This window comes from Carcharhinus amblyrhynchos, unplaced genomic scaffold, assembly GCF_965287045.1.
Source record: "Carcharhinus amblyrhynchos unplaced genomic scaffold, sCarAmb.v2.hapA chromosome_140, whole genome shotgun sequence".
Classification (NCBI taxonomy): domain Eukaryota; kingdom Metazoa; phylum Chordata; class Chondrichthyes; order Carcharhiniformes; family Carcharhinidae; genus Carcharhinus; species Carcharhinus amblyrhynchos.
In genome coordinates, this window is record NW_027649880.1 from 44598 (window position 1) to 170974 (window position 126377).

Consider the following 126377-nt stretch of genomic DNA (forward strand, 5'->3'; position numbering starts at 1 on the left):
GAGTCTGCACATTCTCCTCGTGTCTGTGTGGGTTTCCTCTGGGTGCTCTGGTTTCCTCCCACAGTCCAAAGATGTGTGGGTTAGGTTGATTGGCCATGCTTAAAACAAAGTGCCCCTTAGTGTCCTAAGATGCTTAGGTTAGAGGGATTAGCGGGTAATGGGGGTCAGGCCTGGGTGGGATTGTGGTCGGTGCAGACTCGATGGGCCTCGTTCTGCACTGTAGGGTTCTATGATTCTAACAGGCAGGAGCTAAGGAATGTAGCTGGAGTGGCTGAGTATAAATCCACATCTTTTTAAAGTTAATTGTTAATGATGCAGGACAATTATGCCCCTGGAAAAATGTAGGATAGAGATGGCAAGATTGGGGAACCCTGGCTGACCAGAGAGATTGTGAGCTTAGTGAAAAAGAAGAAGGAGGCATACATAAATTTCAGGAAATTGAAAACGGATAAGGTTCTTGAGAAATACAAAGATAGCAGGAAAGAGCTTAAACAGGGACTTGGGGGGCAAAAATGGGCCATGAAATGTCCTCGGCAGGCAGGATTAAGGAGTTTTATGCTTACATAAGGAAGAAAAGGATAGCTAAGGAAAGGGTAGGTCCACTTAAGGACAGTGGAGAGAATTTGTATGTGGAGCCAGATGAGGTGGATGAGGTCCTTAACGAGTATTTTGCATCAGTATTCACAAAGGAGAAGGATGTGGTGGATGGGGAGTGTAGAAAGGAGGATGTTGACATTCTAGGGCACAGTGAGATTAGAAGTGAGGAGGTACTGGAGGTTTTGAAATACATTAAGCTGAACAAGTCCCCAGGGTCAGATAGGGTCCATCCCAGAATGCTGAGAGAGGCGAGGGAAGAAATTACTGAAGTCTTGGCCTCTTCAGCCATGGGCGAGGTACCCAAGGATTGAAGAATGGCTAACGTTGTTCCTCTGTTTAAAAAGGGCAGAAGAGACAATCCAGGGAAATTACAGGCCGGTGAACCTTACATCAATGGTGGGGAAATTATTGGAGATGCTTCTTAGGGACAGAATGTACTCACACCTGGAAGAGAATAGGCTTATTAGCGATAGGCAGCATGGTTTTGTGAAGGGGAGGCTGTGTCTCACAAACCTGATTTGAGTTGTTTGAGGAAGTGACGAGAAAAATTGACCAGGGCAGGGCAGTGGCTAATCAACCTAACTCACACATCATTGGAGCGTTAGAGGAAACCAGAGGCTATTTACCATTTATATAGATGATCTGGAGGAGGGAACCGAGTGTATGGTGTCGAAATTTGCTGATGACACCAAGATTGGGGGAAAGGCAAATTGTGCGGAGGGTGTGGAGAGTCTGCAGAAGGATCTAGATAGGCTGGGCGAATGGGCCAGGAAATGGCAAATGGAATTTAATGTTGGCAAGTGTGAGGTGGTCCACTTTGGTAGGAAGAATGGTAGGAAGGACTATTACTTACGTGGCGAAAAACTGCAGCAGGCGACGATGCAGAGGGACCTCGGGGTCCTTGTGCATGAATCGCAAAAACCCAGCTTGCAGGTGCAGCAGGTGGTCAGGAAGGCGAATGGGATGCTGGCCTTCATAGCGAGGGGGATTGAATATAAAAGTAGGGAGGTCTTGCTGCAGCTGTATAGGGCATTGGTGAGGCCGCAGCTGGAGTAGTGTGCAGTTTTGGGCGCCGCACCTACGCAAGGATATTTTGGCCCTGGAGGGAGTGCAGAGGAGGTTTACTAGGCTGATACCGGAGTTGAGGGGATTGAGCTATGAGGAGAGGCTGAATAAACTAGGCTTGTACTCGTTAGAGTTTAGAAGAATGAGGGGAGATCTCATTGAGACGTATAAGATGATGAATGGGATGGATAGGATAGAGGTGGAGAGACTCTTCCCGCTCAAAAAAGACAGTAGGACTAGGGGGCACAGCCTCAAGATAAAGGGGAGGCGGTTTAGAACGGAGTTGAGGAGGAACTTCTTCACTCAAAGGGTGGTGAATCTCTGGAATTCTCTGCCCGTTGAAGTGGTGGAGGCTGCCTCGCTAAATATTTTTAAGAAGCGGGTTGATGGGTTCTTGATAAGAGAGGGGATTAAGGGTTATGGGGAGAGGGCGGGAAAGTGGAACTGAGCCACGACAGATCAGCCATGATCTTATTGAATGGCGGGGCAGGCTCGAAGGGCTAGATGGCCTACTCCTGCTCCTATTTCTTATGTTCTTATGTTCTTATGAAATCCACGCAAACACGGGGAGAACACACAAATTCCACACTGACAGCCATCCAAAGCTGGAATTGAATCTGGGTCTCTGGCGCTGTGAGGCAGCATAGCTAACCACTGTGCCACCATGCCGCCCCTGGATGTTGCCTGGTTTGGAGGATATGGACTATGAGTAAAGGTTGAACAAACTTGAATTGTTTTCATTGGAGCGTCGGAGGATGAAGGGGAACTTGATAGAAGTTTACAAAATTATGACAGGCTTGGATAGAGTGGATAATCAGGAGTCTTTTTCCCAGGGTCAAAAGGGTCAGTTACTCAGGGACATAGGTTGAAAGTGAGAGGGAGAAAATTTAAACGAGATGTAAGGGGCAAGTTTTTCATATAGAGGGCAGTGAATACCTGGAACATGCTGCCAGAGGAGCTGCCAGATTCTACAACAACTTCCAAAAGGTATCTGGATACATGAATGGACAGGAAATAGAGGGATATGGACCATGTAGAGGTAAGACAATATTAGGTTAGAGAGGCATTTGTGTTGGCACAGACTTGATGGGCTGAAGGGCCTGTTCCTGTGCTGTACTGTTCTTTGTTCATTCAGAGTCAGTTACTGCAGTGAGGAGATGATATATTGGAGCAGGTACAGAATGAAGATTTGTGGGTAAATCTTAGGAATACAAATGTGGCAGCCACATCGTGAGGTGTTTATTATAGACCCCCAGATAGTCAGCGGGATATTGAGGAGCAGATATACAGAAAATGACAGAATCCTTAAGAGTACTGAGAGGCAGAGGGATTTGGGTGTACAGGTCACTCACTAAAAGTGGCAGTGCAGTTGGAGAAGATAGTCAAGAAGGCATACAGCATACTTGCCTTCATCAGCTAGGGCATTGAACTTAAAAATTGGCAAGTCATGTTGCAGCTTTATAGAACCTTAGTTAGGCCGCATTTGGAATACAGTGTCCAATTCTGGTTGCCACACTACCAGAAGGACGTGGAGGCTTTGGAGAGGGTACAGAAAAGATTTACCAGGATGTTGTCCTGGCATAGCTATGAGAAGAGGTTGGAGAACTTAATTTGTCCTCACTGGAATGGCAGAGATTGAGGGGTGACCTGATAGAAGTCTACAAGATTATGAGAGGCATGGAAAGAGTGGATAGTCAGAAGCTTTTTCCCAAGGTAGAAGAGTCACTTACATGGGGGCATAAGTTTAAGGTGCAAGGGGCAAGGAGTCAAGGAGATGTACAAAGCAGATTTTTTACACAGACAGTGGTGGGCACCTGGAACTCACTGCTGGGGGAGGTAGTCCAAGCATATAAGATAGTGACTCTTAAGGGGCGTCTTGACAAATACATGAAAGGATGGGAATAGAGGGATGTGGTCCCTGGAAGGGTAGGGGGTTTTAGTTCAGTCAGGCAGCGTGGGTCAATGCAGGCTTGGAGGGCCGAAGGGCCTGTTTCTGGGCTGTAATTTTTTTTGTTCTTTTTATGTGCACAATTTGTGGAGGTGTGTAAACACAATAGTAAAGTCATTATATTAGGTGATATCAACCTTCCCAACATTATCTGGGATAGATATAATGTTAAGGGCTTGGATAGAATAGATATTTTGAAATGTGTACAGAACTTTTTAGATCAATATGTAGAGGGTCTAACAAGGGAAGGAGCTCTGCTGGACCCAGCTGGTGTACCTCAGGGATCAGTGTTGGGACTGTCATTACTTACAATTTGCATAGATGATTTGGAGTTGGGGACCAAGTGTAGTGTGTCAAACTTTGTGGATGATGCTAAGATGAGTGGCAGAGCAAGATGTGCAGAGGACACTGAGCGTCTGCAAAAGGATATAGGTAGTTTAACCAAGTGGGCAAGGGTTTGGCAGATGGAGTACAATGTTGGTAAATGTGAAGTCATCCATTTGGGTGGGAGTAACAGTAAAATAGACTGTTATTTAAATGGTAAAAACAATGCAGCATGCCACTGTGCAGAGGGACCTGGGTGTCCTTGTGCATGAATTGCAGGTGCAGTGGGTAATTAAGAAGGTAAATGGAACATTGTCCTTCATTGTTGGATGGAGTTTAAAAACAGTGAGGTTAGGTTGCAGCTGTATAAGATGCTGGTGAGGCCACACCTGGAGTACTGTGTACAGTTTTGGTCTCCTTTCTTGAGAAAGGATATACTAGCACTGGAGGGGGTGCAGACGAGATTCACTAGGTTGATTCCAGAGTTGAGAGGGTTGGCTTATGAGGAGAGACTGAGTAGACTGGGGCTATACTCATTGGAATTTAAAAGAGTGAGTGGCAGAATCTTATAAGGTTATGAAGGGAATAGATAAGATAGAAGCAGGAAGGTTTTTTCCTCTGGCAGGTGAAACTAGAACTCAGAAGCATGGCTTCAAAATAAGGGAGAGCAGATTTAGGACTGAGTTGAGGAGGAATTTCTTCATCCAAAGGGTTGTGAATCTGTGGAATTCCCTGCCCAGTGAAGCAGTTGAGGCTACCTCATTGAGTGTTTTTAAGACAAAGGTAGATACATTTTTGAACAGTAATTAAGGGTTGTGGTGAGTGGGTGGGTAAGTGGAGCTGAGTCCACAAAAAGATCAGCCATGATCTTATTGAATGGTGGAGTAGGCTCAAAAGGCCAGATAGCCTATTCCTGTTCCGAGTTCTTATGTTAATAGCAGCATGATGAAAGAAAAAGGAATGTTCAATGCTGGAAGAGGACTGGAATGGACTACACTACTGTTATGTTTGCATGTTTTGATTTTATAAAATGCTTATATATGTTATAGAGTACTAATAGTGTGAAAGTAGGGCTTTTGAAAATGAAGCCATCTTTGACTATTGATAGTTCATCTTTGTTTCTTTTTTAAGAAATGTGCTTTTATGAAATGTATTTGTCATGTGTGTGCAGGATCTGTTGTAGCAGTTGGTTTTTATTATTGGAGCCATTCTGGCTGTATAAAGCAGCACAATATTATTCCTGCAGCAACATGACTGATCTTAATTGCTACAATGTTTTAATTTGAACAAATGCAGGGTTCTGTTATTTTTGTGTTTTCCCCTGGCATATTGCAGAGTAGGGCTTGATTATATTTACTGACAGGTAAAATCAGGTGACCAAATGGAGCTAGGCATTCACAGAGAACTCAAGACAGTCTGTTTTTTGCAATGTTTCTTCATCTTCGCTCTCTCTCTGAGGTCTGGAGACTGGAATTTGGTTGGAAATTAATTTCTTTGAGATTCTGCTGTTTGGAGGTAGAGCTTTCTCTGGAAGTTGCTGCACGAGAATTAGGAATTTGTCTGGATCACTCTCCAGCAGTGTCAAGAGGCCAGAAATCAAGTTTCATATCTTAACAGAATGCATGGAGTTTGGTGCGAATGCGGGTTGTGTAAACTGAGACTGGTGCGAGTGTGGGTTGTGTACATGGGGTTCAGTGCACGTGCGGGTCACGTACACAGTGTTTGGTGCGAATGCAGCTCGTGTGCGTGGGATCTGGTGTGAGTTGTGTACATGAGGTTCGGTGCGAGTGTGGGTCATGTACAAATCCACTGCTCAGATTCCACATCCTGGAGATGAAATTTCAATGGCTCTTTGTTCCATCTCTGGGAATTTTCTGCTTCTTCCCTTTTCCCATTTCTTTGGATAGATGGTGACGTGCCGTGTGGTGGAAGAAAATACAAACAGGCGAGGATTTATAACAAAAATGACTTTTAATTTACACAATTCCCTGTCTATGGACACTGCCCCGTTAACACAGGAGGCCAGAGTTATACCATCTCGCTATCTCCTTCCCCCACCCCCTCATCCTGCTGCTGATCTCTCGCTAACACACATCTCACCCAGCAGATCCTGGTCTTCCACTGGTACATCACTCCCCCCTGCAGCCCGTGAACACCCCACTCCCCCCTGCAGCCCGTGTACACCCCACTCCCCCCTGCAGCCCGTGTACACCCCACTCCCCCCTGCAGCCCATGTACACCCCACTCCCCCCTGCAGCCCGTGTACAACCTACTCCCCCCGCAGCCCCCTCCTCACTTCCCCCGAGATGCCTCGGCGTTGGCCCTGAGCACGGCCCCCGGGCTGGGGTAGGGCCGCTGCTGGAACAGGGGGCCTGCCGCTGTGGTATCAGCTCCTGTCTTGGCTTCATTCCTCTTCGGGAGGCCCGTAGACCAAGAACCTCTGGGGAGGGAAAGGGGAGACAGTCAGTAAGTGAGGGGTAGTGGGGGAGGAGAGAGGGGTAGTGGGGGAGGAGAGAGGGGTAGTGGGGGAGGAGAGAGGGGTAGTGGGGGAGGAGAGAGGGGTAGTGGGGGAGGAGAGAGGGGTAGTGGGGGAGGAGAGAGGGGTAGTGGGGGAGGAGAGAGGGGTAGTGGGGGAGGAGAGAGGGGTAGTGGGGGAGGAGAGAGGGGTAGTGGGGGAGGAGAGAGGGGTAGTGGGGGAGGAGAGAGGGGTAGTGGGGGAGGAGAGAGGGGTAGTGGGGGAGGAGAGAGGGGTAGTGGGGGAGGAATGGAGAAAAGGGAGGCAGCAGCAGGAGGAGAGCCATAGGGAGGGAGAGAGTTGGTGTGCAGAGGGATCCACTCACCGGGGAGCATCGGAATAAGCGCTGGGGTCCATGGGGTCCATACTGTCGTCTTTGCGATCACGTCCTATTGGGAGAGAACTCAGCTCAAATACTGTCCATCAGTGTCCACCCCCTCCCAACAAACCCCCCAACACACACACACACACACACACACCCAAGAACACCCGCTCCCCCAACACACCCCTCCGCCCCACCAACACACTCACACCCAACCCCCCAACACACACACCCCAAAAACACCCGCTCCCCCCCTCGCCAACACACCCGCTCCCTCAACATCCCCCCACAACACCCCAAATCTCACTGACCCCCTCACCCCCTCACCCCCATCCAAATCCATCCCCAGAAACCCTTTCCCTCAGCCCCTCATCTCTGGGCAATGACCCTCTCTGCTCTTGCTCCAATGATCCACACTCTGGGAATGGCCGTGCCGGGTTCTGGTTACCTTTCCTTCCTTTGGGATATCGTGGAGTCTCCTCCCGCCTGGAGATCCACTTCTCCTTCAGCTCGTCACGGTCGCCCCGGTCGAACCTCTCCACCAGCTCGTCTGCTTCTGCACACACACGGAGGCAGCAGAGGTGAGTGAGGGTGAGGGTGGGTGTTCACAGGTGGAAGTGGGTAAGCAGGAGAGAGAGAGAGAGAGGGGCAAAGTCGGGGTGAGGGGAGAGAGGGGGTAAAGTTGGCGTAGGTGCAGAAACTACAATGCATTTACCTTTGAAGCGTTTTGCTGGCTTTGTGATGATCGCTGCTGCGTCAGTTGGGGGCAGCCAGGAGACTAAATCTGATTCAATATTCCAGTAATAGGGCAAACCACTGCCAAAAGAGGTGAGAAAGATTGTTAGACACTCACCAACCCCACTGAGGCCCAGGGAACAGCACAGGGCCATTCAGCCTCCTGGGCCTGTTACACAGGAACAGGAAGAGGCCATTCAGCCCCTCTCGAGCCTATTACACAGGAACAGGAGGAGGCCATTCAGCCCCTCGAGCCTGTTATACAGCTTGGAATTGTTTTTCAGAGGGAGGCAGTTCCAGACTCGCACTCTCCTGTGTCAGGAAATGTTTCCTGATGTCACTCCAATTTGAATCTTCTGCCTGCTTTTTTCAGGTGTGTGTAGTTCAAGTTGCCCAGAGGTAGTAAGAGCCTGTGTAAATATCCCCTGTAATGTCTCTAGCATGAGTACAATCTGCCTTCAGTGACTGAGCTGGGAGCTGCCTCGCAGTTGTGGTTAACCAGTGTTCTGTACAGTCTTATCCCTCCCACCATTCTGCCCTCCTCTTAATTTTCCACCCTCCTCCCTTCCCCCTGTTCTTCCTTCCCATCTCTGGTCCTTCCTCCAATTCTGCCTTCCATCCCTCCCCACTTCCATCCATCACTCACCTCCCTTTCCCTTTCTCTCAGCAATACTCAATACCGGGGGGGGGGGGCCGAGGGCCGGGGCCCAAGGGAGAGGCGGGGGGCCCCGAGGGGGTGGGGGGGGGGCGGGGGAAAGGGCCCAAGGGGGGGTGGGGAAGAGTCCAAGGGAGTGGGGGAGGGTCCAAGGGAGTGGGGAGTGGGGAGTGGGGAGTGGGGAGTGGGGAGTGGGGAGTGGGGAGTGGGGAGGGGTGGGAGGTGGGAAGGCCCAAGGGAGAGAGGGAGGGATCGGGAAGGCTGGGGGGGGGGAGAATGGGGAAGGTTTGAGGGGAGGCCCGAGGGAGGGGAGATGAAGGGCCGAGGGAGGGGGATGAAGGCCTGTGGGAGGGGGGGAGGGCGGAGGAGGAGGGGGAGGCAAGGCCTGAGAGAGGGGAAGAGGGAGGCCCAAGTGGTTGTGGGGAGGGAGATAACCAGGGGGAGGTGGAGCGGTTGAATGACCGGGCAGCTGGGTGGGGGAGCGGGTGGTGGTGGACAGGAGGTGGGGTAATGACTGAGGGAAGTGACTTGGCTGGCGGGGGCGGGTGCGTAGAGAATGACTGAGAAATGACTGAGGGGAAGGGGGGAAATGACCGAGGGAGTTGGAGGGGGAATGACTGGGGGCCCGGGGACGGGTGGGCGGTGTGGCCTCAGGGAGAGGTGGGGATGAGGGGGAAGAGGCAGTGATGCAAGGGGACATCGAAGTGAAACCTCTAACCTGCTGGGCTCGAAGACTTTGTACCAGTTGGGTGGGAGCTTCTCCAGGCGCGTGGCTTCATAATCAACATGGTCATCATCATAATCCTCAGCAATAATCTCTTCATCAGGTTCTAGGACAGAGAGGCCAAGAAAATAATCAGCATTGAAACTTAGGGGATCTGGAAGATAAAGATACTCTTGGGGGAATGGGGGAGGGGGTTTGAGCCCATTACCTCACCACGATCCAGACAGCAGGTTCCCTATCTCAGCACTGCGGGTGAGGGTCTCAGGGAGCGTCTGGGTGGGCCTGAGGCACGGAGGGAGGAAGAGGGAGTTGGAGTTGAGAGTGGGATGTGGACACATTGATGGCAGCCCCTGGTTGGGGGGGGGGGGCAGAACCCCCAGGAACCAGGGCAAGTACTGGGTGGGGGGGGAGGGGGTGTAAAGTACTCAGGTGTGGGTGCTGGGTGGCTGTGACACTGCCTGGGAGTGAGGACACTGCATCATCTCCAGGAGGCCTGAGGGCCTGAGCTATTTGGAGAGACCGGATAGGCAGCAAAGGTCGAGGGGGGGACTAGACAGAGGGTGTAAGATCAGAGGGGGCACAGAAAGGAAGGCTCCTTCTAACACTAGCAGCGTGGCCAGTAAGAAGGGGTATAGACTTAAGAGGTAGAAAGGACAAGAAGGGATTTCAGGAGAATCCAACGCACCCAGAGAATGGGGGGAGTCTGGAACTCACTGCCTGGTGGAGTCACGAGCTGTAGTGACATTTAAGAAGTATTTACAAATACAATCACACTGCTGTGACCTCCAGGTTTATGAGCAAAGTGGAAAGTGGCATTAGTGTGGTCAAACTTTAACTGGCATGGACCTGATGGGCCAAAGAGCAGTTGTAAGGCCAAGAGTGTTGTAAGTGCCGCGGTACATCCTGCGTATAGACATGAAGAGGTCTTGGAATGCCTTTGGTGGGACATGGGGGGAGGTGGCACAGGCAGGCAGAGGCGAATGCTATCCCTACCTGGCTCCACATGCTTCAGAATTCCTCGCTTGGCCAGGCGGGCTTGCAACGCCAAGGGGAGAGGCATCACCAATCAAAGCAGGCCAACAGGAGGGCCAATACAAGCTGCCCAGGCGGCACGAGCAAACCTAAAAAGGACACACACACAGACAAAAGAGGCAGTTCAATACCAGTCTCCTCACTGTAACGCTGAGCGCGTTCCAGTCTCCTCACTGTAACGCTGAGCGCGTTCCAGTCTCCTCACTGTAACGCTGAGCGCGTTCCAGTCTCCTCACTGTAACGCTGAACGTACACCACAATCACAGAATCCCAACACTGCAAGAGAGACCATTTGGCCCACTGAGTCTGTACCTCTAGGATCATCTTATTCAGGCTCTCTCTCCCACCCTATTGCTGTAATACACACACATTTCTCATGGCTAATCACTCTGACCTACACATCTTGGGACACAAAGTGATAATTTAACATGGTCGGTCCACCTAATCTGCACAGCTTTGGGGGGGAACCCCAGCACTCCGAGGAAACCCACGTAGGATCGGAGAAGAATGTGCAAACTCCACACAGACAGTTAACTGAGGATGGAAGTGATCCTGGGTCCCTGGCCCTGTGAGACAGCAGTGCTAACCACTGTGCCACCGGTATCTCATTCAATTGCTGTTGAATATCTCGATCGATCCTGCCTCCAACCACCCTCTCGGGAAGTTCATTCCAGACACTGACCATCCTCTGGGGCCTCGCTGAGTTCAATACAACAGTTCTGTACAACTGTACAAAGGTGGCGCAGTGGTTAGCACTGCTGCCTCACAGCACCAGAGATCTGGGTTTGATTCCCAGCTTGGGTAACTGTAGTTTGCACATTCACCCTGTATCTGTGTGGGTTTCCTCCGGGTGCTCCGGTTTTCTCCCACAGTCCAAAGATATGCAGGTAGGTGTATTGGCCATGCTAAATTGCCCCTTAGTGTCCCAGGCTGCATAGGTTAGAGCGATTAGTGGGGTAAATATGTGGGGTTATAGGGATAGGGCCTGGGTGTGATTGTTTTTGGTGCAGGCTCGATGGGCCAGACTGCCTCCTCCTGCACTGGAGGGGTTCTATGAACTCCAACATGACTTTCCTGCTTTTGTAATCTATACCTTGATTGATAAAGGCAAGTGTCCCAAATGCCTTTTTTGCCACTTTCCCATCTTCAGTGATCTACGGACAAACACAAGGTCCCTCTGTTCCCAAAGCTGTTCATTGAATAATTCCTTGTCAAATTACTCTGTCCAAAGTGTGTCACCTCCCACTTTTCAGGGTTAAATTCCACCTGCTCCTTATCCACCCAGTTGACCATCCTATTTGCACCTTCTTGTAGCCCAAGACACACAGCCTCAATGTTAACCACCCAGCTAATCTGTGTCATCCGCAAACTTACTAACCTTACCCTCACAGTCATCTGCGTTGTTTATATAAATGATGACTAATAGGGGCCCAAAACAGATCCCTGTGGTATGCCACTGGAAACTGGGTTCCACTCATTAAAGTAGCCTTCTTTCATCACCTTCCATCTCCTACAACTGAGCCAATTTTGAATCCACTTTATCAAATTACTCTTTATCCCACGCACACTTACCTTCTTTACAAGTCTCCCATGTGGGACCTTGTCAAAGGCTTTGCTGAAATCCATATAAACTACATTGGCTGTACCACCCACCTGTCACCTCCTCAAAAAATTCAATCAAATTTATTAGGCATGACCTTCCTCTGACAAAACCATGCTGACTATCCCTGATCAAGCCTTGCCTCTCCAAGTGAAGTTTCTCCAATAGTTTCCCTACCACTGACGTGAGACTCACTAGTCTGTAGTTCGCTGGTTTACCTCTACAACTCTTAAATAGCAGAAACACATTAGCTGTTCTTCAGTCATCTGACACCTCTCCCATGTAAAAAGTCTGACAACACCAGGTTTTAGTCCAACCGATTTATTTGATAGTAAACTCACAAGCTTTCGAGGTTTCCCTCTTCGTCAGGTGAATGGAGAGTTCTATGCTACCTGGCGCAATTTAGCATAGCCAATGTTCTCCGGGTCAGAGGTCAGCGTGAGGTATTTTAACAATCACTCACCTTGCTGCTTGATTTGGATCAATATATTTCCAATGCGGAGCTAATGTTTGTCGCTCCGTTTCGACGTCAGCAGGAGTGATGGGAAGCCGGAGCCTGTCAGCGACTATCCAATCAAACTGAAGGGGTTGCGGTGGCTCCAATCAGCTACAGTGTTGCCAGGGAGCGGGTCAGTCGACGGGTTAGCGCGCTGACGTCAGGAGGCGGTCCGGGAACAGCGTGGTGACGTCAGGGGACGGTGCGGGACAGCGCACTGATGTCAGGGGGCGGTCCAGGCAGAGCGCGGTGATGTCAGGGGGCGGTGCAGGCAGAGCGCGGTGACGCCAGGGGACGGGCCGGAGAGTGCGCGGTGACGCCAGGGGACGGGCCGGAGAGTGCGCGGTGACGTCAGGGGACGGTCCGGGGAGAGCGCGCTGATGTCAGGGGGCGGTCCTGCGACCGTGAGCTGACGTCAGTTGCAAGCGGACTGCCCCGCTGGGCTTGGGGCTGTTCTCCCGGAGATGGAAGAATACGCGCGGGAGCCTTGGTGAGTGAAGCTGCGGCTCCGAGAGCGGGGTGGCAGCGATGGCCGGGTTGCTGAGCAGAAAGGAGAGGGGGAGGGGTCCAGTCTTTGGGCTTGCGCACAGCTGGAGCCTCCCTGAGGGAGCGCATGCGCAGAAAGTGGAACTGCGGGAAGGCTAGGTCATATGACAAATGCGAGCGCATGCGCCCTTTCCCTCCTATTCCCCAGCAAACAAACCAAATTTCCTTAGTCTTCTGAGAAAGTAGAGGCGTTGTTGGGCTTTCGTAACTATAGTGTCAGAATTGGGGGGGGGGAACAACCCAGGACAGATTGCTGGTTATCTGGACACCTAAAAACTTGAAGTTCTCGCCCATTTCGGTTTCTTTCCCCATTGATGTAGTCAGGGACATGTTAGAACATAAGAAATAGGAGCAGGAGTAGGCCATCTAGCCCTTCGAGCCTGCCCCGCCATTCAATAAGATCATGGCTGATCTGTCGTGTCTCAGTTCCACATTCCCGCCCTCTCCCCATAACCCTTAATCCCCTCTCTTATCAAAAACCCATCAACCCGCGTCTTAAAAATATTTAGCGAGGCAGCCTCCACCACCTCAACGGGCAGAGAATTCCAGAGATTCATCACCCTTTGAGTAAAGAAGTTCCTCCTCAACTCCGTTCTAAAACGCCCCCCCTTTATCTTGAGGCTGTGCCCCCTAGTCCTACTGTCCTTTCTGAGCGGGAAGAGTCTCTCCACCTCTATCCTATCTATCCCATTCATCATCTTATATGTCTCAATGAGATTTCCCCTCATTCTTCTAAACTCTAACGAGTACAAGCCTAGTTTATTCAGCCTCTCCTCATAGCTCAACCCCCTCAACTCCGGTATCAGCCTAGTAAACCTCCTCTGCACTCCCTCCAAGGCCAAAATATCCTTGCGTAAGTACGGCGCCCAAAACTGCACACGGTACTCCAGCTGCGGTCTCACCAATGCCCTATACAGCCGCAGCAAGACCTCCCTACTTTTATATTCAATCCCCCTTGCTATGAAGGCCAGCATCCCATTCGCCTTCCTGACCACCTGCTGCACCTGCAAGCTGGGTTTTTGTGACTCATGCACAAGGACCCCGAGGTCCCTCTGCACTGTCGCCTGCTGCAGTTTTTCTCCACGTAAGTAATAATCATTTAAATTTCCTGAAATCGATGACAATCTCCTTCGTTTTGTTGACATTGAGGGAGAGATTATTGTCTTTGCACCAGTTCATCACATTCTCTATTTCGTTCCTGTACTCTGTCTCATTGTTTGAGATCCAACCCACTACAGTGGTGTCGTCATCAAATGTGAAGATTGAGTTGGAGGGGAATTTGGTCACATTAGTCATGAATGGATAAGGATTATAGTAGGGGGCTAAGGACACCTTGTGGCAAACCAGTGTTGAGGGTAATCATGGTGTTGTCCTGGGGACCTGGATTCAAATCCTGTTATTCTTGATGGAATTTGAATTCAATAAAAAATATCTGGAATTAAGAATCTACTGATGACCATGAAACCATTGTTGATTGTTGGAAAAACCATCTGGTTCACTAATGTCTCTGAGGGAAGCAAAGCTGCTGCCTTTACCTGGTTTGGCCTACATGTGACTCCAGACCCACAGCAATGTGGTTGACTCTCAACTGCCTTCTGAATTGACCTAGCAGGCCACTCAGTTCAAGGACAGCTAGGGATGGGCAATAAATGCTGGCCAGCCAGCAATGCTTTTGTCCCATGAATGAATAAAAAAAATTAATCCTCTGATTGTGGTCTGTGGGTTAGGAAGTGGCAGGTCCAGTCATAGATGGAGGAACTGAGCCCTAGGCCACAGAGTTTGGAGATGAGGTTTGCATTATCCATACAAACCTCATCTCCAAACTCTGTGGCCTAGGGCTCAGTTCTTCCATCTATGACTGGACCTGCCACTTCCTAACCCACAGACCATTATCCATAGTGTTGAAGGCTGAGCTGTAGTCAATAAATAGGTTTCTGACAGTGTCTTTTTTATCCAGGTGTTCCAGGGTTCAGTATAGGGCCAGGGAAGTGGACACTGCTGTGGACCTGTTGTGGCAAGAGGCGGGTGAACTATAGTGGGTCCAGGCAATCTAGGAGACCAGAGTTGATGTGTGCCATGATTAACCTTTCAAAGCACTTCATAATGATGGATGCCAGAGCCATGTAGTCATTAAAGCACGCTGTCTGGCTTTTCTGTCTGGCAGTAACTGTCAGTTACAGAGCTGGATATGGGATAGCGCACAGTCACCATATCAGTCACTGAACTGGGTATGGGGTAGCACAGTCACCATATCAGTCACTGAACTGGGTACGGGTTAGCACACAGTCACCATATCAGTCACTGAACTGGGTATGGGATAGCACACAGTCACATTGTCAGTTACTGAGCTGGGGATGGAATAGTGCACTGTCACACTCAGCTGGATACAGGATAGTGCACAGTCACACTGTCAGTGAACTGGGTGTGGGATAGTGCACAGTCACACTGTCAGTGAACTGGGTGTGGGATAGTGCACAGTCACACTGTCAATGAACTGGGTATGGGATAGTGCATAGTCACACTGTCAGTGAACTGGGTGTGGGATAGTGCACAGTCACACTGTCAATGAACTGGGTATGGGATAGTGCATAGTCACACTGTCAGTGAACTGGGTGTGGGATAGTGCACAGTCACACTGTCAATGAACTGGGTATGGGATAGTGCACAGTCACACTGTCAGTGAACTGGGTATGGGATAGTGCACAGTCACACTGTCAGTCGGTGAGCTGGATACAGAATAGTGCACAGTCACACTGTCAGTCACTGAGCTGGGTCTGGGATAGTGCACAGTCACACTCAGTTATTGAGCTGGGTGCAGAATGGCGCATAGTCACTGTCAGTTACTGAGCTGGGTATAGGATAGCGCACAGTCACACTGTCAGTGAGCTGGGTATAGGATAGCGCACAGTCACACTGTCAGTGAGCTGGGTATGGGATAGTGCACAGTCACAATGTCAGTGAACTGGGTGTGGGATAGCGCACAGTCACACTGTCAGTGAACTGCATACGGGATAGTGCACAGTCACACTGTCAGTAAGCTGGGTGTGGGATAGTGCACAGTCACACTGTCAGTGAACTGGATACGGGATAGTGCACAGTCACACTGTCAGTGAACTGGATACGGGATGTGCACAGTCACACTGTCAGTGAACTGGATACGGGATAGTGCACAGTCACACTCAGTGAACTGGGTGTGGGATAGCGCACAGTCACACTGTCAGTGAACTGGGTGTGGGATAGTGCACAGTCACACTGTCAGTGAACTGGGTGTGGGATAGTGCACAGTCACACTGTCAGTGAACTGGGTGTGGGATAGTGCACAGTCACACTGTCAGTGAACTGGATACGGGATAGTGCACAGTTATACTGTCACTAAGCTGGGTACGGGATAGCGCACACACTGTGGGAGTAAAAGGAGAAAAGAAGAAAACCAAATGAGAGCTAGAGATTGGGTAACTGTAGCAATACTCAAGTTTGTAGAAGTTAATTGTATTAGACTCTTTTGTAGAAGTTAATTGTATTAGACTCTTTTGTAGAAGTTAGTTGTATTAGATGCCTGTTCTGAAAAACAATACCTCCTGCCATTTTCACATAGTAATGATTGAATTTGTAGCTGATTGTATTAGATGCTTACCTGTTCTGAAAGAATACCACTCTAGGCGATAATGGGCATTCTGTAGTTAATAAGATTACGTTAGCAGAACCTATAAGTATTGCGCTAAGACCACGAGTCAGTGTCAGCCTCTCCTTGGTGCTGTGGGCTCTGTTTGCCTGCTTCTTTGTAAAAGGAAGACTGACCCGACGTCGTAAAGATTTGATCAATAAATGCTGTGGATGCACATCTGGAATTGAATCGATGTCTGTCGAACCGAGTCTGACGAGGCGCGCAAAATTCTAGATTGTCAACACTGTCAGTGAACTGGGTATCAGCTAGTGCACAGTCACACTGTCACTGAGCTGGGGTACGGGATAGCACACAGCCACACTGTCAGTTACTGACCTGGGTGCGGGATAGCACAGTCACGCTGTCACTGAGCTATGTACTGGGTAGTGCACAGTCACACTGTCACTGAGCTGGGTGCGGGATAGCACAGTCACACTGTCAGTGAGCTATGTACTGGGTAGCGCACGGTCACACTGTCAATGAACTGGGTGTGGAATAGCACAGTCACACTGTCACTGAGCTGGGTACGGGATAGCACAGTCACACTGTCACTGAGCTGGGTACGGGATAGCACAGTCACACTGTCACTGAGCTGGGTGCGGGATAGCACAGTCACACTGTCACTGAGCTGGGTGCGGGATAGCACAGTCACACTGTCACTGAGCTGGGTACGGGATAGCACACAGTCACACTGTCAGTGAGGTGGGTACGGAATAGAGCACACTCAGACTGTCAGTTACTGAGCTGAGTATGGGATAGCACACCGACACTGTCAGTCATCGAACTGGGTACAGGATAGCGCACAGTCACACTGTCAGTGAGGTGGGTACAGGATAGGGCACACTCAGACTGTCAGTTACTGAGCTGGTTATGGGATAACGCACAGTCACATTCAGTTACTGAGCTGGGTACAGGATAGCATAGTCACAGTCAGTTACTGAACTGGGTAAGGGATAGTGCACTGACACTGTCAGTAATTGAATTGGGTACAGGATAGCGCACAGTCACACTGCCAGTTACTGAGCTGGGTAGATGATAGTGCACAGTCACACTGTCAGTCATTGACTGGATTTGGATAGCGCACACACTGTCAGTCATTGAGTTGGGTACAGGGTGGTGCACACACTGTCAGTGAGCTGGTAATGGGATAGCGCACAGCCACAATGTGAATGAACTGGGTATGGGATAGCGCACAATCACACTGTCAGTGAGCTGTGTACGGGATGGTGCAGTCACACTGTCAGTCACGGTGTTGGCTATGGGATAGTGCACAGAAACAGTATTGTTGCTGGATTTGCAATTTCAGCTCTCTTCACAAGTTAACTATCTTCTTTTACCTCTCCTTCTCTCTTCTCCCCACTTCTTCCTTCGTGCCCCCCCCCACCGCTCTCCCCTTCCAGCCCCTGGAGGATTGTTGATGACTGTGGAGGTGCGTTCACGATGGGTGCAATTGGCGGAGGAATCTTCCAGTCAATTAAAGGTTTCAGGAATGCTCCTGTTGTAAGTTGCAGAGATTGACAAGGAAGGTGTCCCTCTCCTTTAATCACGGCTCACTTCACCCCCCACCCCCGGTCTACTCTTGGAATCTGGTGAGCAGTGAGGGAGAGGAGTGGAGGGGCCTGGGTGTGAGGGGCCAAGGCGGAGCAGTCTCAGCCTGAGGGAGAAAGGCAGAGGGACCTTGGTGTGAGGGAGGAAAGGTGGAGGGACATTGATCTGAGGGAGCGAGGTGGAGGAACGTTGGTCTGAGGGAGTCAGATGGAGGGACCTCAGTGTGAGGGAGCGAGGTGGAAGGGACCTCGGTGTGAGGGTGGGAGGTGGAAGGGGCCTCGGTGTGAGGGTGGGAGGTGGAAGGGGCCTCGGTGTGAGGGTGGGAGGTGGAAGGGGCCTCGGTGTGAGGGTGGGAGGTGGAAGGGACCTCGGTGTGAGGGTGGGAGGTGGAAGGGACCTCGGTGTGAGGGTGGGAGGTGGAAGGGACCTCGGTGTGAGGGTGGGAGGTGGAAGGGACCTCGGTGTGAGGGAGCGAGGTAGAAGGGCCTTGATGTGAGGGAGGGAGGTGGAGGGGCCTCGGTGTGAGGGAGGGAGGTGGAGGGACCTCGGTGTGAGGGAGGGAGGTGGAGGGGCCTCGGTGTGAGGGAGGGAGGTGGAGGGGCCTCGGTGTGAGGGAGGGAGGTGGAGGGGTCTCGGTGTGAGGGAGGGAGGTGGAGGGGTCTCGGTGTGAGGGAGCGAGGTGGAGGGATCTCGGTGTGAGGGAGCGAGGTGGAGGGATCTCGGTGTGAGGGAGCGAGGTGGAAGGGACCTCGGTGTGAGGGGGCAAGATGGAGGGGCCTCAGTGTGAGGGGGCAAGATGGAGGGGCCTCGGTGTGAGGGGGCAAGATGGAGGGACCTCGGTGTGAGGTGGAAGGGCGTCGGTGTGAGGGAGGGGAGGTGGAGGGGCCTCAGTGTGAGGGAAGTGAGTGGAGGGGCATCAGTGTGAGGGAGAGGAAGGTAGGGGGCAGGGTATAAGGGAGGGGTGTGGAGAGATCTCTGAGGGAGAGAGATGGAGGGGCTTTCGGTGCAAGTGTTTGAGGTGGAGGACCTTGCTGTGAGGGAGGGGAGGTGGAGGGGAGTGGAGAGATCTCTGTTGAGGGAGGGAGGTGACGGGGTCTGGGTGTGAGGGAGGGCAGTGGTGGGTCTGTCTCTCACGCTCACTATCACACACATATATAAATCTCCTCCTCTCTGGTTTTGCCACTCAGGGTGTGAAGCATCGACTGAGGGGAAGTGTGAACGCTGTGAGGATCAGAGCACCTCAGATAGGGGGTAAGTGAGTACTCAGCCTCTCCCCACCCTCTCCGGGGCTCTGACCCACTCCCCATCTCCACGTTTCCTCTGAGTCAGCCTATGATCTCTGTCCCAGCCCCTCGCCCTCGATCTCAGTGTGACACTAGCTGTGGACATGATGTGTAACCCCTCTGTCCCCCCACCCTCAAATTTTGCCCTGAGGATGTCCTTTCCACTCCCAATTTTATCTCTGACCCCCTTCATAAGAACATAAGAAATAGGAGCAGGAGTCGGCCATCTAGCCCTTCGAGCCTGCCCCGCCATTCAGTAAGATCATGGCTGATCTGTCGTGGCTCAGTTCCACTTTCCTGCTTTCTCCCAATAACCTTTAATCCCCTTGCCTACCAAAAACTGATCTACCCGCGTCTTAAATATATTTAGCGAGGAAGCCTCAACCACTTCAACGGGCAGAGAATTCCAGAGAGTCACCACCCTTTGAGTGAATAAGTTCCTCCTCAACTCCGTTCTAAACCGCCCCCCCCCCCCTCCCCCACCCTTTATCTTGAGGCTATGCCCCCTAGTCCTACTGTCCTTTCTGAGCGGGAAGAACCTCTCCACCTCTACCCTATCCATCCCATTCATCATCTTATATGTCTCAATGAGATCTCCCCTCATCCTTCTAAACTCTAACGAGTCCAAGCCCAGTTTATTCAGCCTCTCCTCATAGCTCAACCCCCTCAATTCCAGTATCAGCCTAGTGAACCTCCTCTGCACTCCCTCCAAGGCCAAAATATCCTTGCGCAGGTGCGGCGACCAAAACTGCACACAGTACTCCAGTACTTTGCATCCTGTTACCTTCCAGTCGGTCCGTGACCTCTGACCCGAACCCTGGGGCTGGGTGATTAAGACCCGTATCTCGGTCACTCGCTTTTCCCTTCCCGCACCCGCCCTCCTCCCAGCCCCGATGTACTCGGACTGAGTTTCTAACCATTCTCTCCAATGTTGCCTTGCAGGTAGCTTTGCCGTGTGGGGAGGATTATTCTCCACCATAGACTGTGGTCTGGTCAAAATGCGGGGAAAAGAGGATCCCTGGAACTCCATCACCAGTGGAGCACTCACTGGGGCAGTGCTGGCTTCCAGAAGTAAGTAAATCACACACGCAAAAGTCAGGCTGAGTACAGGTGCCAGCTCTCCCTCTCTCACCTCCTCCCCCAGTCCCCTCCCTCTGACTTGTCCCTCTCGAACCCCTCAGTCCCCTCCCTCTCAAACCGCGCCCCCCGTCCCCTCCCTCTCGAACCCCCCCCCCAGTCCCCTCGCACCTCTTTCTCTTTCTCTCTGCATCCTCTAACATTTGGTGCTAATTTGCTGTTTCAGGTGGTCCCCTGGCGATGGTGGGCTCTGCCATGATGGGGGGCATTCTCCTCGCTCTGATCGAAGGTGTTGGCATCTTGCTGACCAGATACACAGCCCAACAGTTCCAGAACCGTGAGTATCACAGTGAAATCAGCCCCTTCATCACTGTCTCCCATTTAAGAACATAAGAAATAGGAGCAGGAGTAGGCCATCCAGCCCCTCGAGCCTGCCCTGCCATTCAATAAGATCATGGCTGATCTGTCGTGGCTCAGTTCCACATTCCCGCCCTCTCCCCATAACCCTTAATCCCCTTGCCTATCAAAAACCCATCAACCCGCGTCTTAAAAACATTTAGCGAGGCAGCCTCCACCACTTCAACGGGCAGAGAATTCCAGAGATTCACCACCCTTTGAGTGAAGAAGTTCCTCCTCAACTCCGATCTAAACCACCACCCCCCCCGCCCCCCCCAACGCCGGTCTGCCTCTGCCCGCTCCGGCCCAGTTGCCCTCTACCCCCTCCGGCCCAGCTGTCCCCTTGCCTTGAGCTCCTCTCGAGCCTGAATCATTAGCCAATCCAATCGTGACTGATGTGTATCTTAATACGGTTTCCCTGCCTGGGTTTGGAAACTGAATTCTGAACAGATATTGAGATTTCTAATTGACCCCTCTGGCCTCAGCACCTTAAAGGAGGGAGAGAGTTGCAGGTTTCCACTGCCTTCAGGGTGAGGAAGTGCTTCTGATGTCACCCCTGAATGGCCTGCATCTCATTTGAAGTTTCTTTTCCCCCCCCTCCGCCCCCAGAGGAAATAGCTTCTCTCCATCGATCTTCTCAAATCCTTTGATAATCTTAAACCCCCTCGATCAGATCACCTCTTAATCTTGGCAAGAATAAAGGCCTGTTCATCAGGATCAAACTCTGTTGTGGGTGGGGGTTGGTGGGAGAGTCGGGGAGGGTAACAAGAGTCTCAGTCATCCCTCTTAACTAATCCTGCCTCCCTCTGACTCCCAGCAAGCCCACTTATGGAGGACCCCAGCCAGCTGCCTCCCAAGGAGCCATCATCTGGATACGGAGGCTACGGTCAGTACCAGTAATCACACACACACAGACAGAGAGACTGAAGGCAGCTCATCCCAGAGAGGAGACCCTGAACTGATTTCATTCTGGGTGGAGCACACCCTTCCTCAGGCTGGACTATGCATTTTGCACACTTTGTGAAGCCGCCGGTCAGGGTGTGAAAGACTTTCTGCTGGTGGAGCCATGGTGAATTTCATCTCAACCAAGCGCAACTCACAGACCACACAAGGGGGTCCGGAATAAAGTATTTCTGTTAAATTCACCATGTATCAAATTCAATTGGGATAAGCTGGGTGGGGGCCCTAGGAGCGTGTGGGGTCTATTAAGGTGTACAGTGAGGCTATGGGATCAATCAGTGTAACAGAGAGGGGTATATCAGAGTGCTACAGTAAAGGTTTTATGGTGTCACAGTATGGGGTGTGGGATATATCATTGTGACAGTCAAGTGTATAGGGTATATCTGAGTGTCACAGTGAAGGCTATATTAGAGGTGTTTTTCACTGTATATCACTAAGGGATTTCTAGTGTCATAATAAGGGAATGAGCTGGGACTACCTGGCAACAGGCTGGTATGATGAGTCTGTGTTGACAAAGTTCATTGGTGTGGTAAGCCTGGGTGAAGTTATGGGAGTCTAGGACACTGCTCCCTTGCTTGGCTCCACACCCTGCTTTCTTGACCAGAGTGGAGGTGGAAGAGGATTTGTGTGCATTACCCCAGTCCGGATGCCTCTCTGGACTCTGTATCAGGCTAACTGCAGCAGGTAAGACCAAACACTTTGCCTGAAGCCACCTTGCCGTATTTGCCCCATTTGGATCATGTCCAAGCCCCTGCAAAGTGCCTCTCCCTCTCTATGGAGCAGTTACTGTAACTGTTCCAATATTGATGACTGTCATGGCCCAAAACAAAACATGATGGAGGTCAGAGTTCAGCCAGGTGAAGCCAAGTTACAGGAATTGCAATTATTTACTCTTTGTGAAACAGTTAAGAGGCTCTCGCACATCATTGTCCCTGTTTTTTTGCCAGTTCGGAGAGGGCAGTTCAGAGTTAAGCACATTGCTGAGGATTTGCAGGTAGACCTGACCAGTAAGGGTGGCAGATTTCCCTGTCTGACGGACATCACTGAAGCTGTTGGGTTTGGACAACTATCAATGGCCGCAGTCAGAATAGTTCTCAGTTCCCGATTTGATTAATTGCTGCCCCATTAAACCTAGGGCATTACCCCAGTTCTCTGCATTACAAGCCTCCTGACATTATCACTGCCCCAGCAACTCCTCCATAGCACATTACACGTATTAGCACCTACGGTCAGGCTGGTTTTATTATGATAAGTACATTCAGCCCTCTTATTATAAAAAGCAGTAAACTCCTCAGAACTACCTTTACCCTCTGTAGCAGCATTGACTTGTCATAAAACATGAATTACTGACAAATATCACGTGATGCACCTTAAGTTGCGTCAAAGAAAAGATTTCAATATCTTGGAAGGTCACAAGGTATGCAGCCTTGCTAAATGTCTACTGCATTCCCTCAGTATTGCAGAGTGTTCAAAAGACTTCACAGTTCCATCGCTGTGATCTGAAACACAGAGGAACGTGCTGGACACAGACACCGTGGTCTTCCCGAGGAGGAGGACACAGACCTCCCTCCTCAGTCATCATCTGAGGCTCCCACATAGTGGCAGATGGAATCATAGTCGATTTTCAAGACCTGTTCGTCCCCTCCTTGTAACTGTACAACAGCTCGACAGCGATCCTTATCCCTGCGGAGAATTCGCCCCACCTACAGCAGAAAAAGAGAAATTATAGATACATTGATTCCCTACAGTACAGTGGCCCATTAAACTTGCACCAACGACAATCCCAGGACAGGAACCCCACACATCTACTCTGCTAATCCCCCTCACACTAAGGGATAATTTAGCTTGGCTGATCCACTTAGATATGGGAGGAAAGTGAAGTTCAATGCAATGCAGAGACCCACCTACTATCCCACCCTCCAACAGAGGGACCCCTGAGAGAAGATGCAACTGTGTGAGAGGTATTAAAGGGCATGGGGAGTGAGGGGGAGAGTGGGATTAAATCGGGTGGGATACAGAGGATGCAGGGAGTGAGAGGGAGACTGGGTGGGATATAAAGTGGGAATAAATTGGGTAGAATATTAAAGACTGCTGAGAGTGAGGGAGAGAGGAGGACGACTGGGTAGGATATTAAAGGGGGTGGGGAGTGAGGGGGAGATTGGGGTTAGATCAGGTGGGATATAGAGGGTGCAGGGAGTGAGAGGGAGACTGGGTGAGATATAAAGTGGGAATAAATTGGGTAGGATATTAAAGACTGCTGGGAGTGAGGGAGAGAGTGGGACTGGACTGAGTAGGATATTAAAGGGTGAGGGGGAGAGTGGGGTTAGACTGGATGGGATATTAATAGGGTGCAGGGAGTGAGGGGGAGAATGGGATTAGACCGGGTGGGATATTAAAGGGTGTGGGGAGTGTTTACTCACCTGTCCCTTGTGTTGTCCAAGGACAACCATTACGTAATCAGAATCCCGTTTGGGAATGACTGTCTCCAGCATGGACTGTTTTATCCCTGCAGGCAGAAGGGAGAGTGAACAGTTGAAACAGGATCTCCTGTATCACTAATCTGTGTCTGAGAGGATACTGTACAATACAAACATCACGCCATCCCATGACAATAGTTCCCAACTTGGTGTGACTGGCAATTCTTTACACCGGAAATTCCCATTGAAAATGTTTCCAGAGGGATTCTGATTGAACATTGCCACTCCAAGCAAAACCTGAATTTAATCACGAGAGGAAAAGGGACGTCGTGAAGGAAGGTCAGCGCTGGCCCTCCGACAGTGCGGCGCTCCCTCAGCGCTGGCCCTCCGACAGTGCGGCGCTCCCTCAGCGCTGGCCCTCCGACAGTGCGGCGCTCCCTCAGCGCTGGCCCTCCGACAGTGCGGCGCTCCCTCAGCGCTGGCCCTCCGACAGTGCGGCGCTCCCTCAGCGCTGGCCCTCCGACAGTGCGGCGCTCCCTCAGCGCTGGCCCTCCGACAGTGCGGCGCTCCCTCAGCGCTGGCCCTCCGACAGTGCGGCGCTCCCTCAGCGCTGGCCCTCCGACAGTGCGGCGCTCCCTCAGCGCTGGCCCTCCGACAGTGCGGCGCTCCCTCAGCGCTGGCCCTCCGACAGTGCGGCGCTCCCTCAGCGCTGGCCCTCCGACAGTGCGGCGCTCCCTCAGCGCTGGCCCTCCGACAGTGCGGCGCTCCCTCAGCGCTGGCCCTCCGACAGTGCGGCGCTCCCTCAGCGCTGGCCCTCCGACAGTGCGGCGCTCCCTCAGCGCTGGCCCTCCGACAGTGCGGCGCTCCCTCAGCGCTGGCCCTCCGACAGTGCGGCGCTCCCTCAGCGCTGGCCCTCCGACAGTGCGGCGCTCCCTCAGCGCTGGCCCTCCGACAGTGCGGCGCTCCCTCAGCGCTGGCCCTCCGACAGTGCGGCGCTCCCTCAGCGCTGGCCCTCCGACAGTGCGGCGCTCCCTCAGCGCTGGCCCTCCGACAGTGCGGCGCTCCCTCAGCGCTGGCCCTCCGACAGTGCGGCGCTCCCTCAGCGCTGGCCCTCCGACAGTGCGGCGCTCCCTCAGCGCTGGCCCTCCGACAGTGCGGCGCTCCCTCAGCGCTGGCCCTCCGACAGTGCGGCGCTCCCTCAGCGCTGGCCCTCCGACAGTGCGGCGCTCCCTCAGCGCTGGCCCTCCGACAGTGCGGCGCTCCCTCAGCGCTGGCCCTCCGACAGTGCGGCGCTCCCTCAGCGCTGGCCCTCCGACAGTGCGGCGCTCCCTCAGCGCTGGCCCTCCGACAGTGCGGCGCTCCCTCAGCGCTGGCCCTCCGACAGTGCGGCGCTCCCTCAGCGCTGGCCCTCCGACAGTGCGGCGCTCCCTCAGCGCTGGCCCTCCGACAGTGCGGCGCTCCCTCAGCGCTGGCCCTCCGACAGTGCGGCGCTCCCTCAGCGCTGGCCCTCCGACAGTGCGGCGCTCCCTCAGCGCTGGCCCTCCGACAGTGCGGCGCTCCCTCAGCGCTGGCCCTCCGACAGTGCGGCGCTCCCTCAGCGCTGGCCCTCCGACAGTGCGGCGCTCCCTCAGCGCTGGCCCTCCGACAGTGCGGCGCTCCCTCAGCGCTGGCCCTCCGACAGTGCGGCGCTCCCTCAGCGCTGGCCCTCCGACAGTGCGGCGCTCCCTCAGCGCTGGCCCTCCGACAGTGCGGCGCTCCCTCAGCGCTGGCCCTCCGACAGTGCGGCGCTCCCTCAGCGCTGGCCCTCCCACAGTGCGGCGCTCCCTCAGCGCTGGCCCTCCCACAGTGCGGCGCTCCCTCAGCGCTGGCCCTCCCACAGTGCGGCGCTCCCTCAGCGCTGACCCGCTGACAGCGCAGCACTCCCTCAGCGCTGACCCGCTGACAGCGCAGCACTCCCTCAGCGCTGACCCTCCAACAGCGCGGCGCTCCCTCAGCGCTGACCCGCCCACAGTGCGGCGCTCCCTCAGTGCTGACCCTCCGATAGCGCGGCACTCCCTCAGCGCTGACCCGCCAACAGCGTGGCACTCCCTCAGCAGTGACCCGCTGACAGCGCAGCACTCCCTCAGTGCTGACCCTCCGACAGTGCGGCGCTCCCTCAGCGCTGACCCTCCGATAGCGCGGCACTCCCTCAGCGCTGACCCGCCAACAGCGCGGCACTCCCTCAGCAGTGACCCGCTGACAGCGCGGCACTCCCTCAGTGCTGACCCTCCAACAGTGCGGCGCTCCCTCAGCGCTGACCCGCCCACAGTGCGGCGCTCCCTCAGTGCTGACCCTCCGATAGCGCGGCGCTCCCTCAACGCTGACCCGCCCACAGTGCGGCGCTCCCTCAGCGCTGACCCTCCGACAGCGCGGCGCTCCCTCAGCACTGACCCTCCGATAGCGCGGCACTCCCTCAGCGCTGACCCGCCAACAGCGTGGCACTCCCTCAGCAGTGACCCGCTGACAGCGCAGCACTCCCTCAGTGCTGACCCTCCGACAGTGCGGCGCTCCCTCAGCGCTGACCCTCCGATAGCGCGGCACTCCCTCAGCGCTGACCCGCCAACAGCGCGGCACTCCCTCAGCAGTGACCCGCTGACAGCGCGGCACTCCCTCAGTGCTGACCCTCCAACAGTGCGGCGCTCCCTCAGCGCTGACCCGCCCACAGTGCGGCGCTCCCTCAGTGCTGACCCTCCGATAGCGCGGCGCTCCCTCAACGCTGACCCGCCCACAGTGCGGCGCTCCCTCAGCGCTGACCCTCCGACAGCGCGGCGCTCCCTCAGCACTGACCCTCCGATAGCGCGGCACTCCCTCAGCGCTGACCCGCCAACAGCGTGGCACTCCCTCAGCAGTGACCCGCTGACAGCGCAGCACTCCCTCAGTGCTGACCCTCCGACAGTGCGGCGCTCCCTCAGCGCTGACCCTCCGATAGCGCGGCACTCCCTCAGCGCTGACCCGCCAACAGCGTGGCACTCCCTCAGCAGTGACCCGCTGACAGCGCGGCACTCCCTCAGTGCTGACCCTCCAACAGTGCGGCGCTCCCTCAGCGCTGACCCGCCCACAGTGCGGCGCTCCCTCAGTGCTGACCCTCCGATAGCGCGGCGCTCCCTCAACGCTGACCCGCCCACAGTGCGGCGCTCCCTCAGCGCTGACCCTCCGACAGTGCGGCGCTCCCTCAGCACTGACCCTCCGATAGCGCGGCACTCCCTCAGCGCTGACCCGCCAACAGCGTGGCACTCCCTCAGCAGTGACCCGCTGACAGCGCAGCACTCCCTCAGTGCTGACCCTCCGACAGTGCGGCGCTCCCTCAGCACTGACCCTCCGATAGCGCGGCACTCCCTCAGCGCTGACCCGCCAACAGCGTGGCACTCCCTCAGCAGTGACCCGCTGACAGCGCAGCACTCCCTCAGTGCTGACCCTCCGACAACGCGGCGCTCCCTCAGCGCTGACCCGCCCACAGCGTGGCGCTCCCTCAGCGCTGACCCGCCCACAGCGTGGCGCTCCCTCAGCAGTGACCCGCTGACAGCGCAGCACTCCCTCAGCGCTGACCTTCCGACAGTGAAATGTAAAAACAGACAGTAAGAGTTTCTGCAGGTATTTAAAAGATAAATGAATAAGTGAAGTAAATGTTGGTATGTTTGAAATTGAGACTGAGGAGCTAACAATGGAAACAAAGTAATGGTGGAATTGCTGAACAAGTATTGTGTGCATTTTCACTGTGGAAGACACAAAAAGCTTCCAATAGTAGTGGGAAGTCAAGTGTTAAAGGGAGGGATGGAGGGAGGCAGGGACTTGAACAATTCCAATCACTGTGTACAAGGAGACCTTTGAACTAAAAGGCTGCCAAGATCCTAGATCCAATAACCTGCATCCCAGAATCTGAAAAGAACAGCGGAAATGGGCATTGTCAATGGCTGCAATCGTCCAAAATACCCAGAATTCACGAAAACTTCCAGCAGATTGAATAATCGCAAATATAACACTGCCGTTCATGAAAGCAGGAAACTACAGGCCAGTTAGTCTAATGTTTGCCACTGGGAAAATGCTGGAATCCAATATTGAAGACGGTTGCTGGACATCTGGAAAATGGCAATACATTCAGGTCAAAGTCAACATGGTTTAATGAAAGGAAAATTGAGTTTGACATGTTTATTAGAGCTTGAGGAAGTAACAAACAAGGTGGGTGAAGGGGAATCTGTAAATGTGCTGTACCTAGATTTCCAAAGGACATTCCATAAGGTGCCACTTTCAAAAATAAAATCAGAGCTTGTGTTGCAGGGATTTGTTAGCAGAAATGAGCAGCACTGTGCCAGGGATCCAGGTTCAATCCCAGCTTTGAGTGACTGTGTGTGGAGTTTGCACAATTTCTCCGGATCTGGGTGAATTTCCTCCAGGTGCTCCGGTTTCCTCCCACAGTTCAAAGATGTGGAGATTAGGTGGATTGGCCATGCTAAATTGCCCTTTTGTGTCCAAAAATGGGTAGATTAGGGGGATTAGTGGGATAAATGTGTGGGGTTATGGGGATAGGGCAGAGGAGTGAACCTGGGTGCAGACACTTCTGCACTGTAGGGATTCTGTGGATACTGAGGGGAGGGGAGATGGTCATTTTCAGATTGACGTGCTGTAACTTGTGGAGTGCCACGGGGGTCAGTGCTGGGGCCTCAACTATTTACAATCTACATCAATGACTTGGAGGAAGGAATTGCAGGTACGGTTGCTAAATTTGCTGATGACACAAAGACGGGTAGGAAAGTAAATTGGGCAGAGAAGATAGAGACTCTGCAAAAGGGATACAGACAGTTTAAGTGAGTGGGCAAAAATATGGCAGATGGCGTATAATGTGGGAAAAGAAAGGATTGAATTAGAAAGAGTGCAGAAAAGATTTACTAGAATGCTACCAGAACTTGATAGTTCGAGTAAAGGCTGGATAGACTGCGACTTTTTTCTTCAGAGCGTAGGAGGCTTAGGGGTGATCTTATAGAGGTCTATAAAATAACGAGGGGCAGAGATCAGCTAGATAGTCAACATCTATTCCCAAAGACGGCATAGGTTTAATATGAGTGAGGAGAGATACAAAAGGGTCCAGAGGGGCAGTTTTTTCACACAGAGGGTGCTGAGTGTTTGGAACAAGCTGCCAGAGATAGTAGAAGAGGCGGGTACAATTTTGTCTTTTAAAAAGCATTTAGATAGTTACATGGGTAAGATGGGTATAGAGAGATATGGGTGGGCCAAATGTGGGCAACTGGGATTAGCTTAGTGGCTAAAAAAAGGCTAGCATGGACAAGTTGGCCTGTTTCCTTGCTGTAAACCTCTACGACCTCTAAACGTGAACTGATCCATTTTGGCAGGAAGAATAGAAGAACAAAATGCTGTTTAAATGGTGAGATTGAAAGATACTGAGGTATAGAAGTATCTGGGTGCCCTGGTACATGAATCACAAAATGGTTAGTCTGCAGCTAATAGCCAATGATGAGAAAGGCAAATGGAATATTGGCATTTAGTAGAACAGGAATGAGTATAAAAATCAGGTTGTTTTACGCCAGCTGTACAGGGGCTTGGAGACAGCACATCTGGAACAATGGGTGCAGTTTTGATCTCCCTCCTTTTGAAAAGAATGTAATGGAGCAGAGGCAGATTCAGAGAAGGTTGACTGGACTGATTCCTGGGACGAAGGGATTAGTTTATGAGGAAAGGCTGAGCAGCTTGGATCTATTTTGATTCCAGTTGAGAAGAACAAGAGACAATCTTATTGAAAGGCAAGATCCTGAGAGAACTCGACAGTGTGGAGGCTGAGATTACGCCTCCTCTTGAGGGGCTGGAATCTACAACGAGGGGATCTTTTGACTGGTGCAACAGGCTCGAGGGGCCGACTTCTGCTCCTAATTCTGGTGTATAAATTCAACTGGAAAGGATGAGATTCCCCAGAATGTTCACTTTCATCCACGCTGCTCAGTGATCAATCCCCACACCCTATCCTTGTCATGCAGTTCAGTGGAGAGATGGAGCAGAGAGTTACCTTCGAGGAGCCGGCCTTCCTCCGTCCGACACACACAGGAATCGTAACCCAGCACATCCTCAATGGTCACCTGGAGACAAGGAAAGGGTTAGTCCCAGGGAATCCGCATCCAGCTGTTCCTGCTCCAAAGGCGAAGAGGAGTATCAGCATTGGACCATGGAGCACATTCCATCGAGCTGTTGACATATCACTTTAGAGTTAAAGCTCCCTCTACACTGTCCCCATCAAACACTCCCAAGACAGGTACAGCACGGGGTTAGATACAGAGTAAAGCTCCCTCTACACTGTCCCCCATCAAACACTCCCAGGACAGGTACAGCACAGGGTTAGATACAGAGTAAAGCTCCCTCTACATTTTGTCCATCAAACACTCCCAGGACAGGTACAGCACGGGGTTAGATACAGAGTAAAGCTCCCTCTACACTGTCCCCCATCAAACACTCCCAGGACAGGTACAGCACAGGGTTGGATACAGAGTAAAGCTCCCTCTACATTTTGTCCATCAAATGCTCCCAGGACAGGTACAGCACGGGGTTAGATACAGAGTAAAGCTCCCTCTACACTGTCCCCCATCAAACACTCCCAGGACAGGTACAGCACAGGGTTGGATACAGAGTAAAGCTCCCTCTACATTTTGTCCATCAAACACTCCCAGGACAGGTACAGCACGGGGTTAGATACAGAGTAAAGCTCCCTCTACACTGTCCCCATCAAACTCCCAGGATATGTACACTACAGGGTTAGATACAGAGTAAAGCTGCCTCTGCAGTGAAGGGCTAGATGGCCTACTCCTGCTCCTATTTCTTATCTTATGTGTGGGCTCCCTTATCCTCTCTGAGCCTCAACATTACCCCAATGAACGTGGAGCAGAGAGTTACCTTTGAGTTGTAATGTTTTCCCCCTTTGTAATGTTTGTCAATGAACCGAACAAACAGGTCTGTCCTCAGCCAACACAAGTCCCGAGAGGCAGCCTCACTCGAACCATTCGAGCTCCTGGCTCCCTTACTGCTGTGCAGACCACTGTGGGAACAGAAAAATATTTGCCAAATAGACGGTAAGTGTCCCACTCTTATCTGTGGATCAATGCTCCCAATTGCTCCTTCAACCAGCCCCGCTCCCTGACACCCTCCGAACCGGTCATCCCCCTCCATTCCAGCCCCCACCCCACCGTCTATCCCACCATCTCCCTCAGTCCCCCATCTAAACTGGTAAGGAGGGAGAATGGGATGGGGTAGGAGCTGGGAAGAGCTTGGGGATGCAGAGTTGCTCACCTGTCCAAATCAGTCTCATGTTTCCTCTTCCTGTCGTGGTTCTCCCGGTGATCACGTCCCCGATCCCGATCCCTGTGGCCTCCTTCTCGCCCACTCAGCGGGCCGCTGCTCCTCTGGGCCTCCTTGTCCTGCCTTTCCAAGGGCTCCCTGTGCTCTCTCACAGGTTCCTCCTCTCTCCTCTGGGCCTCCTTGTGAGCTTTACTGAGGCGGCCTGCAGGGATAAGGAGAAGCAAGACAACTATCAACCTCCAATTTGGGGGGGGGGGGGGGAAGCATGCAGGGGGAGCGCAGGGCAGGAATGCGATGGGGCGGAGCGCGAGGGGGGGGAGAGGGAGGGAGCGCGAGGGGGGGGAGAGGGAGGGAGCGCGAGGGGGGGGAGAGGGAGGGAGCGCGAGGGGGGGGAGAGGGAGGGAGCGCGAGGGGGGGGAGAGGGAGGGAGCGCGAGGGGGGGGAGAGGGAGGGAGCGCGAGGGGGGGGAGAGGGAGGGAGCGCGAGGGGGGGAGAGGGAGGGAGCGCGAGGGGGGGGAGAGGAGGGGAGGGAGCGCGAGGGGGGGGAGAGGGAGGGAGCGCGAGGGGGGGGAGAGGGAGGGAGCGCGAGGGGGGGGAGAGGGAGGGAGCGCGAGGGGGGGGAGAGGGAGGGAGCGCGAGGGGGGGGAGAGGGAGGGAGCGCGAGGGGGGGGAGAGGGAGGGAGCGCGAGGGGGGGGAGAGGGAGGGAGCGCGAGGGGGGGGAGAGGGAGGGAGCGCGAGGGGGGGGAGAGGGAGGGAGCGCGAGGGGGGGGGAGAGGGAGGGAGCGCGAGGGGGGGGAGAGGGAGGGAGCGCGAGGGGGGGGAGAGGGAGGGAGCGCGAGGGGGGGGAGAGGGAGGGAGCGCGAGGGGGGGGAGAGGGAGGGAGCGCGAGGGGGGGGAGAGGGAGGGAGCGCGAGGGGGGGGAGAGGGAGGGAGCGCGAGGGGGGGGAGAGGGAGGGAGCGCGAGGGGGGGGAGAGGGAGGGAGCGCGAGGGGGGGGGAGAGGGAGGGAGCGCGAGGGGGGGGGAGAGGGAGGGAGCGCGAGGGGGGGGGAGAGGGAGGGAGCGCGAGGGGGGGGGAGAGGGAGGGAGCGCGAGGGGGGGGAGAGGGAGGGAGCGCGAGGGGGGGGAGAGGGAGGGAGCGCGAGGGGGGGGAGAGGGAGGGAGCGCGAGGGGGGGGAGAGGGAGGGAGCGCGAGGGGGGGGAGAGGGAGGGAGCGCGAGGGGGGGGAGAGGGAGGGAGCGCGAGGGGGGGGGAGAGGGAGGGAGCGCGAGGGGGGGGGAGAGGGAGGGAGCGCGAGGGGGGGGGAGAGGGAGGGAGCGCGAGGGGGGGGGAGAGGGAGGGAGCGCGAGGGGGGGGAAGAGGGAGGGAGCGCGAGGGGGGGAAGAGGGAGGGAGCGCGAGGGGGGGAAGAGGGAGGGAGCGCGAGGGGGGGAAGAGGGAGGGAGCGCGAGGGGGGGAAGAGGGAGGGAGCGCGAGGGGGGGAAGAGGGAGGAGCGCGAGGGGGGGAAGAGGGAGGGAGCGCGAAGGGGGGGGAGAGGGAGGGAGCGCAAGGGGAGAGGGAGAGGGGCAGGAGAGAGAGTGCGGGGGGGGGTGGGGTAATGAGAGAGTGTGGGGGGGGGGTAGTGAGAGAGTGAGTGTGGGGAGGCGGGGGAAAGAGCGGAGATTAGGTTGGGAGGCCGAGAGTGGTAGATTAGTGTGGGGGGAGATGTGGTGCTCGAGCAGGAGGCTGGGGGAGAAGCAGTGTGTTCAGTGTTCATTGCGCTGGGGTGCAATATTTAGAGATTCACTTACTCAGGTCCTTGCTGTATTTCTCATATTCCTTCTTCTTGACAAACTGCACATTGTACTGGCTCACTGTCACCACCTTGCCTCCAAGAGCCAGTTTCACCATCACCCTGGCATTGTCAGGGTCAAGTCCCTCAATCTGGGGGACGAAAACAGGACAGGACAATTGAGACGGGGAAACCGAGCCTGGCAGTCCTGCCAGAACCATCGCCCTGTCCTCAAACTCACTCCAATCAGACACACGGTGAGCTCAATAACATCAGCCAGGCTGTGGGAGAGCTCACTAGTTGATTTCCACCATCTCTCAGCGAAAAGGTTAATAATCACACTTCGAAAAAAAGAGGTCTTTAATCAAAGTCTTCACAGATAAGTACCAAGGCCTTTTGTCATAAAGCAATACAGCATGGAAAGAGCCCAACCAGTCCATGCTGACCATGTCTGCTCTACCTTTACAAATGTTGTCAAGAATAAGAAATGCCTTCCGTTTGAATTATCCCTTTCCTGGTTCTTGTTTCAAAAAACCCAGGTAATTTATCACGCCACATGTAAATCAGAGATGATATAACACCGTTATCAGATGCTAAAGATAATACTGTTGCCCACTAAATAAAACAAAACTGAACACAAGTGCTAATTCTCTTTGAATTGTAATGTGCCCATGCCAGACAGTAACTATAAACCTTAATGCAGCGTTTTATAAAGTGCAATAACACGAACACTACTTGATACCATGTTTCTCAAAATGTCTTGTCAGTGGCCTGTACAGAACTGTTGTACTTCTTTCCCGTTCATGGGTGGGATTCTCCGGTCTCATCTGTGGCGTGACCCAGTGCGAGCGAGGATGGAAAACTTAACACTCCGGTTTAAACTCCGTTCACTTTCAGCGGCACCAGAAAATCCCAGTTGGGAATGAAGCTGGATGATTTTGGCCATTGTATTTATACTCTGCATTGTACACCAATAATGTTCATTTTTTTTAAAAAGCAAGTGGAGAAAACAAGCCAAGAAAACACTAGTGTAGATTTTTGTACAAGTACTGTTTGAAAATTAGTTCATTTGATCAATTTTAAACATTTTTATTGTAAAATTATATTTAATTAAGTCACATTTTAAATATAGAATTATATTTGAAACCTTTTTTTAACATTTCTTCCATGTTTAATTTTTGGGGCAAAATTGGAAAGCACTCCAAAAATTAGATGCAAGGTTCATGATTGTCCCACACACCTTCAAAGTTTGAGAAAATTCATTAAATCAGATATCTGGAACTGGGAGAAGGGAGTGATATCCACAAACACAAACTGGGACATCACTGATAACTTATAATAATGATGAATTGGGTCTTCACACTGATTGGATATTATGATTAAGCAAACGTGAGGCGAATAGTTTTAATATACGTACCTTATGAATGATGTAACCTTAATCATTAACTGTGAGTGGATAGAGATAATTCCTATTCCTTGACTGGCATATGCTAATTACTTGTAATTGAATTTGAAACTATAATTGCTCATGTATGCCTGAATTCTAGGCGCTGGCTAGTTACTGGCCCTGACCTGTGACTTTCCAGGGAACTTGCTTTATAGCTTGCATTAAAATATCAGTTTAAGAGAATTCAGTAACTTGGTCTAGTAATTTGAAGGATAAAATCGTGGTTAATTAAATGGCTGACTTCAAACCACTGTGGCATTGGCTGATGTCATTGTTGCTGGGCTGTCTACAAGGAGTCCTTTTATTGCTCTGTAAGTGATTTAAATGGTGGTTACATTTACTGTGGCATTAGTTTTATGGCCCTGCATTGTTAGGAGAAAAGGTCATAGGTTCTGGAGAGGTTTTTTTTATCCTTCCTAGGGAGATTAAAGTTCTTTTTCTGTTTGACGGCAGTTTTAGACTTTAGAAGGGACAGCAAGCTGAAAAGAAGTATCTCTCTCACTCTCCATGTTTTTTGTAAATTCTGCTGGTTTTCTGAAAATAAGGTCTTGCCTTTCTTTCTGGAGTAGAAAATCTGCTTTTGGTGGCTTGACCAGAGTCTATCCAGGGGTTCTGGGAAGCTGTTCTGACTTCCAACTGTAATGGATGTGTCAAGAGGACTACTAAAAAGGACAGTAGGACTAGGGGGCACAGCCTCAAGATAAAGGGGGGGTGCGGTTTAGAACGGAGTTGAGGAGGAACTTCTTCACTCAAAGGGTGGTGAGTCTCTGGAATTCTCTGCCCGTTGAAGTGGTGGAGGCTGCCTCGCTAAATATTTTTAAGACACGGGTTGATGGGTTTTTGATAAGAGAGGGGATTAAGGGTTATGGGGAGAGGGCAGGAATGTGGAACTGAGCCACGACAGATCAGCCATGATCTTATTGAATGGCGGGGCAGGCTCGAAGGGCTAGATGGCCTACTCCTGCTCCTGTTTCTTATGTTCTTATGTTTATAGCATGGAAACAGGCCCGTCGCCCCAACTTGTTTATGCCGCCCTTATTTTTTTTTAAAACCCCTCAGCTAACCCCAATTTGGCCCATATCCCTCTATACCCATCGTACCCATGTAACTGTCTAAATGCTTTTTTAAAAGATAAAATTGTACCAGCCTCTACCACTACCTCTGGCACCTTGCTCCAGGCAATCACCACCCCTTGTATGAAAAAATTGCCCCTCTGGACACTTTTGTAACTCTCCCCTCTCACCTTAAACTTATGCCCTCTAGTTTTCGACTACCCTACCTTTGGGAAAAGATATTGACTATCTACCTGGTCTTTGCTCCTCATTATTTTATAGACCTCTATAAGGTCACCCCTCAGCCTCCTACGCTCCAGAGGAAAAAGAACTAGAACTAGAACTTACAAGACTAAGTTTTCAATTTGAGTCCAAAGGACTCAACTCTAGTATCATGTGAGCATTAGAATTTGCTGTGTCAAACTTGTTTAAAGGGTTTTGTCTATGGAAGGTTTTTGGAACATCTTAGATATATTTGTTAAGAGTTATTACTATAGTTATTTTGCTTTTGCTTATAGTTGATAAGTTATTGCTAATTTTCTTTTCATACATGTTAACTATGTTCTTAATTAAACTTTGATAAACTTTAAACTAATGTGTCATTTGAATCATACCTGAAATGAAGTATCTCATGCTCACTCCAGCCAAATTCAAGATACAAAACTTATGATTCAGGCAGGCTTCATAAAACATTCTGGAGTTTCTGATCTGAACCATAACACTTCACAACACTCAGTGAGACACAGCAATCACCAGGAGATAACCAGGGAATTTACACCGTTTCTCAGTGAGACATAGACAGATCACCAGAAGATACAGGCAGGCAAGGACCGCACCCTTGTTGATAAAGAGCTGGTTCAGTTGCACTTGGTAACACTAACCTTGCCATAAAGGCCCTGGTGTGGTCCCTTCTCGACCTGTACCAAGCTCCCTACGACCAGCCCTGTTGGTTCCTCTGGCTTCTTCTCCTCTCCAGGTTTCAGCGGTCTCTGAGGACGAGCATCTTCAAGGTCCCGGATCATCGATCTGTCTGCCCCCAGTCCTAGGCCTTTGGGTCTCAGCTGATGCTCCAGAGGTTTCACATCCCTAGGGAGGAAGGAGCAGGTTGTTCATACAGACCATTGTCACACCGCTCAAGGAACCAAAGCCTCCCAAAGAGAACCCCACCAGCAACACCCCCTCAGACAGAAAAACCATACTAAGGGAAGAGCCAGGCAACCCCTCGAAACAAGAGGAGACCTTGGCCCTCGCTCGCTACCGCCCCCCCCCCCCCCCACCACACCCCCTTAGGTGCGGCCTGCTTGCCCTCACTCACTCCCCCCATAGGGGGGCCCACCCACCTTCACTCGCAACCACCCCCTCCTTCCCCAGCAGGGCCCACCTGCCCTCGTTAACCCCTCCCGGGTGGGGCCTGCCCTCGCTCCTGCCCTCACTCACTCACTCCTTCCCACCCCCTTCACCCCCTTGGGTGGGACTTGCCCTTGGTCATTCGCGCTCCCTCCTCCAGAAGAGCCCACCTCCCTGGCTCGCTCATTCCCCCACCGCACAAGGCAGGGTCTGCTCTGGCTTGTAGCTCACTCCCTCCCTCCCCCACAGCCCCTCAGCTCATGCGATCCTCCCCAGACATGGCCTACCATCTCTCCATTCCTCTCCCAGATGGGAATGAGAAATCCGTTCCACACTAACAGACACAGTCGGGAAGAAGCACTCTCCAGGAGAGGTGCCACCTCTGTGATGGGTAAGGCAATGACACTCACTGCTTAAAGGTGCGTCCAATGCCCTCGCCTTCCTTCCAGCCCATCCCTCGCAGCATAGCCAGGCCGTATGCATTCACAGGAACTGACTCGTAGTCTGCATCTGTGGACTAAGCACAGGGAACACACCAGCCAGTGTGGGTCAGCACCACCTGCACACTCACAGGTTAAAGCAAACTGTGCAGTACAGCCAGAACATGAACCCACCTCATTATGTTGAGGACAGCAACATATATTGTAAAAAACAGCCACTGGAAGCAATATCTTTAAACCGCTTGGTACCTAACCCCTGGGCAGGAGGGGCAAGGGTGTAAAGGTGGGGGGGGGAACAAGATGTAAAGCGGGTGGGGGGAGGGGGACGAGACATAAAGCTGGGGGGGGCGAGATGTAAAGTGGAGGGGGGGTGAGACATCAAGCGGGGGGGGGCAAGATATATACATTCGGGGGGTGGGGGGGAGACATAAAGCTGGGGGGGGCACGGGGGACGACACATAAAGCAGTGGGGTGGAACGTAAAGCAGCTACACAGTTTATTTTACTCTTGCAAAGGCTGGAAATCAAAAATGTAAAAAAGTATCAGATTCACTGAAATTCTTCAGGGGAGGAAATCTGCTGTCCTTACCCAGTCTCAGCCTACATGGACTCCAGTTCCACAGCCATGTTGCTGACTCTGAAATGGCCTCAGAAGCTACTGAGTTCTAGCAAAGCAGACGGCACCCCAGCAATGACCCTACCCTCTCAACTCTCAAGAGTCCTCCTTCCTAACATCCGGGGGGCATGTGCCAGGTTGGGAGCGCTGTCTCAGAGTTGCCAAACAACCAGTCAAGTCATCTTGTGGTGTTGAAGGTCAATCATCTGAGCTCGAGGACATCACTGCAGGAGTCCCTCAGGGTAATGTATTAGGCCCAACTATCTTCAGCTGCTGACCTGCCCTCCATCATAAGATCAGATGCGGGGATGCTCACCTATGACTGAACAATGTTCAGCACCATTTACAACTCCTCAGATCCTGAAGCAGCCCGTGTCCAAATGCAGCAAGACCTGGACAATATCCAAGCTTGGGCTAACAAGTCACAAGCAACATTTGTGCCACACAAGTGCTGGGCAATGACCAACTCCAACAAGTTATGACCAATTCCTGCATCTTCTCCGTGGAGTGAAAATCAAAACCGCCAGCCAGAATGTTATTCCAAGAGGGAATGAGCCCTTTCCATGGTTGATAAGCTGCCTGATTGGGAACAATGCGCGTGTCACTGGGAAGGGGGAGATGGAGGATGCGACAGAAAGCTGTGTATGGATGACTCGTGACTGGGTTGACCCTTTGCCTACCGACTCTGGGCGAAGCTCCACATTGATCTTGTCGCCATCCTCGAAGCCGCTGGGGACCTGGTTCTGTTTCAGGAGTGGGATGCTGAGGTTTGGATCGTCTCGGGAACCGTCTGTCCATTGCTGCTGATATCGCTGAGACTCTGAGGGCAGAGAGGTGAAGAGGAGAGTGAGCAGGGACTGGACACACTCTCCCAGCAAGTCTACCACAGCAATGCCCCTTGCACATACCGAGGGCGGCAGTGCCAGACCCCACCACCTGATCTTCCCTGCACATCCCCCAACACCTTCTCTCCCTCCCCCCGCAACCTCTCTCTTTCCTCACCCTAGCCAACAGCTCCCCCGCCAACCCTCTCCTCACCTTGTCCCCCTTCCGTCCACCCTCGCCACGCCCCCCCCGCCCGTCCATTCTCTCCACTCTCTCCACCCAACCCTCTCCCCCCCAACCAACCCTCATCCTCTCCCACCCCACCCAACCAACCCTGTCCCTCTCCCTGCCCTCTGCCCCAACCCCTCCCTCTTCCTCCCTCCACCCAATCCTCTCCCTCCCTCTCCACCCAACCCTCACCCTCTCTCCCCCCTGCCCAACCCTCACCCTCTCCCCCCTCTGCCCAACCCTCACCCTCTTCTCCCCCCTCCGCCTAACACTTGCCGCCTTTCCCCTCCACCCAGCCCCTCTGCCTGCCCCACCTCCATGCTCCCTCCCTCTTAGCCATCCTCCATCCACCCTTCCACTTGCTCCTTCTTGCCAGCCTCCTCCCTTCCGCCCACCCTCCCACTTGACTCGCCTCTGCCCACACTTCCGACCTACGTCTTGCTCCTCTCCAACTGCCCTTCCGTCTCACCCTCAGTTATCTCTGCCCCTCCCAATGTGCCCCACCCCCATTCTCTGTAACCCGTGTTTTGGCAACACCTGTGCAGTGTCTGGATGGGTGTGCTCGGTTGTTCTTTTCAGACTGGAGGGCAGTCTGAGGAAGCTTTTCAAATCAATGTTACTGAGCTGGGTTTTGTATACTGCACTGTGCGGCATTTCTAACACAGAACCCAGAAACCTAATAAGCAGCTGGGACAGTGAGGGCCTTCAGAAGGGTTGGGCTGGTGAACATGGGCAGGCAAAGGGCACAGGCAACAAAATGCAATGTGATAAATGTTGGTGAGGATGACAAGAGGAGCAAAATGATCCAGTTCTCAAGGTGGTGGAGAGGCAGGGGGACCTGCCCACAAAGGAGATAGCTCAAGTTGGGAAGACTGTTACACAGATGTAGAGATGCCAGTGTTGGACTGGGGTAAACACAGTAAGAAGTCTCACAATACCAGGTTAAAGCCCAACCAGTTTATTTGATAGTAAACCCACAAGCTCTCGAAAACGCTGTTCCTTTGTCAGGTGTGTGGAAGGTTCTGATCAGAGAAGGGCATATAAAGTCACACACAGTTTACAGAATAAAGTTGTACTTTAACCTGGTGTTGTGAGACTTCTTACACAGTTATACAGAGGCAGGACACCCTAGTGGATCATGCAGTGAGGCCATATGGGTAGAACTCAGGAACAGGAGTGGTGCAATCACACTGTTGGGGTTCTACTACAGACCTCCCAAACATCCAGCGTGAAGTGGGGAAGCTGACATGTCAGCAGATTACGGGAAGATGTAAAAACAACAGGGTTGCTGTAATGGGCGATTGTAATGTCTCCAATACAGACTGGGATTCGTTTAGTGCCAGGGGCTTGGGTGAGGCAGAATTTGTTCAGCGTGTCCAAGAGTGCTTTGAGGCAACATGTAGATAGTCCAGCTCGGGAAGGAACTATCTTAGACCGGGTTCTGGGAAACGAGCTGAGACAGGTGACTGATGTCTCAATGGGAGACCATTTTGGAAACAGTGATCACAACTCTGTAAGTTTCCAGATACTTGTAGAATAGGATAGAAGTAGTCCCAGAGTGAAAGTACTAAACTACGACAGTATTAGGCAGGAGTTAGGCAATGTAGATGGGGACAGCTGTTTGAGGGCAAATCCACATTCGATATTTGGGAGTCTTTTAAAAGTCAGTTGTTAACAATTCAGGATAAGTATGTCCCTGTAAAATTGAAGGATAAAGATGGCAAGATTTGGGAACTCTGGATCAAGAGAGATTGTGAGCTTAGTGAAAAAGAAGAAGGAGGCCTACATAAATTTCAGGAAATTGAAAATGGATAAGGCTCTTGAGGAGTACAAAGAAAGCAGAAAAGAGCTTAAACAGGGACTTCGGAGGGCAAAAGAAACTACAAAGGGTCATGAATGAAGCCCAGTCCATCACTCAGACCAGCCTTCCATCCATTGACTCTGTCTACCCTTCCTGCTACCTCGGAGAAGTAGCCAGCATAATCACATCACACACCCCGGACATTCTCTCTTCCACCTTCTTGCACCAGAAAAAAGATACAGAAGTCTGAGGTCACCTAACAATCAACTTAACAACAGCTTCTTCTCTGCTGCCATCAGGCTTTTGAATGTACTTAACTTGCATTAAGTTGATCTTTCTCTACACCCTAGCTATGACTGTAACACTACATTCTGCACTCTCCCCTTTCTTTCCCTACGTACAGTATGCTTTGTCTGTACACTGTGCTAGAAACAATATTTTTCACTGTATACCAATTTAATGTGACAATAATAAATCAAATCAAAAAGGGGCCATGAAATGTCCTGGATAGGCAGGATTAAGGGGAATCCCAAGGTGATTTATGCTCACAAAAGGAAGAAGAGGGTGGCTAAGGAAAAAGTAGGTCTACTCAAGGACAGTGAAGAGAATTTGTGCGTGGAGCCAGATGAGGTGGGTGAGGTCCTTAACAAGTACTTTGCATCTGTATTCACAAAGGAGAAGGATGTGGTGGATGGGGAGTGTAGAAAGGAGGATGTTGACATTCTAGGACATGGTGAGATAAAAAGACAGGGGGGTATTGGAAGTTTTGAAAAACATTAAGGTGGACAAGTCTCTAGGGCCAGATAGGGTCCATCCCAGAATACTGAGAGAGGCAAGGAAAGGAATTGCTAAGGCCTTGGCCACGGGCGACGTACCCGAGGATTGGAGAGTAGCTAACATTATTCTCTGTTTAAGAAGGGCAGAAGAGATAATCCAGGAAATTACAGGCCGGTGAGCCTTACATCAGTGGTGGGGAAATTATTGGAGAAGATTCTTAGGCACAGAATGTACTCATATCTGGAAGAGAATAGGCTTATTAGAGATAGGGAGCATGGTTGTGTTAAGGGGAGGCTGTGTCTCACAAACCTGATTGAGTTCTTTGAGGAAGTGACTAGAAAAGTTGACCAGAACAGGGCAGTGGATGTTGTATACATGGACTTTAGTAAACCTTTGATAAAGATCCTCATGGCAGGCTGATAGAGAAGGTAAAGTCATATGGGATCTGAGGTGAGTTGGTAAGATGGATACAAAATCGGCTTGGGGCATAGAAAGCAAAGAGTAGCAGAGTAAGGGTACTTTTCTAACTGGAAGGCTGTGACAAGCTGTGTTCCACAAGGATCAGTGCTGGGGCCTCTGTTGTTTGTAATATATAAATAATTTGGAGGAAAATGTAGCTGGTCTGATTAGTAAATTTGCAGATGATACAAAAGTTGGGGAAGTAGCAGAGTGAGGAGGAGTGTCAGAGGAAACAGCAGGATAAATTGGCTGGAGACCTGAGCCGAAAGATGGAATTTAACCCAAACAAATGTGAGGTGGTGTGATTTGGAAAGTGTACTGCAGAAGGAAAGTGTACAGTAAATTGTAGAGCCTTTAGAAATACAGAAAGATCCAAGCGTGCAGATCCACAGTTCCCTGAAGGTGACAACTCAGGTGGACAAGGTGGTCAAGAAGTCATATGGCATACTGGCCTTCATTGGTCAGGGCACTGAGTATAGGAATTGGAAAATCATGTTGCAGCTGTATAAGACTTTGATTAGGTTGCATTTGGAGTATTGTTTACAGTTCTGGTCGCCACACTATCAGAAGGACGTTGATGCATTGGAAAAGAGAGGGTGCAGAAGAGATTTGCCAGGGCTTAGAGGATATAAATCATGAAGAAAGGTTGAACAAACTTGGATTGTTTTCATTGGAGCATCAGAGAGTGAGGGGGGAGCTGCTGGAGGTCTACAAGATTATGACAGGCTTTTTGATTTAATTTGATTTATTATTGTCACATGTATTAACATACTGTGAAAAGTATTGTTTCTTGTCTGCTGCATTATACAGACAAAACGTATCGTTCATAGAGAAGGAAATGAGAGTGCAGAATGTAACGAGAGTTAAAAAAGATTAGAAGATATGCTGGGCACAGCTTTGGGGGCCATCTTGGAAAAAAGAAGGCTTGGATAGAGTGGATAGTCAGAGATTTTTTGTCAGGGTCAAAGAGCCAATTACTCGGGGGCATAGGTTGAAAGTGAAGGGGGGAAAGTTTAAAAGAGATGTAAGGGGCAGGGTTTTCACACAATGGGTTGTGAATGCCTGGTACTTGCTGCCAGAGGTGGTAGATGCAGATTCTATAACAATGTTCAACAGGCATCTGGATAGATACATGAATAGACAGGAAATAGACGGATATGGACCACATCGTGGCAAGACAATTTTAGATTAGAGGCATCTGTGTCGGCACAGACTTTTCTGTGCTGTACTGTTCTTTGACTAGTAGAAAAGCACGTAGGATCCTGATCTTCATAAATAGGACAACACAAAACATCGCAAATTGCAGCAAACCTTTCAAAAGCCCTGAGGCACAGTACCCAATTGTGGGCCACCAACTTTGGGAAGGGTGTTGGGTCCCTGAAGAGGGTGACAAGGAGGCTGACCTGGTATGGTTCAGCATTGAGGGATTGTAGTGTGGAGAGACTGGGAGAAGCTGGGATTGCTGCTCTCAGAGCACAGGAGATGAAGGAGGAGATATGACTGAGGCATTCAGAATCCCAGGAGAGTTTGGATGGAGTAGCTGGAAATGTGGCAAGAATGGCAGAGCAGACACGGACTGAAGAACCAGGTGCGGGGGAGATGAGGGGGGTGTGAAGCTGTGAAGAATTGGTTTTTGATGCCCACTCCCTTCCAATCGCCCATTGAGGTTCCTTCTAGCCCATTCCTACCCATTAACGCTCCTTCTAACCCACTCCTGCCCCGTCATTCCCCCATCAACGTACCTTCAATCAATTCTTGCACCGCCTTGGACAGAACCTCGGGGTCCTCCTGTTTTGTGTCTGGCTGCTCCTCCTTCACTTTATCCCCAGGATGCGGCTTGTGCCAACGGTTCTTCTGAATGAGGGGGATGATGAGCTCCTGAGGTTTCTCTCGGGGCTTCACACTGAGGAAGAGAAGAAGAGTGAGAGAGTGAACTGGACAGGCAGTGCCAGTGGTTGAGGAGGAATATTTTTCTGCTGCAAAGTCTGAATGGCCTTGCACTGCCTGAGAGAAGATTTCCTAAGAATTGAGGCTTATGTTGAGAAAGGGCAGACCGCAGAAGGTTGGACTGAAGCCAGACATTTGGCTTCCACAAGAGGCGTTCTGTAGACAGGCTGCTGAACCTGTAGTGGAATAGCCAGTATTGCAGATGGGAGGAAAGGCCAGGAAGGGAATGGCAAATCTTAATCCACGTATAAGATTACTCAGCTACCTGGTAACGTATGTACCAAAGGATTGTGAATGGATGCGCCAATTTGAGGAGCTGTCCTCGGTCACAGCAATTTGAGATTACTATTTGTGCTTTTGAAAAATATGTTTCTACGTTGTTTCTGATATCACTAATGTTTTCTTCTTTAAATAAAGTTATGTCTTTTTACTTATTTTTCTCCTTTTAGTTTTAGTCATAGTACTCATCATTATTCAGTAAAATTGTTTAATACACGACTTGTCCAGTGACTCGTTCCTGTTACATCCAGAGTACAGCTCCAAGCCCAATTCTGAAACAGACTCGCAGCCCCCCTTTACAATCTCTATATACACACACACAAAAACACTTGCGTACGTGCATAGAAGCGCACACATTCGCATGTGCACACACACAAATATATGAAAATGCATACACATGTAGGCCTGTGTGTACACATATATGTGTTTACACTCATATACATGCATACGTATGCATGTGTAGTTACTTGCAGGCACAAATGCACACACACACACAAAAAAACAGCAATAGGTCCAGGCAGCGGTCAATTGAGGGAGTCATCCTATCTGCCCATTGTCCATGGTATCTTCACTGCCAGGTATCCCTGGAAAAGGTAGCACGCAGTGTCTGCCAGCAGCAACGAGGTTTTCCATGCTTGTTGGACACCGCAGGGACTGGGGAGAACTATTATTTGCTTCAGTCACATTTTGTTTTGATGCTTTCATTGTCCTTTGCAATTGTGTTTAATTTGACGCAGTGTCCCTGTATGAAACTGCATTTTATAAATTTATCCCACAGTTTGCTGATTTAATTAATTTGGTTAACGCAAAGAAGCACAGGACAACTACACTTGCACAACATTCCACACTGGCCAAAGGCTGCGACTGCACTGTGGCCACAATAGAAAATGTTCACGTATGCATAAAAAAGCCCAACATCTACAAGGCACAATTCAGAGTGCATTTGCTGCTCTCAATGTGGTTTGCTCTGTAATGGAGGGATCAAATGTAGACTGGGTGATCACTTTGAACATAAGAACATAAGAAATAGGAGCAGGAGTAGGCCATCTAGCCCTTCGAGCCTGCCCCGCCATTCAATAAGATCATGGCTGATCTGTCATGGCTCAGTTCCACATTCCCGCCCTCTCCCCATAACCCTTAATCCCCTCGCTTATCAAAAACCCATCAACCCGTGTCTTAAAAATATTTAGCGAGGCAGCCTCCACCACCTCGACGGGCAGAGAATTCCAGAGATTCACCACCCTTTGAGTGAAGAAGTTCCTCCTCAACTCCGTTCTAAACCGCACCCCCCCCCCCCTTTATCTTGAGGCTGTGCCCCCTAGTCCTACCGTCCTTTCTGAGCGGGAAGAGTCTCTCCACCTCTATCCTATCCATCCCATTCATCATCTTATACGTCTCAATGAGATCTCCCCTCATTCTTCTAAACTCCAACGAGTACAAGCCTAGTTTATTCGGCCTCTCTTCATAGCTCAACCCCCTCAAAGAACAAAGAACAACCCAGCACGGGAAACAGGCCCTTCCGCCCAACAAGCCCGCACCGCCGCATCACCCTACACCTATTCTACCCTGCGTGTCTACGAATGGAACCCCTAACTTAGCCAGATTCAGGGGAGAATAGTGTCAATTTGGTAAAACCAATCAGCCTAAGAGCACATCTTTGGGGTGTGGGAGGAAACCGGAGCGCCCGGAGGAAACCCACGCAACCACAGGGAGAATGCGCAAACTCCCACAGACACAGGCCCAAATCCATGTGTCTGCACATCTAGCAGTGCTAGTCACCGAGCTGTTGCGGCGCCCGTTTACCAGTCCAGGATCAAGCACACACACCGACACGAAGTACTAGGCCACTCCCGGAACTTCCAAGAGCAGCCCACGCACGACCCACCGTGTGCATGCCCCTCGTTTGACACGAGGTGGACCTCCACCTGCGGAATAAAAAGACAAAAACGTTAATCTTACAAGTCTGCTTTTCCGGTGTCTCCCGAGGTTCTAACCTTATTTAATAGCCCCTTCCATAACCCTCCATCCTCGTTTCACTCATGTGTCTATCTAACTGAACCTTAAACGAGTCCAACGTTCCTGCCTCCACCACCCTACTCGGTAGCGCGTTCCATACCCCCACAACTCTCTGCGTAAAGAACCTTCCTCTCACTTCCAAATTATACCTCTCCCCCTCACCCTTAAATCATGACCTCTCGTATTTGTACCCAGTCTAGGGAGCAGTCTCTCACTATTAACTCTATCTATTCCCTTCAGTATCTTATATACCTCTATCATGTCCCCCCTCAATCTCCGTCTTTCCAAGGAGAAAAGTCCCAGTTTCTCCAACCTTTCCTCGTAACCCAGCCCCTCCATGCCAGGCAACAGCCTGGTAAACCTCCTCTGCACCCTTTCCAGAGACTCCACGTCCTTCCGGTATTAAGGTGACCAGAACTGGACGCAGTACTCTAAATGCGGTCTAACCAACGTTCTATACAACTGAAGCATTAGATGGCAGCTTTTATACTCTATACCCCTTCCTATAAAGGCTAACATTCCATAAGCCTTCCTAACAACCTTCTCCACTTGTGACGCAACCTTCATGGATTTGTGAACCTGCACTCCCAGGTCCCTCTGTATGTCTATACTCCTAATCTGTCTACCTTTTATCACATAGCTCCTCTCTGCATTACTCCTTCCAAAATGCATCACCTCGCATTTGTCAGGATTAAATTCCATCTGCCACCTATCTGCCCAATGCACCAACCTAAGTATATCCTGTTGTATCACCTGACAATCCAGTTCAGTACCCGCCAACCCTGCCATCTTGGTGTCATCAGCAAACTTGCTGATCACACCACCTACGCTCTCTTCCAAGTCATTTATGTATACTACAAAGAGGAGAGGTCCCAGTACTGAGCCCTGTGGCACACTACTGGTCACTGGCCTCCAGCCCGACAAGGTCCCCTCCACAACTACCCTCTGTCTCCTATTACCCAGCCAGTTCTCAATCCACCTAGCTACCCGGCCTCGTATCCCATGCGCCTTAACCTTTTCTACCAGCCTACCATGAGGGACTTTGTCAAACGCCTTACTGAAATCCATATAGATGACATCAACGGCTCTCCCATCGTCAACCGTTTTTGTCACCTCCTCAAAGAATTCCACCAGATTCGTAAGGCAAGACCTCCCTCTAACAAAGCCATGTTGCGTATCCCTAATCAGATCGCAACACTCCAAATGCTCATACATCCTACCCCTAAGTATTTTTTCCATTAATTTCCGGCATCAGCCAAGTAAACCCTCCCTCTGCACTCCCTCCAAGGCCAAAATATCCTTGCGTAAGTACGGCGACCAAAACTGCACACAGTACTCCAGCTGCGGCCTCACCAATGCCCTATACAGCCGCAACAAGACCTCCCTACTTTTATATTCAATCCCCCTCGCTATGAAGGCCAGCATCCCATTAGCCTTCCTGACCACCTGCTGCACCTGCAGGCTGGGTTTTTGCGACTCATGCACAAGGACCCCGAGGTCCCTCTGCACCGTTGCCTGCTGCAGTTTTTCGCCACGTAAGTAATAGTCCTTCCTACCATTATTCCTACCAAAGTGGACCACCTCACACTTGCCAACATTAAATTCCATTTGCCGTTTCCTGGCCCATTCGCCCAGCCTATCTAGATCCTTCTGCAGACTCTCCACACCCTCCGCGCAATTTGCCGTTCCACCAATCTTGGTGTCATCAGCAAATTTCGACACCATACACTCGGTTCCCTCCTCCAGATCATCTATATAAATGGTAAATAGCTGAGGCCCCAGCACCGATCCCTGAGGCACTCCACTAGTCACCAACCGCCAATCCGAATAGCACCCATTGACCCCCACTCTCTGCCTCCTATTTGACAACCAATCCTCTATCCATGCTAATACCCTACCCCCAACTCCACGTCCCCTTACCTTCTGCAACAACCTCTTGTGAGGTACCTTGTCAAACGCCTTCTGAAAATCAAGAAAAACCACACCCACCGGCTCTCCTCTATCCACCGCCCTAGACACATCCTCATAGAACTCCAATAAATTTGTCAGATACGACTTCCCCTTAACGAAACCATGCTGCGTCTGCTCTATCAAGCAATTCCCCTCAAGATGCCTCGCTATTTCCTCCTTGATGACGGATTCTAACATTTTACCTACAACAGACGTTAAACTAACCGGCCTATAATTCCCTGCCTTTTGCCTGCCACCCTTCTTAAACAATGGCGTAACATTAGCCGCTTTCCAATCTTCCGGCATGTCCTGGGAATCCAGCGACGTTTGGAAAATAACCACCAAGGCATCCACTATCACCTCCGCCATTTCTTTCAGAACCCTCAGATGCATTCCATCCGGTCCTGGGGACTTGTCCACAAACAGTCCCTCCAGTCTGTCAAGCACCGCCTCTCTAGTAACAATAATGTCATTAAGACCCTTCAGTCCTACCACCTTTCCATCGCTAACACCTGGCAAATTATTCACGTCTTCCTCCGTGAAGACCGAAACAAAAAAGTTATTCAAGACCTCAGCCATTTCCCCATCCCCTACCACTAAGTCCCCCTTCTCATCCTCTAAGGGTCCAACGTTCACCCTAGCCAGCCTCTTCCTTTCTATATATTTATAAAAACTCTTGCTATCCTTTTTTATATTGAGCGCTAGCCCAGCTTCATAGTTTCTCCTACCCTTCTTTATCAATCTTTGTTGACATTTAAACCTCTCCCAATCCTCTTCTCGCCCACTACTCTTAGCTACTCTAAACGCCTCCGCTTTTAATTTAACACTTTCCTTCACCTCCTTCGTTATCCATGGCTTATTACCTCTCCTCCTACGGTCCTTTTTAACCATCGGAATAAATTTCTGCTGAGCACCAAGAAAGATCTCCTTAAAGATCCTCCACTGCTCCTCAGCAGACCTACCTTCCAAAGCGCTCCCCCAGTCAACATTCACCAATTCTTCTCTCATCCTACCGTACTCCCCTCTGTTCAAACAAAGGACGCGTGTCCGGGAACCCACTTTCTCCTCCTCCATCTGCACCAGAAACTCCACCATACAATGATCACTCTCCCCAAGAGGATCCTTCACCGCAAGGTCCCTAATTCTACCCACCTCATTACATAACACCAGATCCAAAATAGCTCGCTCCCTCGTCGGCTCCAACACACACTGTTCAAGGAAACTATCCCGGCAGCATTCCAAGAACTCCTCCTCGAGCCCACTGTGTCCAACATGGGTCGACCAATCAATATGTAGATCGAAATCCCCCATAATTATGGCCGTTCCATTCCTGCACACCGCACTTATTTGCGCGCTAACAGCCCACCCCACCTCCAGATCATTATTCGGGGGCCTATAGACGACACCCACCAGCGTCTTCCTCCCTTTGCTGTTCCTAATCTCCACCCACAACGATTCCACGTTCTGCTCTTTGGTTCCTATATCATCCCTTGCTACCACCCTGATGCTATCCTTAATCAGCAGAGCTACGCCCCCCACCTTTTTCCTCCCGCCTATCCTTCCTAAACACTTGATACCCCTGGACATTCAGCTCCCAGTCCCTGTCACCTTGCAGCCACGTCTCCGTAATGGCCACCAGATCATATCCATTTGTGCTGATCTGCGCCACCAGCTCATCCACTTTATTCTGAATGCTTCGTGCATTTAGATAAAGTGCCTTCATCCCAGCCTTCACCTGGACCCTATTTGCCAGAATGCCACCAACCATACTCACGCCCCCTACTCCCTTTATTATTGGGACATCCTCGGCCTCTTCCCTTACCTGTACCGTCTCCTTAACTTTAGACCCTGTAATGTCACCTACCCTCGCACCCTCCCCCCCCAATTAGTTTAAAGCCCTGTCTACAGTCCTATTTACACGATTCGCCAGGACTCTGGTCCCAGCACAAGAACATAAGAAATAGGAGCAGGAGTAGGCCATCTAGCCCTTCGAGCCTGCCCCGCCATTGGTTCAGACCAACCCCATCCTGCCCGAACAGGTCCCACCTACCCCAATACTGATGCCAATGCCCCATAAATTCAAACCCATTCCTCCCACACCAATCCCTGAGCCACCCATTCACTTCCTTAATCTTATCAACCTTACGCCCGTCTGCACTCGGTTCAGGCAGTAGCCCAGAGATAACCACCTTGTCGGTTCTACTTTTTAATTCCATTCCCAGCTTTTCATACTCCCTCCCCAGATCCTCAGTTCACATTTTGCCTACGTCGTTGGCACCCACATGTACCACAACGGCCGGATTCTCACCCTCCCATTCCAGGTTCCTCTGCAGCCCAGATGCGACATCCCGGACCCAAGCACCAGGCAGACAACACACCCTTCTGTGCACTTTGTCATTGTGACAAAGGGCAGTGTCAATACCCTTAACCCCACTATCCCCAATTACTACTACGTTCCTTTTCACCTTCTCTTTGCCTATGCCCTGCGTCTGCATCACTGTACTGTGTGCAGTTTGCTCACCAACCTCACCTCCCTCGTTCTCGTCCAGACTGGAAGCAAGAACCTCAAACCTGTTATGCAGATTGAGAGGCAGAGGCATCTGCTCCCCACCCCCCTTCCTCCGTTCCCCACCCTCCTTCCTCTGCTCAGCAGCCCCCCCTCTTTTTCCTGACTGTTAGAGTTAGCTAGTATGGGGGGGGGGATGGATGTCACTTGCACCCCATTGACAATGGCACCCTCTCTCCCCCTGATGAGCCTCACTGTCTGTAGCTCAGAGGCCAGCTCATCTACCTTGAGCTGGAGCTCCTCCAGCAACCTGCACTTACTGCAGACATGGTCACTGGGAAGGACCCTGGGGTCCACCAGCTCCCACATCATACAGAAACAACACATCACATGCCCCTCCATTATTCACTGTAGTAATATTGAAAATTTCCACACGAACTTACCTGGCCCTTTTTCTCCCCAGCCCTTTTGATCCTAAGCCCTAATAGCTCACTCTGCTTCCCATTCACTCCGCTGCCCGCTGTCTACACCAGGCCTCCTTTTAAACCTGGTGCTGTTTTAAAGCCTGCTCCCCCACAACTCCCTGCAATCCACTCCCTTAGAATTCTTAAAGCGGTAAATACAAAAAGCCCGCAAAAATGCTTTTAAATGATTCAAACAGTTCTACAAGGTAAGTTCTTACTACAAAAGTGCTTTAAACTTATTTAAACAGGTTTTTAACAGGTAATTTCTTATCTGTCTCTCTGCTCCTTCACTCGTCTTTGACCAGTGTGCAATCAGGACCCTGATCTTCCGGATGCTTGCCATTTTAACACACAATCCTGCTCCCACGCTCCACATGTCTGTCCTTGGCCTGCTGCAATGTTCCAGCGAAGCTCAACACAAACTGGAGGAACAGCATCTCGTCTTCTGGTGAGGCACTTTACAGCCTTCCAGTCTCAACATCGAATTCAACAACTTCTGATGATTAGTTCTACCCCACTTCACTCCATTTGTTTTCATTTCATTTCATTTTTAAACTGTTCTCTACCTTTTATTTCTTTATTGTCTTTCTTTATTTTTCTTTCCTCCCTATTTTATCCCTTTTTTCCATACTTTCACTCCCCCCTCCCCCCAACATCTTCATCTGTCACCATTCACCCTGATTTCAGCTTTGCCATTTGGCCATTCACACCTTTTATTCTCTCTGTGAACTGCCATTAGCAGTCTTTTACCCTGGTTTCTGTGGCTATGGCTCATCTTTCATTGCTTCCTCCTGCAGTCTAAATATCTCCCGCTTTCTCTGCCTTTTGGCTTTGACAAAGAGTCATCTGGACTCGAAACATCAGCTCTCTTCTCTCCTTACAGATGCTGCCAGACCTGCTGAGATTTTCCAGCATTTTCTCTTTTGGTTTCACAATTCAGAGTGTAATGGAATATTCTCCACTTGTCCGAATTAATGCAGCTCCAACACCAGAAGAAGCTCAACACCATCCAGGACAAAGCAGCCCCATTTCATTGTTTTGAAGTTTTATTCATTACTTTCACAAGTAAGGCTTACGTTAACCCTGGAATGAAGTTGTTGTGCAAATCCCTTAGTCTCGACTCCGGCACCTGTCCGGTACACTTAGGGAGAATTTAGCATGGCCAATGCACCTAACCAGCACGCTTTTTGGACTTGAGGGAAGGAACTGGAGCACCCAGAGGAAACTCACGCAGACACGGGAGAAAGTACAAACTGCACAGACAGTGACCCAAGGTGGGAATTGAACCTGGGCCCCTGGCACCGTGAGGCAGTAGTGCTAATCACTAATCAGTGCTAATGCAACTCTGCATTTTCAGTCCCTCCAGCACCGACACACAGTGGCAGCAGTGTACCATCTACAAGATGCACTGTGGGAATTTACCAAGGTTCCTTAGGCAGTACTGCCATCTAGAAGAAAAAGATCAGCAGATACCTGGGAATACCGCCACGTGGAGGTTCCCCTCCAAGTCACTCGCCATCAATGTATCGCCATCCCTTCACTGTCACTGGGAACCCTCTAATAGCATTGTGGGCATTCTATACCAGTTCAAGTAGTCAGTTCACCACCATTTTTTCAAGAGGCAATTAGAGATGGGCAATAAGTTCAGACCTAGCCAGCGAGGCCCACATCCCGTGAATAAATTTAACGTAAATGTCTGTTCAAAGTAACGTTGAACACTGAAGGAACACAGGAGCAGAGGATGGAATGGGAAACTCAGAAATAGCTGATTAAAACCGTACTTTGCATTTCTTCAGCACCATCGGGACACTTGACAGGACTTGTTGCTTTTGCTTGCAAGCAAATGTGCACACGGCAAGATCCCACAAACATTATGAGATAAAGGAGCGGATGGTATTTTACTTTTGATGCTGTTTTGTTAAAGGGCAAATATCAGCCTCGGGGTACCCATTTCCTCCTTTCAAAAGGTTTGTTCGCATCCACCCAAGAGGGCATTTGGTCTCATACATTCTGGGCGAAATGCTGGAAAAGGAGATTAGATTGGGTGGCTTGGGCCGGCGCAGACACAATGGGCTCTTTCAGTGCAAGATCTTTTCTCTAAATATCTGAAATGGAGATAGGATTGGAAACGGGGAAGAGGATGGGGTGAGAGATGAACGCTCCTTCGGAAGGCTGGCGCAGTCACAATGGGCCTAATGGCTCCATTGGGAGAGCTGGCACGGTCATAATGGGCCGAATTGCCCTTCCGCGCTGTGCAATGGTTTTATGAATCATTAAATCCTTACAGTGCAGAAAGAGACCATTCAGCCCATCAGGTCTGCACCAACTCTGTGACAAGAATATCTTACCTAGGCCCTATCCCCGTAACACCACGTATTCACCTTGTTAATTCCCCGAACCGACAGATCTTTGGGTGGCACAGTGGTTAGCATTGCTGCCTCATAGCGTCAGGGACCCGGGTTCGATTCCTGGCTTGAGTCAATGTCTGTATTGAGTCTGCGTGTGTTTCCTCCGAGTGCTCTGGTTTCCCCTCTCAGTCTGAAAGGTGTACCTTAGGTGTACTGGCCATGCTAAATTTTCCTTCAGTGTACCCAAACAGGTGCCGGACTGAGACAACTAGGGAATTTTCACAGTAACTTCATTGCGGTGTTAATGTAAACCTACTTGTGACTAATAAATAAATTTTAAACTAATGGACAACATACCATGACCAAACCACTTAACCTGCATAGCTTTGAGTTGGGAGAGGAGGGCGATTGCTCCTTTGAAGGGCTAGCAAGGTCACGATGGGCCAAATAGCATCATTCTGTGCTGCATTCTAGTGGGAGGGGTCTGCAGGATGGGGCATATTGATACGCCAGCCAGGGTGAACTGACAAGATGGATACAGAACTAGTTTGATCATAGAAGACAAAGGGTAGCAGTGGAAGGATGTGGTTCTGAATGGAGGGCTGTGACAAGTGGTGTTCCTCAGGGATCAGTGCTGGGAGCTTTGCTGTTTGTAATATATATGAACGGGAAAACATAGCTGGTTTGATTAGTAAGTTTGTGAACGAGACAAAAGTTAGTGGAATTGCAGATAGTGAGAGGACCATCAAAAGATACAGCAGGATATAGATCGGTTGGAGACTTGGGCAGAAAGAAGACAGATGGAGTTTATTTCAGATAAATGTGAACTAATGCATTTTGGAAAGTTTAATACAGATAGGAAATATGCAGTCAATGGCAGTGCCCTTAAGAGTGTTGATAAAAGGGATCTGGGTGTACAGGTACACAGGTCACTGAAAGTGGAGTCAAGAAGGCATAAGGCATGGCTTGCCTTTGTTGGCTGGGGTATTGAGTTTAAACATTGGCACGTCATGTTGCAGCTTTAGAGAACCTTAGCTAGGCCGCACTTGGAATACAGTGTTCAATTCTGGTCGCTGCACTACCAGGAGGATGTGGAGGCTTTGGAGAGGGTATGTAATTTTCTTTGCTTTTTGTAGGGGGGGGGGGGCGGTTCCAATGTCTACCTGAGGATCTCGCCCTGTTCCACACCGCTCACCGCCTCCTCCTCCTCCTGAGCGTTGGGCTCCGCCTCCTTGAGCCGTAGTTTGGTGGCAATGCGGGTGAAGCCGAACGACACCGGGCCCCGATCACCCTCTCGGTCCGCCATCCTCCGGCTGTCCTCACTGCGCAGGCGCCGCCCAGCGCCATCGTCCGGCTGTCCCCATTGCGCAGGCGCTGCCGGGAGCAAACTACAATTCCCAGAGGCCCGTGCGCCGCCTCCATCAAGTAATCGGCGGGCCTTCTTCCAATTTAGATTTAAATTATCATTCGCATCCTTTCCTGAGCCCCTGAAGAAAATAACCTATTCACTCGCTATCAACATCTTTAATCCGGTTAACACACACGTATCCGCAATCCTACAGGTCCGCAAGAGAACAACAACTCCCAGAAGGCTGCGCGGCGACAGTCTTTTTTGTAAGTGAAAGCAACCCTCGTCATTGATCTGTTTTTAAATGTTTGTGACTTGGGTTGCCCGAGAATCTGTGAACAGCTGGGGCGAGAAATAAATATCCGTTGGCTCAGATAAGCATGCGCAGCCGCCCCCATGTTGGTGAGAAAGGGCACACTGGAAAGGCCCTGGCTGATATGATTGACAGGTAGGGTACCCAATCAGACACCAGGATGTGGTAGCGCGGGGCGTGGGTGCAGCAGCCCAGTCCAATGAAAAGGCGCGGTTGACAATGACAAGCAGCTGCTGGGCGCGTGGGGCTGTCCGTTGGCGAGGGAGGCGGCGACTGGACGAGGCCGCGCCCCCTTCCCGCAGTGGGTGCGATCGGAGGAGCTGGTGGTGAGGCCAGGCGCCCCAGCCCCCACATAAGGGGCGTGGTCTCTGTTTGATGGAAAGGCAGACGGCCTCGCCTTCCCTCCAAGGAAGTGTAGAATTGTGATTGACGGTCGGATGGGGAGGGAGGGCGGGGCTCATGATGGACAGGCGGATTGGCTCCGCCCTCACGCTGGACGGGGGTTGTCTGTGGCAGGCTCTGGCCCCGCCCTCGGACGGGTGGAGCTGTCTGATTGACATACACTCTGCTCCGCCCCCTTTACCCTCTCCTGTCAATCGGAGGTCCACCTCCCCAAGGCAATGGCTGGGACTGGATGCAGCAAAGCCTGAATCCTGCAGCAGGTAAACTCTGTCCTCCATCTGCATTGCACTGACAGCAATGCAGCTTGCATTTGCACAGCTCCCTCCCTCTTTATTTGTGATGCTTGGATGCAGTGTGACCCCGGGCATTGCCATTGCAGTGTCATCATCCTACCCACCAGGATTGGGTACCCAGCTCGCCCTCAGCCTGGTACCAAAGCAAGGTGCCTATGATGCCATGTTCAGACCTGCGGCTGATGCAACCTGCCCATTCGGCAGCCCTCTGCTGCCAGTCTGCTGCAGGGTGTCAGAGGGGCGCAGAAGGAGGTGAGGGGAGTGTGTGTGTGTGGCACAGCCAGACATGGGACGGGGTATTCTGTGGAAGAGAAGGGGGGAGGAGTAGTGGGGAAGAGGCTGCAAACAGGGTAGTATTTGGAAGGAGGGGTGAGGTGCTGAGGGTTTGGCGAAGATGGCGCGTGGAGGGGATGGGCAACAACGACATAACAGCAGGGCTGATAGCAAGCGAGGATTCAAATCCTGTCCTGCAGCCACCCGACCCAAAACCATGTCACCACCCTGATGCAGTCTAAATACCAGCAGGGTAAGAGTTAAATGTTGATTAACAAGAGAATTATTGGCAGTTTGATGGGGACAATGTAGAGGGAGCTTTACTCTGTATCTAACCCCGTGCTGTACCTGTCCTGGGAGTGTTTGATGGGGGACAGTGTAGAGGGAGCTTTACTCTGTATCTAACCCTGTGCTGTACCTGTCCTGGGAGTGTTGGGACTGTGTTCTATCCCCTCCCCACCCAATTGAAATGTAAATGAACATTGGGCTGGGGCTGGTTACTAATAAGCCAGGGAACAGAACTTTAACCCCGGTGATCTTTGTGTCTGGATCATGATGGCAATGAAAAGGTAAAGTTATGCAGGATTGGACAGGCATCTGTTTATTGGTGTTGGTAATTAACCCGGCCCTCCCTTTTTCTGTCCCTCTCCAGACATGTTCAGGAAGCTCCTCAGCATCACTCACTGGACACAGAGAACGCGGGAGACCACCTTATGTCGAGACGAGCAGGGGGTTCTAAACCTTAGATTGCAAGGTGGGGCCGAGTACGGCCAGTTCCTCTACATTGCCGATCGCCACGGTGGGAAGGGCCGGCACCTGTCGGGGAAGCTGCAGGCAGGTGACCTGCTGCTGGAGGTGAATGAGACTCCTGTATCCGGCCTCACACTCAGAGACACCCTTGGGCTCCTGGCAAACATCCCTGACCCTGTCCATATTAAAACAGCTCCACAAGGTGAGGCTATTTACAACAGATTGTCCCCTGTGAGAAAGAGAGTATACAGGGCTGTGTGCGTACGTGGCTGCGCATCTAAGTCTGTGTGGGAGGGTGCTTGTGTGTGTGTGTGTGTGTTTGGCTGTGTTTCTGTACGTGAAGATATGGGGTTCCATTTCTGTGTGTGAGGAGGGGGGGCTGCGTGTATTTGTGTGTATCATACAGTGCCAAAAAGGCCCTTTGTCCCATCAAATCTGCACCAACAATAGCAACCACAAAAGTCACACTAATCCCATTTTTCTGTGCACGACCAAAATATTGTGATGGTCTTTCAAGCTCGTCCAAATACGTCTTAAAGATTGTAATGTTTCTGGCCTCCATTATCCTTACAAGCAGCTCATTGCAGATTACTAGGGAAGAATGAAAAAATTTCTGAGTGAAAAATAAAATGTTTTCTCAGGTCCCCTCAGAATCCCCTGCCCCCTCACCCTATCTCATTGGCATTGATCTCTCAACCAAAGAAGTTGTGTGTGTGGGGCTGTGTGTGTGTTTTTAAGATCTGATTTGATTTATTATTGTCGCATGTAGTAACATACAGTGAAAAGTATTGTTTCTTGCGCCCTACACGGACAAAATATACGGTTTATAGAGAAGGAGGTGAGAGAGCTCAGAATGTACTGTTACAGTCATAGGTAGGGAGTAGAGAAGGATCGACATAACGCGAGGTAGGTTCATTCAATAATCTGACAGCAGCATGGAAGAAGCTGTTCTTGAGCGGGTTGGTATATTACTTCAGATTTTTGTATCATTTTCCTGCTGGAAGAAGGTGGAAGAGAGAATGTCTGGGGTACATGGGGTCCTTAATTGTGCTGGCTGCTTTGTGGAGGCAGCGGGAGGTGTAGACAGGGTCAGTGGTTGGGAGGCTGGTTTGCGTGATGGATTGGACTGCATTCACTACCTTTTGTAGTTCCTTGCGGTCTTGGACAGAGCAGGAGCCCACACCAAGCTGTGATACAACCAGAAAGAATGCTTTCTATGGTGCATCTGTAAAAATTGATGAGACTTGTGGGTGATGTGCCAAATTTCCTCAGCCTTCGAGGCTTTCTTTACTATAGCGTCGGCATGGTGGAACGAGGCAGGTTGTTGGTGATCTGGACACCCAAAAACCTGAAGTTCTGGATCCTTCCTACTTCGTCTGCATTGATGTAAAGAGGATCATGTTCTCCTTTACGCTTCATGAAATCAATGACAATCTTTTGTTCGGGGGTGTGGTGGTGGTGGTGGTGTGTGTGTGTGTGAGTGTGTGTGGGGAGGGTGTGAGTGTGTGTGGGGAGGGTGTGAGTGTGTGTGGGGGGGGGTGTGAGTGTGTGTGGGGGGGGGGTGTGAGTGTGTGTGGGGGGGGGTGTGAGTGTGTGTGGGGGGGGTGTGAGTGTGTGTGGGGGGGGTGTGTGTGTGTGTGTGCGGCGGGTGTGTGTGTCTGTGTGGGGCGGGTGTGTGTGTGTGTGTGGGGGGGAGTGTGTGTGTGGGTGTGGGGGGTGGTGTGTGTGTGTGTGGGGGGTGCGTGTGTGTGTGGGGGGTGTGCGAGTGTGTGTGGGGGGGTGTGCGAGTGTGTGTGGGGGGGTGTGCGAGTGTGTGTGGGGGGGTGTGCGTGTGTGTGTGGGGGGGTGTGCGTGTGTGTGTGGGGGGGTGTGCGTGTGTGTGTGGGGGGGTGTGCGTGTGTGTGTGGGGGTGTGTGCGTGTGTGTGTGGGGGGGGTGTGTGTGTGTGTGTGGGGGGGGTGTGTGTGTGTGTGTGTGTGGGGGGGGTGTGTGTGTGTGTGTGGGGGGGGTGTGTGTGTGTGTGGGGGGGTGTGTGTGTGTGTGTGGGGGGTGTGTGTGTGTGTGTGTGTGTGTGTGGGGGGGGTGTGTGTGTGTGTGGGGGGGGGGTGTGTGTGGGGGGGGGGTGTGTGTGTGTGTGTGGGGGTGTGTGTGTGTGTGTGGGGGTGTGGGGGGGTGTGTGTGTGTGTGGGGGGGGTGTGTGTGTGTGGGGGGGGTGTGTGTGTGTGGGGGGGGTGTGTGTGTGTGTGTGGGGGGGGTGTGTGTGTGTGTGGGGGGGGGTGTGTGGGGGGTGTGTGTGTGTGTGTGTGTGTGGGGGGTGTGTGTGTGTGTGTGTGTGGGGGGTGTGTGTGTGTGGGGTGTGTGTGTGTGTGTGTGTGTGGGGGGTGTGTGTGTGTGTGTGTGGGGGGGGGGTGTGTGTGTGTGTGTGTGGGGGGTGTGTGTGTGTGTGGGGGGTGGTGGCTGTGTGGGGGTGTGTGTGTGTGGGGGTGTGTGTGTGTGGGGGGGTGGCTGTGTGGGGGTGTGTGTGTGTGGGGGGGGTGGCTGTGTGGGGGTGTGTGTGTGTGTGGGGGGGGTGGCTGTGTGGGGGTGTGTGTGTGTGTGTGTGTGTGGGGTGGCTGTGCACGTGTGTGTGTGTGGTGGGGGGGTGCTGTGCACGTGTGTGTGTGGTGGGGGGGTGCTGTGCACATGTGGGACAGGCTGTGCGTGCGTGTGGGGGGGTGCTGTGTGTGTGTATGTGTGGGGTGGTCTCTGCGTGTGTGTGTGTGGGGGTGTGGGCTCTGCGCGCGGGGCTATGCGCATGTGTGGAACTGTGCGCATGCGCGGGGCTGTGCGTGTGTGCAGGGTTATGCGTGTGTATGGACTGTGCATGTGCAGGTGGGGCTATACCAGCACAGGCTGTGCTTGGTGGGGTGCATGTATGTGGGCCTGTGCGGGCTCTGTGTGTGCGGGCGTGGCTGTGCGCATGCGTGGGTCATTGCGCGTTTGCGGGGTTTTCCGCGTGCATGCAGGGCTGTAGGCAAATGCAGGGCTGTGCATGCGTGTGTGGGCGTGGCTGTGCACATGCGGGGTTCTCTGCGCGTTTGCGGGGTTTCAGTGTGTGGTGTGTGTGGGCCTGTGTGCGGGGCGTGCATGTGTGTGGGCGGGGCTGCATGTGCAGGGCTCTGCGTGTGTGTGCGTGTGCGGGGCTGTGCGTATTCGCAGGGCTTTCCTTCTGCGCATGCACACAGGGTTGTACACACATGGTCTGTGTGGGGCGTGCACATGTGCGGGGCTCTGCGCATGCTTGGGTCACACGCATGCGCATGGTGCTCTACACGTGCGCGGGCCTGCACGCGCGTGTGGGCTGTGCTGTGTGCACAGAGCTGTGCGCATGTGTGTGCAGGACTGTGCGCATTCGCGGGACTTTTCGTGTGCGCAGGGTTTTGTGTGTCACTCGCACAGAGCTGTGCGCATGTGCGCGGGGTTGTGCGCGTGCGAATGTGCATGCATGGTCTGTGCGGGGAGGGATGCACGTGTGTGGGCCTGCGTGTGTGGGGCTCTGTGCGGGTGGAGTGGAGCAGGGCGCATGCATGTACGCAGGGCTGTGTGTGTGCGGGGTGCACAAGTGTGTGCCTGTAGCACACGTGTCTATGGGGCTCTGTGCACGTGCGTGTCTGTCTGTGGGGCTCTGTACGCTTGTGTGGCTGTGTGATGAGACCGGTTGTGAGCTCATTCTCTCCAACTTGCTGTCTCCCTAGGTTCCCAACTGAATGCTGACCTGCGGCACTACCTCAGACAGGTATTCACTAAAGGCTCAGCAGACTTCGAACTACAGGATCGTATTCGTCTGAATCTCTACATCCGGGTGGTGCCATGTAAGTACCTAGAATGCCCTTAGTGATGCCCAATGAATGACGCAACAAGGTCACGTGACTGGACAAACAGGTACCAATGGTGCTTTGAAAAACCTCCACGCTGTGTCTGAGCAACGAGGGGAATTTTGGAGACAGTGTGTTCCAGCAAGGGAGTGAAACAGAGTTGTTTGTCCTGCTGTTCCTGGGGAGGTCATTTTTGATGGGACAGTGTCTTCTCTCTCGGGATGTAGGTGTCTCTGCCTAGACCCAGCACTTATTGACCATCCCTAATTGTCCCTTGAGAAGCTGCCATCTTGAACCGCTGCAGTCCCTGACGTGTAGGTACACTTACAGTGCTGTTAGGGAGGGAGTCCCAGGATTTTGATCTCGCAACAGTGAAGGAACGGCCAATATATTTCCAAGTCAGTATAGCTAGTGACTTGGAGCGACTTTAAAGTAGAAGTATGATAATGAGTATATCTTAACCCTTACCGAGGCCTTGCACAAGCCATTAGTTCTTTATGGCCTTCCTAGCATGGGGTGGCACAGAAAGAGGACAATCAAAAGACCACAAGGAAAAGGAGCAGACCAGCCATATAAATCTTGTGACCACCAGAGCAGGTCAGAGGCTGGGAATCCTGCGGAGAATAACTCACCTCCTGAGTCCCCCCAAAGCCTGTCCACCATCTACAAGGCACAAGCCAGGAGTGTGGAACTCTCTTCACTGGCTGAATGCAGCTCCAACAACACTCAAGAAGTTCAACACCATCCAGGAGAAATCCGCCTTCTCTATCGGCACTCCATCCACCACAATGAACATTCGCTCCCTGTGCCACTGACGTGCAGCGACAGCCATGTGTGTCATCTAACGGGTGCAGGAACTCAACACGTTCCTTAGACTGCACCTTACACACCCACGACCATTCCATCTGGAAGGACAAGAGCAGCAGATACCCAATTCTTTACTTCATGTATTCAGACAGAGGGCAGAACAAGGCCCTTTAGCCCATTAAGTCAGCACCGACTCCCTGAAAGAGCATTCTACCCAGGCCCACTGCCCTCCTGATGCCTATGTGACACCAACCTTCACCCATCAGTGATGTCAAGCCTCGTTCCAAGAGGTGACATTGCCCACCCTAATTGGTCAAGCCCCCCCACAGTGATACCATTGCCCTCCTGATCCCACCCACTCTCAGCTCATACAGTGCAAGCCCCAAAAATATAGAAAAGTACACAAATCACTCTTGTGGTGCTTCTTAACTTGTCCCTTACTGTCCCAAGATTAGCAGGGTAAATATGTGGGGTTACTAGGATAGGGCCTGGATACAATGCTCTGTTGGTGCAGACTCAATGGGCTGAATGGCCTCCTTCTGCACTGTAATGATTCTATAATTCTATCCCCATAACTCCACGCATTTATACATCCAATCCATCTAACCCACACATCTTTGGAGCGTGGGAGCAAACTGGAGCACCTAGAGGAAACTCAAACAGACACAGGGAGAATGTGCAAACTCCACACTGACAGTTTCCTCCCACAGTCCAAAGATGTGCGGGTTAGGTTGATTGGCTATGCTAAGAAATTGTCCCTTGGTGTCCAGGGATGCGTAGGTTAGAGGGATTAGTGGCTATAATATGTCGGGATATGGAGGTAGGGCCTGGGTGGGATTGTGTTCGGTGCAGACTCGATGGGCTGAAGAGCCTTTTTCTGTACTGTAGGGTTCCATGATTCTATGATCCCCTCTTGTTCCTCCTGAATTTCAGTGAGTACAGGCCCAATTGACCCAGTCTCTCAGACAACAACAAAAAACAGAAAAATGCTGGAAAATCTCAGCACATCTGACAGCATCTGTGGAGGGAGGATAGATTCAACATTTCGAGTCTAGATGACCCTTTGTCAGAACTGGACAGTTCTCAGATGACAATCCTGTCATGAACATCTCAGATTCCCTCAGGTAAAACATCACTGCTGCCTATGTCACGCAGATCATGGCAATGGGATTCCTCCCTGCCCCCCAGCCCCCACGCCCCCACAGCTCACGGTTCCGGCTTGGTTAACCACAAGAATCATGCATGAGATCAGCAGCAATAATTGGCATTTCAGCCTGCTCCGCTATTTAATGCGAACTTGGATGATCTCATCTTGGCCTCAGCTCCACTTTCCTGCCTGTTCACCATACTCCTTCAAACCCTTACTAATTAAAAATCTGTCTACCTCCTCCTTAAATGTACTCAATATCCCCAGAATACACTACACTTTGGGGTAGTGAATTCCACAGACTAACAATCCTTTAAGAGGAGTCATTTCTCTTCATCTTTGCTTTAAATCTGCCACCTCTTATTCTAAAACTATGACTTCCTGTTCTAGATTGTTTCCTCTAGTGGGGCATTCTCTTCACGTCAACTTGTACAATCCTCCTTATCACCTTGTAAACCTCAATTAGATCTCCTCTGGTTCTTCTGAACTCCGGGGAGTATAGGCCTAAATTGTCGAATCGCCCTTCATAAATCAAACCCCTCATTGTCTGGAATCAATCTAATGAAGCTCCTCTAAACTGCCCCCATTGAAACTACATCCCTCCTCAAACGATGTGTCTATCGATCCCCAGTGTCTCCCCACAACCTCCCCAGCCCCCACTATGACCGATCATCATAATTTCCCCTACATGACCACGCTGCCGTGAACTGTTTGCTCAATCTATCCCCTCCTTATCCGCACGGGTTACCAGGCCAGGGGCAGAGGCTCCTCCATCATGACCAAACAACCGTCAGACAGAGGAGCAGAAGTAGGCCAATAGCTGTGCCATGGATTCTGCTGAAACATTCAATAAGGTCATGACCGATCTGATGTGACAGGTCAAGGAGGAGGTTAATTATAGTGGCCCTGATTTCTCCATTCACTACCTGACTGCAAAGCTCTTATTGATTTCTGGTTTCCCTCTTTATATGTGGTGTATTTTCCCTAACTTTTGAGTTTCCTGAAGTGATCTGAGCCTTTATTAATAACCCTACAGCAAACCTGAGATAGGCTACACTAAAAGAATTAGTTTATTTCTCACACGCTCAAAATTTTGTAACATTCGCCACTTTTGCACTCAGAATAGAAGAAAGAGGCACAGGGCAAGAGCCTGACGAAAATAAGAGTTACGGTTTCAGTTGAGTCCAGGAAGTCAGAATGTCCAATGAGGGATCTTTCGTCTGGTTGAATTCCAGGTCTTAGTCCTTGGGACTTAGTTGCAGGTTAAGTGCGTTGAAGATGCAGAAAGGTATCCTTGTACCCAGGAAATAAGTTCACTCTGTCGGTGAAATACAGGATTATTTTGGACGTCAGACTTTGGAGAGAGGTGGAGCTCAAAAACAAGCCGCCATCCTGGAGTCCAGTTTGCTATTCGGAGGTTAAGAACATAAGAACTAGGAGCAGGAATAGGCCATCTGGCCCCTCGAGCCTGCTCCACCACTCAATAAGATCATGGCTGATCTTTTTGTGGACTCAGCTCCACTTACCCGGCTGCTCACCATAACTCTTAATTCCTTTACTGTTCAAAAATTTATCTATCCTTGCCTTAAAAACATTCAATGAGGTAGCCTCAACTGGGCAGGGAATTCCATAGATTCACAATCCTTTGAGTGAAGACGTTCCTCCAACTCAGTCCTAAATCTGCTTCCCCTCATTTTGAGGCCATGCCGCCAGTGGAAACAACTTCCCTACTTCTATCTTATCGATTCTCTTCATAATCTTGTATGTTTCTGTAAGATCTCCCCTCATTCTCCTGAATTCCAATGAGTATAGCTCCAGTCTACTCAGTTAAACCATGATGTTTAGAGAGAGATGATGATCCGAGGAAGCCCACTGTCACCTAGAGTCTTCATACTCTTTGGAGGCTAAAGCAGAGATTGAAGATGTCACGTAAAAACTGCCTAGCTCAAGCAGTTCTATGTTTTTTTGTGGGGAATGGGATCAGGCTATTGTGTTGATCAACTGTGGATCATGGTGGATCGAGTGGAACAGGCTCGGAGTGCTGAATGGCCGCGTCCTGCTCCTATTTTCTGTGTTTCAAACAGCTCCAGTCTCAGCCGTGTGACAGGGTGGTTTCGGCTCGAGGCAGTTAGCTGAACCTTATTAAAAACTATTGTGTTTTTGGGCAGGTAACTGGAACCATCAGCATAAAGGTTGGTGATGAGGGGCTCCAGTGGCTCTGTCTTTGTCCAGAGCAGGCTGGTGCAGACGACTCGTCTGCTTGTCCTTTGTGCTGGAATGTTACACAAGTCACATCCCAGGAGAACAGCCTTTTCCCAATAGACTGGATTAGGCACAGCCATATCCAGTCGTCTGTGGACAAATAACTTTGAGCAGACATCTTATTAGTACAAACAATATTTATTTAAACCCACACAATCAATAATCACCCACCCAACCAACAATAAGTTATCTTACAGAAAATACTAGAATTCAAGTCCAATATTAGACCTTGACTTAACTTTGCGTGACTGGCAAGTACCCAAGCAGATATTGGCCTTTATCTGTGTGCTGGTATTGGTAATCGTCTGCGTAGTCTGGTCCTTTGGTCTGAACTGGCACTCTGGCTCTGGTCTTTCTTCCTTCCTTCTCGGATGTGGTGGCTCTCCTCTTGCTGGCGATGGTCACCATTGTTGTAGCTTGTTTGTGGGGTCGGAGAGAGAGAGAGATTCCTGGTTGTGCAGCATCCTTTATACCCCGTTTGGTTTCACACCCCTTTTTGGCCATTGCCAATCAATTGATCAGGACTTGATCACCCTGATCGGTAAGAGTCCAATCAGGTGCTACCACACCAATCTCTGGGTGTGTCCCCAGCGGCCATGTCTGTAGGCACCTACCTCCCTCCTAAGTAAAGTAGATCACATACCTCCCTCCTAAGTAAGGGTTCACGGTGCCCTTATGTCTGGTACACAACCTAGTGTGACTGTAAAGTCTCTTTCATCCTGGAGACGAGATGAGCCAGTGTGACTGTAAAGTCTCTTTCATCCTGGAGACGAGATGAGCCAGTGTGACTGTAAAGTCTCTTTCATCCTGGAGATGACCCACATCCTGTTTATTCACTTGTCAGGGTTGCAGCCTGTTTGTCTCTGTCTTTAAACTGCAGCCTGTCGGTTTAGTTTCTTGCCTGATTGTCCCAGAGTGCTTTCCAAAACGCTATTTTAGATAGCCCGTTTTGGCTACCTACAAGTCACATCGCAGGAGAACAGCCTTTTTCCAGTAGAGTGGCTTCAGCTGCAGCCATATCCAGTTGTCCGTTTTTAAAAAAAGTTATAAAATAGCTCGGCTGACGTAGATACATCTAGTTTTTCTTCCTGCCTTCTGGATTGGACACAGTCTGCTGGATCCCCATGCAAATCTGACTCATAGCAACAAAGAGCAAGGAACAACAGCATAGGAACAGGCCCTTCGGCCCTCCAAACATGTGCTGATCATGATGCCTACCCTATGCACTTACGGAGTCCGTACCCTTCCATTCCCATCCTATTCATGTATTTGTCTAGTTGTCCCTTAAATGCTGCTATCGTACCTGCACCCACCATTTCCCCAGGCAGCATGCTCCAGGCATTCACCACCCTCTATGTAAAAAAAACACTTGCCTTGCATGTCTCCTTTAAACTTTCCCCACACACCTTAAACCTAAGTCCCCTTGTACTTGACTTTTTTACCCTAGGAAAGAGCATCTGACTATCCACTCTGTCCCTGCCACTCATAATCTTGTAGACTTTTATCAGGTCACCTTTCAGACTAGGCAACATCCTGGTCAACCTCTTCTGTACGCTCTCCAAAGCATCCACATCCTTCAGGTAGCGTGGTGACCGGTATTGTACACAGAATTCTTAATGAGGCCTAGCTAAAGTTCTGTACAGCTGCAGCATGACCTGACTTTAATTTAGTTTAATAAGACAATAACCCTCCCGACTTCGTGACCATTGACTGACCCTAAAGTTCTGCCTAACCTAAGGGGTTTAAGTACCTCCTAGAACAAAGTAATTGGGTAACCCTCCTCCTCCCAGATGCTCTGCAATGCCCACAACTCGGACACCAGCCCACAAGGATGGTCATCTGTTGATGCTGTCCATAGGTTTCTAAGTGCTGCAGTCACAGCACACTAGCCCTGCCGCGTTTGCCTGATCTTCTTTCATCAGCCAGTGTGTTCTTAATTTACCTTACTAAATTAATAAGAAGTCTCTTTGCTTGAAGACAGAAAGAAAAGCACCAGCCAGTCTCTGGATGCCAGGGAAGGGTATGTCATTTTGAGTAGTTTATCATGATGATTAGGGAACACTATGAATAATTTTTAAATAAGACCTGAGGCTTGTAAAAATGGACCTAGAAGACAAAGGTGGCTGAGGATATAAATTCACTCATTGGCTGAATTGTTTTTGAAGCTTCTTTTATTTATCCGTGTCACAAGTAGGCTTACATTCACACTGCAATGAAGTCACTGTGAAAGTCTCCGAATCGCCACACTCCGGCGCCTGTTTGAATACACTGAGGGCAAATTTAGCATGGCCAATGCACCTATCCAGCACTTCTTTTGGACTGTGGGAGGAAACCAGAGACCCGGAGGAAACCCATGCAGACATGTGGAGAATGTGCAGAGTTCGCACAGACAGTGACCCAAACCGAGAACTGAACCCGTGTCCCTGGCACTGTATGACAGCAATGCTAACCACTGTGCCACCATGTCACTCCATTGCTCTGAATGGATGATACTGAGAGAGAGAGACAGAAATACCAAAGGTATGGAAGCCAAACATAAACTAACTGCCATCTCCTGTGGAGATAATGGTAGTGTATTTTCATCTCATCAGGAATAATGTCTTATGTGTAACATCACAGTAATGTGAGCAATGTTCCAGATGGGCCTGGGGATTCTGACTTTCTTAGAACATACAAGAGGCTGGAATATAAACCTGTTGCAAAACATGGTCAGTTTGGTCTAGTGCTGGGTGTGTCAGCATATGTAAAACGTGGGGGAAAACAACAGCAGGCAACCCTGCAACTGTTCTGCAGGGAACACTCTCTCATGGCTGAGACATACCAAGTCAAGCAAGACCACAGTTGAAAGGAAATAGGGCAAGTTCTTAGCTAAGTTACAGGATGGTGGAATCTTGAAGCCAACTATTCAACTGCTGAGGTCAGCACTACTGAAATCACGAATCTCAAACCGTGGCAACATTTCACCATCTGCTCCTCCTGTACAAGTGTGTATATATATTTATCGACTTCATTCTCATTTCTGACTGTAGGTATATGTGTTTTATTATGTTCCTTTTGTTCAGGTAATAAACTCACTCTTCTATCTCATATTCAGGTTAAATTTGTTCTTTTTGAAATATAAATATATTGGGACTGGGAAAAAGTATCCTCAAAAATAATCTTGTTGCACCCAACTGAGGCAGGTTGAATAAAATAAGGGAGCCACTTCATCCCTCTCACCCAGGGTGTTAATAATTTGGGGGTAACCCATCCACAATTTAAGAAATCAAAGGTAACAAATTTGGGGGCCTTGCCTGGGGACCAGTCATAACAACTTGGGGGCTCATCCACGATAGTTCCCACAGATAAAACAAATGAATTAATTAGAATGGGAAAGTAAATTGTTCCTTTGAAACCAAGTTGAAGAGATACCAAAAATGGTTTTGTTGATTCCACATTACTGAAGTTTAACAATGTCCACTTTTGATGCCAGTACTTTCCTAGAAGAACTAGATAAGGTTCCCTTTGAGGATTCAAAAGTTCTGTCCCTCTATCACAAACAGAAGAGTGGGGGGAGGAAGGGGTCAATTTAAACTGTCCTGATTTCCCCATCCATGAACAAAGGCTTTTTTAAAAATTCTATCTTCCCCCTTTATAAATGGTGGCATGTTTTCCCCGACCTTTAAATTTGGAAACATTCCAATCTTCTGTTCATAACTAGAATGGAAGGAGAAGGCATGTAAGATGAGCTAATTTGGAGGCATGAGTTCAAAAGTTCCAGCAGTTGGCAGATTTAATGTGGGCACAAGTTCTTCCTACTGCCACCAGTTTAATGGCAGATAGTGCAGGCTGTTGCCTGGAGTTCTGTTCATATTGGACGTCAAACAGTAACTGACGGAGTTCAGTTCCAACAGCTATCATCACAGTGCGGCTTGGGAGAGGTCATATGACATACCGCCTCGATGTTGGGCACAAGATGTACATTCCCAAGACAGGAGTCAGGATTTCTTTTGCTTTTAGTGCAAAAGTGGTGCAGATTAACTAATTGCTGCTTCCTTTGTTGAACCCGTGGTGTTAGGTCTGCTAATGCTTTTGCCATAAACACCAATATGGACAATTACATCTTGTAAAGGTTTTCCTTTTGTACGGAGGTAGCTGCACCTTGTCACTGTAGCCATTGTTACCTTGAACCCAAAGAGAGAAAATGCTGGAAAATCTCAGCTGACGTTTCGAGTCCAGATGACCTTTTGCCAGTTCTTTTCTCTCCTTACAGATGCTGCCAGACCTGCTAAGATTTTCCAGCATTTTCTCTTTTGGTTTCAGATTTCAGCATCCGCAGTAATTTGCTTTTATCCATTGCTACCTTGAAATTGCTGCAAGGCATCATGAGTGGCTGAACTAAGTGTTAGCTCAGCTGTTCTCCACTTTTATTAGCACAGATGGAAAGAAATGACTTTCTAAAACACTCCAGTTGTTGAATAAATATTTTCTGTCACGTCTCAATCCTTGTGACACCCTCCAAGAGTTACCTAGGCACTTCGGAGTAGAGATTGTGAGGTGTGTAATATTACAACACCTGGTTGGAAGATTACATTGTGAACCAGACTAGCGGGGGGGGATCTTTCGGGTGAGGACTGGACTAGGGAAAGAAGTAGAATTGCTGAGAACACAAATGGAGCAGAGAGGAAAAGACTGAGAACTCCAAGAGTTAGCAAGCAAGAAGAGATGAAAAAGAGAGAGTTTGAAGGGCAGAAGCTGTTCGAAGAAGAGTGCATGAACTGGATGGGGAGATAGAGGAATCCCGCAGAAAAATACTTCCAGAAGTCCGGAAACATCGCTGGAGAAAGCCAGCCAGGATCTGCAGGGATACAGGGGAACCCTGAGTGGTTCTGAATTCTTAGAGTGGTTAGCACAGCAGTAAGGGCTGGAGTAGCAAGGCGAGGACTAATTGCAATCAAAGTGGTGGAGAACAGACCAACAAGTCTGCAGCTAGGCAGAGAGCTGGAGAGAACTCAGGGGCCCCAGAGAAAGCAATGGAACCAATGAGCCTTGGAGTTTCTGGAAGTTAAAAGAAAAGGCCAACTTTAGGTTTGTGCAGTAACTAAATATCTGGGCGAAACCGGTGAAATTTAAACCAGGTAAAGAGGATGGCCTGGAAATTGAGTTAATAAGCATTAAGTAGGTACCAGGCGAGCTCTGAGACAGTCAGGCAACAGAGAGGTGTTCCACCCAGCTGCAGAGTTAGACTGGTCAAGGCTTGGCCAGCACTAATAGAAGACCTCAAATGAGAGACCTGTAAGGTTTCACAAGGAGGGTTTAAGGGGGCAGTGACCCGTTTGGCAGACAGTTTAATGATAAATGGGAATGAGGTTTCCCCCCCACTACTCCCAAGCCGAGAAGCAGTTGGTGAGGATGATGCCTCACCAAGCTGATGAGTCACAAGGGAATACAACAGGAGCCAAACGCCCACTTGGGGGCAGTGATGTTGCGGGAGATATGGAACGGGTGAAGGGAATACAAGTTTCCAGGATAACAAAGGACAATAATGACCCAGCAGTCAATGGAAAATTTCAAGGGCACTAGACATGTGAGGGAGCCACCCCTTCCCAACCCAAAGGCCACAGATTGGAAGCTTGGAGGGGGGGGTGGGGGGGGGTGCTCTATGGTGAGTTTAAAAGTGGAGGAGAAAAGTTCCCAACTTGGCTTAAAGAGAGTTAAGGTGACACCTCACCCAGTTGACGAGCCACCCAGAGGTAAAGCAGGAACTGAACCTCCACCTGAGGGTGGTGGTGCCCCCTCCTCTGGGTCCTTGTACCATGGTAGAGGAAGATCTACTCCTCAATCAAAAAGGGGAGTGAGGAGAGTCTGCCACAAGGAAGGCAGAGTGTATAGACTGCATGGATAGGATAGCAGGGAAACCCATCCAGGGAAAAGCCCTAGTAAACTAGATGCGGCAAAGAGGCCTCTAGAAGTGCCTGGGTTTGAATCAGCCAATTCATGGGTTACAGAGATAGGCAAAGAGTTAAGCCTGACCAGAACAGCTCAGCTCCACAAAATGGGAAATCAAATCTGATTTGATCCAATAAGAACTGGAAAGATAACGTTGACTATTGTTAAGAGAATGAATGTGTGTGTGAGGGTGCTTGTTGTTTTGGCATTTCATTTCATTCCAGTGAAGGAGTAAGTGTTACAATGATGGAGAAAAACCCTGAATTACATACAGACATATTGAACTTTCAAATAAGATCTGTGTTTTTAAAAATGGACGTGTAAATCAAAGATCATAGAATCCCTACAGTGCTGAAGGATGCCATTCAGCCCATCAAGTCTGCACCAACCACAATTCCCCCCCCCAGGTGCTATTCCCGTAATCCCACATATTTATCCTGCCAATCCCCTGACACTGGGGTTAATTTAGCATGGCCAATCAACCTAACCCTAATCTGCACATCTTTGGACTGTGGAAGAAAACCGGGATACCCAGAGGAACCTCACACTGACACTGGGAGAACGTGCAAACTCCACACATACAGGAAGCCTAGGTCAGAATTGAACTGTGAGATGTGCTTAACCACTGTGCCACCCGAACGTGTAACTTGTGGAAATGTAGGGTGATACTGAGAGAGAGAAACAGTGGAATACCATACTCTGTTTCCTGACATGGACATAGAAAAGGCACGGAAGCCATGCAGGAAGCCAACTGCCATCTCCTGTGGAGATAACGGGGACTGATTATCATCTCAACAGGAATGTTATCCTGTAAATAACATTCCCAGTATTGTGGATGTGCATCTTCCAGGGACATACAAGAGGCTGGGATAAAGGCTGGCTGCAAAAAGTGGTCAGTATAAACTAGTGCTGGGTGCGATGGAGTGTGTGACACAAGAGAAAAGACAGCAGCAGACAGCCTTGCAAAGGTTTTGTAGGTAACATTATCTCTATGATTGACTTGGTTTGTCTTGACAATCAAGGCTACAGTTGAAAAGGAAGCCAGGAAACTTCTTGGCTGAACTGCTGGACGCAGGAATCTCAAAAACCAAATATTCAACTGCTGAAGTCAGCGCTACTGGAATCCCAAAATGCAACGGCTGCAACATTCCAACATAAACTCCCTACTACGGACAAGCCAAAGACTGATTCGTATATATTTTTGAAAACCTTATTTATAGATCCAATTCTCATTTCTAATCCGTGTGAATGTAGCTGCATGTGTTTTAGTATATTCCTCATGTTTATAACGTAATAAACTCACTCTGCTTTAACTTGAGGAAGCCTGGTTTGATATTGGGACTGTGAAAAGGGTATCTGCAAACCCATTTTGAAGTAATCTTGTTGAAACAAACTGAGGGAACATTGAACAAAGAAAGGGAGTCAGTTCATCCTTTCTCACACCAGGGGCACAAACCATAGATGACTGCCAGGAGTCCTCTGATCTGCAGTGTTGTCAAGCTGTCAAGCAGGCATACCAAGAAAAGACATTTGAAATACAATGGATGTCCCACTAGTATAAATAAGATCCATTGACTGTGAGTCATTCCTTCAAATAAAGACTTTAATCGATAAGCAATTTAAGGTGTGAAAAGAATTGACCCTTTTGACAACTACAAGTGGTCAGGAGATCACAAAATGACATTACCACCTGTCTTGTATTGAACAGTGACTCAACACAAGCAGCTATCTTTACTTCAGACTGCCTATGAGACAGATACTCCTTGAGGCTTTTTCAGAGAAGCAAACCAGAACTTCAACGCAGGGAGCAAAGGAGAAGCATTTGAAAATCACTGGCAAGTAACTGTGCAGCTAAAAGTGCCACATCTGCAGTACTATAAAAGCAAGGAACCCCTCTCTCTTCCCTGCACCAATTCATTATTGCGATGGATGGTCTTCACACCTGGCATCACACTGACACTGAAATTCATATACCACTCTGCTCATTGACAAGAGGCTTTGTTCTTAGGTTATTTTAAATCGACTCACTCGCTCCAAGAGTAAGAAATATACATCCTCATGCAAATACATTGTTCACTTGTACAACTTTGGGAAATCGTTAAGAGGCCATGACAGGCATAAAAAGCAACCCCTCTTTCTCTCCCCGCCACCCCCAACCTTGCAATGAATCCCCAACTTAGCACTCAGTCCTTGTGACACTCAGCGCCTGTCATCGTACTCTAGTTTCCCATGGATCATCCACTCGACACTTCTGACTGAAGATTGTCCCAACTGCTTCAGCCTTATCTTTTGCACTGATGCGCTGGGCTCCTCCATCATTGAGGATATGGGGATATTTGTGGAGACTCCTCCCCCAGTGAGTTGTTTAATTGTCTATCACCATTCATGGCTGGATGTGGCAGGACTGCAGAGCTTAGATCTTATCTGTTGGCTGCGGGACCACTTAGCTCTGCCTATCACTTGCTGTTTATGCTGTTTGGCATGCAAGTAATCTTGTGCTGTAGCTTCATCAGGCTGACTCCTCATTTTTAGATATACCTAGTGTTCCTCCTGACATGCCCTCCTGCACTCTTTATCGAATCATGATTGCTCCCCTAAGTTGTTGGTAATGATTGTGTGGGGCCAAGAGGTTACAGATTGTGGTTGAGTACAATTCTGCTGCCGCTAATGACCCAGTCTTGAGTTGTTGAATCTGTTCGATGTCTATCCCATTTAACACAGTGTTAGTGCCATACAACATGGCAGAGAGTATCCTCAATGTAAAGATGGGGCTTCGCCTCCACAAGGACTGTGCACTCCTACCGATACGGTCATGGGCAGATGTGTCCGTGGCAGGCAGGTTGGTGAGGGTGAGGTCAAGTATGTTTTCCCCTCTTGTTGGTTCCCTCACCGCGTGCCGCAGTTCCAGTCTAACCTCAGCCTGTGGTGGAACTACCGAGTTACTCTTGGTGATGGATGTTGAAGTTGCCACCCAGAGCACATTCTGCCCTTATCACCCTCAGCGCTCCCTCCAAGTGGCGTTCAACATGAAGCGGAACTGATTCATCAGCTGAGGAGGGATGGTACGTGGTAATCAGCAGATTTCCTTCCCCATGTTTGACCTGGTGCCATGAGGTTTTATTGGTTCCAGAGTTGATGTTGAGGACTCCCATGGCAATTCCCCCCCGACCGTATACCACCATGCTACCTGCCACCTCTGCTGGCTCTGCCCTACCAGTGGGACAGGACATACCCAGGAATGGTGATGGAGTCTGGGACATTATCTGTAAGATATGATTCCATGAGTATGACCACGTCAGGCTGTTGCTCAACTAGTCTGTGGGACAGCTCTCCCAATTTTGACACAAGCCCCCAGATGTTCATACGGTGGACGCAGCAGGATCAACAGGGCTGGGTTTGCCAGAATTGTTTTCAGTGCCTAGGCTGATGCCACATGGTCCATTCGGTTTCGTTCCTTATGAACTTCTCGATGTAACTGAGTGACTAGCTGGAGCCATTTCAGAGGGCAGTTAAGAGTCAACTATAGTTTATTTATTAGTCACAAGTAAGACTTTGGAGTTTGCACATTCTCCTCGTGTCTGTGTGGGTTTCCTCCGGGTACTCCGGTTTCCTCCCACAGTCCAAAGATGTGCGGGTTAGGTTGATTGGCCATGCTAAGAAATTGCCCCTTAGTGTCCAGGGATGTGTAGGTTAGAGGGATTAGTAGGTATAATGTGTAGGGATATGGGGATAGGGCCTGGGTGGGATTGTGTTCGGTGCAGACTCAATGGGCTGATGGGCCTCTGTCTGCACTGTAGCGTTGTATGATTCTATGATTACATTAACACTGCAATGAAGTTATTATGAAATTCCCCTGGTTGCCACAGTCCAGCGCCTATTTGGGTCAATGCACCTAACCAGCCCGTCTTTCAGACTGTGGGAGGAAACTAGAGCACCCAGAGAAAACCCTCGCAGACACGGGGAGAATGTGCACACTCCACACAGACAGTGACCCAAGCCAGGAATCGAACCTGGGTCCCTGGCGCTGTGAGGCAGTAGTGCTAACCACTATGCCACCACGCCACCCATGGCTGTGGGCCTGGAGTCACATCTAGGCCAGATCGGGTAAGACGGCAGATTTCCTTCCCTAAAGAACATTAGTGATCCAGGTGGGTTTTTAACAAAAATGCAAAATGATTTCATGGTCACCATTACTAGCTTTTAAATGGAGATTTTATTAACTAAATTCAAATTCAACTGCCTGCTGTGGGGAGTTACAAACTCCCTGTACCCAGAGCATTGGCCTGGGTTACTGGATTACGAGACCTCGGGAGTTTGTGGAGCTCTTGCCATCTAAAGAGATGCTTCAATCAGAGAACAGTCTCTGTTTTAATGCAGGAAATGCCGCTACCTATACTGGTCATAGCAAGATCCCACAAACTGCCACCTGATATATGAGCAAATAATTATTTTTCAATTGTGAAATAAATGTTGACTCCACCATCGTGGAAAGAATGGGCCGGAATGGGGTTTGGGGTGGGGGGGGCGGGGTTTGACAGGAGCCAATCAGAACCCCTGCCCACCCCCCCCCCCCCCCCCCCCCCCCCCCCCACCCCAGGTTAAAAATGTCAATGCCTGAGTCACTGCACTATGACCTCCTCTAGTAGCTGGTTGAAGGGGTAGAGTGGCCTCCTTCGCTTCTCCTTCTGGTGACCTCCCATGGACTGATGTGTCCCATTTTGTTCCGACAGGTACGACCAGGGCTCCTCGGGATGGGGAAGTTCCAGATGTCGACTACCATTTCATCACCCTGTCAGAGTTTCAGGCCCTGGAGAGGGCGGGTGGACTTCTGGAGAGTGGAAAGTTTGAAGGTAATCCTCTCCTTGCTCCCATCACCACGGCATGAAGGAACCCTTCAAGCCTGCTCTGCCATTTAATACAGTCATGGCTGATCGAACACCTCAATGCCTTTTACACACACTATCCCCATAATCCTTTATATTATCTAGCAATCTCTGCTTTAACCATACTCTGACTGAGCATCCACACTCATATAGGGTAGAGAATTCCAAAGATTCACAACCCTCCATGTAAAGAACTTACTCTCTGTAGCAGCCCTCCCTATCTCTGTAACCGGTCCCTCTATCTCTGTAACTCCTCCATTCCCTATGACCCTGTCACTATAACTTCCTCCAGCCTCTATAACCTTCCCTATCTCTCTAGCCTCCTTCAACCTCTGCAGCTTCCCCTATCTTTGTAATCTCCTTCAACCTCTGCAATCCTCCCTATCTCTTAATCTCTGCGACTCTCTCTTTCTCTGTAACTTCCTCCAGCCTCTACAACTCTCCCCGACTCTGTAAAGTCCTTCAGCCACTACAACCTACCCTATCTCTGTACCATCCTCCCAGCCGCTACACCCTCCCTATCCCTGTTGCCACAAACTATACTGATGTTATGTGCGAAGTTGTCCCAAATTGAAACACTGGTTTGTGATGTTGCATAGTTCTGTTTTTGGAATGTTGCGAGGAACACTGTGAAACCCCAGTGAGAAGAACCAGTCCAGTCATCATATAACAGGTATTAAAGAATTTTATTGAATTAAAGGAAAGACAAATATGAACAGGACAAAAATACTCAATTAAGTATATTAATCACCAAAAACACACACAGTTTATGTGGTGGTACAGTGGTTAGCACTGCTGCCTCAAAGCACCAAAGGACCTGAGTTCGATTCCCAGCTTGATTCACTGTCTGTGTGGTGTCTGCGGGTTTCCTCTGGGTGCTCTGGTCTCCTCCCACAGTCTGAAAGACATGCTGGTTAGGTGCATTGTCCATGCTAAAGTCTCCTTCAGTGTACCTGAACAGGTGCCGAGTGCGTTAAGTATTTTTTAAGTTTACTTTTTAATAGGCTTACATTAACACTGCAATGAAGTCAGTGTGAGAATCCCCTAGCCACCACACTCCAGCGCCTGTTCAGGTACAGTGCATATGGGTGCATTGGGTATGGTGGCACAGTGCTAACCAGTGCTATAACTTCCTCCAGCCTCTATTACCCTCCCTATCTCTGTATCCACCTTCAACCTCTGCAACCCTCCCTTTCTCTGTAACCTTCTCCATGCTGCCCAGTGTGCCGACCAGGGGATTTTTACAATAACTTCAGTGCAACGTTAATGTAAGCCTACTTGTGATAATAAATAACTAAAATAAAATGTATCTACGATCCCTGAATTCATCTTTCATCTTCCCAAACAACTTCCAAGTTAAATAAATCCGTAAGTCAAATCCAGCTTATAGTTGCCACACAATACAGGGCTGAGAAACATTTTTGCTGGTCCAGTGAAGACATTTAAACTGCCTTATAAAGGTTTTTATATACCTTGGCTCCAACACTTAGATGTGGGCCTAGCCTTCTGGCTGTGAATTGTAACCTGGTCTCTCGACTGTTGGATGTAAACTGCCTGCCTGCTTCTGAGGGTGCTGATAATTATACCATTTTAACTCTTTAACTCCTCATTCTGTGTATTTGGCTGTCTACATCTCTCAAACCCTGTGAATCTAGAAATTAGCATATGTTCACCTCCAAAGATCTCTGTCATCTCAGTAATCTGCTTCCTACTGATAAGGCGATTTACAGCTGGTTCTATCTGAATGGCTGCTGATCTCATTATTGGGAAATTATACTTTTTGAATGCTTGCCACTGTTGCCACAATGTGGAGATGCTGGTGTTGGACTGGGGTAAACGCAGTAAGAAGTCTCACAACACCAGATTAAAGTCCAACAGGTTTATTTGGTAGTAAACACCACAAGCTTTCGGAACGCTGTTCCTTCGTCAGGTGAGTGGAGAGTTCTGATCAGAAACAGGGCATATAAAGGCACATGTAAAGGCATATAAATACTTGCATTCTAATCAGTATTCTGTAAACTGTGTGTCACTGTCTGCACGGAGTTTGCACATTCTTCCTGTGTCTGCGTGGGTTTCCTCCCACAGTCCAAAGATGTGTTGGTTAGATGGATTGGTCATGTTAAATTCCCTCTTGGTTGTCAGGCTTGGTGACTAACTAGGGTAAATGCATGGGGTTAGGGCCTGAGTGGGATTATGATTGGTGCAGACTCAATGGGCCAAATGGCCTCCTTCTGCACTGTAGGATTCTGTGGATTCTATAGGAAGGAGCAGCGCTCCAGAAGCTTGTCATTCCAAATGAATCTGATGGACTTTAACCAGGTGTTGTGAGATTTCTTACTACAGTAGTATATATGATGTATATAACCTGTATCTATCTCTGTAACTTCCTCCAGTCAAAATCTGTCCTGGGAGTGTTTGATGGGGACAGTGTAGCGGGAGTTTTACTCTGCATCTAATCCCGTGCTGTACTTGTCCTGGGACTGTTTGATGGGGATAGTGTTGAGGAAGCTTTACTCTGTATCTAACCCCCTGCTGTACCTGTCCTGGGAGTGTTTGATGGGGGTAGTGTGAAAGGGAGCTTTACTCTGTATCTAATCCCGTGCTGTACCTGTCCTGAGAGTGTTTGATGGGGACAGTGTAGAGGGAGCTTTACTCTGTATCTAACCCCGTGCTGTACCTGTCCTGGGAGTGTTTGATGGGGACAGTGTAGAGGGAGCTTTACTCTGTGTCTAACCCCATGCTGTACCTGTCCTGGGAGTGTTTGATGGGGACAGCGTAGAGGGAGATTTACTCTGTATCTAACCCCGTGCTGTACCTGTCCTGGGAGTGTTTGATGGGGGACAGTGTAGAGGGAGCTTTACTCTGTGTCTAACCCCATGCTGTACCTGTCCTGGGAGTGTTTGATGGGGACAGTGTAGAGGGAGATTTACTCTGTATCTAACCCCGTGCTGTACCTGTCCTGGGAGTGTTTGATGGGGGACAGTGTAGAGGGAGCTTTACTCTGTATCTAACCCCGTGCTGTACCTGTCCTGGGAGTGTTTGATGGGGACAGTGTAGAGGGAGATTTACTCTGTATCTAACCCCGTGCTGTACCTGTCCTGGGAGTGTTTGATGGGGACAGTGTAGAGGGAGCTTTACTCTGTATCTAACCCCGTGCTGAACCCGCCCTGGTAGTGTTTTGATGGGAGCACTGCAGAGAGAGTATATACCATGTTGGTTTCACTCTGATTCTCTGTTCTGATGTTAGGAAACTATTATGGGACACCTGTGCCCCCAAGTCTTCCCATGGATGGTCCTTTAATCCTGGAGCCTTCCATGCTGAGGCATGCCTCACGCAGCAAGTCATTCATCAATTTGGAAAAGCGGCCTGGCAAGGACGAGGGCCCAGGGAGTCGGGCGGGAGAGCTGCAGGAGACCTCCACACACCCAGGTGAGCTGCCTGTCTTTCTGCCCAGTCTGATACCTCGCATCGAAGCAATTTGCTACCCCCAGCAGTTTGGGTGTCTGGGTCATTGAGGGATTGGGGTGTGCAAGGGGTGGCACTGCCTGGAGGAAATCTGGTCAGGATCCAGCTGCCACAACAGGCCCAGGCTCCAGCCGCCCCCAGCAGGCCCAGGCTCCAGCCGCCCCCAGCAGGCCCAGGCTCCAGCCGGCCCAGGCTCCAGCCGCCCCCAGCAGGCCCAGGCTCCAGCCGCCTCCAGCAGGCCCAGGCTCCAGCCGCCTCCAGCAGGCCCAGGCTCCAGCCGCCTCCAGCAGGCCCAGGCTCCAGCCGCCTCCAGCAGGCCCAGGCTCCAGCCGCCTCCAGCAGGCCCAGGCTCCAGCCGCCTCCAGCAGGCCCAGGCTCCAGCCGCCTCCAGCAGGCCCAGGCTCCAGCCGCCTCCAGCAGGCCCAGGCTCCAGCCGCCTCCAGCAGGCCCAGGCTCCAGCCGCCTCCAGCAGGCCCAGGCTCCAGCCGCCTCCAGCAGGCCCAGGCTCCAGCCGCCTCCAGCAGGCCCAGGCTCCAGCCGCCTCCAGCAGGCCCAGGCTCCAGCCGCCTCCAGCAGGCCCAGGCTCCAGCCGCCTCCAGCAGGCCCAGGCTCCAGCCGCCTCCAGCAGGCCCAGGCTCCAGCCGCCTCCAGCAGGCCCAGGCTCTAGCCGCCTGCAGAAGCCAGGCCCTTGCTCCAGTTGTGGCTTTTGCTGTGATCAGAGAGTCTGAGTGGGTTGGAGGAAGGGGATGGAAGATCCAGGCCAGGGGCTCAAGGTGGGAGAAAGGAAGGCCGGGAGGTGAATGGAATGGGTAATCAGTGGGGCTGGAGGATTCATGGATTCATTGTTTGGATGTTTTCAGGCACCAATTGGGCATTCCAGCTCCTGCACGGGACTGTCACAGGGGATTGAGCTCTTGTACAGGAAGCCTGATATTGGGATTGTCCAGAAATCAGACCTTTCGGAAGAAAATGAACTAGTTAGTGACGGGCAGCATGGTTTTGTACGGGGAAAGTCATGTCTCATCAACTTGATTGAGTTTTTTGAAGAGGTGACAAAGATTATTGATGCGGGAAGGGTTGTGGATGTAGTTTGTATGGACTTTAGCAATGCTTTTAGAATTCCCACATGGCAGAATGGTATAAAAACTAAAATCACATGCGATTCTGGCTGGGTTGTCTAAATGGATACAGAACTGGCTTGGTCACAGAAGACAGAGAGTAGAGGTGGAAGGGTATTTTTCAGAATGGGGATCCAGCTAGTGGTATTCCACAGGGATCAGTGCTGGGACCTCTGTTGTTTGTAGTATATATAAATGATCTGGAGGAAAATGTGGGTGGTGTGATTAGTAAATCTGTGGTTTACACAAAGATTGGTGGAGTTGCTGACAGTGCCGGGGATTGTCAAAGGATACAACAGGATATGGATAGATTGGAGACTTGGGCACAAAAATGGCAGGTGGATTTTAACCCGGACGAATATAAGGCGATACATTTTGGAGGATCAAATTTAGGTGTGCATTATGCTGGAAATGGCAGAATCCCGAGGAACATTAACATTCAGAGGGATCTGGGCGTGCAGGTCCACAGTTCGCTAAAAGCAGCAACACAGGTGGTTAAAAAGACATTTGGCATTCTTGCCTTCATCAGCCAGGGCATTGAGTACAGGAGTTGGGAAATCATGTTGCAGCTATATAAAACCTTGGTTAGGCTGCATTTGGAGTATTGCATGCAGTTCTGGTCACCACACTCCCAGAGGGACGTGGAAGCTTTGGAGAGAGTACAAAGGAGGTTCACCAGGATGTTGCCTAGCCTCGAGGGTGTTGGCAATGAAGAGAGGTTGAATAAACTAGGATTTTTTTCACTGGAAAGACTATAAAAATTGAGATGCATAGACAGGACGGATAGTCAGAGGCTTTTTCCCAGGGTGGAAATGTCAATTACAAAGGTGAGAGGGGGAAAGTTTAAGGGAGATGTGCGGGGGAAATTTTTCACACAGAATAGCGGGTGTCTGGAACTGTTGGAAGAGGAGGTGGTGGAAGCAGACACATTAGCAACATTTAAGAGACATCTGGATGGATACAAGATTAGGGAGAGAATAGAGGGATACCGACCAAGTAAGGGCAGAAGGTTATTTTTAGTTCACTTCGGGCATCATGATCGGCACAGGCTTGGAGGGCCAAACGGCCTGTTCCTTCTTCTATGTTCTTTGTCCCGGATCACACGGTTATCCGGGGACCCCCAGGTCACGCGGTTATCCGGGGATCCCGGGGTCATGCGGTTGTCCGGGGTCCCCCTGGGTCAGGCAGTTGTTCCGGAACCCCCCCGGGTCAGGCGGTTGTCTGGGGTCCCCCCGGGTCAGGCGGTTGTCTGGGGTCCCCCTGGGTCAGGCAGTTGTCCCGGAACCCCCCCGGGTCAGGCGGTTGTCTGGGGTCCCCCCGGGTCAGGCGGTTGTCCAGGGACTGCCCGGGTCAGGCGGTTGTCCCGGGGTCCCCCCGGGTCAGGCGGTTGTCCAGGGACTGCCCGGGTCAGGCGGTTGTCCCGGGACCCCCCCGGGTCAGGCGGTTGTCCCGGGACCCCCCCCCCCGGGTCAGGCGGTTGTCCCGGGACCCGCCCCCCCCCCCCGGGTCAGGCGGTTGTCCCGGGACCCCCCCGGGTCGCTGATTTATTTCTGACACTGTGATTCGTTGATAGGTTCAACAGCTGCAACAAGCAATGGTCATGTGACTGGCTTGAGCACCAATCAGAGTGCAGCACCCACTGGAAATGGCGTTACAAAGCAAATGGAGGGGAGTGAGGAACGCGACATGACAACAAACACAATGAATGGCACACAAGCCAACAATTCCACAAGGTAAACACTATGTAATGAGTATGTATGTTTTACACCCCCCACATCTCTCACTGAAACACACTGATATACCCCACACCCCTCACTGTAACACTCTGATATATCCCACACTCCTCACTGTAACACTCTGATATACCCCACACCCCTCACTGTAACACTCTGATATATCCCACACCCCTCACTGTAACACTCTGATATACCCCACACCCCTCACTGTAACAGACTGATATATCCCACACCCCTCACTGTAACACTGATATATCCCACACCCCTCACTGTAACACTGATATATCCCACACCCCTCACTGTAACACACTGATATATCCCACACCCCTCACTGTAACACTGATATATCCCACACCCCTCACTGTAACACTGATATACCCCACACCCCTCACTGTAACACTCTGATATATCCCACACCCCTCACTGTAACACTCTGATATATCCCGCACCCCTTACTGTAACACTCTGATATATCCCACACCCCTCACTGTAACACTTTGATATATCCCACACCTCTCACTGAAACACTGATGTGTCAAGCACCCTTTATTGTAACACTGATGTACTGCACACCCCTGACTGTAAAGGCAGCAAGGTGGCACAGTGGTTAGTGCTGCTGCCTCACAGCGCCAGCAACCCGGTTTTAATTTCCAGCTTGGGTCACTGTCTGTGTAGAGCTTGCACATTCTCCTCATGTCTGCATGCGTTTCCTTCAGGTATTCCGGTTTCCTCCTACAGTCTGAAAGACGTGCTGGTTAGGTGCATTGACCAGAACAGGCACCGGAGTGTGGGACTTGGGGAATTTCTCAGTAACTTCATTGCAGTGTTAATGTAAGCCTTTCTTGTGACTAATAAATAAACTTTGCTTTACTTTACTTTGATATATCCCACAGCCCTCACTGTAACACTCTGATATACCCCACACCCCTCACTGTAACACTCTGATATATCCCACACCCCTCACTGTAACACTGATATATCCCACACCCCTCACTGTAACACTCTGATATACCCCACACCCCTCACTGTAACACTCTGATATATCCCACACCCCTCTCTGTAACACTGATCTTTCATAATACCCCTTATTATAACACTGATACACCCTGACTGTACAGGCAGCATGTGGCATAGTGGTTAGCACTGTTGTCTCACAGCGCCAGCGACCTGGGTTTGATTCCCAGCTTGGGTCACTGTCTGTGTGGAGTTTGCGCATTCTCCCCATGTCTGCATGGATTTTCTCCGGGTGTTCTGGTTTCCTCCTACAGTCTGAAAGCGGTGCCGGTTAGATGCACTGACTGGAACAGGTACCGGAGTGTGGCAACTCAGGGAATTTCACCAAAACTTCATTGCAGTCTTAATGTAAGCCTTACTTAAGACTAATAAATTAACTTTGCTTTACTTTACTCTGATATATCCCACACCCCTCATGTAACGCCGATATATCCCACAGCCCTCACTGTAACTCTGATATATCCCACACCCGTCACTGTAACACTGATATACCCCACACCCCTCATTGTAACACTCTGATATATCCCACACCCCTCACTGTAACACTGATATATCCCACACCCCTCACTGTAACACTGATATATCCCACACCCCTCACTGTAACACTGATATATCCCACACCCCTCACTGTAACACTCTGATATACCTCACACCCCTCACTGTAACACTCTTGATATATCCCACACCCCTCACTGTAACACTCTGATATATCCCACACCCCTCACAGTAACACTCTGATATATCCCACACCCCTCACTGTAACACTCTGATATACCTCACACCCCTCACTGTAACACTCTTGATATATCCCACACCCCTCACTGTAACACTCTTGATATATCCCACACCCCTCACTGTAACACTCTGATATATCCCACACCCCTCACTGTAACACTCTGATATATCCCACACCCCTCACTGTAACACTCTGATATATCCCACACCCCTCACTGTAACACTCTGATATATCCCACACCCCTCACTGTAACACTCTGATATATCCCACACCCCTCACTGTAACACTCTGACATATCCCACACCTCTCACTGTAACACTCTGATATATCCCACACACCTCACTATAGCTCTGATATATCCCACACCCCTCACTGTGACACTGATATATCCCACACCCCTCACTGTAACACTCTTGATATATCCCACACCCCTCACTGTAACACTCTGATATATCCCACACCCCTCACTGTAACACTCTGATATATCCCACACCCCTCACTGTAACTCTGATATATCCCACACCCCTCATTGTAACACTGATGTATCCCATACCCCTCACTGTAACACTCTGATATACCCCACACCCCTCACTGTAACACTCTTGATATATCCCACACCCCTCACTGTAACTCTCATATATCCCACACCCTTCACTGTGACACTCTGATATATCCCACACCCTTCACTGTGACACTCTGATATATCCCACACCCCTCACTGTAAGACTCTGATATGCCCACACCCCTCACTGTAACACTCTGATATATCCCACACCCCTCACTGTAACACTCTGATATATCCCACACCCCTCACTGTAACACTCTGATATATCCCACACCCCTCACTGTAACACCTTAACTTGCGTATTTAAAGTTTCATGTTTGTGTTCATTTTTTGCAGCCATGAAAACAAACAATATCTGTCAAACAGAGGAAATGGTAAGTGGTCATCCACACTGTATTCCCCATAGATAGTGTTTGGGGAATGAGTTGGTCCCTGATTCTGACTGTCTATACTTTAATGTACAGCAGGTAACATTGAAACACACAACGTGCAATTTGTCCTCAATATTATCTCCACTTTACTGATCATATCTGTTAATATGCAAATTACAATCATTTGTTCACCAGTTTTTTTTCACTGCCATTGCATTCCCTTCCATTTCTCCTCCATCTTGTTCTCTCTCAATTTTGCTTTCTTCATCTCTTTCTCCTCTGTCTCACTTCTGTCTCTCTTCCTCTTTTTCATCTCCCCCTCCCTTTCTCCTCATTTTTTGCACTCTATTGCCTCATTGCTCTCTCTCTCTCTCCTTTCACTCCCTTTCCTTCCTTTCTCTTCTCTCCCTTCCTACTGTCTCCTTTCTCCCCCCTCTCACCACTCCATCTGTCTCCATACGCACACTGTCCCCCTCACTCCCCCCTCTGCCTGCCCCCCCCTCTGCCTGCCCCCCCCTCTGCCTGCCCCCCCCTCTGCCTGCCCCCCCCCTCTGCCTGCCCCCCCTCCCCCATCCTCTCTATCTATCTCTCTCTCTCTCTCTCTCCCCCTGTCTCTTCTCGCTCTCCCCTGTCCTCTCTTTCTCCATCTCTCTCTCTTCCTGTCTCTCCTCCCTCACGCCATCCTGTCTCTCCATCTCTCTTTCTCCGTTTCTCTTCCCTCTCCATCATCCTCTCTATCACTGTCCCTCTCTCCCTGTCTCACCTCCCTCTCCACCATCCTCTCTCTCCATCTCTCTCTCTCCATCTTTCCCTGTCTCCCCTTCCTTTCCACCATTCTCTGTCTCCATTTCTCTGTCCTCCCTCTCCGCCATCCTCTCTCTCTCTATCACTCTCTCTCTCTCTCTCTCTATCTCTCTATCTCTCTCTCTCTCTCCCGCCCCCCCCCATCTCCCCTCCCTCTCTGCCGTCCTCTCTCTCTACAGATAATCGCTTATTGCCGGACGTCTCTCTGATGCTTGGTCACTCTGTGTTTACCACTGTCACCAAGACCAACAACACCTTTGGCTTCACCATCGCCGGCGGCAACCGTCCGACGGAGCTGCTGCAGATTGTCAGTGTGGTGGTGGGTGGTCCAGCCGATCGGAGCGGAGACGTGCAAGTCCGTGAGTAACCCCGACTGCACCATCAGGGGGTGTGAGATAAGCCACTTATGTTCTAGATTGTTCAGTTTGATTTGCGGCATTTATTAGGAGCGACAATTAGGCTTCCCAAATCCGGGATGTTTGTGTGGGTAAGAGTGGGAAAGGGGATTCGAGACTCGGACTCATAATTAGTTGCCAGTGAACACAGGTTCGATTCCCACCTTAGGTCACTGTCTGTGTGGAGTTTGCACGTTCTCCCCGTGTCTGCGTGGGTTTCCTCCGGTTGCTCCAGTTTCCTCCCAAGGATGTGCAGTTTAGATGGATGCTAAATTGACACGAATGCCCCAAGATGTATAGATTAGGGGTTTAGCGGTGTAAATACTTGGAGTTAGGGATAACAGGTCTGGGTGGGATTGTCAGTTAGTGTCAGGGGATTAGGTGGGGTCACAAGGAAAGAGCCTGGGTGGGATTGTGTTAGTGGGCAGACTCGATGGCCCGAATGGCCTCCTCTGCACTGTAGGAATTCTATGGATTCTATGATTCGAAGATAGGGAGCGGGGATATTCTATTTCTAATTTCAGGGGGAACAGGGATCGGCCCATAGCCCACCTGGAGTACTACACATTGTTTCCGGCTCCATATCCCACTTGGAATACTGTGCATAGTTACGTTTTCCATATCCCACTGGGAATACTGTGATCAATTCAGGTCTCCATGTCCCTCTGGGAATATTGTGCACAATTCTGATCTCCATATTCCACTGAGAATACTGTGCACAGTTCCAGTCCCCACATCCCATTGGGAATGCTGTGCACATTTTCAGTCTCCATATCCCACTGAGAATCCTGTGCACGGTTCCGGACGCCATATCTCACTTGGAATACAGTGCACAGTTCTCATCTCCATATCCCACTGGGAATACTGTTCACAGACCCAGTTTCCATATCCCACTGGAACTACTGCTCATAGACCCATTCTCCATATCCCATTGGGAATACTATGCACAGTTCCAGTCCCCATGGCCCACTGGGAATATTGTGCACAGTTCCACTCTCCATATCCCACTGGAAATACCGTGCACAGTTCTGGTCTCTGTATGCCACTGGGAATTCTGTGCACTGTTCCGGTATCCATATCTCACTGCAAATATCGTGCACAGTTCCAGTCTCTATATCCCACTGGGAGTCCTGTGCACAGTCCCAGTCTCCTTTTCTTACTGGGATGACCTGATTGAGATTTTCAAAACATTGAGAGTGCATGGATAAGGTTGGTGCAGAGAAGGTGTTCCCAGGTGTCATGAGGATCCAGAGCTAGGGAGCCGGAAGCTTAATACATATGATCGGGAATTCAGGAGAAGCTCCCTTATTCAGAGAGCGGGATGAATGTGGAACTGGCTCCCATGGGAAATGGGCGAGGGGAGCAGAAGAATTTGGAGGCTAGGGGAGAGATGAGGGGGGAGGGGGGAGTGGGAGGAGGCTGATGGAGGGTGAAGCAGGAAGTCCAGCATGAAGGAAAGAGTTTGAGGAGACTCACTGGAAGAGAATGGTGTTGATTCTGAGGGTGGAGCATGGCTGGCTAATCCTGTTCTCTATTGGCTGCAGATGACGTGATTGTGGCGATTGACAAGACCTCAGTCCTGGGCTACACACATAGCCAGGTGGTGCAGGTCTTCCAGGCTATCCCAGAGGGTGCAGGGGCAGAGCTGCACCTACGGCGTGGCTACCAGCCTCTCTACAACGTGGAGCCCCACCTGCTGGCCGAGGTCAATGCACGGGCCACCGGCGGCCCCCCTGCCCCTGGCCTAGCCATGCTGCCCGTGGCCGTCATGCAGAGCAGCAGGGGGCCGGGCTTCGCAGTGACTCGGGGCACCGGCGGCTACGCCAGAGTGACAGGCATCAGCGACAGGCGCGTCTGTCCGGACCTGCGGGAGGGCGACCTCATTGTCAAGGTGAACGGGGAGCGGGTGCGGCCACTGAGTGACCAGAAGCTGGAGGAAGTACTCCAGACACACACCCGGGCAGGAGATGTGATCCTCTTGGTCCAGAGGGCAGGTGAGTCAAAGCTTAAGTATAACTTTTTTAGATAAGGAGACCAAAACTGCACACAATACTCCAGATGTGGTCTTAGAAAGCCCTGTCGAGCTGCAGTAAGGCATCCTTGCTCCTCTTTTCAAGTCTCCTTGTAACGAAGGCCAACATACCATTTGCCTTCCTAACTAACGAGGACTTACACAATTAATGGTAGGACTCTCGGGAGTGTTGCTGAACAGAGAGACCTTGGGGGTGTAGGTACATAGTTCCTCGAATGTGGTGTCACAGGTAGACAGAGTAGTGAAGAAGGCGTTTGGCACACTTGCTTTCATCGGTAAGAGCGTTGAGTACAGGAGTTGGGATGTTATGTTACAACTGTACAAGACATTGGTAAGGCCACATCTGGACTACTGTGTATCATTTTGGTCACCCTGTATAGGAAGGATGTTATTAAACAGAAAGGGTGCAAAAAAAGGATTTACAAGGATGTTGCTGGGACTGGAAGCTTTGAATAATATGGAGAGGCTGAATAGGCTGGGACTTCTTTCACTGCAACATAACAGGATGAGGGGTGACCTTATAGAGGTTTATAAAATCATGAGGGGCATAGGTAAGGTGAATAGCCAAGGTCTTTTCCGCAGGGTAGGGGAGTCCAGTACTAGAGGGATAGGTTTAAGGTGAGAGGGGAAAGATTTAAAAGGGAACTAAGAGGCAACCCTTTTCACACAGAGGATGATGCGTGTATGGAATGAGTTGTCAGAGGAGGTGGTTGAGGTGGGTACAATTCCAAAATTTAAAATACATTTGGACAGGTTCATTTTTGGGAAGGTTTAGAGAGATATAGGCCAAACACAGGCAAATGAGACCATTTCAGTTTAGGAAACCTGGTCAGCATGGACAATTTGGGCCAAAGAGCCAGTTTCTGTGCTGTATATCTCTATGACTCTATAATTGCTCGCTGTACCTTCATGCTAGCTTTCAGTGACTTGTGCACTAAGGCCATTTGTGTATCAACAGTTCCCAACCTGTTACCTTTTAAATAACACTCTGCTATTCCGTATCTCCATTCAAAGTGGAGAACTTCATATTCATCCATATTATACTGAATCTGCTACACATTTGTCCACACATTCAACTTGTCTAAATCACCTTGAAGCCTGTTAACATCCTCCACACCACTCACATTCCCACCAACGTTTGTGTCATTAGTAAATTTGAAAATGATAACAGTTTCCTCATCCAAATCATTGATGTATATGGTGAATAACTGGAGTCCCAACACTGATCCCTGTGGAGCCCCACTAGTCACTGCCAGCCACTTCCACAAAGACTCATTTATTCTTACTGTCTGTTTCCTGTCTGCTAACCAATTCTCAATCCACGCCAATATATTACCCAATCCCATGCACTTTAATTTTGTACATGAACCGCTTATGTGGGACATTATCAAAAGATTTCTGAAAATCCAAATGCACCACATCCACTGGTTCTCCCTTAATTATTCTATTAGTTACATCCTCAAACAAAACTCCAGTTGGTTTGCCAATTCCCTTTCATGAATGCATGTTGATTTTGTCTAAACCTGTTGATATTTTCTCTGTATCCTGTTATCGCATCCTTGATAATAGATTCCAGCATTTTCCCCACTGCTGATGTTTGGTTAACTGGTCTGTAATGCCCTGTTTTCTCTCTCTGTCCTTTCTTTAAATAGCATGGTTAAACTTGCCAGGCTCCAATCTGCCAGGACTGTTCCAGAATCTATAGAGCTTTGGAAAATGATAACTAACACATCCATCATTTCAATGCCGCCTGAGATGTAGACTATCAGACCCCTAGAGATTTATCAGCTTTCAGTACCATTAATTACTTCAAAGCCTTTTTAATAGTACTAAATTCCTGGCAATTCCTCCTTCTCACTCGACTCTCAGCATTTCTAGGAAGTTATTTGACTCTCGATAAAACTGGTCTCTGATGGGGAAACTCTACGAAAAGGGTCTCTGATGGGGAGAACTTCTCTTTAAAAGGGGTCTCTGATGGGGAGACTGTCTCAATAAAAGGGGACTCTTGTGGGAGACTCTCTGGATGAAGGGCACCTCTGATGGGGGAGACTCTCTGGATGAAGGGCGCCTCTGATGGGGAGACTCTATAAAAGGGATCTCTGATGAGGGAGACCATAAAAGGGGTCTCTGATGGGGAGACTTTCTCTATAAAAGTGGTTTTTGATGGGGAGACTCTCTCTATAAAAGAGGTCTCAGATTGGGAGACTCTGTAAAAGGGTGTATATTGGCAATGTTCGTTCTATTCTGGATGTGCTTTTTGGGGTATAGGTATCACTGGGGAAGTGAGAAGTGTGTTATTAGGGTATATCAGTCAGTCTCACTCCATGCTGAATGGAGTTGGGTATGGGGTTGCTGGGGCAGCGGGAAGCGTGTTATTAGGGTATAGAAGGATAAGAGATTGCTTCTTTCTTCACTGCAGTGGAGGTCCCCCTAACTGGCACACCGCACTCGCCCAATTCCACAAAGTCTTTGGCTGATGGTTCAACTCAGCTGCAGTCCGGGACCGCAGAGCGTGGAAACAGACACACAGATAGGCTGCCAGCCATTGATGTCAGCTCTGGACAACAGGACCTGGAGTCCCCCCGCAGTCAGACACAAGAGAAGACTATAAGTAGCCAAACACAAACGGACATTCACTCTCAGTGGGAGGAAGAGGGATCTGAGGTCTTCGCAGTTGCATCACAGAGTGCATTCGGAGACAAGGCATCACTGGGTAAGATGGCAGGCACTGGCATCACTGGGTAAGATGGCAGGCACTGGCATCACTGGGTAAGATGGCAGGCACTGGCATCACTGGGTAAGATGGCAGGCACTGGCGTCACTGGGTAAGATGGCAGGCACTGGCGTCACTGGGTAAGATGGCAGGCACTGGCGTCACTGGGTAAGATGGCAGGCACTGGCGTCACTGGGTAAGATGGCAGGCACTGGCATCACTGGGTAAGATGGCAGGCACTGGCATCACTGGGTAAGATGGCAGGCACCGGCATCACTGGGTAAAAGATCAAAATGTTAATTTGGGATTGATATAGGGATATGGAGAGAGAGTGAGGCAATATAATTAATTTGGGATTGATACAGGGCTATGGGGAGAGGGTGGGGCAGTGGGATTAATTTAGGGATTAATACAGGACTATGGGGAGAGAGTGAGACAGTGGAATTAGTTTGGGGATTAATATAGGGCTATGAAGAGTGCGCAGGGCAGTGTGATTAGTTTGGCAGTTGATACAGGGCTATGGGGAGAGAGTAGGACAGTGGTATTAGTTTGGGGATTAATACAGGGCATTGGGGAGACAGCTGGGCAGTGGGATTAGTTTGAGATTGATACAGGTTATGGGGAAAGAGTAAGATAGTAGGGTTAGTTTGGGATTAATGCAAGGCTATGGAGAGAGTAGGACAGTGGGATTAATTTGGGATTGAGACAGATCATGGGGAGAGAGTAGGACAGTGGGATTAGTCGGGATTGATACAGGGCTATGGGGAGAGAGTAGGACAATGGGATTAGTCTGGGGATTGATACAGGACTATGGGGAGAGAGTGGGTTTGGAGTGTTCTGTATCTGCCTGTTGTCAGATTTAAATAATTCAACCCTTCTGTTATGAGGGTGCCACCTATACCACCTGTACTAATGCTCCCTAATCTCCTCCACTTCCATCATCCAGATGGCAGCTCACCAGGCTGGCTAATCAAGAGTTAACATCCTGGCAGGATATTTATCCAGGAGGGTATCATATTGAACATGAAAGCTGTTTCTGTTCACCTCTCTCACATAGGGGTCCTGATCCCTATCTCTCCATTGTGAACCCCAGCATTGCCAGCGCAGCTCAGAATGGTGATCTCTCCAGGGCTGGATCTGTGCCTGCCCTGCTGTGTGGGGTTCAGATTGACAGTGGGAGGGAGGGTGAGAATACGAGCTAACCAAGGCTGGTGTGAGCTCAGTCTTGTGATGTTGTGAGCGCTGGAGCAGCACAGGCTGTGACCATTACTATGCAGATAAGGGAACCCTCATGTACTGCAGCCCGGTGAGCCAGAAAACAGGGCCAGGAAGGCAGCATTACCGTCATCAAGCAGGATTGCCTCCCAGAGATGAGAAGGATGTTCGAGCAAGCGCAGACAGCGCTGAGGAAAATCACCCAATTTAAACGTAAGGCTTTGATCCAGCTAGTGTGAGAGTTGGTGAATAGTGAGTCTTCAGTGAGGCGCTGTTCATTATAAACTGGAACTCCAAGGAACTGAGGGGGACTCCAATTTTATTTACCATTTCCGCAGAGGCTCCTTGTATCACCAGGGTTTGGTAATAGTGAAGTGTGAGGTTTGTAAAGATAATCTGTACACACCAGAGTGAACAGTTTTTATTCACAGTATGTGTGTGTTAGTGTACTTGTGTGACTACCTGTGTTTTTGTGTGTGTGTGTGTATATTTGTGTGTGTATCTCTATGTTAGTTGTGTATTTGTGAGTGTGTATTCATGTCTGCATTTCTGTGTGGATTTGTGTGCATGTGTGTTTATGTGTTTGCATGTTAGTGTATGTTTCTGTTAATGTTTGTTAGAGATCTGGGAGTACGGGTCCACAGATCCTTAGAAGTGGCAGCAGAAGTGGAAAAGGTGGTGAAGAAAGTATGTGGCATGCTTGCCTTCATCAGCCAGGGTATTGAATATAAAAATTGGCAACTTAAGTTGCAGTTATATTAAACATTGTGTTTGTATTTGCATAAAATGTTGGTTAGGCTACATTTGGAATACTGTGTCCAATTCTCGTCACCACACTACCAGAAGGACATGGAGGGAGGGAGTACAGGAAAGGTTTACCAGGATATTGCCTGGTATGAAGGGGATTAGGTATGAGGAGAGATTGAATAAACTGGGATTGTTCTCCAGGAAAAGACAGAAGCTGAGAGGCAACCTGATAGAAGTTTATAAAATTATGAGAGGCATAGATAAGGTGAACAGTTGGGAGCTTTTTCCCAGGGCAGAAATGACAATTACAAGGGGGCACAAGTTCAAGATCAGTGGAGATGTGCGGGGGGGGAAGTTTTTTACACAGGGGCCTGGAATGTACTGCCAAGTGAGCTGGTTGAGGCAGACAACATTTAAAACTTCTCTGGATAGACTCACAGAGATACAAGCAGTTGGCCTAGATAAGATAATGTGATCGGTGCAGGCTGGGTGGACCGAAGGGTCTGTTCCTGTGCTGTAATGTTCTTTGTATAACACAGATACACGCGTGTGTATCTATATGTTTTAGTGTATTTGTGTGTGTGTGTTTATGTGTGTGTGTATTTGTGTGTGTGTGTGCATTAATGCTTGTGTTTGTATTTGCATTAGTGTTTGTGCATGTATTTGTTTGTGAGTGTATTCATGTGTGCAATACAGTGGTTAGCATTGCTGCCTCACAGCGCCCAGGCCCAGGTTCGATTTGCAGCCTGGGGGACTGTGTGGAACTTGCGCATTCTCCCCTTCTGCGTGGGTTTCCTCCGGATGCTCCCATTTCCTCCCACAGTCCAAAGATGCACAGGTTAGGTTGATTGGCCATGCTAAATTGCCCCTTAGTGTCAGGGAGTGCGTATGGTAAATAAGTGGAGATTGGACCTGGGAGGGGATTGTGATCAGTGCAAACTCGATGAGCCTAATGGCCTCTTTCTGCACTGTAGGGATTCTATGATTCTATGTGTGAGTATTTTTGTGTGGATTTGTGTGCGTGTGTGTTTATATAAATGTTTGTGTATGTTTGTGTTAGTGTTTGTGTATTTGTCTGTGTTGTATGTGGGTGTTAGTATATGTGTGTGTTAAGTGTGTGTGTGTGTGGTCTCTATCAAATTTGCTACTGCAGAAAATAGTTGAGGCTAAAACATTGAAAGTTTTCAAAGAAGTTAGATATCACATTTGAGGCAAGGGCTTCAAAGAAGATGGGGACAGACAGGATCAGGCTATTGAGTTGGATTATCAGCCATGATCATAATGAATGGTAGAGCAGTCTCAAAGGGCTGAATGGCCTCCTCCTATTTTCTATGTTTTTATGCTCATTGTGTGTGTGTGTGTGTGTGTGTGTTAATGTGTGTGTGCCTTAATGTGTATGTGTGTGGTTTATACAGCGATTCTCTGTGTAACCCAGGGTGGAAAGGTTTATTACCATGGTTTGTATGATTTCCTCAGCCAGTGCCTTCATTCCCCTGAAGACCAGCCATCCAGCCAACACCAACTTTCCAGAACGTCATGAGACCTCTCAGGTGGGAGATCGCAGGCCGACGCATGATGGACGATCTCTCCTGGTCAAGGACAAAGGAGGCAGCAGCAGCAGGAAGCCACATCTCGGGACTCGGGAATGTAACGGTGTGTGAGAGACTACCATTGTCCCCGTGACCTTGAGACCCAATCCACGGGACCAGACATAAATCAGTCAAAAAAAAATCTCAGTGTTGGCCTGGAATGCACAGAGCTAGAAATTATGCTTCACTTCAGCTGTTGAGAGCTCTGCATAAATCAGCCCTCCGACACACACACGCGCACACACACACAGCCTCCAACATGCACACACACACACTTCCAATATACACACATGCACAACTCCAAAACACACATACACCTCCAACACACATACACACACCTCCAACATACACACACATGCACACACCTCCAACACATACATACAGACACACACACCCCTCCAACACACACATAGACACACACACCCACACACAGTTCCATCACACACACATATCTCCAACACACACACACACTTACAACATACACACACACACACATACACCTTCAACACACACACACACACGCACACTCTTCCAACACACACACAAGCATGCATGCACACACACACATACACATGCCAATTTTGGTGGTATCAGGCAGGAATTTTCAAAAGTTAATTGGGGAAGGCTGTGGGAAGGCAGAGGGAAGTCTGGTAAGTGGCAGGCTTTCAAAAATGTGTTAACCATGTATCAGGGTAAACACATTCTTGTTAGAGTGAAGAGCAAGGCTGGCAGAAGTAGGGAATCCTGCATGACTCGGGATATTGAAGTCCTGGTCAAGAAGAAGAAAGAGGCACATGATATGTATAGGCAGCTGAGATCAAGTGAATCCCTTTAAGAGTATAGTGGGTGAAGGAGAAGAGTTAAGAGAGAAATCAGGAGGGCAAAAAGGGAACACAAGATTGTTTTGGCAGATAAAGCAAAGGAGAATCCAAAGGGCTTCTACAAATACATGAAGGACAGAAGAGTAACAAGGAAGAGAGTAGGGCCTGTTAAGGATCAACAAGGTCATGTATGTGCAGATCCACAAGAAATGGGTGAGATCCTAAATAAATATTTCTTATCAGTATATACTTTTGAGAAAAGCATGGATGTTAGGGAACTTTGGGAAATAAATAGTGATGTCTTGAGGAGTGTATGTATTATAGAGAAGGAGATGCACTGTTGCTAATCCATTCTATCTCTTGGCTAATAACGGGAAGTATCCCATATGCCTGCTTAACCACCTTATCTACCTGCCCTGCTAGCTTCACAGATCTGTGGATACACACCCCCAAGGTCTGTCTGATCTTCAGTATTTTCTAGGGTCCTAGAATTCATGGTGTAATCCTTTCCCTTGTCAGTCCTCCTCAAATTCAGTGCCTCACCCTTTTCCGGGTTGAGTTCCATTTGTCAGTGCTCTGTCTACCTGACCAGCTTATTGTTTTCCTTCTGCAGTCTGTGGCTATCCTCCTCAATATTTACCACCTTACCAATTCCACGCCATCTGCGAACTCCTTGATGACACCCCCTACATTTAAGTCCAAATCATTCATGTCCACCACAGTTAGCAAAGGCCCCCGCGGAACCCCCACTAGGAACATTTTCCATGCTTACTTGTGCACATGGCCCTGTCCAACATCAGTCTGACCCCAGGCTGCGGCTCGTAGGCTCTCTGACATCACAGTGCATTGTCCCATGTTAACACTTCTATGTGCCAGACCTTACAGCCACCACAATGCAACTGGGATAGCATGTCAGGATCTGTGCTAGTGTGTGTGAGAGAGAGAGAGAGAGCAAGCACAGCTTCACTAGCACTGCGATAAGAGGAGTAGAGTTTTACAGCACAGAGGGAGCCCTTCTGCCCATCAAGTCTGCAGTGGCCTTCAAGCACCTATCCATTTTAATCCCATTTTCCAGCACTTTGACCATACTTTTGTATTTCAAATATTCATCTAAATGCTCCTCAAATGGTGTGAGAGTTCCCGCCTTTACCAGCCTTTCAGATTCCCACCACCCTCTGGGTGAAAAAGTTTCTCCTCACATCCCCTGTAAATCTCCGCCCGATCTTAAATCTGAGCCCCTGTTTAATGATACCTCTGCAAAGTAAAAAATGCTCGTCCTATCTATGTTCCTCATAATTTGAGACACCTCAATTAGGATCCCCCTCAGCCTTCTCTGCTCGAAGGAAAACGACCTCAGCCTCTCCTCATTAGCTGAAAACCTTCAGCCCAGGCAACGTCCTGGTTAATCGAGTGGCACAGAGAGACAGCCTTAAAAAAAATCAGCTACAGTGAAACAGACCCAGAGAGGGATCACAGAGAGCAGCAGAATCCGTTAGATATATAATGTGGAGAAATGACATGCCTGAGAATCATGATTAAGCAGAACCCATGACTTCAGAAATGGTGGGAAAGCAAGATCAGGAGGAGGCCATTCAGCCGCTTGAACCTGCTCCCCCATTCAACAGAGCTGCTCCCTCAATCCACCGTCCGACTGTCCACATATCCCAGCATTCCTTTCCTCTATTAACCCACAGTCTTGAATATGTTGATTGGCTGAATTTACAGCTCTCCAAGTGAAGACATTTTTCCTGGTTCCTAGTCCAAAATGGATGCCCCCTTATCCCAAAGATGTGACTTCCCCACCCTCCAAGTTCCCTTAGGCATCTTACAGGTTTCGACTGGGTCATCTCTTATTCTTTGAAACCCTTGGGAGTATAAGTGTCATCGGCACAATCTGCCCTCAGAGGGCAGACTCCCTTATCCCAGGAACCAGTTTCAATGACGGCATATCCTTCCCAATGCAAGGAGGTTAAAATTGGACATTTACTCCAGGTGTGGCCTTGCCAAGGCACGATAGATGAGAATGGTAGGGAAGGGACTCCAGTAGCTGGGAGGAGCCGTGATTACTGTCCTTAGAGCGGAGAAGATAAGGGAGGATTTAATCAAGGCGTTCCAAATCAAGGATGGACCAACATGGTGGCACAGTTGTTGGCACTGCTTCCTCACAGTGCCAGGGACCTGGCTTCGATTCCAGTGTTGGATGACTAGATCACATTTGCACATTCAGCCCGTCTCTCTGTTCTCTGCCACTGTCCAAAGCTGTGCAGGTTAGGTGGACTGTCCCTTAGTGTCCAAAGATGCGCAGGTTCGTTGGATTGGCCATGATAAATGCATGACGGTATGGAGATTGGGACTGGGTTAAGATGGTCTTTTGGAGAGTTGGTGCAGATTCAATGGGCCAAATGGCTTCTTTCTGCACTGTAGGAATTGTATGGATCTAAATGAGTAGAAAGTGTTTCTAATGGCAGGAGGGCGGGTAACTGGAAGGGATAGGGATAGAAGAGAGTGGGTTTCTTCACACAGCCAGTTGTTGTGAAACACAACCTGAAAGAACAGTTGAAGCAGATTTCACAATCCTTTAAAACGGATATTCAATCTCTCCTTAAAGGGGAAGTATGTGGGAGAGAGCGGTGGCATTAATACAAGAGCTCCAATGTCCAGCCAGAACAGGATGGAATCTAGGGTAAATACATGGGGATGGGGCCTGGATGGGATTGTGGTCGGTGCAGACTTGATGGGCCGAATGGCCGTCTCCCGCACTGTACAATTCTATGACAAGTGCAGCATAGGGTTAGGTACAGAGTAAAGCTCCTTCCACACTGACCCCTTCAAACACTCCCAGGACAGCATGGGATTAGATACAGAGTATATCTCCCTCTACACTGGCCCCATCAAATGCTCCCAGAATAGGGTTAGGTACAGTGTAAAGCTCCCTCTGCACTGTCCCCATCAAACACTCCCAGGACAGGTACAGCACAGGGTTAGGTACAGTGTAAAGCTCCCACTGCACTGTCCCCATCAAACACTCCCAGGGTAGCACGGGGTTAGATACGGAGTAAATCTCCCTCTACACTGTCCCCATCAAACACTGTCAGGACAGTAAGGGGTTAGATACAGAGTAAAGCTCCCTCTACACTGTCCCCATCAAACACTCCCAGGACAGGGACAGCACGGGGTTTGATACAGAGTAAAGCCACCTCTATACTGTCCCCATCGAACACTCCCAGGACAGGTACAGCACAGGGTTTGATACAGAGTAAAGCTCCCTCTACACTCTCAAATTGTGTTGTGACTGCTTCCTAATACCTTTCTGTGAATTCCAACAGGGACCTCCAGTAAATCTGATTCACGGGAGGGGGAGCGAAGATCCCAGAGCCTCTCAGCGCCGCGGGACATCCCAGGAGTAAGGTAGGTGGATGTACTTCTCCTGTTCTTTGTGCTGTGGCGTCCCCAGGTGATGGGGTAGATTTGTCCAGGATGGACACATTGACTAGAGAGTGTGTCACCAGAGGGACGTGGATTGAAGAGAATCGGGATAAGAAGCAGGGGAGATATATCTGGCAGTCTGGAAGGTGCTGTCTGAAAGGGTGGTCCAAATAGGTTCATTAGGATATTTTACATGACAAGAATTGGATAAATACTGAAGGAGAAGATGTTCCGAGCTCTGGGTGAAAAAGCAGGGAGGAGTGTGATTCATTGGGTTGCTAGTTCAACTAGCACAACTATGATAGGCTGAATGGCCACCTCCATATACTAGTAACTCACCTCATTAATGTTTGATCTTGTCATATGCTTGCGGACACATGGCAGTGTGCCAAACCAAGTGGCCAGTTTCCAGAGGTGGGTGTGGAGATAGTGGATGCACTTGCATAATCTTCTAAGAATCCATTCATTTTGGAAACGTTCCAGAGGTTTGGAAAACTGCCAATGTAATACTGTTATTCAAAAAGAGAGGGAGTCAAACAACAGGTAATTATTGGCCAGTTCGCTTAACATCTATCATTGGGAAAACGTTAAGAGACCATTATAAAGGATGCAATAGTAGAGCATTTGATTTGATTTGATTTGATTTATTATTGTCACAAGTATTAACACACAGTGAAAAGTACTGTTATTTGCGTGCTATACAGACAAAACATACCATTCATAGAGAATGAAACAAGAGAGTGCAGAATGTAGTGTTGTTTCATAGCTAGGGTGTAGAGAAAGATCAACTTAATGCGAGATAGGTCCATTCAAAAGTCTGACAGCAGCAGGGAAGAAGCTGTTCTCGAGTCGGTTGATACGTGACCTCAGACTTTTGTATCTTTTTCCTGAAAGAAGGTGGTTCGGGGTGTGTGTGGTCCTTAATTATGCTGGCTGCTTTGCCGAGGCATGAGAAAGTATAGACAGAGTCAATGGATGGGAGGCTGGTTTGCGTGATGGATTGGGCTACACTCATGACCTTTTGTAGTTTCTTGCGGTCCTGGGCAGAGCAGGAGCCCATACCAAGCTGTGATATAACTAGAAAGAATGCTTTCTATGGTGCATCTGTAAAAGTTGGTGAGAGTTGTAGCTGACATGCCAAATTTCCTTAGTCTTCTGAGAAAGTAGAGATGTTGGTGGGCTTTCTTAACTATAGTGTCAGCATGGGGGAACCAGGACAGGTTGTTGGTAATGTGGACACCTAAAAACTTGAAGCTCTCGACCCTTCCTACTTCATCCCCATTGATGTAGACAGGGGCATGTTCTCCTTTACGCTTCCTGAAGTCGATGACAATCTCCTTCGTTTTGTTGACATTGAGGGAGAGATTATTGCTGCCACACCAGTTCACCAGATTCTCTATCTCATACCTGTACTCTGTCTTGTCATTGTTTGAGATCTGACCCACTACAGTGGTGTTGTCAGCAAACTTGAAAATCGAATTGGAGGGGAATTTGCAATCATAGGTGTACAAGAAGTATAGTAGAGGATTGAGAACACAGCCTTGTGGGGTACCAGTGTTGAGGATTATTGTGGAGGCAGTGATGTTGCCTATCCTTGCTGATTGTGGTCTGTGAGTTAGGAAGATCAGGATCCAGTCACAGAGGGAGGTGCTGAGGTCCAGGCCACAGATTCTGGGGATGAGTTTCATGGGAATTGTGTTGAAGGCTGTGCTGTAGTCAATAAATAGGAGTCTGACATAGTTGGCCTTGTTACCTTGTTCCAGGGTTGAGTGCAGGGAAATGGCGTCTACTGTTGACCTGTTGCAGCAGTAGGCAAACTGTAGTGGATCCAGGTAGTCCGAGAGGCTGGAATTGATTTGTCAAATATTTGGAAATACACAATATAATTAAGCAGAGTCAGCGTGGCTTCATGAGGGGATATCATACCTGACGAATTTGATGTGGCCACAAGCAGGATAGATAAACGGAAACCAACAGATATATTTGGATTTCAAAAATTTTTGTATAAAAGGCTACTTAATGGAGTTCATGATTTTGGGGATAGTATATTCACAGGGATTGAGGATTGGCTAACGGATAGAAAGCAGAGTTGGGATAAGGGACATTTTCAGGATGATGACCTGTAACTAGTGGAATGCCATAGGATTCAGTGCTGGGGTCACAATTATTTACAATATATATTAAGGACTTAGACAAGGGAAGTGGATATACTATTGCAAAATTTGTGGATGAGAAAAGAATAAGTGAGCAGATAAGTGGTGAGGATGACACAAAGGGAGGGTATTTTCCCATCCCATCCGCCACAGGAATCTTAACGGACAGGAGAGTGGACCATTCAAAGATCCATTAGCCTGTGGCGGGATTTTCCAGTTTTGGGGAAAATCCTGCCTTAAGAGTCGAGAGCAGGATAGAGACAGGTTAAGTGAGCAAAAACTGCAGGAAGATCCAGCACAGAGGTATTGTGGGATTCTCATGCTTAAGTCACAAGTTCAGCAGGTAAGAGGGAAGGCAAATGGAGCGTTGACCTTTATTTCAAAGGGAATGGAGTAATATCTAGGGAATACTTGTTAAAACTATACAAGGCACTAGTTAGACTACACCTGGAATACCGGGAACAGTTTTGATCCCCTTATCTAAGGAAAGAGAGTCTGGCATTGGAGGCAGTCCAGAGAAGGTCCACTTGGTTGATCCCAGGTATGGAGGGATTTTCTCACAAGGGGAGGTTGAGATTGGGCTTGTACTCATAGGAGTTTAGAAGAGTGAGAGGCGACCTTTTTGAGACAGATTCCCAATGGGCTTGAAAGTGTAGATTGTTTCCCCACATGGGAGAGTCTCGGACCAGAGAGTAAGAGTCACCAATTTAACACAGAGAGGCTAAGGGGGAGTTTCTTCTCTCAGACAGGAGTCAATCTGAATTCTTTACCACAGAGGGCTGCAAGAGGTTGGATTGTTGAGTATGTTCAAGGCTGAGATAGACAGATTGTTAATCAGTAACGGAATTAAGGTTTATGAAGATAAGAAAGACAAGTGGAGTTCAGGATTATCACATCAGATCAGTCATGATCTCAGTGAATGACGGAGCAGACTTGATGGATCGAATGATCTAATTCTGCTCCATCGTCTTATGCCAACATCAGCAGGGTGAGGAGGGGCAGGGTATTGGCACAGTCAGAGGACACACAATCATTAACAGACACAGCGTTAACTCCAATAATTTATATTTTCTCCCTTCTAACAGCTCGAGATCAAAGCTGAGCAGCTATCAACCTGATCAGGTAACAGAACTTTCTCCATCTGAGTGGTGGGGTGTAGGGTACAGAGAGAAAGGGAGAGGGGAGGGGTGGTCGATGGTGTAAGCAGAGATCAAGGTAGGAAAGTATCATAGAATCATAGAATCTTACTGCAGAAGGAGGCCATTTGGCCCATCAAGTCTGCACCAACCACAATCCCACCCAGGCGCTATCCCCATAACCCTATGCATTTACGCTCTGATACCAAAAGGCAATTTATCATGTCCAATTAACAATCTAACATGCACATCTTTGGACTGAGGGACGAAACCAGAGCACTAGGAGGAAAGCCACGCAGACACAGGGAGAATGTGTAAACTCCGCACAGACAGAGTGACCCAAGCCAGGAATCGAACCCAGCTCCCTGGCGTTGTGAGGCAGCAGTGCTAACCACTGTGCCACCATAAATTGTGAAGGGGAAGTAAGGAGGCTACAGCAGGATATATAATGGTTCAGCGAGTGGGGCAAAGATCCGGCAAATAGAGTATAATGTGGACAAATGCAAAGTTGTCCATTTTGACAGCAAGAATGAACCTTATTATCTAAATGGTGAGAGATTGCACAGGGGTATGGTGGAGGCAATGGCTGAATGGTAATATCACTTGATTAGTTAATCCAGAAACGCAGGCAATAATCTGGAGACATGAGTTTCCACCACGGCAGCTGGTGGAATTTCAATTTGGGTGGCACACTGGTTAGCACTGCTGCCTCTCAGTGCCAGGGTCCCAGGTTCAATTCCGGCCTCGGGTCACTGTCTGTGTGAAGTTTGCACATTCTCCCCATGTGGCTTTCCTCCGGGTGCTCTGGTTTCCTCTCACAGTCTAAAGTTGTACAGGTTAGATTGATGGGCCATGTTAAATTGTCCCTTAGTGTTGGGGGGATTAGCAGGGTAAATGTGCGGGGTTACAGCAATAGGGTTTGGGTGGGATTGTGGTTGGTACAGACTCGAGAGGCTAAATGGTCTCCTTCTGTACTGTAGGGATTCTGTGGTGTCCAAGTACATAAATCACAAGGCCAGTATACAGGTGCAGGGGTAATTTGAAAGTTAATAGACTATTATTGTTTGTCATAAGGAGATTGATTACAAAAATATGCTTCAGTTTTACAGGGCATTGTTAAGACCACATCTGGAACCTTAACAATCATAGCGTTTTACAGCCAGGGATCGGGATGGGGGTGGGGCTGCCGGGAGTTGGGGGGCTGGTCATTCATTTTGAAACTCCCACTGAAAAAAATCTGTGGGATTTTACTCCAGGTTTTACACGAATTCAACACTTGGAATGTTTTGGGGAGAATCCCAGCCAAGGGGTTGTTCATTTTACGTGGAGATTAGGTGCATTTTGTTTCTCTGAGGGTCATGAGGTTCTGGAACTCTCTTCCTGAAACGATGGCGATGACAGCATTGGACCGGGGTGGGCACAATAAGAAGTCTCTCAACACCGGGTCAAAGTCCATCAGGTGAGTGATGAAGGAGCAGCGCTCCGAAAGCTCGTGATTCCAAATAAACTTGTTGGACATTAACCTGGTATTGTGAGACTGAAAAGATGGAGAAAGCAAATATTTTTTAAGGCAGGTGTGGATAGGTTCTGGCTGAGCGAGGGGGTGGCGTAGATCACTGGAAGTAGGAGCAGGTTACTATCAGATCAGCTATGATTTTATTGAATGGTGGAGCAGGCTCGAGGAGCCAAGTAGCCTACTCCAGTTCCTCGTTCATGTGTTTGAGAGGAGAGGGAAGGGGGACCTTTCTCGGCAGTCGCTCGAAGTTGGGGTCTGACTCGAGTTGCTAGGCACTCCTTCTGTGGTTGAGGCTTGGCTTTATTGAGTTCTTGGAGATGACACTCAAGGCATTCAGATCCTTCCTGGATGCTTTTCCTGCATTTTTGGGCGGTCTCGGGCCAGGGATTCCCAGGCGTGTGTGACACTGTTGCACTTTTTCCAAGGAAGCTTTGAGGGTGTCTTTGAGGCATTCCCTCTGCCTTCTTGAGGTTCACTTGCCATGTCCTGTCAGGCATGTGGATGGTGTGAAGCTGATCAAGTGTGGTGAATGCTTCAAGCTGGGGGTGTTGGTCTAAGGAAGAAGAACTTGTGTCGGTGTATCTGTCCTGCCAATGGATTTTCAGGATCTTGCAGAGGCAGCACCAGGGCTTTGAGATGCCGGCTGTACGTAGTCCACATCTCCCTGAGCCACGTTGGAGGGCAGGTATCTCTAGACCGTGCGCTTGGTGCTGGGTCTGAGGTTCTGGTCCTCAAACACTCTGTTCCTCAGGCAACCGAGCAAGGATGGAGTGAAGAGCGAGCGAGAGAAGGGAGTGAGGAATAGTGCCAGAAGAGAAAGAGGAGAGGGGAGTGGAGTATTCATGGAAGGAGGGAGTGAGGAGAAATGAGGTGTGGAGGCAGAGATAATGCAAGCAGAGAGGAGGTGAGGGCGGAGTGGTAGAAACGTGGCCACGACAGTCCTACTAGTTTCTCATTGTTTGCTCCCTCTCCTCTCTCTTTCTCTCTCACACGCTCGCAAGGGCTCCGAGCTTTACACAGTGGATCTCAAACGCAGTCCAACAGGCTTCGGATTCAGTGTTCGGGGTGGCTGCGAGTACGACATGGACCTCTACGTCTTGGGGCTGATCGTGGGGGGCCCAGCCATGACAAGTGGAAAGATAAGGGTAAGGAGAGCGCAGCACAGTGAGGGGTTTTGATATATCAGTGTTACAGTGAGGGGTGTGGGATATATCAGAGTGTTACAGTGAGGGTGTGGGATATATCAGAGTGTTACAGTGAGGGGTGTGGGGTATATCAGAGTGTTACAGTGAGGGGTGTGGGGTATATCAGAGTGTTACAGTTGAGGGGTGTGGGGTATATCAGTGTTACAGTGAGGGGTGTGGGATATATCAGTGTTACAGTGAGGGGTGTGGGATATATCAGTGTTACAGTGAGGGGTGTGGGATATATCAGTGTTACAGTGAGGGGTGTGGGATATATCAGTGTTACAGTGAGCACTTTGGGACATATCAGTGTGTTACAATGAGGGGTGTAAGATACATCAGTGTTACAGTGAGGGATGTGGGATATATCAGAGTGTTACAGTGAGGGGTGTGGGATATATCATTGTTACAGTGAGGGGTGTGGGATATATCAGTGTTACAGTGAGGGGTGTGGGATATATCAGAGTGTTACAGTGAAGGATGTGGGATATATCAGAGTGTTACAGTGAGGGGTGTGGGATATATCAGTGTTACAGTGAGGGGTGTGGGATATATCAGTGTTACAGTGAGGGATGTGGGATATATCAGAATGTTACAATGAGGGGTGTGGGTTATATCAGAGTGTTACAGTGAGGGGCGTGGGATATGTTAGTGTCACAGTGAGGGGCGTGGGATATATTAGTTTTACAGTGAGAGGTGTGGGATATATCAGAGTGTTATGGTGTGGAGTGTGGGGTATGTCAGAGTGCCTCAGTGAGGGGTTTGGCGTATATCAGTGTTACAATGAGAGGTGTGGGGTATATCAAGTATTACAGTGAAGGGGTGTGGGATAAATCAGTGTTACAGTGAGGACATTTGGGTATATCAGAGTGTTACAGTGATGGAGTGTGCGATATATCAGAGTGTTACAGTGAGGGATGTGGGATAAATGAGAGTATCACAGTGAGGGTTGTGGAGTATATCAAAGTGTTACAGTGAGGGATATGGCATATATCAGAATGGTACAGTGAGGGATGTGGGATATATCAGCGTTACAGTCGGGGTGGGATATATATCAGCATTACAGTGAGGGGCATGTGATCTTTATGAACTAATTTGAGATGTGTTTTATTCCTGGGTTTAGATTGGTGACCAGTTGGTCGAAATTAATGGTGAACGAACTGTGGGAATGTCACATTCTCGAGCTATACAGCTGATCAAACAGGAGCAGGATAAAATCCGTCTTGTTCTGCGCTGTGGGAATGGCCAGGTTCCCGAGTTTGGTAAGTTTCTGGGAATCAGTATGTGGGAATATGCGAGATACAGAACAGGGGACAAATACAGAACTTGACACAGCATTCAGAGCTCAGATCCTCTCCCCATCAGAGAGCCCTTTTATAGAGAGTGTCCCTATTAGGGACCCTTTTCTTCGAGATTCTCCTGCATCAGAGACCCATTTTATAGACAGAGAGTTTCTCCCATCAAGACCTCTTTTATAAGAGTCTCCACCATCAGAGACCCCCTTTATAGAGAGAGTCTCCCCATCAGAAACGCATTTTATTGAGAAGGTCTCCCCATCAGAGGAGACCCCTTTTATAAAGAGTGCTTGCATATTCGTGTCTATGTGTATTAGTGTGTGTGTACATGTGTATGTATGTGCAAATTAGCATTTGTATGGTTGTATTAGTGCGTGTGAGTGTATTAGTGTGTGTATTTGGGCATGTTTGCAAATTATGTAATTGAGTGTTAGTGCATGTGTATTTGTGTGTGCGTATGTTTGTGTGTGGGGTTGTGTGTGTATGTTACTGTGTGAATTAATGTATTTATTAGTGTGTCTGTGTGTATTAGAGATTTGCCCTTGTGTGTGCATGAGTGTATTTAGCATGTGTGTCTGTATATTATGATTTGAGTGCATTATTGTGTGTGTACATGTGTGTATTTGTGTATTGTATTATTGGGAACATGTATACTTTGTGTGTGTATCATTGTGTGTATATTATTGTGCGTGTGTATATTGCTATGCATGTATTAGTGTGTATTAGTGTGTTTGTGCATGTATTAATATGTGCATATATGTTTGTTTATTATTGTGCATGTAATAGTGTTTGTATTGTATGTATTACTGTGTCTTAGTGTGTGTATTATTGTATTAGTATGCATGTGTTTATTATAGTGCATGTGTGTATTGTTTGCGTGTGTATTAGTGTGCGTGTGCATTAGTGTGCGTGTGTGTATTAGTGTGCATGAGTGTGTTACTGTGCATGTATGTACCAGTGTGCATGTGTGTATTATGCATGTGTGTTATTGTGCATGTGTGTATTGTTGTCTGTGTGTGTATTATTGGGGGTGGATCTCCCATCGTGACCCACAAAAGTCTGAGAAGGTTATCACTGAGTAGGTGCTGTTTGATAGCACCGTTGATGACCCTTTCCATCACTTTACTGATGATCGAGAGTATGCTGATTGGGCAGTAAATGGCCAGATTGGATTTGTCCTGTCTTTTGCGTACCGGACATACCTGGACAATGTTCCACATTGTCATGTAGATGCCAGTGTTGTAACTGTACTGGAAAAGTTTGGCTAGATTTGCGGCAAGTTCTGGATCACAACTCTTCAATACTATGGCTGGAAAGTTGTCAGGGCCCATTGCCTTTGCAGCATTCAATGCCTCCTCCTGTTTCCTGAAATTATATGGAATGAATCAAAATGGCTGGAGACTGGCATCTGAGATGCTGGGGACCACTGGAGGAGGCCGAGATGGATCATCCACTTGGCATTCCTGGCTGAAGATTGCTGCAAGTGCTTCAGCCTTATCCTTTGCACTGAAGTGCTGAGCTCCTCTATCACTCCTCCACGGTGTTGCTTAATTGTCCACCACCATTCATATTATGTCAGTATTAGTGGGTGCATGTATTAAAGTTTGTGTGTATGAGGGTGTTTGTATTGGCATTTGTGTATTGGCATGCATTTATTAATGTGTGTGTGTGTGTGTGTGTGTGTGAGAGTTGTTGGTAAGATTTTAGAGTCCATTATTAAGGATGAAATTTCAGAAGATTTGGAAATGCAGGTTTCATCATGGTTAAATCAAGGGGAGGTAATTCCTGATAAATCTGTTAAAATTCTTTGAGGAGGTGTTGGGTAGGTTAGTAAAGGAGGGCCAGTGGATGTTATCTACTTGGATCTCCAGAAGACCTTTGATAAGGTGCCTCACAAGAGTCTGCAAAATAAGATGAGTCCATGGTGTTAGTGTTGGGATCACAGCTTTTCACTTGATACATAAATGATCTAGATGAATAAACTGAGACCATTGTGGCTAAGTTTGCAGATGATACAAAGAGGGACAGGTATATTGAAGTGGCGGAGAGGCTGCAGGACTTGATCAGGTTAGGAGAGTGGGCAAAGAAGTGGCAGATGGAATACAACGTGGGGAAATGTGAGCTTATGCTCTTTGGTAGAGGCGTAAACTGTGTTCTGCTTGGAGAGAGAATTCCGTAATCGGGAGTCTCAGTTCAGGATTCTCTGAAGGTTACCTTGGAGGTTGACCTGGTAGTTAGGAAAATAAATGCAACGTTAGCATTCATTTTGAAGGGATTAGAATACAAAAATAGAGATGTACTGCTGAGGCTTTATCTTTGGTGAGACTACATTTAGAATATCGCAAGCAATTAGGGCACCATATCTGAGGAAGGATGTGCTGGCCTTGGAGAGGTTCCAGAGGAGGTTCACAAGAGTGATCACAGGAACGAAAAACCTGACATACAAGGAGTGTCTGAGGACTCTGGGTCTTTACTCAATGGATTATAGAAGGATGAAGGGAGATCTCATTGAAACTACAGAATAATGAAAGGCCAGGATAGAGTGGATGGAGGGAAGATGTTTCCATTAGTGGGAGGGACAAGGATCCGAGGGCACAGCTTTAGAGTAAAGGGATGACCCTTGAGAATTGAAACGAGGAGGAATTTCTTTAGCCAGAATTAATTGCCACATAAGGCTGTGGAGGCCAGATCATTGAATGCACTTAAGATAGAGATAGATAAGTTCTTGATTCATAAAGGATGAAGAGTTACAATGAAAAAGCTAGAGAATTGGGTTGGAAAACTTACCAGCCATGATTGAATGGTGGAGAGGGCTCGGTGGGCTAATTCTGCTCCTATATCTTATGATCTATTATAGTGTGCATGTATATGTGTGTTTGTGTGTGTGTGTTAGTGTATGTGTTTATTTTTGTGTGCGCACGTGCTGTGGTGTGTGTTTTAGTGTATGTGTGTATTTGTGCATGTGTGCACACAGTAGTGTGTGTTCCAATGTATGTGTATATTACAGTGTGTATGTATTTGTGTGTTTTAAGTGTGTGTGAGTATTATTTTGTGTGTATTTGTGTGCATTTCTGTATGTGTGTGTGTGCAGTAGTGTGTGTGGGTGTATGTATGCATATGTATTAGTGTCCTTGTGTATGTGATGTGCTTTTTAGTGTATGTGGATGTGTATTAGTTTGTGTGTGTCTTAGTTTGTGTATCTGTTATTGGCGTGTGTATTTTTGTGTATGTATCAGTGTATGGTGGGTGTGTGTGTGTGCTTGTGTATGAGTATGTAAAGTGTCTTCATTAGAGTGTGTGTGTGTGTATTAGTAAGTGTGTGTGTATTAGTGTATGTATTATTGTGTGTCTGCATTGTGGGTGTCTATATTAGTGTACGCATGTGTGCGTATGTATTAATATACCTGTGTGTAGTAGCGCATGTGTGTGTATTAATATGCCTGTGTGAAATAGTGTGTGTAGGGGTGTGGGTGTGTGTGTGTAATAGTTTGTGTGTATTGGTTTATGTTAGAATGTGTGTGATATTGTCTGTGTATTAGTGTGCGTAGGTGTCATTGTATTTTACTATTTCCGCGTGTAATTGTGTGTGTATATATATATATTAGTGTGTGTGTTAGTGTGTAGAGTAGTGTGTGTGCATTAGCGTGTGAATATTACTGTTAGTGTGTATTAGTACGTGTTTGTCTGTCTGTTTTTAGTGTGTGTGTGTGTATTAGTTGGGGACAAGGGCGTCTTATACTGGAGTCTTGGGGCTGTTGTTTATCCCTGAACCACCATCATTATAAATAGATGATCTGTGTCACTATCAGATTCCTTTTTGTGGGATCTCGCTGTGCACAAATTGGCTGTGACACTTCCATTCCCACAGTGGCTTTTTATCAATTCAAACTCTCCTCACTGGCAGTGAGCAGCTAATGAAGGGTGCGATCGGAGCACAACGTCTTTCTTCCTGAGCTCCAGCTTTGCTGATCCGACTAACTGGAAATCATTAACTCTCTCCTTCTCTTTTCCTCTCTTTCTCTCTGCTGCTGATGCTTCCATCTGTCCATTCAGCGACGAACCCTCCCAACCTCTCCGTCTGTGTCACCAACTCCAGGCATGGTGAACCCTGTTACTTTCTCCTCGGTCATACCGACCGGATTCGGTGCGTAGCCCTCGCTCCTCCGCATCCCACAGTGCCGCAGTCTTCAAACGGGAATGCCGGGGTGAAGGGGGAATGGTCATGTGTTCCCGGGAAGGGTGGGGGGAGGTCAAATTTTTTTCAGGGGAGAGGGAAAAGGTCGTGTGCTCCCTTCGGGAGAGTGGAAAGGTTGTGTGTTCCAAGGATTTTCACACATTAATGCACACACACTACTCTACACACTAATGCACACACACTACTCTACACACTAATATACACACACACACACACACACACACACACACTCTAATATATATATATACACACAATTACACACGTGTAATAATAAACATACAATGACACCCACACACACTAATACACAGACAATATCACGCAAAAGTTGACTGATTCCAGAAGGACAGGGGCAAGGTCAAGTGTTTCTGGAACAGAGTGGGATATTCAGGTGTTTCTGGGGGCAGAGGGGAAAGTTTGGGTCTTTCTAAGGAAGAGAGGAAAGGTTGGGTGTTTACAGGTCAGAAGGGATAAGTCAGGGGTTTTCAGGGGGAAAGGGGAAAAGTCAAGTGTTTCTGGGAGAGAGCAGAAAGGTCAAGGGTTTCCAGGAGCAGAGGAGAAAGATGAAGAGTTTCCGGGGGAGAACAGAAAGGTCGGGTGTTCCGGGTCAGAGGGGAAAGGTCGGGTGTTTCCAGGGGAGAGGGGAAAGGTTGGATGTTTCTGGGGGGAGAGGGGAAAGGTTGGATGTTTCTGGGGGGAGAGGGGAAAGGTTGAGTGTTTCAAGGGCAGAGGGGGAAGTTTGAGTATTTCCAGGGGGAGAAGGGAAAGGTCAGATGTTTCTGAGGGAGAGGGGAAAGGCCGGGTGTTTCCAGGAGAGAGAAAAAAGGCTGGGTGTCTCCGGGGGAGAGGGGAAAGGTTGGGCCTCTCCGGGGGAGAGGGGAAAGGTTGGGCATCTCCGGGGGAGAGGGGAAAGGTTGGGCCTCTCTGGGGGAGAGGGGAAAGGTTGGGTGTCTCCAGGGAAGAGGGAATTGGCTGTGGGGAAATGTTAAATATTGCAATGGGTAAGGTGACTCCACTGCAGTGTTGATTAAATTGGGCGGAGACAGCTGCTGAAAGATCAGTCAGTGTCAGAACCATGAGAGTCACTGAGGGAGCAGATACACAGGGTTCAGAGTCCAAATATTCCCATAAACAAAAAGGCCAGGATTCCCAAAACTGGACACTCCCCCAAACCTGGGAGAGCCAAGGGAATAGGAACAAGATGGAAAGCTTAATATCAGAGGCTGAGAGCCCTGCACTGCATGAACCTTCAGGGAATAGACAAAACACTGGGTGAAAATCACAAAAGAAATTAAGCAGTTTAAGGAGAGGGGATGAAAGTAGATTGGTCAGTAAAATCAGGGAGAAAATTTCTCCATGTGTAAACAGCAAGAGGAAAAGAGCTAGAAACCAAAACAACAGGAAAATGTGTGTGCGGGCGCAGTGGCCGTGCCTCTCCATCAGTACTTACTGTGTGTGTATTCACTAAAGAGAAGGAAGAAGCAGTCAGTGTCGTTCCAGAGGAGGAATGTCAAGTATTGACAGTGTAAACAGAGTAAGGAGTTCCAGCATCTGTGGAAGCGGCCAGGCTGCTGAGTGAAGCAAGAACACAAAATAGCAAAGGCTTAGATTTTCCTATCCTATCTAGCTGCAGGTTTGTTGTCAGCAGTCGGTGGGGCACAGCTAGGATAGGAGAAAAGAACAGAGTGAATCATTGCAGATGATGAGAGACAGTAGCAGTCAGAGGCTGAGGTCCAAATGCAGCTAGACCTGGGCAATATCCAGGATTGGGCTGACAAGTAACATGTAGATTCACGCCTCACAAGGGCAAGACAATGAACATCTCCAACAAGAGAGAATCTAAACACCGCCCCTTGACATTCAATGATGTTACCATCATTGAACCGCGCCCCCCACCCCCGCCACCCCAAACAAGATCCTGGAGGTTACCATTGACCAGAAACTGAACTGGCCGTATAAATACTGTGGCTGTCAACTCAAATGAAAGGCTAGTAATTCACCTCCTGATTCCCCAAAATCTGTCCACCACCTACAAGACACAAGTCAGGAGTGTGATGGAATATTTGCCTGGAAGAGGAAGAAGCTTGACACCATCCAGGACAAAGCAGCCCTACTTGATTGCTAGCCCTTCCACAGACATTCATTCCCTCTACTATTGGCGTGTGGTGGCAACCATGTGTACCATCTACAAGGTGCACCACAGCAATTCACCAAGGCTCCTTAGGTAGCACCTTTCAAACCCACACCAGAAGCATCCAGAAGGACAAGATCAGCAGATAACTGGGAACACCACCACCTGGAGGTTCCCTTCCAAGTCACTCTCTGTCCTAACTTAGGAATATATTGCCGTTCCTTCATTGTTGCTGGGTCAAAATCTTGGAACTCCCTCCATAAAGCACTGTGGGTGTACCCACACCTCAGGGACTGCAGTGGTTCAAGAAGGCAGACATCACCACCTTCTGAAGGGGCAACCAGGGATGGACAGTAATTGTTTGGTCTATCGAGCAATGGTAAAGAATAAACGCAGGTCTATTGGCCAATGTTTAAAAAGACAGGTGAGAAGAAAATCACATCAGCCTGGATTTGGGAAGCTGGTGTCTGTCTAATTGATTAGATTTTTTGAATATGTATAATAGGGAAGATTGATGAGGGGAGAATATTTAATGCAATTTGTATGGATTTTAGTGAAGATTTTGACAAAGGTCTCGTGTTGAAGCAAGTTCTTCAAGGCGAAAGTGGAACGTTGGATCCAAAATGGGATCAGTGACTATAAGGCAATTTTCAGTGGCTTCTACAGGGCTCAGAATTCGATTCCCAACCCATATTAATGATTTCGACTCACATTGTAGGGGAGTGGTTAAGACATTTGTAGATGGTATGAAAATTGACCATGCATTGTTACTGAGGAAGCAAGCTGCAAACTGCAGGGGGATATCGATGAACTGATCCCGTGGAAAAGAATTGGCTATTTAGAATTCAGTCGACAGAAGTGTGAGGACAAATGGAAGGGCAAGGGAATGTTCAAAAAAAAGACTGAGAAGTGGAGAAGAGCACAGGGTCCTCGGAGTGCATGTTGATTTGTGTACTTGAAGGTAACAGGACAGGTAGATGAGGTGGGTAGAACCATAGAAACTGTACGGTGCAGAATGAGGCCACCCCACTTAGCCTTGCCCCTCCCCCACCTTACCCCGCCAATCCTGCACATTTACCATGTCTAATCCATGTAACCTACACATCTTTGGACACTAAGTGGCAATTTATCATGGCCAGTTTACCTAACCTGCACATCTTTTGATGCTAAAGGGCAGATTAACATGATCAATTCACTTAACCTGCAAATTTTTGGACTGTGGGTGGAAACCAGAGCACCCGGAGGAAACCCACTCAGATACAGACAGGGCGTGCAAACTTTACCCAGTCACCTGGTCAGAATCGAACCCATGTCCCTGGCTGTATGAGGCAGCAGTGCTAACCACCGTGCCACTATGCGTCCCTCGGAACGTTACTTTAATTTGTCACTCAAGGAGCTATGAACATTTACCCCTAGATCTCTTTGTTCTGTAACTCTCCCCAATGCCCTACCATTAACTGAGTAAGTCCTGCCCTAGATCGATCTACCAAAATGCATCACCTTGCATTTATCTAAATTAAATTGTCTGCCATTCATCAGCACACTGGCCCAATTGATCAAGATCGAGTTCATCCTAGATAAACTTCTTCACTGTCCATTATACCACCAATCTTGGTGTCATCTGCACACTTACTAACCATGCCTCCTAAATTTCTATTCAAATCACTGATATAACAGCGGACTCAGCACCGATCCCTGAGACACACCGCTGGTCACAGACCTCTACAACCACCCTCTACAATCACCCTCTGGCTTCTGACAAGAAGCCAATTTTGTACCCAATTGGCTACCTCACCCTGGATCCTGTGAAATTTAACCTGCAACAACCTACCGCGCGGTACCTTGTCAAAGGCTTTGTTAAAGTCCATGTAGACAACGTCGACTGCACTGCCTTCATCAAGCTTCTTGGTTACGCCTTCAAAACTCAGTCAAATTCGTGAGATATGATTTTCCACGCACAAAGTCATGCTGACTGTATGTAGGCAGTCCTTGCCTCTCTAAGTGCCTGTAGATTCTGTCTCTCAGACTATCTTCTCACAGCTTACCCACTACAGATGTTAGGTTCATCGGCCTGTAGTTCCTAGGCTTTTCACTGCAGCCCTTTTTAAACAAAGGCACATTTGCCACTCTCCAATCTTCAGGCACCTCACCTGTGGCTGTCGATGATTCACATATCTTTGGTAGGAGACCTGCAATTTCCTCCCTAGCCTCCTACAACATCCTGGGATACACTTAATCAGGTCCTGGGGATTTATCTAACTTGATGTGCTTCAAGACTTCCATCACCACCTCCTGCGTAACTTGTGCACTCCTCTAGACATCACTATTTATTTCCCCAAGTTCCCTAACATCCATTTCTTTCTCAACAGTAAATACTGATGAGAAATATTCATTTAGGATCTCATCCATCGCTTGTGGATCCCAACATAAATGGCCTTGTTGATCCTTAGGAGGCCCTATTCTCTCCCTTGTTATTCTTTTGCCCTTTATGTATTTGTAGAAGCTCTTTGGATTCTCCTTTGCCTTATTTGCCAAAGCAACCTCGTGTCCCCTTTTTGCCCTTCTGATTTTTCTCTTAACTCTACTCCAACACCATCTATATTCTTCGAGGGATCCACTTGATCCCAGCTGCCTATGCATGTCAAATGCCTCTTCCTTTTTCTTGACCAGGGCCTCAATATCCTGAATTATCCAAGGTTCCTGACTTCTACCAGCCTTGCCCTTCACTCTATGAGGATTGTGCTTACCTTGAACCCTGGTTAACATACTTTTGAAAGCCTCCCACTTACCAGCTGTCCCTTTGCCTGCCAACAGACTCTCCCCAATCAACTTTTGAAAGTTCCTGTCCAATACCATCAAAATTGACCTTGCCCAATTTAGAATTTTAACTTTTGGGCGAGATCTATAATTCTCCACAACTATCTTAAAACTAATGGAATTATGGTCACTGGCCCCAAAATTGGGGTGATACGGTAGCACAGTGGTTAGCACTGCTGCTTCACAGCTCCAGGGTCCTGGGTTCAATTCTCGGCTCGGGTCACTGTCTGTGTGGAGTTTGCACATTCTCCTTGTGTCTGCGTGGGTTTCCTCTGGGTGCTCTGGTTTCCTCCCACAGTCCAAAGATGTGCAGGTTAGGTTGATTGGCCATGCTAAGAAATTGCCCCTTAGTGTCCAGGGATGCGTAGGTTAGAGGGATTAGTGGGTATCATATGTAGGGATATGGGGGTAGGGCCTGGGTGGGATTGTGTTCGGTGCAGACTCGATGGGCCGAAGAGCCTCTTTCTGCACTGTAGCATTCTATGATTCCTTACTAACACTTCTGAATGAGAAATTCCTCCTGAAAACAATCAACAAATTTCCCACCATCCAAGCCCCTAATATTATGGCTGTCCCAGTCAATGTTGGGAAAGTTAAAGTCCCTTACTATTTCCACCCTATTTTTCTTGGAGCTATCTGTAATCTCCTTACATATTTGTTCCTCTGTCTCCCACTGACTATTTGGGGGCCTATAGTACAGTCCTATCAGAGTGATTTCCCCCTTCTTATTTTTCAGTTCTACCCATGTGGTCTTAGTGGGTGAAACCTTAGAAATATCCTCGTTCTACCGTGATGTTCTCCCTATTCAAAAACGCAATTCCCCTCCTCTCTTACCTCTTGTTCTATCCTTCCTATAGAATCTGAACCCTGGAACATTGAGCTGCCAGTTATGACCCCCCCTTAGCCATGTTTCAGTAATAGCTATGACATCCCAGATCCACGTACCCTGGATGCAACAGTGTCCCTGGGTGGGGGGAGGGGGACACTTGTATGACACTGTCCCGGAGAGGTTGCGGGGGGAGGGTGGGATAGTGTTCCTGGGATGTGGGGTGCGACAGTGTCCCTGGTGGGGTGCGACAGTGTCCGGGGGGAGGGGAATGCTACAGTATCCTGACTGGGGGTGGCGGGTGGGTGCGATAGTGACCCTGGGGGCAATGGAATTGACATGGGAGTAACAGTGTCCTGCGGTGGGGGGTGGGGGAGCCACAGCACCCCGGCAAGCGCCAGTGAGTCTGGCAGTCAAGGTCTCGACATCAGGCTGCAATAATTCCTACACCTGAGATTCTGACCTCTTGGGGTTCTGAGTATGGAGGCTGAGCTGTAGAATAATCAAATGCCAGAACAGACATTGAACAGTTATGAGAAGGTTAGTCTCACTCAGAATGCAGGACTGCTGCATTTATTGAATTATTGTGTTGTTGTGGCAACAGGCACACACACGATCTTCCCACTGCATGGTGAGGAGGCAACCTGTAACCAAGCAACCAGCAAAGTCAAAAATAATCTCCCCACTGTCCCTGTGTCTACCAAATCCAAACTAACCCCAGTGTCCATATGACAGATCAATCCTAAACTAATCCCACAGCCCTGCTCCCTCCCCAGAGCCCTGTATCAGTCCCCAAACTGATTCCACTGCCCCATTCTCCCCCAATGACCTGTATCAATCCCCAAACTAATCCCACTGCCCCATCTGTCTCCCCATCGCCCTATTATCAATCCCAAACAGATTTTGCTGCCCCACTCTCTCCCCATAGCCCTGTGTCAATCCCAAACTATACCCACTGCCCAGCTCTCTCCCCATATAGCCCTGTATCAATTCCCCCAAACTAATTCCACTGCCCCACTCTCTCCCCATTGCCCTATATCAATCCCAAATGAATTTTGCTGCCACACTCTTTCCCCATAGCTCTGTATCAATCCCAAACTAATCCCACTTCCCCACTATCTCCCCATTGCCCTGTATCAATTCCTAAATTAATCTCACTGCCCCACTCTCTCCCCATTGCCCTGTATCAATCCCAAACTAATCCCACAGCCCCACTCTCTCCCCATAGGGCTGTATCAATCCAAACTAATCCCACAGCCCCGCTCTCTCCCCATAGCCCTGTATCAATCCAAACTAATCCCACAGCCCCGCTCTCTCCCCATAGCCCTGTATCAATCCCCAAACTAATCTCACAGCTCCACTCTCTCCCCACAGGGCTGTATTAATCCAAACTAATCCCACAGCCCCACTCTCTCCCCATAGCCCTGTTTCAATCCCAAACTAATCCCACTGCCCCAGTCTCTCCCCATAGCCCTGTATCAATCTCCAAATTTATCCCATTCATATAAATTCAGTAGATTCTTGTTGTTCCTGCTCTTTTTGGTATCACACTGGGTGCGGTCTTTACTCTCTGCACCACATTAATCACCAAAGAATACTGCAGACTTTGCCTTCAAGGCAGATTCTCAGTGTCCGCATTCCTGTTTGTTCAAACAGCATGTAACACCAAGCATATTATATTATTGTATTGTTATTATAAATTCTGGACTGGAATGAACAGGTTCGATATAGACCATGTCAGGATGCTCCCCCTACACTATCCCCATCAAACACTCCCAAGACAGATACAGCATTATAGGGACTGTATTGCTGCTACTCTATGCTTTGCTGAGTAAATTCTGGAATGTTAATAATCTGAGAATTTTATATCCTTGCAGGTCCTGATGTCACCGTAGTAGCGGAGCCAGGAGGAGTCACCTTCTTTCCAGACCATCAGGAATCCATGTCCCAGATCCCCAGGGGTGAGAGTGAGCCGTACTCCCTGGAGACCCAGGGCAGCCTGGGGCCTGAGTCCTATTATCCCACTGCAGTTCTCTCCTCCTCTGAGGCAGCACACTCTAGGAAGAGAGGTGGGCTGGCTGAGGTGGTCCGGTCCCAGGCCAGAGCTGGTCGGGCATCAAGGACCAGACATGATCGCCTGGACAGCCAGCCTAACACAGAAAACTGCCGGGGAGGCAGTCAGCTGGCCAAGAGGCAGCACAGTGAAGCACGACCCGAAGCCCTACCTGACCCAGGATCTCGGGTTCTTCAAGATCACGCAAGGCCCCAGGCTCGCCGCAAATCTGGGCCCCAGGCTCGCCGCAAGGCTGGGCCCCAGACTCTCCCAGCTCAGACTGGACCCCAGACTCTCCACAACACTGGGCCGCAGGCTCTCCCAGTTCAAACTAGACCCCAGGCTGTCCACAAGATTGAGCCCCAGGCTCTCCCAGATAAAACTAAGCCCCAGTCTCTCCAGATGACTGGGTCCCAGACTCTCCCTGATCTCTCAAGGTTCCAAGCCTTTCTGGACACTGGGCAGCAGGCTGAGGAGAGCAGTGAGACTGATTGGGAGGATGGTGAGACAGATTCGGGGAATGAAGAGACTGATTCAGGAGATAGTGAGGCCTCCCCTAGTCAGGAGGCTTTGTCCAGTGACAGCTTCAATGAGCAAAGGCAAATGAACTCCATGATTGGGAAGGGTCTGGATTTTGCCAGAGTGTCTCCCCAACCAGACCAAACAGCAGCCGAGAAATACAGCGCCCAGTGTGGAAGCCAGAATGGGCGCAGAGATGGACGCCAAGGCAAGTTGCTGGGCATCCCATCTCCAGGCCCCTGGCTGGTGCCAGGCAGAGGGAAACTTTTGGAAATAATTGACAGGTAGTGGATGAGGTGAAGGTTAGTTGGGGGAGGGGATGGACAGAATCAGACAGAGAGGCTGTGGAGAGGTGAAGCTCCACATGGTGGAATAATAAACAGATCTGGAACTGGATATTCATCAGAAAGGGGAGGGGAGCAAAGGGTGAATGGGAGGACAGTAAGGGGGGAGATGAAGGTGTTACTAATCTTCAGCCTTGGTCTCATTCTTGCCTCAACATCAGACAGCCCTCAGCTGACCCCCATAATCCTATACCAGTACTGAAGGAAAGCTGCAATGTCAGAGAATCAGCACTGAGGGAACACGGCACAGTCGGAGAGTCAGCACTGAGGGAATACCACACTGTCAGAAGGTCAGTACTGAGGGAGTGCAGCTCTATCAGAGAGTCAGTGCTGAGGGAGCGCCGCTCTGTGGGAGGGTCAGTGCTGAGGGAGTGCCACTCTGTTGGAGAGTCAGTGCTGAGGGAGCGCCGCACTGTCGGAGAGTCAGTGCTGAGGGAGCGCCGCACTGTCGGAGAGTCAGTGCTGAGGGAGTGCCACTCTGTTGGAGAGTCAGTGCTGAGGGAGCGCCGCACTGTCGGAGAGTCAGTGCTGAGGGAGCGCCGCACTGTCGGAGAGTCAGTGCTGAGGGAGCGCCGCACTGTCGGAGAGTCAGTGCTGAGGGAGCGCCGCACTGTCAGAGAGTCAGTGCTGAGGGAGCGCCGCACTGTCAGAGAGTCAGTGCTGAGGGAGCGCCGCACTGTCAGAGAGTCAGTGCTGAGGGAGCGCCGCACTGTCAGAGAGTCAGTGCTGAGGGAGCGCCGCACTGTCAGAGAGTCAGTGCTGAGGGAGCGCCGCACTGTCAGAGAGTCAGTGCTGAGGGAGCGCCGCACTGTCAGAGAGTCAGTGCTGAGGGAGCGCCGCACTGTTGGACGGTCAGTGCTCAGGGAGCGCCGCACTATTGGACGGTCAGTGCTGAGGGAGTGCCACTCTGTCGGAGAGTCAGTGCTGAGGGAACGCTGCTCTGTCAGAGAGTCAGTGCTGAGGGAGCACCGCACCAATGGATGGTCAGTTCTGAGGGAGCGCCGCACTGTTGGACGGTCAGTGTTGAGGGAGCGCCACACTGTTGGACTATCAGTACTCAGGGAGTGTTGCACTGCCAGAGCATCAGTGATGCATGGCGCTATGGGTAATGTATTAGCATAGACAGAGGATTGAAACAACCAACAGAAAGCAAAGAGTGGGGGTAAATAGGTGTTTTTCTGGTTGGCAATCAGTGACTAGTGGTGTGTCTCAGGTATCAGTATTGGGACTGCAATTGTTTACAGTTTACATAGATGATTGGGAGTTGGGGACCAAGTGTAGTGTGCCAAAGTTCATAATTGACATTAAGATGAGTGGTAGAGCAAAGTGTGCAGAGAATACTGAATGTCTACAAAGGGATATAGATCCCTTAAGTGAGTGAGCAAGGGTCTGGCAGATGGAGTACAACATTGGTAAATGTGAGATCATCCATTTTGATAGGAATAACAGCAAACTGTTACTTAACTGGTAAAAAAATTGCAGTATGCTGTTGTGCAGAGGGACCTGGGTGTCCTTGTGCAGGAATCACAAAAAGTTGGTTTGCATGATCGGGAAGGGTGCATCAGGTAATTGAGAAGGCAAGTTGAATTTTGTCCTTCATTGCTGGAGGGATGGAATTTAAAAACAGCGAGGTTATGTTGCAGCTGTATAAGGTGCTGGTGAGGCCACACCTGGAGTACTGTGTATAGTTTTGGCCTCCTTACTTGAGAAGGGATATACTGGCACTGGAGGGGGTGCAGAAAAGATTCTAGGGTGACACGAAGTTGATTCCAGAGTTGAGAGGGTTGGCTTATGAGGAGAGACCGAGTAAACTGGGGTTATACTATTGAAATTCAGAAGAATGGGGGGTGATCTTATAGAAACATATAAAATGATAAAAGGAATAGATAAGATAGAAGCAGGAAAGTTATTTGCACTGGCAAGTGAAATTAGCACTGGGGGCATGGCCTCAAAATATGGGGAAGCAGATTTAGGACTGAGTTGAGGAGGAACTTCTTCACCCAAAGGGTTGTGAATCTGTGGAATTCCCTGTCTAATAAAGTACTTGAAGTGACCTCATTGAATGTTTTTAAGGCAAAGATAGATTTTTGAACAGTAAAGCAATTAAGAATTATGGTGAGTGGGCAGGTAAGTGAAGCTGAGCACAAAAAGGTCAGCCCTGATCTTATTGAATGGTAGAGCAGGCTCGAGGGGCCAAATGGCCTACTCCTGCTCCTAATTCTTATATTCAGTGCTGAGGGAGCGCCGCACTGTCAGAGGATCCGTGCTGAGGGAGCGCCGCACTGTCAGAGTATTGGTGTTAAGAGAGTGCCACACTGTCGGAGGGTCAGTACTGAGGGAGTGCCGCACTGTCGGAGGGTCAGTACTGAGGAAGTGCCGCACTGTCGGAGGGTCAGTACTGAGGGAGTGCTGCCCTGTTGGAGCTTCAGTGCTGAGGGAGCGCCGCACTGTTGGAGGGTCAGTACTGAGGGAGTGCCGCACTGTTGGAGGGTCAGTGCTGAGGGAGCGCCGCACTGTTGGAGGGTCAGTGCTGAGGGAGCGCCGCACTGTTGGAGGGTCAGTGCTGAGGGAGCGCCACCCTGTCGGAGGGTCAGTTCATAGGGAGTGTTGCCCTGTCAGACAGTCAGTATTGAGGGAGTGCCACACTGTAGGAGGGTCAGCACTGAGAGAACGCTGCACTGTAGGAGGGTCAGTACTGAGAGAATGCTGCACTGTAGGAGGGTCAGTACTGAGAGAATGCTGCACTGTGGGAGGGTCAGCATTGAGAGAATGCTGCACTGTAGGAGGGTCAGTACTGAGAGAATGCTGCACTGTAGGAGGGTCAGTACTGAGAGAACGCTGCACTGTAGGAGGGTCAGTACTGAGAGAACGCTGCACTGTAGGAGGGTCAGTACTGAGAGAACGCTGCACTGTAGGAGGGTCAGTACTGAGAGAATGCTGCACTGTGGGAGGGTCAGTACTGAGAGAATGCTGCACTGTAGGAGGGTCAGTACTGAGAGAACGCTGCACTGTAGGAGGGTCAGTACTGAGAGAACGCTGCACTGTAGGAGGGTCAGTACTGAGAGAATGCTGCACTGTCGGAGGGTCAGTACTGAGAGAATGCAGCACTGTGGGAGGGTCAGTACTGAGAGAACGCTGCACTGTAGGAGGGTCAGTACTGAGAGAACGCTGCACTGTAGGAGGGTCAGTACTGAGAGAACGCTGCACTGTGGGAGGGTCAGTACTGAGAGAATGCTGCACTGTGGGAGGGTCAGTACTGAGAGAATGCTGCACTGTGGGAGGGTCAGTACTGAGAGAATGCTGCACTGTCGGAGGGTCAGTACTGAGAGAATGCTGCACTGTGGGAGGGTCAGTACTGAGAGAATGCTGCACTGTAGGAGGGTCAGTACTGAGAGAATGCTGCACTGTCGGAGGGTCAGTACTGAGAGAATGCTGCACTGTGGGAGGGTCAGTACTGAGGGAGTGTCAGACTGGGCTAGACATTAACCCCTGGGGATGGGGTGAGTAGCTTTGTGCCTGGTGTCTTGGGGATAGTATTGACTCCTTACCCAATTTCACTCAATAAAAATGGATCACTTACCTCATTGTTGAATGTGGGAACTTGCTAAATCTGTGGCTGAGTTCCCTACATTTCTACGGTATTTATTCTTGATGAAATTCTTCACTCCAATGAGGTTGTCTGGAGCATCCCATGGAAATCAAATGCACATCTTTTTAAATGAAGGATATTATTATGGATTTCTAAAAAGAGTTAATATTTTAATGAAATTTTAATTGTCTTGTATAGATTATGTGCCAACAAATAATAAAGACTCAAGCGAACACAAATGTGGTGCTGTCACTCATTTCTGCCTTATGATTGTTGGTGCTCTTGTCAGTATAACTGTGTTCCGCCCTCTCCCCCATTCTCACCTCCCTCGTTCACTATCTTTGTTTGGCTGGGACTGTGGCAGGTTTTTTTTCATTCATGGGCTATGGGTGTCACTGGCTGGTCAACGTCTATCCCTAGTTGACCTTGGAGAGTTGAGAGACAACCACATTCTGGAGTCACGTGTAGGCCAGACCAGGTAAGGATGGCAGATTTCCTTCCCTAAAGGACATTAGTGAACCAGATAATCAACAATAGTTTCATGGTTACCGGTAGATTCTTAATTCCAGATTTTTAAAAATTGAATTCAGATTCCGCGATCTGCCTTGGCGGGATTTGAACCCGGGTCCCCAGGACATTAGCTGAGTTTCTGGATTAATAATCTAGCAATACCACTAGGCCTCCCCCTAAATAAGGGGGGAACGAGGGAACTAACAAGAGGGAAAAACATACTTGACCTCATCCTTACAAACTTGTCTGCCACAGATGCATCTGTCCATGATTGTACAAGTAAGAGTGAGAGACAAAATCTGTCTTCACATTGTGGATACTCTCCATCGTGAAGAAATTCAGAAACTCAAGAATGGGCATCCTTGAGGCGCTGTGGGCATCAGCAGCACAAGAATTGTAATCATCTCCAATCTGTGTAACCTCACGGCCTGGCATATCTACTATTACCACCAAACCAGGGGTTCAGCCCTGGTTCAGTGAAGAGTGCAGGAGAGCAGGCAAGGAGCAGGCACCAGGCACACTTAGTAATGAGGTGCCAACCTGGTGAAGCTACAACACAGGACTACTTGCATGCCAAACAGCATAAAGAGCAAGTAGTAAGAACTAAGTGATCCCACAGTCAAGAAATCAGATCTAATCTATGCATCCTGCCATATCCAGACGTGAATAGTAGTGTACAATTATGCAACCCACTGGAAGAGGAGGCCACAAATATCTACTTGCTCAATGATGGGGGACCCAAGCACAGTGTAAAAGATAAGGCTGAAGCATTCGCATCAATCTTCAGCCAGAAATGCCGAATGGATGATCCATCTCAGCTTCCTCTGGAGGTCACCAGCAACACAAATGTCTATGTTTTGCCAATTTGATTCATCCCATATGATATCAAGAAACAGCTGAAGGCACTGGATGCTGCAAAGGCAATGGGCCCTGACGTTATTCCAGCAATAGTACTGAAGACTTGTACTCTGGGACTTGTTGCACTTCTAGCTAAGCTGTTCCAGTACAGCTACAACACTGGCATCTGCTCGGCAAGATGGAAAATGGCCGGTATGTCCTTTTGACAAGAGACAGAACAAATCCAACCTGGCCAATTACTGCCCCACCTGTCTACTCACGATCATCAGTAAAGTGATGGTAAGGATTATCAAACAGTGATATCAAACAGCACTTACTCAGTAATAACTTCTTCATGTATGCTCAGTTTGAGTTCAGCCAAAGACACTCAGCTACTGACCTCATTATAGCTTGAACCAAACGTGGACTAAAGAGCTGAAAACCTGAGGTGAGGTGAGAGTAACTGCCTTGACATCAAGGCAGCATTTAGTCGAGTGTGGCATCAAGGAGAGAGCAGGGCAGTGGGATTGGTTTAGGGATTGATACAGGGCTATGGGGAGAGAGTGGGACAGTGGGATTAGTTTGGGGATTGATACAGGGCTATGGGGAGAGAGTGGGGCAGTGGGATTAGTTTGGGGATTGATACAGGGCTATGGGGAGAGAGTGGGACAGTGGGATTAGTTTGGGGATTGATACAGGGCTATGGGGAGAGAGTGGGGCAGTGGGATTAGTTTGGGGATTGATACAGGGCTATGGGGAGAGAGTGGGACAGTGGGATTAGTTTGGGGATTGATACAGGGCTGTGGGATTAATTTAGGGATTGATTTAGGGCTATGGGGAGAGTGGGGCAATTGGATTAGTTTGGGGATTGATTCATGACTATCAGGAGAGAGCAGGGCCAGTGGGATCATAAAAATATAAGAACTAGGAGCAGTAGGAGGCAATTCAGCCCTTCAAGTCTGCTTTGCCACTTAATATAATCATGGTTGATCTCATCTTGGCCTCAACTCCACTTTTCTGTCTGTTCACCATAGCCCTTCAAACCCTTATTAAAAATTTGTCTACCTCTTCCTTAAATTTACTCAATATCCTGGCATCCACTACACTCTGGTGTAGTGAATTCCACAGATTCACAACCCTTTGAGAGAAGTCATTTCCCTTCATGTCTTGTTTTAAATCTGCCACCTCTTATTCTAAAACTATGACCTCTTGTTCTAGATTGCCCCACAAGAGGAAACATTCTCTCCACGTCCACTTTGTCAATTCCCCCTTACCGTCTTGCAACTAGATGACCTGTCAGTCTTCTAAACTCCAGGGAGTATAGGACTGGTTCTCTTCGTAAGTCAAACCCTCTGGAATCAATCTATAGAACATCCACTGAATTGCCTCCAATGCAATTACGTCCCTCCTCAAGTAGGGGGACAAAAACTGTACACAATATTGAGTGTAGTTTTACTAATATTTTTGTAGCAGCAACACTTCACTACTTTTACATACAATTTCTTTAGCAATAAATGACAAGATTCCATTTGCCTTACGTATTAGCCTCTGCACCTGCACTAACTTTCTGTGATTCATTTACAAGGCACTCAGATTCCTCTGTACTGAAACACTTAGATTTCTCTTCATTTAGATAAAAATTTACTTTTGTATTTTTCCAACCAAAGTTGATAACCTCACACTTATCCATGTTAAACTCCATCAGCTAAATTTTGCCCCATTCTTTTAACCTTATCCATATCAATTTGTACATTTCCTATTATCACAATTTACATCTATTTTAATGTCATCTGCAAATTTAGCAATGGTATCTTCTATCCCTGCATCCAAACCACTAATCTAGATTGCAAATATTTGAGGCCTGAGGACCACTAGTTATATCTTGCAAACCTGAGAAAGCTTCATTTATTAACTCTCTGCTTTCTGTGGGTAGTTAATCCTCTAACCAAGCTAATACATTACTCCTAATCCATGTGAGCTAACCTTGTAGTGACACCTTATCAAATACCTTCTAGAAGTCCAGATATTTTATATCTTTATGATCACCATAGAGTCATAGAGGTTAACAGCATGGAAACAGGCCCTTTGGTCCAACTTGTCCATGTTGTTCCCTTTTCCTGAACCACTAAACTAGTCCCAATTGCCCGCATTATCCACCTTGCTTGTTGCATCTTCAAAGAACCCAAGCAAATTAGTTTGGGGACTTATGCAGGACTATGGCGAGAGAGTGGGAACATGGGGATTGGTACAGTGCTATGGGGAGAGAGCAGGGCAGTGAGATTAGTTTGGGATTGATACAGGGCTATGGAGAGAGCGTGGGGCAGTGGGATTAGTTTGGGAATTGATACAGGGCTACGGGAGAGAGTGGGACAGTGGGCTTAGTTTAGGGATTGATAGGGCTATGTGAGAGAGTGGGGCAGTGGGATTAATTTGGGCATTGATACAGAGCTATGGTAGAGATGGGGGGCAGTAGGATTAGTTTGAGATTGATACAAGAGTGTGGGGAAAGAATGGGGCAGTGGGATTAGTTTGAGATTGATACAAGACTGTGGGGAAAGAATGGGGCAGTGAGATTAGTTTGGGATTGATACAGGGTGATGGGAGAGATTGGGGCAGTGGGATTAGTTTGGGATTGATACAGGGTGATGGGAGAGATTGGGGCAGTGGGATTAGTTTGGGATTGATACAGGGCTATGGGGAGGGAGCAGGGCAGTGGGATTAGTTTGAGATTGATACAGGGCTACGGGGAGACAGCGGGGCA

At 49.3% G+C, this 126377-nt stretch overlaps 4 protein-coding genes across 4 annotated transcripts; 2 read left to right on the top strand and 2 right to left on the bottom strand.

Moving 5' to 3' along the window:
* Positions 1-6208: 6208 nt before the first annotated feature.
* Positions 6209-12088, bottom strand: pqbp1 (polyglutamine binding protein 1). The gene is made up of 7 exons (XM_080183074.1): positions 11981-12088; positions 9879-10006; positions 8880-8991; positions 7487-7587; positions 7220-7327; positions 6775-6838; positions 6209-6374 (listed from the first exon to the last, which is right to left on the bottom strand). The coding sequence occupies exons 2-7, from the start codon at positions 9943-9945 to the stop codon at positions 6227-6229; spliced, it is 600 nt and encodes a 199-aa protein (XP_080039200.1). The 5' UTR covers positions 9946-10006; positions 11981-12088; the 3' UTR covers positions 6209-6226.
* Positions 12089-12355: 267 nt separating this feature from the next.
* timm17b (translocase of inner mitochondrial membrane 17 homolog B (yeast)) lies at positions 12356-21672 on the top strand. Its single transcript, XM_080183075.1, has 6 exons — positions 12356-12503; positions 17624-17723; positions 18959-19022; positions 19997-20125; positions 20358-20468; positions 21345-21672. The coding sequence occupies exons 1-6, from the start codon at positions 12478-12480 to the stop codon at positions 21425-21427; spliced, it is 513 nt and encodes a 170-aa protein (XP_080039201.1). The 5' UTR covers positions 12356-12477; the 3' UTR covers positions 21428-21672.
* Positions 21673-21746: 74 nt separating this feature from the next.
* Positions 21747-54848, bottom strand: gpkow (G patch domain and KOW motifs). Its single transcript, XM_080183072.1, has 11 exons — positions 54671-54848; positions 43740-43900; positions 38588-38727; positions 37263-37369; positions 36387-36591; positions 33026-33158; positions 31228-31438; positions 30835-30976; positions 29957-30026; positions 23908-23993; positions 21747-23190 (listed from the first exon to the last, which is right to left on the bottom strand). The coding sequence occupies exons 1-11, from the start codon at positions 54811-54813 to the stop codon at positions 23059-23061; spliced, it is 1530 nt and encodes a 509-aa protein (XP_080039198.1). The 5' UTR covers positions 54814-54848; the 3' UTR covers positions 21747-23058.
* A 1942-nt stretch (positions 54849-56790) lies between these two features.
* Positions 56791-119094, top strand: LOC145338689 (membrane-associated guanylate kinase, WW and PDZ domain-containing protein 3-like). The gene is made up of 15 exons (XM_080183086.1): positions 56791-57088; positions 60620-60736; positions 75614-75733; positions 79014-79196; positions 81924-82083; positions 84738-84775; positions 85756-85935; positions 87516-87965; positions 90423-90716; positions 94155-94331; positions 98415-98496; positions 101753-101789; positions 104321-104464; positions 105627-105765; positions 117642-119094. The coding sequence occupies exons 1-15, from the start codon at positions 56791-56793 to the stop codon at positions 118622-118624; spliced, it is 3402 nt and encodes a 1133-aa protein (XP_080039212.1). The 3' UTR covers positions 118625-119094.
* The last annotated feature ends 7283 nt before the right edge of the window (positions 119095-126377 follow it).

Bases quoted from the DNA above. Each gene is read 5' to 3' on its own strand.
- pqbp1 (XM_080183074.1), bottom strand. From the start codon at position 9,945: ATGCCTCTCCCCTTGGCGTTGCAAGCCCGCCTGGCCAAGCGAGGAATT. The intron at 8,992-9,878 runs GTAGGGATAGCA...TCTCTGTCCTAG, and splicing joins TCTGAAGCATGTGGAGCCAG to AACCTGATGAAGAGATTATT. The intron at 6,375-6,774 runs GTGAGTGGATCC...TTCCCTCCCCAG, and splicing joins GCTTATTCCGATGCTCCCCG to AGGTTCTTGGTCTACGGGCC.
- LOC145338689 (XM_080183086.1), top strand. From the start codon at position 56,791: ATGTTCAGGAAGCTCCTCAGCATCACTCACTGGACACAGAGAACGCGG. The intron at 98,497-101,752 runs GTAGGTGGATGT...CCCTTCTAACAG, and splicing joins CGGGACATCCCAGGAGTAAG to CTCGAGATCAAAGCTGAGCA. The intron at 104,465-105,626 runs GTAAGGAGAGCG...TCCTGGGTTTAG, and splicing joins TGACAAGTGGAAAGATAAGG to ATTGGTGACCAGTTGGTCGA.
- timm17b (XM_080183075.1), top strand. From the start codon at position 12,478: ATGGAAGAATACGCGCGGGAGCCTTG. The intron at 19,023-19,996 runs GTAAGTGAGTAC...GTTGCCTTGCAG, and splicing joins CAGAGCACCTCAGATAGGGG to GTAGCTTTGCCGTGTGGGGA. The intron at 20,469-21,344 runs GTGAGTATCACA...TCTGACTCCCAG, and splicing joins AGCCCAACAGTTCCAGAACC to CAAGCCCACTTATGGAGGAC.
- gpkow (XM_080183072.1), bottom strand. From the start codon at position 54,813: ATGGCGGACCGAGAGGGTGATCGGGGCCCGGTGTCGTTCGGCTTCACC. The intron at 37,370-38,587 runs GTAGGCAAAGGG...CCCTGTGCTTAG, and splicing joins TGGAGCTTCGCCCAGAGTCG to TCCACAGATGCAGACTACGA. The intron at 23,994-29,956 runs GTAACTCTCTGC...TTCTGCCTGCAG, and splicing joins GGAAGGCCGGCTCCTCGAAG to GGATAAAACAGTCCATGCTG.